Source organism: Dermacentor andersoni, chromosome 9, assembly GCF_023375885.2.
Source record: "Dermacentor andersoni chromosome 9, qqDerAnde1_hic_scaffold, whole genome shotgun sequence".
NCBI lineage: Eukaryota > Metazoa > Arthropoda > Arachnida > Ixodida > Ixodidae > Dermacentor > Dermacentor andersoni.
The window spans coordinates 104,034,691-104,159,334 of NC_092822.1; the positions used below are offsets into that span (position 1 = coordinate 104,034,691).

Consider the following 124,644-nt stretch of genomic DNA (forward strand, 5'->3'; position numbering starts at 1 on the left):
TGGTTCGATGGATGAGGTTTCCGCCCCTGAATAAAACAGTTTTGGCAAGTGATAGCAGTATACCTTACAGTCTGAATTATGCTTGTCCAGCAAAGGGACTGTTTACGAACTGCGCGAGCGTCCTAAGCAGTGGTAGGTGCTGGTACGCATGGCCCAAGCATACCGCATCAGCGGTTATATAGTTATAAACGTTGTGCGGCGTGACTATGCGAGGCCCTATTGCTGTGTTAGCCCGTTTTCTCTTGCTTTTTCGAGAAAGAGGATGACAACCGAATTTCTCTTTCGGTTGTGTTTGTTCCGTTCTCTACGACGCACTCACATGCATTACGGAAATTTTGTCCTCAAAAATAGGCATCGCATTCTTTTTATGCGATCCCTCATATATTATGGCTGTATGCAGGCCAAAAGGGCAATGCCGAAGCGCACAGCTTACATATGTACCGTGCTGGTTCACCAACCGCAGTGATCGCTGTGTTGAGCAGCGCCATCGGCCTCGTGCAGGAAGGCTAGCGTAGACATATGGTAATTTGAAGCCTACTAGACTTGAAATGCGCAGGAACGATGCCGGTGCATCACAAATATTTGATTGCGCCTGCCGCTTAGATGTGTCGTGGTTGCCTTTGGTTGGCCGTGCACGAGCATGCGCTCTTATGCTTTATGTTTTACTCCCTACGCCAAGCGATCAGATATTGAGCAGATTTACCATTTCATGCTGCTAATACAGAGACAACGGTTTTCTTTGTTGAATTAAAACCGATATAACCAAAATAGTTCACAACACATTCACACACCGCGACTGTGCGAATGTGCGTACACCGCGGCTGATAAAACGCGTCACATTTTTGCGCCCCCAAAATATATTTCCGCCTACTGTAGTTACCGATGCACCGAAAGGCTTCCCTGATGACCTTATATGAACGGACACGGCGTAAATTTCACAAAGTACCATCTAAAACATCTCGAAATCGTTCCGCAGCACGCGACAGCAACACTTTCAAGCAGCGCCGCGCCGGATCGCCCAAGCCAGAGAGGAGGAAAGGCTCTCCGCGCGCCCTATCCTCCTCGCCCGATGAAACGGTCTATACGTTCGGCGATAGTTTCTGGTGTTTCTTTTCGCGCTCACGCTGCCTATTTAGCATGAAGTGCACTAAACGGTTCTGTGAGACGCACTGAAGGGTTTAAGTCGGTATGGCCGGACTTTCTGCTGGCATTGAGGCGGACGAAGCACGCCGCGCGATGTGTGCGCGCATATATTTTAGCCTACAATCAGCCTCGGAGATCAATTGTGTAATTCTGAATGTTCCATTCACTAATGTGTCTTTAATGCAGTATTATCCTCTAGTTCTAAGCAGCGGCCTAGGAGAAATGAAGCATACGCGACAATCATAACAGCGTGGGTACCGTTCTGCTACGGTAGGAGCAGTGCTCTTGTACTTTGACAAGCGTTCAAACTGTTCGCTGCAGGTTACATTACGTGACTACTTGGTTCGATGGATGAGTTGTCCACCCATGAATGAAATAGTTTTGGCTAGTAATAGCAGCAGTGGAGCAGTGGAGGTGGGGTCCCGAGCAAGAGGAGGCACTGCGCAACCTCGTAAATGCGCTCGTTTAAACCACCGAGTTAAGGCTACCAGATTTGAACAAAGAATTTGTCATACATACGGACGCCAGCGACCTTGGTCTAGGAGCGGTTTTGCTCCAACAGCACGAAGGAAGCTTGCGCCCGGTAGCATTTGCCAGCCGCTCTTTTTCCCGCAGAGAAAAATTATTGCGTGACAGAAAAGGAATGTCTCGCGATCATTTTCGCTCTCTAAAAGTTCGACTACTACACCGATGGAATAATTATTAAGCGAAAATCAGACATCCACCCGTTCGTAGCATATGCTACAAACGGTGGAGTTCCATACATCGATGGAGTTCCATTCATTGTCGAGACCGATCATATGGCGATAACTTGGCTTAGGCGTTTAGGAGAGCCGAGCGGCCGACTCGCGCGACGGGCGCTTCTGCTGCAGCGATACGACTTTATCGTTCGCTACAGGAGAGGAAAGAACAACGTTGTTGCGGACGCACTTTCGTGCGCCCGCCCATTGACTGTGAGAAGAGCAACATTACTACTCAACTCACCTCGCCGGAAACTGAACTTGGGAGCGGACTAACCACTGCGACGATTGAGGTCGTCAGGAGGAGTAACATTAATACCCATCGTGACTCCTCAGTGACTCAGCCTAAGAGCAGAGTACCTGTTACAATGCTCGACGGCGCTAGTCCCAAAGGAAGGGCGGAGGAACCCCCTTCTCAGGACGAAAACGTGAACCACTTGGACTGCGTCAGTTCAGTGGGGAGCGTGTTCGGCAGAAAGGAGCTGTTAGAGGCACAGCGGGAGGATCCCTTTTGTATGAAAGTGTTTGAAGGGCTCCGGGGCCGCGGCACACATGGGCGCAGCTGGTATTGCTGTGGGTGCGCGGCGCTCCGAAACAGCTGGTAGTGCGGTGAGCGCATTGGATTCCTACCTGCTAGACTCTGACGGCATCCTGCTGCGATACATTCCCGCGGAGAAGGATACACATGAGTCCTTCAAAGCGGTGATTCCACGCACGCTGAGAGGAGGACTTTTACGCTACTTTCACGATACGTGCCTCGCCGGGCATGCGAGCGGCCCTAAGACTTAAGTTGTACCGCTTTGCTACCTGGCCTGGAATAAAGCGGGATGTGATGAGCCACACCCGCTCTTGCAACGTGTGCCAATGCGTGAAGCCACGTGGTGGACGACCACCCGGGCTCATGCAGCCGATCTATTGCCGAACACCGTGGCAAATTCCGGCATGCGACGTCATGGGACCTCACCCCAGGACACCGAGCGGGAACCGATTCGTTCTCGTAGTCACAGACCATTTCAGCAAGTGGGTTGAACTGTTCCCCCTGCGGAAGCTGACGGCACGCGTAATCATGGGAAAGCTGATCGAGGTGTTCACACGATTCGGCTATCCTGAGCAGTTGATAACGGACAATGAGTCTTACTTCACTGCCAAACTCTTCGTGGACTCTTGTGCAGCTCTCGGCATTAAGCACAGGAGAACAACCACGTACCACGCGCAGACGTATCCCACTGAACGTGCGAACCGCAACATCAAGCACGTGCTCTTTGCATTTGCGGAGACGCACAATGAGTGGGACACTTGTCTTCCTGAAACTGGATTTGCGATCAGGTCGGCAGTGAACCGCTCGACTGGGTATACACCCGCCACCCTCAACCTTGGGAGGGAGCTGTTGAATCCGGTAGAACGAACTCTACAGGAACGCAGCAGCACGGAACTGGTTGTTTCGTCGGCACGCGCCGATTATGCGATTGGGCTGCGCGCGAAGGTAACGGAGGCTTTACGCAAAGCGCGACGGACCTGAGCACTGCAAGTGCCGAGCAGAAAGCGCAGTACAACCGCTCTCATCGGGAAGTTCACTACAAAGTGGGAGACATGGTGTTGAGGTGGAATCACGTCATAAGCGACGCCAGTAATAAATTCTCAGCTTCTCTGGCGCCGAAATGGACAGGACCGTACCGGGTGCGAGAGACTGTCTCTTCGCTCGTGTACAGGCTGCCGGACTTGAAGTTAAGACCGATCAGCCAACTGGTGCATGTCTGTGGCCTAAAACCCAACTACGACACAGAGGGAACGAGTGGGCCGAGGAGACGCTCTCCCGCGCCCGGAGGCAGCGGTATCGGGTGGCACAGCTCGACGTTCGAGCCCAGTGCGGCGTTACAACTTGCGATCTCGGCAGAACTAACACTGTGCGATTTGCAGAGGCTATATTATTGTGCGCGATATCGGACGGAACGCTCCTCCGATGTCAAGCGTCCAGGCTTCCAGAGCGAGCACGCGCTTTCTCTTTGGAAGAAACGAGAGGGGCTAACCAAATTGTCACAGCAGCAGACCGCCCGTCGGCAGCCGTGCAACAACAACCAAGAAGAAAAGACCGTCTTCGCTGTGGGTACGAACGCGCAGGCCGTAAGCAGTCAGCAACGCAGTCCACGCAACAAGCGGTGAGAAAAGCGGATCCTCCCGCAGCCAACAACGAGGTGAGATGCGCAGCGAGCGACTTCCGGTACGAAATGGTCGCAGCGGCGCAGAATTCACCGAAGCGCGCCGCACAACCCCGCACCGAGTTGCAAGTCCCGCAACCAAGCACCCAGCCTCAAGGCCGAGCGGAAGACTTAGCCCGCTAGAACAGAGTTGACCCCTGCGGCGCAGCGAGGTGCAAGCTATCGCCAGGCGTGGGTCGGCGCGCCTTTGCTGATCTTGCATGCCGAAATCCGCGAGAGCAGCGGAGGCGCAACGACTGAGAAAGCTGTGTCGGGACGAACAGGAAGAAACGCGTTCGACCATACCACAGGGCGACGACCTCCGGGAACAGCAGAAGGCAGCTGTCCTGCGCCATCTCGAGGCTGGTTCGGGGATCGCGTCAGCATAATCGAAGCAGCCAAAAGAAATCGAGGGGCCCTATCGCCACCACGGACCCGGCACGTCCGACTAGGCAGGTGACGCCGCCGAGAAGAAACGTGGCCCGGACCCGGCGGCCTTCCCGCCTCCTACTATATCCCGTTACTGCCAAGCTGCTCCGTACCGTCATTCAATGTTCCGGCCTGGCTCGCGACTATACCTACACGGCGTCAACGGCGGTCTGCCAGCTATAGCTGCTCCCTCACCAACATGGACTCAAACCGTGTTGATATCGGAGTAGCATGTCCCTCTCAGGAAAGCCTCAGGTGACGGCGGCCTCTTTGCGGCTAAAGGGGGATGTTAAGGAGTGGGGGATGTGGGATCGCACGCGCATCCCGATATCTCCGGAACGGCCACGCGGTTATCACGCGATAATCACGTGCTCGCTCGCGGAGGGTAGCGGGGAGAGGGCACGTTCGCCCCTCCCGCTGCTCTTCGCGCCTGGCCGCGACGCCGCAGCCCAAGGCACCCCATTCCCTCCTTTCCCTTTCTTGGAACCGGGGAGACTCCCTCTCCGCCGCTCGGGGACAAGCGCTATTCCCACGATGCATCTTTGTCTTTCGGCTGAGGAGCTTGCGACTGGCCGCATCTCGATTCAGCCGCTGAGAGCGCCGCACGCCGTCCCCCTGCAGCGTTCGGCCTTCGTGAGCGACTGGCCGGCCCAGGGCCCGAGCGCGGATCTACTCTTGGTGAGCTGACCCCTTATCAGCCTCTTTTGTGGTTTCCAACATTGTGCGGTTCCTTTCGCCTCAGAAGTGCGGAACGCTCCGCCGCTGTGGTTTTGTTTTGTATTTCTGTTTGCTGTTGTTGTTATGTTGGTACTTGTGTCCTAAGGTGAATAAACACCTTAAGTCAGAGCTCACCCTGTCCTCCTGGCCAGAACCCTCCGTGGTCGCAACTCGCTGCGAACCGCGGGTTAGGGGTCGCAGCTCTGACTGTTAGGGCTGCTGCGAAAGTGCTAGCGAGCTACTGCCGCTCCGACGGCGCTGTGCGATCCAGAGAAGGGTCACGTGCGCACGCGCGAGCTTGAGTAATACCCCTATAAGAGACAGGGAGTGACGAGCCTCCACCGAAAGCAACCCCGGGACGCCGACCGGCGTTCAAGCCCAAGCCCGGCGTTCCAGCCAAACGCCGTAGTACAACCCAGACGCCTCCGTGTTAGCGGGATAGCAAAATAGTTGTTGAGGTCTGGGATTTGTGGGCGCGCAGGATGTGCGTCGGCGGTCGTCATTGTGTTTTGAAGTCCGCAAAACCATGGTCCACCGCCCTAGACCATCGAGTCATCGTGGCAGATGTGAGATGGACGATTTGCGGTAATTGGTTTATATTCTCCTTTCGATTAATGGCAGCTAACTATTTGACTGGTCTTTGTGTCGCGACGTTGAACTTTCGTAGACTAAGCGGGCGTAGAAGGTAATGATAAGCTAACCGTATTCTTGTTGAAAATATTGACTTATGGGCTGTTCAAGAAACAAAAATTGCGACTGATAAATACAATGAGCAAATGGTTAACAACATGGTTAACGTTTCCCGCCCCAGATATACCGTATGTGTATGTCACGTGGTGAATAGGTCTAGGGGCTGCCTTTTTTTTTTTTTTTTTTGCGTAACAGCATTGCTGTAGTTAAAGCCGTCACGTCATCCGAGGATTGTAGAATAGTCCTCTGTGATTTCGCTTTTTCAGAGATGCCTTGGAGAACAACATGTGTTTATGCTCTGAAAGTAGCGCGGAAGCGGGAAGTCTGTTTTTGCTGATGCTCAGCAGTACTTGAATTGTGAAAGGCATATCATTTTACTGAGTGATATTTATTGTGTTTGCATTTCAGAAAATAAATCTAATCTTACCAGTGTTTTTGATAAATGTGCCGTGCATTTAAGTTCGCCTGTAAGGGAAGAAAAACTTGACATTGTTTATGTGTTGTCAAGCGAAAACCATACCATGTATACGCACTGCAGGTCAGTGTCATTGCAGGCTAGACAGAATTTATGCTCCGTTAATCTTTGTACCTTTATTTTCAAGTTATCAAGTGTTACATGTTAGCTTTAGCGATCATTACCTGGTTATGCCAGCCATAGGAAAGAAACAAAGAACATCAAAATTCATCTGGGACTTATGGAGGCTAAATAATAAGTTTTTGACAGAATATGTTTCCCAAAGGGCAGTGCAAGAAAAGCTTGAAAATTCGCTCAGCACAACAACGTCAGCGTTCTTCATTGCAGAATGGGAACTCTTCAAGAGAGACGTTAAATTCACCGCAATTTAAAAAGCATGCCTAGTCTATCATAAAGGACGCTGAGAACGAGGTCGCGGGATCGAATCCCGCCCACGGCGGCCGCATTTCGATGGGGGCTAAATGCGAAAACACCCGTGTACTTAGATTTAGGTGCACGTTAAAGAACCCCAGGGGGTCGAAATTTCCGGAGTCCTCCACTACGGCGTGCCTCATAATCAGAAAGTGGTTTTGGCACGTAAAACCCAGTAATTTAATTTTTTAAAGTCTATCATAAAGAAAAAGAGCGTGAAAATGACTTGCACCTTAGGTTAAAATACATGTTCTGCGCAGAAAGCGCTTCACCTGGCTTATCTTCGAAAGAAATCCAAGAAGTCTGAGCTTGAAGTCATGGATGAAGAAAGGTACAGGGGTGCGGTATTAAGGGCAAGGGCCGAGAGTTTATAGATGGGAGAGACGCCTCCCAAGCGAGCAACAAGCCACGATAAGAAACACGCGGTTTTCAAAGAAATAACAGAAATAAAGTATCAAGGGGAAGTCACCAATAGTGTTGGAATGACTGAGCGCGCATTTGAGTCTTATTACAAAAGTTTGATGGGGAAAAAGACATGTTATATTGAACGTTTTAGAACTGCAGACTTCTTGCCATTCATGCCAATGTTATCAGGCGAGGTCTGTGAAGCGCTCGACAGAACAATAAGCCTTTCGGAAGTTGAGGATGCGATTGACGAACTTAGTCCTGGCAAGTCGCCGAGGCCTGATGGTCCTGGAGTGGCTTTTTATAATTAAAAGTGGAATAGCTGTAGTATTACACTGCGGGATAAGGGAGATGTACGAGAACAAGGAAGCGCCTCCTTCTTTTCGGACATCGCACGTTATTTTAATTCCTAAAGCGAAAGACTGTGCGAGGCTTTTGGCGGTTGAAGCCTACGGACCAATAAGCTTAACAAATACGGATGATAAAGTTTACACTTAAGTACTGGTGCGACGATTACAGACTGTCATAAAATAGTTTGTGGGCCCCCATTAGACATGCGGTATCAAAGGCAGGTCAATCTTTTCGAATGTACGTACTGCAAGGACCATGCTGGAATGTTGCGAAGAAAGGGAGGACAGAGTCGCTATGATACAAATTGACCTTGAAAAGGCTTTTGATAGAGTCGTCCATGATGTCATGCTCTTGCTTTTAGAATATGTTAAGCCGCTACAGTGATAACAGATGGAGTAAGAATGGTGTACAAATATTGCACTGTAAAGTTAGTAATTAATAGGAAATTAGGCTCCAGTATAAAAGTGGAATCATCAGTAAAACAAGGATGATGTTTGTCGCCTCTGTCTTGTATTTAGAGCCGTTTTGTTTGAAAATAGTTAAGCCAATGTATTCGTGGGTTTATCTATGCAGGAATTTATACTAGAGTTTTGACTCATGCAGATGACGTGGCAATCTTTTGCTGTGATACAGACAGCGTGGATAAGACGATGAAAGAGGTTGTTTCTTTTTGCGCCGCAACTGGAGGTGTAGTCAGCTGGACTAAGTGCCTAGGCTTATGGTACGGCAGCTGGCCACAGGCACCCGAGTATTTCTGCAGCATGAACTGTAGCGTTACTCCTGAAAAATATCTTGGGGTGCCATTACAAGGTTACCGTGACACTGCAGCGTATTGGATCGAAGTAAAAAAAGTTAAAGATCAGACAGCAAAGTGGGGCGGACATAATTTTTCGATGTTTTCAAGGGTTAGGGTTTGTAATTTATTCTTAGCTACAAAAGTGTATTATGTACTACAAGTGTTATGCCTGACGAGAATTTCGGTGCAGAAATTCCAGTGTTTGCGGTATATATATGGGGACCACTTAGGAAAGAACTAGCCGGTGTAACTTGTTTCATTCTGTGAAGGATGGGGGGACTAGGGCTAAGACATTTGTTTTGGAGACCGATTGTTAGTAGGTTCTTTTTCTTAAAGGGCCCCTCACCAGGTCTGGCCATTTTGAGCTCACAAGCGCATAGCATGTATTGCGCGATGACAATCGTGGCTGCAAAGTATTACATCGCTACGCGCCGCGGAAATATCTGACATTTCAATCCGAACGCCGTTTCCCTCTTCACTCGCGGACGCCGCGCTCCAAGCCGGACGGTGACGTAATCGTGCCCCTGCGTCTATGTAATTGTGTCCGCAGTGTGACGTCACTCGTGGTGACACGTGACTTGGAGAATTATTCAAAATTATTCAAGACAGCATCTGTTATCTGTGCGACCTGTTGCTTGAATTGATGAATTGAAGTTTAGAGTAATAATAAAACACACAAACGGAATGTCTGCGTGTTTTTTGTTTTACTTCGCACCAAAGCAAGAGAGATGTACTTCCGCTTCGTCTGCTTGTTCCTACGGTCGTGCAGTCACGTGCGCAGGTACCGAAACTATGCCATTTTTCTACCGTATTCCCGCGCGTGATCACGCTCTGCGATCCGCTTGTTCTGCCTCAGTATTCGTGTAGCACAGAATTATCCCACTAGTCATGTTTCCTTGCGCACAGCGCTCTAAATCGTGCGCTGCGCGAACGAGACAACAGCTGGCACGCGACGCCGTCGGCGGAAGTGCGTAGCGCCGAAAAAAAAAGCGAGGAGCAAAAAAAATGAAGGCGAGGCATGTGACGTATGCGTCACGCGATCCTCGAGGTGTGGTATGGGAGAACGCAGGGAAGGAATTTCGTTTGCGTAGGCTATAGACGTGGCGAGTGGAAAGAGCGCGTTGCGTGGCAGTGGAGCCCGCCTGCTGAAATCATGGGTTCGCGGCACTGAAATATTTCTATCTCGGCTATTAATGAGCTGATTTACTTAGTTCCCTATTTACTTACTTACCATACTTTCCAGCGCACTGTCCTGTGCTCTTTACTCGCTCGTCCTGTGTTGCGCAGTTCCTGTTTTTATTCTGATTTGAAAAATTTTTGCGCCAGAACGCTCCCTAGAGGATACGTAACAACTTCCAGCGTATAACCAAAATTTGCTATGGGGCCTGGTGAGGGGCCCTTCAAGACACCAGAGTGATATATTTCTGCGTACTGTTATTCAAGTGAGATTAAGTTCTTGCTTGCCTGAGTGGGTTGTCTCATCAACAAATGAACAAATTCCAACACCAATTGGTTTCTTAGGGAAGTTATGTCCTTTTCTTTACTGAAAGCACATTTTTCTAATGAAGTTTTGTCTTCTCTGACGCGTAAGAAACTCTGTTGTGAGCTGGCTGATGTTTTCTTGCCGCTTCCTGTATACCGCGCGATGTATAACTGATAACCTGAACGCAATGTACTGAAACGCGTAAAAAAATGCCGGTTATATCTTCAGCGAAAACGTTCTTTCTTCAATTGCATTCTGACATTTACATTGTGAAGCCATGGCTACAAAGCAAGGGCTTCTTTGTTCTATGGTCTGTTAACTGCATCATGTGTAAGAAAGCTGAAACTATTGAGCACATCTTGGATTGCCATGACTCCGTTTTCTTGTGGGATGTTCACAAACGAACTCTGAAGATTCAAAGAACTGCCGATAAGCCCTTTCGGTATTCGGTTATTACCATGAGCAGGCACAGGGGGAGTGCTGGCTGACAGGATAATGCTTTTGTGTATGAGCAGCGTGCGGAAAACGCGTATGGATGTCCGGAGGGCCCGCGTAGATGAAAGGTCTGCGAGGGAACACCTAAGTGAAAGTCTTAGGTACAGGCGTGTGATGCCGTCAAGCGCATGATTGAACCGCCAGAGTGGTTTCAGGAGCTTGACAGTTTGGTGTCGGTGATATTCTCTTTGAGTGCCTTTTAAATCAGTACAGTCTCTCCAAATGATGTAATAATATTTTTATACACCAGGTGACCTGCTTTGTAAGCGTTTACGTGGTGGTGTAATGAAGGTAATAAAGAACAAGAAAGCGTCCATGGCGTAATGGTTTCGGTATCAGGCTTCTGTTCTAAAGGTCCTGTGTTCGAATCCTGCCCTTGGACAATTTTAATAATGGTTATGAAATTATTTATTACGCAGTACATTGTTGCAAATGACAAGTTTACAAAGTCACGAAGCAGCTTGAAGCCAGAAGGACGAAGTTTAGGCAAATCCATGTACTTCCCATGCTGATACAATTGCTCCCATTGCAGCTGCCGTAGGTACTAGCGACAGAGTTCCCTGTAGTAATTATTGTATGAAATTCTATGTAAAAACACGTTTGATTAATGGATGCACGCCTGCAGCAACAGTTTCGTTTTACCTTTGAAGTAACAATAGTGCGCCGCATATCGACATCAGCGCTTGTGCCCGTTGCCTGCGCCGTCATCTGTCTACAAGACTGCTTTGCTAACACCTGCATGACTATGCCATATCAAAAACTGTCGTATGGTTTCATTTTCGATGGTTCAGTGCACAGTAAACTATGTAAAAATTAGGTGTGCAAAGTGTCATTGAAATATCTTTATTAGAAATATAATTATGTTCGTTGGTCTAAGAAAGAAATGCGAAAAAGTTGGGTTTGATAAAAGAAGTCAGAACGAATTGAAACACCTGTTGCGCTCACAAAATAACATCTAGAACAGCTCCGAAGAGGACCCGCACAAAACAGTTCTGTTTTCTGCCATCATCCGTCTAGTCATTACACCACCAATACTGGCCCATTTTGACCCCTCATGCAATTGGGGCTGTCCTTGGCCAAAAACAGCACAGCAAGGAACATGTCATCGCCTACGCTATTCGTCTTATTTCATCGTCGGAACGAAACTTTTCCATCACTGAACGCGAGTGCCTGGATTTAGTGTGGGCTGTCACCAAATTTAGACGTCACTTGTTTGGCCGAACTTTTTCTGTGATTACAGACCATCATGCCCTCTGCTAGCCCTCGTCGCTCAAGGATCCGTCTGGACGTCTCGGCCGCTGGGAACTACGGCTCCAAAAATACTCGTTTGTTCTGCACCGAAAATCTGCACGATTCACCAATACACAGATTGCTTATCACGCCACCCTGTCGATGCTCCCGACATCATAGACCCTGACTCAGACACCCGTGTACTATCCATCCTCGCTTCGGATGATATACCCAACGAACAGCGACGGAGGCGTCTTTACGGCTCATCATCGACCGTCTAACCGCTCCATCACTAGACGATTCTGTTCGCCTGTTTGAGCTACACGACAACGTTCTGTATTGTCGTAATCTCAGCTCAGGGGGCCCAGAGCTTTTGCTTGTCCTACCTCGCCACCTACGCTCCAGCGTTATTCACCAGCTTCATGACGTACCAACTGCCAGTCACCTAGGTGTCTCGCGTACATACGCCCGCATCCGGCGTCAGTTTTTCTGGCCTGGCGTGTGTCGTTCTGTGCGCCACAACGTCGCTGCTTGTGAACGCTGCCAATGCCGCAAGCGCCTTCTAGTGCTGCTTGCAGGCCAGCTCCAACCTACTGATATCCCTGTAGAGCCATTCTTCCGCGTCGGCATTGACCTTCTAGGCCCTATCCCTACGTCCATCTCGGGAAATAAATGGGTTGCGGTCGCGGCAGACTACGCCACGCACTTCGCAATCATCAGGGCATTGCCGACAAGCTGTTCTACAGGCGTCGCTGACTTTCTCCTCAACGACGTAATTCTACACCATGGAGCCCCTCGGCAGCTCCTTACTGCTCGCGGGAGGTACTTCCTCTCCCGAATGATAGATGACATCCTTCGTGCCTGTTCCACTGAACATAAGCTCACCACCGCTTATCATCCACAGACGAATGGACTGATCGAGCGCCTGAACCGAACGCTAACTCAGGTGCTGCCCATGTATGTTTCACCCGATCGCCGTGACTGGGACAGTACGCTACCATTTGTTGCCTTTGCGTATAATTCGTCACGGCATGACACCACTGGATATTCCCCGTTTTATTTACTGTTTGGCCGACATCCCTCGTTGCAATTCGAGACTCTCCTTCCGTAGGGCTCCTCAATCGCCTACTGAATACGCCAGTGACGTCGTTAGTCGAGCCCGTGCAGCTCGTCAACTTGCCCACGACTGACTGTGTGCTTCGCAAAAGTCCCATTGCGACAGCCGACAAAGTGCACACTTCACGACTGGCTCTTTGGTCCCCCTATGGTCGCTATGCTGCCGCATTAGCCTCTCAGAGATGCTCCTCCCACAAACTGCCCTACAAGGTGCTGCGACAATTTGGTTACGTCATTACGAGATTATATCCCTTGGCACTGCTTCTTCGACCTCCTCGCTACCAAGTGATGTTCACGTTTCCTGGCTGAAGCCGTAGTTCCCTGCTAGCTCCTCACCTTCATAGCAAGCGCCAGGATGGCGCTTCCACCACCGGAGGGTGACGTTACAGAGCGATCGATGCATGGATGAACGCGAGGCTTAGCAGAGCAATGAAGACGACGATGAGGACGCTTGCACGTGGGCGGGATCAGACGTCTTCTCTTGCCCTAGTTTGCTTTGTAAATAATATGTAAATATATCCTTCACCTACATCTCGCCTCTGTCACAATACGATGAGAGCGTGAATGGCACATTATGCGTATTTATTGTGTGAAGAGAAGCTTAGCGTTTTGTCGAAGCACACACTAAGATCTTTCATTTAATCGAGCCTGGGCAGTGCAGCATCCCGAAGGGTGTGTGAAAATTGCACGTGGCGTGTTTTCCACGTTTAACTTATTATACCATAGCTTTGGGATCGTTTAAGAATACCTTATTGTTTCTGCACCACTTCCAGAGTGAACATATGTCTTTTTCGATGTCAATGCTGTTGTGAGCACTGTTGACAATCTTAAACAGCTTTAAGTCATCGGCATACAAAGCCATGCTCTTTACCTATTAAAATGTTCTTAGCACTAGCAGAAAACACGGAATGCGAAACCAACTGAAACACTTATAGCGCAGCGCAGAGGATAGATATAGGCCGGTTGTTAGCAGCTGCACTTCTAGCACCCGATTTGTGCACGGGCACTATCCATGCTACCTTCCAAGTACGAGAAAACGTAATATACTTTAAGGAAGTACTGAAGATGCTTGTGAGAACAGGGACAAGTACGTTTCTATACATCTTAAGCGGTGCGTGAGGATCACCATCAGCACCACAAGAAAGGGAAGGCATTAGGCGTTTCATTTTCATACACTTGAAAACAAGGTCTTCATTGACTGATAGCGTACACACCGTGCCACACTGAGAAGGAAGGTTGCTTGAAGCATCTTTTACCCCATATACAGAACAGAAATGTTCTGCATAGGCATCAGCAGTGTTAGAGACAACGTCATCATTTCCACCAAGAAGACGTGGCACTTTCGCGCTCTCTTTAGCTAGAGTGATAGCGCACGAAGCTCGAGAAATATATTAAATAGTGTGTCATGCTGGCTTGAACACATTCAATGTAGTCTTAGGAATCATTGTAATAATAATAATAATAATAATAATATTCTCAGTGGTAACATGGCCCTCTAGACAGCTCGCAAGACTAAAGAAAAGGCTGAGGCGTGTATGCTAGAGCGGCTGATAGGCAGCCATCTAGAGCAGGAATTTGCATGATGTAGAGGACACGCTCACACACGTACACACGCTTGCTCACTCGCACAGCCCGTCACACACACATACAGGGCAAGAACTGGGCGGTCGACGGGTGGACAACACGCAGGAGCGCCGATTTAGTCCGGCCCACGGAGTGGTCCGGTAGCAAGAAAGGGTAGTCCGAATGCCAAGGAAGTGGAGAGAAAGCCATGTATGCCTGATGTTCACATGGAGTTGCGGTATCAGGCCGCACAGGTGTGATGGGGCTCAGGCTGAATCGAAGGCGTCATTAGATGGGCATACAGACAGGCTGTAGGACTTCCCGCACGCACGGCGAGCGATAAAATCCTAGCCCTAGGTGTACACAGACTCGAATAAGTCATGGAAGCCCAAAAGATAGTACGATACAAAATGCTCGCACACAGGGAGCTACAGGCAGGTGCACGCTCAACAAACGCGGCATAATTCAGAAACGCATCACAGTACGGTACAAAGGTAAACATGCATTGCCGCAACCTACGAAAGCACCTTAAGATGTCCCCTGCACCTAGTAGCGTGCATCCAGAACACCACAAAAAAAGGAAAGGAGGGAAGAATGTGTTAAAGCAATAGGGGAAAAGATTCCACGACTCTCAGGACGCGGCCTACGTAGACGCGGCAGAGTACTATAGCCCACCGCAGCATGTCCATCGTAGCAGTAGACGCGCATGGTGACCTTAAAGCAAGCGACTTGATTCGAACCGTCAACGCCGAAGTATCCGAGAAATCGGCCCGTACCCGTAAGTACCCGTAATCAGCGACTCCAAAGCCGCCGTACGCAACTTCGCGAGGGGGCGCATCTCGCAGGAAGCAGAACGGATCCTGGTTAACTTTCGCGAGCAGCGGGCACTCTATATCATCCGGGCGCACGCTCATTCCTCCCCCCTGGCAACGATACGGCTCACGCCACGGCTCGAGCCACCGTCGCGGCTCCACTAGGGTCGAGAGGACACCGCACGGAGATCAGGACTCATTACAGGTTGAGAAGGGCCCGGTATTCCCCCGCGCACCCACCACTTACTAAGCAACATGCAGTGGCCTGGCGCCTCCTAAAACTCAGGGCCATCCAGCTGGACAACGTCACCGCCAGGGCTCAAGGGCGACTGGTCACAGTTTAGGGTTGGGCTGTTCTCCCTAAACTGCTGGACATTGAATAAAGTTCTCTCTCGTTCGACGTTAATTCTATTGCTGCAGCGGCCTGACAAAATATGCAACTCTTCTATTCAAGGAAATGAGTATTCGTTATACATCTCGTGCATAGAACTGGGCGCGCATACCCTTCACCCAAAAGCATCTCCTGTCCCATGTTCTACGCCATGCTCCAGTGTGGCTTTCAACCGCCATCAAACGATGTCATGCTGCCTCCGCGGCTGCATCTGCAGAGGCTTGTTCAGCCTTTGTATGTGTCACGTATAGGACATCTTCTGTCCAAGAATGGCGTGGTGGACACAGATGATCCTGCAATGACTGTTTTATTACTATTGGTCGATTCTCTAAATTGAAGCTCCGGGAGCCTCTGGGTCGGACGAGCCACAAGGCTGGGCAGCGGCATCAGAGCTCCCATCAGAGTCGCGCTCGAGGTCCAATGGGCTGGGCGTGAAGGCAGCCGAGATGGCAGCACGCCTGGTCATCTTGAGTTTCTCCAAAGCCTCGATTTGTTCGTCGAGGAGCTCCTTCTCTCGCCTGAGTTCTTTGATGGAATGCAGACGCTCCCTGTTCTTCCACCGCATGGACTCGATGTAGTCGGTCGTCCTCTCTAGGATCCGAGCCCGCGATGCCTTCTGCAGCTGCAGACCTGGCACTGCGTCACGCAAGCTTTTGAAAGTCTGATTGACCACGTGCCTTCTTCGTCGTTCCACGTCTCTGTGGTGTGCCCTCCTGGTAGCCTTGATGTCCACATCACACTGTTCGTCGCTCATTGTACCCGTTCTGGTAGGCAACTCACAGAACGAAACGGTTTAATAGACGTGACAAAGGAGGGGCTTTGCAAGAGCACTAGCAGCAACAGGCGGCCCAGAGAACATGAGCACGTGCGGTGAAACACGGTCAAGAACGTGGCACGAGGCCGCTAAAGAAACGGTTAGGCGCGCGACGCCAATTTTTCCCCCTCATCGTCGTCCTTCGTTTGTTTTCAGCAGTGATTCCTTCATTAGTGGCTCTGGTCTGTATTTAGTAAAGGTTATCTTCTGTATTTAGCCATAAAGTAATTAGTTAAATACTTAATAGTGCATTTTTGGTAATTAGTCGACTGTACATTTCAATTTTTTTTGCATGTCTACCTCTTCGAATAGACCAGCTCATGGACTAGAATTGTGTCATCTGCCACTGACAACATGAAAAAAAATTTTGAAAGTGTTCGCTGAGGCACCTGATTACACACATATCTTAATTATGAGGCATGCCCCTCATATTATTTTTAATTTTTGTTTGTGGGGGGAGGTGGCCTTCCAGTGAGAAGCTTACGACGCTAAAGTGGGGAGGATATATGTACACTGAATTGAATTCTGGGGTTTTACGTGTTTTACGCGCCAGAACCACGACTTGATTATGTGGCACGCCGTAATGGGGCACTCCGGATTAATTTTAACCACCAGCGGACCTTTACCGTGTCCCCATTGCACGAGACACTGGCGTATTTGCATTTCGTCGCCATCGAAACGCGGTCACCATGCCCGGGATTTGGTCCAGTGACCTCGTGCTTAGCAGTGGAACACCATATCCGCTAAACCACCGCAGCGAGTGATATACACAGTGTCCCATAACTTTAGCCAGAGTTTAAAAATATGCAAATACTACGTAGCTGGAGAGACCAAATGTAATACTGTTTGCCGTCGCTTGGAGATACTCAAAATATTTTAAATGTGTAACCATTTCAATGGTCACCCAACGAGAAAACTGCCCGTCCGCCCTTCCTTCGCGTAAGGCGATCGCTTTCAATATAGAGCCAGCCAGCTGTGGAAGAAGACGACGACGAACGCGCGAGAAGTGGCACGAAGATTTGTGGGTGGGCCAACTTGAAATCTGGGCGTGGGTCAAGTTAGTTACGCTTGGGGTTAGGCCAGCTTTAAATGTGAGGGCGGGCCAACCTAAATTTGTGCGTGGGCCAACTTGAAATTTGGGGATGGACCGACTTGAATTTTGGAGATTGGTCAACTTGAAATTTTGGGATGGGCCTACTTATTTTGAGGGTGGTGGAACTAAAATTTTAGTACGGGCCATCTTAAATTTGGGCGGGACAACTTAAATTTGGGGTAGGCCAACTTGAAATTTGAGTGTGGCCCTACTTGCAGTTTGGATGTGGCCCTAGTTGAAATTGGGGGGGGGGGGGGGGGCAATGTTCATTTGAACATTGCTGAGCGTTTTCGAGTTACGAACACCTCGCGGGCAAGAGAGCGCGTTTTCAGTGGGCCTTACCGAGGCGCATTCAGAACGCAGGCGAGAGCTTGTGTGGTCAAGGAACGCGTGCATAACACGGGCTTGCGTGAGCGACCGCGAGGGTGACATGGCAGCTCGGCGATGCACTCTCCCCTCACGCAATGCCCCACGTGCTACTGCGGCAGCTGGTGTTCGCTTTCGAGCGGTATGCTCCGTCGAGGCACGCTCATGCCCGCATGCCCGGCGTTCCGGTTCAATTGGTACAATTGCACTGAAGAGCTTGGATGCGGCGGCAAGATCTGTCTACTAACGCCTAAACATTCTCTGCCACCGGAAAGGCCATGGGTAGACATGCATAAGCTAGGAAAGGCAAGTAAGCAACACTATGCAAATACGAAGCCAGGGTCGAGCCAAACAGTGCTTAAGCTTTAGTAGACAATTATCACCATTCCTGTAGTTTTCTTTTTTTTACAGCGCAGCTCATAGGCGCCCGTTCCTGCTGCGAGCGTCAGCATACTCGTAACCGAGCGAACGAGCGCAGCGAAGGATGAAAGAGCGAACGCAGAGCGTCGATGAAAGACGGCGATGGCGCAGGCACTGTAGCGCAGGGAGCGCGAGGATGAAAGCGGAGGAGGTGCGTATGACGAAAGCGGGAGAAGAAAAGCGAAGTACCGCGCAAGACGGGATTTTGCGGCGACGATGGATACGAGATGGCGCCAGAGGCTCGTGCGTCGTCTGTTCACCGATGACGCCGCTGATACCATATATAGAGACAAAGGACAGCATGAGCGGTCTGTATGCGCCGGCTGCTGTGAATCGCGCCCACGCGTCACCCACGCGCTGCCTCTTGGGATTTGCTGATTAGCGAGGCAGTCGCGCCACACTTCACTCCGTTTGCAACGTACTGCACGAGACAGGTTGCACGCGCCAGCCAATATATCGCGAAATGAAAACATCTATGCGAGCGCTCTTGTATACGTGTTTTCGAAAGCATTCGGGAGTATCGTAATCGTCACAGATTTTTTTTTCTTTTCCATTTACGTACTGCACAGAACCTTCCTCAACGTCTTCTTGTTCTCCAAACAGCAGTACAATAACGAATGTTAAAAAGGAATACTTTGCCGGAAATATTCAGCTGCGTATATTCCTACTTCAAATTATTTATGAACTAATTTGGATCTCTTTGAAGAAGCTTGCTCTATTCATGGGACTACCTCAGCGTCAATAAGCTTCAAGCCACGCATGTGCACTAAAAGAAAGTGTGCTGGCCAGCGAAGGTTGTTTGCTTACCTTGCAACGTCCGCATCTATTATCACCAGCTTGTTGCTTGGCGCAATCGTTGAAGTGAAATCAAACTATAGTTATATTACTGGGCGGGGAAAGTGTAGTCATCAAGCATCGGCACGGAGACGTGGCACGATAGAAATAATGCCGACAAGGTGCTTCTCTCCCGTTTCGTTTATGCGCTCCGATTTCTGTTTTCCTAGTGACGAGCCAAGGCACTAACACATTGTACGATAAAATGATGCTACGCGCGTTCCCGAAAACGCCGATAACCGCTGCGAGCACGGGTCCGTCGCTGCGCTTAATTACTATGCTTTTGTCGTTGTCTATAACTGAAACAGTGTTTTAATAAATTAATTTACGCTTTCCATTCGTGTGTACAACTTTTCACAGGCACTCGCCGTGCAACGCGGAGACGGTCCGCTTTCTTGCCACGCTAGCTGTGAAATCATTTGTAGGACCGCTTGTAGAAGAGTGAATTTACTATATCAGGCTGTATAATAAATCTAAAATAGACGCAAAGTCGCCAGCATAGCACGCGCAAGCCAAAAAATGGCCTTTGAATTTTTACTAGAAAAGTAAATTCTTTCCAGATTATTCCGAAACCAAAACTTGCACAGGAATGCTTTGTTCAGAACCTGTTTCTTTTATATATATATAATTTTAAAAAATCGCAGTCTATTTAGTGGCATCAACGAGGATTGACCGAGTAATGGAATTCACGCTCAGGTTACAGAAATACTATGACGTCACTAGCCAAGGCGGTTTGAACAGTTCGAACAGTTTGAAGTTTGAACCGCAAGCGCGCAAGCCTGCGTAAGCTCGCAAGGTTTGAACACGACCACAGTGGCCTCGCATCTGCTAGCTGCTTGATCCGTTGGGTTTGTCGTGTTCCTCATTCGGTGAGTTCGACCACCATCCATCGCAGTTTGGGTTTCGGGCATTGAGAGGCATGCTGCGCGAACATTTTGGTGCTCATTGTAGGGTGGCTACCCGTTCCGCGACTCGTGGGACTGTCCGCCATTGAGGGCTGTTGTCCCGCGCGAGATACGAATATATTAAAAAATGTCCCGCATTTCACACTTTATTATTGTTCTGCAGCACCTTGAGTTAATCTGCATCTCGCCATTCCGTTTGAGGATGTGTTAACTGCAAGCACTCCAAGCTTCCGGAAAAGTCTGTTAGTCGCGCGGTTCACGGCGGGGACGAATGCTTCTGGCGGCGGCTGTACGCGCCGTCCCGCCGTTCCCCCGTTGTGAGTCCCCGGTTGAACGCGCGCGCACCGTCGCGTCTTTAAAACGTCAGTGCTTGGATTTGCAGCGCGAACTAACGTTCAGCGACCTTGCGAAAGTTGTTGCGGCGTCCCATTGACATCGGCAATCAACATGGGCGAGCGGGTATGATGAATTGTGCTGTCTGCAACCAGCAATCGGGGAGCTAGTGGCAGCGAAATAATAATTAAAAAAACAACAATGTTTAGGGGCCAAGTGGAGCAGCTGGCTCAAAGGTGCTGCTTTTTCAAACAAAACAGTATTGCGCTGTCAATTGTGCTGAGCATTCCAAGTTTCCAGTGACTAATGCTTTCGAGGGATGCTTTCGAGGGGCGACTTTTTTTCACTCTTGACGGGAGCTTGGAGCAGTGAACGAAGCCGATGCAGCGTGGACCTGCCAAGGCCGAAATATTAGTAAAGGCAGCAAACGTGCCAGGAATTCTACCAGTTCGTGCGATCAGTCCAAGCCATTTTTAGAGGCGGTTCGGTATGACAAGAAATATGAATTCAAGAAAGTAAAGCAAGTGGCGCCGAGTACTTCGCAACTCTTATTCGGTAACGTGTGGAAACTATGCCACAGCTTTGTGAGTGATTATTTCTTGAGTTGCCAAATGTTTATGTTGATATTAATAGGTCTGTTTCGTGTCTAATCATATTGCAATATGTATAAGATAGTTAACACAGATATGTATTTGAACTTTGACTTGCTGCCACAGGCAACCCTTAAGAATTTTCAGTGTTCACCAACCTAACCTAACCAACCTAACCTAATCTAAAAACGTTGGTGTTCGCTGAAACACCCCGTATATATATCACAGGGCGGTTACGAGTGTGTAGGCGTGTTCTAGCGTTATCTGTTGTGCGGGAGCAAAGCATATTTCACATTCAGACATCTTCGATGAGTTTCGCTATGTCGCTTCACTTCTGCTTGTACGACTCGAACCGATCAGCCCTCTCGCTTACGTAACCTTGCGGCGACCTCCACGGCGCCAGGACCGTTTTCGCGTGCTATGCGTTCTCGCTCCCGATCTCGAGGCTCGAGCTCGCGCCAAATCGCTTGGGGGGCTGAAGGCCCTCCTTCGTCCACGACATTTCATTGTAAAGGATGTCTTGTAACAATCTCGCTTAAACTGCTACCGTCCTCTCCGATTCCCTCGAGTGCTCGCCGGCTATCCAAGCATATGTAGACACTGGCGCAGCAGCGCGCGCTGTTTCGAAATCCGCTGCCGCTGGACAGCCGCTAGCGTAAATTTCGTACATGCATCTCCCGCGCCTTTTCTTCAAGAGTGACCGAAACTCGGCAAAGGAGTATATAGCTGCGTCACTGATTCACCCGGAATGGGTCTTGTATGCGTTCCAAATGACGAATGTACTTTAGTGTGCTTCGCCGCAATACATAAAATGTGTATTGCGGTGAAGCATAATGATTGTGGCAGGAAGTGACGTGGCGCGTAGGTTTGGAGCCAACAACGATTGTGAGAATATGAACGCAACCAGAAAAGAAATAAAAACTGCTTCGCTGCACTCCACAACCTTCGGTTCGTTGTTTGGCGAATCCCTACAGGGCTGGTTCTTCCTTTTCATTGAATCAGCATGGGTCCGCGCCAGGAGTGGTGTAGCCAGAAATTATTTCCAGGACAGGGAGGGTGAGGGGGTTGGAGAGGAGGGCTCGGAAGGTCGCATGCTACCCCCTCCCCTGCCTCCCCTGGAGAAGGGGGGGGGAGGGTGTTGCGTGTCAAATGGTCTAGCAGGAGTTCCCTCATTATTTTGAATTATTAGGTGTGCAGATAATTCAGGAGGTGTCAGACAGTGTCGCACATACCTGTGGACATGGGAAGGATTTAAAATAAAGAATGCAGTGGTTTGTTTTAGCCATGCATAGTAAGTCGGCCTAATCATGGGTGAAGCAGTTGCGTATGGTTCCCACGACAAGAATTTTTCTTGTTTGGTTGATGTCTTCACAACCATCGTTGTCTAGGAGCCTACCAACCATGTTAGCCTTTCCCATTGTTATTGAAAGTAAAGTGTGTGCATGTTGAAGGGTGCCCCCTATCAACCATTGAGGTTCAGCAATGGCCAAGGAGCAAGTGGGGAGAGCACTTGTGCCAAATTTCCAAGTTGACCCTCCACAGCAACTCAAGTCTGTAGTGCAGGGTGTTTTACATGCAGATTGAAATTGCTATCCATTGGATCATAGCAGATCTCATGGTATTCCTGTGGTAAAATGACACAATGCACTCTTTGTTCTATAATTATATTGTAATACTACAATAGATGTAATAATTGTAAATGTAAAGACTATATAATAATCGAGGAAAGTTGAGGTATTGAGATGTACATAGTGTGATATCTGATTTTATGCGATTCTTGCCTGTCTTTAATTTATACAGCGTGTGATCGAAAAGTAAAAGAAAAAGTAAAAAGTCATTTGTAGAGTAACAGGTTTTTGCAGGAAATTAGCAGAATAGCAGTAGTAGTTGCGTCTTTCACCACCAGGTGGTGCTACGGCTACGAACAAGCTGCAGCACCTCATCGACAAACACAAAGGTCATAAGGATAAGACGAGCTCCTACAGGCCAGTTACAGTAACATTTTTGATACGTAGAATGCTAATGCAAGCCATAAAATTAGAACTGCCAAAGCGGGTGGAGAAAAGTGATGTCCTGGGGGAACTACAGAATGAATTCAGACCAGGCAGATGTTCAGAGGATAAGATGTTTGTAATAACTTGGTACATACAAATTTTAGTAGCTTGGAATAGGCATTTCTGGATAGAATTCCTAGAAATTGATGGAGCCGACGACACTAGACAGTGAATTGTCATAAGATATTCTCAAGCACGAAGGCATATATGACGATTTTGTGGAGCTGCTGAGGGAGATATTTAGAGACAACCGAGTACAAATTGTATGGGAAGACTAAAAATGTAATGAAGTGGCGGAAATTTACCAAGGACTGAAGCAAAGGTGTACTCTGTCTCTGTTGTTGTTCAAACTTTATGCTAAGGGCATAGAAAAAAACAACTTGACAACAGTGGATTGGGTTTTCATTTATCCTACATGCATAATGGACAAACGGTGCAACAGAAGGTCGCCGACCTGATGTAGTTGGACGACACAGAGCTACTAGCGGACAATGCGAGAGATTTAGAGACACCTGCAAATATTTGTGGTAACACAGCAATAAATCTAGGCCTTAAGTTTAGCCCATACAAATTAGGAATTATAATTTTTAAAGATGAATAATTATGATATGTCAATCTAACGGCAAGTTATACCCATAGTCAAGCAATATAAATACTGTGGCGTATGTATAAACTAAGAAAGGACTTACTCAAGCATCCACCAAGATAATCTAAATATAAAGGGGAAGCAGAAGGCAGAAATAATGAAACATGGAACACTTTGAGCCCACAATAAGTATGAGGTGGTGCGTGGAATCTGCAAAGGAGTAGTGGGGCCAGCACTAACGTTTGCAAATGTCATTCTGTGCTTAAAATTTTAAATCTCGGGGGGGTTGGAAGTTAACCAAAGATAGGTAGGTCGGTTGTCTTTGGGAGCCCACGGTAAAACCACAAATGAAGCAGTGCAGGTTGACGTGTTGGGCCTCCTTTGACGTTCGAAAAGCGAAAAGGAAAATTAGTTTCAAATAAAGGCTCAGTAACATGGATCAAAATAAATGGATTGCTAAATTGCACGATTATCTGTGCCTGAAAAGTGGGGACACAAAATGCAGGAAGATGCCAAGAAAGGTGGCAACCAATACAGGGTAATTGAAAGGCAAGTGGACAACCAGAAGTCACCAGAAAGAAAGTGAGAGGAACAGAGATAGGGAATTGGATGCAAGGGATGGAAACAGAAAGGACCGTGGAGAATTGCAAGAAGGGGTAGAAAGAAATTATAAGGGAAAAGACGTGCGACAACAAAAAGGGCAGGGCCTTGCTATTTGAGGCTCGGGCTAGTTGCCAAAGGACAAAAACATACCAGAGCAAATACTGCAACAAGACGAGGCATGTGTATGCTGCAGCAATAATCAGGAGATCACTCAGCACAGCCTAATGGAATGCGAAGGGATTCATCCTGTGAGACCCCTAGGTAACATAGACGTTCCTGTAGTGCTTGTATTTAAAGTGGACGGAAGCATCAAACGGTCAGTAGTCAAGGTAATGAAGAGACGTTTAGAGTATGGGTGGAAAAAAAGCAGGGAATAGGCCGATACAACCGGATCCTTAAGAGGCATGGGTATTGTTACAAGGTAGACAGGGAAGTTTGAGGAAGAGATAAAAGAATAAGGAGATGCATACAAAAATGCTAGAATGAAAAGCATGTGTAAAATACCTGATTAACTCAAGCAGGCTAGGTGGCTACATCACACCGCCTGTTTCAGAGGGGATGCCAATAAATCATTGTCATCATTTCAAGTAGATAAAAATGTGGAGTCTCCTTGGGGTTTAGCGAAAGTAGGAAGCGTGTAAATATTAGAGCAGTAAACATAAGGAACACGCATTTGCAATATTGGTGATGCATATACAGAGAAGAACCTGAGTGATCTCAAAGAAAAATTGGTATGTACTCTCAGAATGATGTAATTGTGTATTTACGATAAAGATCAAAGAGTGGGGATTAAAAAATATCTAGTAATAGTAAAGTTGCGTATAAACTTAAATGGTATGTGCTGTAGTGTGGTGGCACATACCACCACCTTGTGTCAAAGCAGGCTGGGTGACTATTTGCCACCACCTCATTTCAAAGGGGATGCTATTAGAAATAATTATTGTATGTTTTGTGTTACATTGAAACATTTTGTTCATTAATTCCGCCTCCATTTTACCCGGCCTTTGTTGTAGGATAGCCAACTGCACTATCCTATTCATGGGGCTCCATTACACATGTGGTCACCTTTTTCTGTAGTTTGGTCATTTGTGAGGTCTCGGTGTTCAAGCGATCATCAGCGGTCAAACATGGGATATGTCTCTGCAGCCCTGGTTTGGACAAGGGGACTTGTGTTGAATGAGCTGTGCAGATGCTCTCAAGGAAAGCTCTTGCCGTCTTGGCGAGGACCATTCCTGTGGTCTAAACGCTGGCCTCGGTGACAGATCCCTAGCTAGACTGCTGTCCATCCCTTCAGATGTCCGTTTTTCTATGTATACCTCTGTAATGTCTCCTTCTTATAGGCAGCATGATGCACACTACCTGTATCACTGTGCAAGTTTGCCAATCACAGAGGTGATTGGCAAGCTTACACAGTTCAGCAGAGCATGCTGATTAGCAAAGTAGAAGATATGAAACTTAAAGACTTCTTATACAGACTGAAAGTGTTGATCAAGCTGGTCGGCATTCATGACAGGAAAGGCAGGAGTTGTGTCTGTCTGCACACCGGCCTTCCACACCTTCCATAAATTGCTCCTCACGAGGCAACATCACATGCTTCGCATTTCTTGCAGTGTAGGAGTACCAAGAAAAGTGCTCGTGACCGCGCTCGAAAAACTCGACAATTGCCCCTTTACAGAGGAAAAAGCTCTAGGACACTGGTCCAGACGGGCTTCGGCACTCAAGGCCTTAAGGGCCTTGCTGAAGTTCTTAAGGACATGCGAATTGTGCGACCGCCTTTGAATGTTGTAGCGCATAGTATCGCGTTGCTGTGTGAATTTTCTGCTTTCCATTTTTTTTCCTCTTGTTCTTTCTCCTTTTATTCCCTTTTTCCCTCCTTTTACCCTGTTCCCCAGCACAGGGTAGCCAGCCGGTACTTACACTGGCTAACCTCCCTGTCTTTCCTCCCCTTTGTCTCCTCCTCCTCCTCCTTACAGTGTAGGAACAGGCGTGTTTTCGCTTTTCTAGGAAATTGTTTAGCTGCGGGTCATTACGCAGTGTAATACATCGTATGCTTTGCAGTTCATTCCTATTTCTCTAAAATTTTGTTCTCATGAATCGGGTCCTCCTGTGACTTGTCTGATTAATTGTACTCCCACACAGCCTACAGGGGCTGACCGTGAAACACAAACTCTTGTTTTCTTGCCAGGCTATTGGTCATTACTCGAGTCATTTGCACATTAATCTTCAAACCCACTGTTATATCTGGCCAGTTAAGATCTTCATTCAATTGCTTTAGGCCATCTCCATTGTTGCTGAATGGGACGTCACATGCATTGTGGATATATAGCCCTTGGAGATATGAAAAGTGATACTCCATAGCATATGCTACGTAAACATACAAATGCTTGGAGGTGGAATTGCAGTTTGTATTGTATGCAAATTGCTTCGTATGCATGCATATCAACATCCTGCAGCTGCCATATCTAATCTGCATCTCGCTGCTGTCTTTATTTCAGTCACAACATCTAAGGTGCGTCCATCATGTTCTACGTGCATGAAATTCTCCACCGGCGCAAGGGGAAGTTCGGGCTGCTTTGGTGAGAAGCACAGTTCTCTTGCTGCCTATACTATGTTTATTTTCTTTTTTCTTTTTTTAGTTAGAACAGATTTTCCTAAATATTGCCTGCAACAAATAGTGCAAGTTAGCCTGTTCAGATGGATCACCTTAAAAGGTGGATATTACTTGTGCAACAAATTGCAGTGGTTAACAAAATACTAATTACTTTTTAATTGTTCACTTCAGGGCATACATTATAAGATTGAAAGCCAGGAAGTAGTGAAGTTGTGTCTGCTTAACACATGTTCTAAGACTGGTGCCACAGTTAGGCTTCAATATTTTAATTTCAATGCGGGCCATTAGGTGAACTTAAAAGACTAATTTAATTAGTGGGCCTTAAAATAATGCACTGTGGCAGTGCAATTTGTGCAAGAAAAATGTCTGCCTCTTTGGGTTATCTGCCTAAACAGGCTGAATATGGCATCTGCGTACAATAATTATTAGAAGTGTCTGTTCAAACTAAAGGAAACCATCCTGTATAGCTAAATAATTTTGACTGCTGCACTGGGGATACAACTGCCATAACATAATGGTAACCCTCACCATTGCAGATGTCTTAAGTAAACATGTTTAACCTGAAGCAAACAGAACATACACGAAGCTTTTTATCGTAGGCAAATTATTTCAAAATGGGACATTGCCTATTTAAATTGGAGAAGTGCTGCTATTGACTTAGTCTTAGCCGAGTTAATGTAGTCGTCCGAGACAAATATTGTTAACGCTGCAGGTCTGCGTCTGGCAGGCTTCCTCCCACATTCAGTATGTTTCACCTTTAATGGCAAAACTGAGTTCAGATTTAACTACCAATTGCAGCTGAATTATAATATGAAGGCACAATAAGTATTTCTGAAGGCATGGATAGCATAGTGCACCCTATCAGCCTTTTTTCTCAATAAATTGGTGTTGTCTGAGTTATATTGGCTTTATTACAAGCTAGCTTTTTTTTTCATGCGAGGGTAAAGGTGTTCCATACGTGGTGTTGCCGATGCAGCTGGCGGGGAGAACCAAACAGCCGAACAAAAGATGCTGCCGGCCGGATGACGCATGGGCAAGCAGATGCAGGCTGTATTCTAATACTTGCCTTAGACGGCTAATTATATAGCTAAGTGGACAGCAAGGTCTCATTCTAAATCTGACAAAGCTTGCGAAAAAGGCTTCGCGAAGACAGCATTGAAGTCGGAAATGATGCGGGCTACTTTGCTGTCTAAATAAGATGGTAACTTAGCTGAATGCTTGGAAACTTGATGACAACTTTGTCTACGCACAAGAAAATGCAGCTATGCATTGCTATGTGCAAGACAAAGTATGGACGTTGCGTTTTCCACGGTTCCAAACATGCAAAGTGTTCAAATGCAACAATAAAATTTGTTTTTAAGGCTTTTTCTCGTCAATGCTAGGTGGCATCAAGACGCAGTGACGTCTTCCAAATGTGTTCCATTATTTGTGCTCGAAGCTGTCTGCTTAGCAGACTAAGCAAATTTTCTTTAGTGCTGGCCAGGATTGGAACACCTCTGCAGTAGGAGAGTGGACGTCACAACCATCATTGTAACACATGATGGTTGGTTACACAGTCGAACCTGACTATATCAAACCCGTTTACATTGAATTATTCTACGTATCGAACAATTTCTGGACACGGTAAAGTTACAATGAGTATGCATAGCAAAAGTTACGCTTACATTGAACGAAAATAGCAGCGACTCCCAATATATCGAATGTCAAGCGCCGGATAAATGTTCCCAGAAGTTGCCTTTCCCTCGCGGTGATGGGGAAACCCAGTGGCGCGGCTCCATCCAACCGCTTTCCCTACCGTGACCGACCAGCCTCGGACGAGCCATTGATACCCCTCTGCAAAAAATGATCCTGGCCTACCCGCAGTGCTCGCTGAGACAGCCAATCAGAATCTGTTGTGCACTCTTGGTGCAAGATGTCGAAAGTGCGAGTTGTCTCTCTGCTCTTCTGGTTCACTGTGTGTGCCTCTTCTGGGCCTCCTTCCGCAGTGTTGCCGTGATAGAGCGGCAGAATTCGCTTTTTGTCGTGAAGCTCAAAATCATAAATCGAGTTGAACGCGGTGAGAAGTCAGATGTCCCCACAGCGTGCGAGATTCCAAGGAGCACTCTCATCATGATCTTGAAGAATAAGGGGGAGATTAGGGCTAAAACGGCCAAACTGCCGACCCGGTGCCCATGGTGCCTGATGCGTATGCACGGCCGTGTACGAGTGGTTCATTCGAAATGGCTTCAGCTGTGCTGGCTTCTGCGTGCTCAGTGATGACAGTAAATTCTGATGAATCCGATGAAGCTGTTGCCGGTGTTGCCGAAGTTTGGAGCGAGCTGTCAGAATTTCCTGAAGCTGTTCATGAATCAACGGTGGACGAGCTTGTGAGTGCAAATGATGGTGTCGCGACCACAAGAGAGCCCGAAAACAAAGACTACATTGCCCATATCGTACCGAGCAGAACTGAAAGTGGGCACAATGAGGAAAGCAACGGCGATCCTTTGCCCACGTCCTCCAAAGTGACTGGTGCGCTCGCACCAGTCCGGTGCTTTTGCGCAAATGCAGAAGGTTGCGGCCTCAGCTGCTCCGACTCCTTAGACAATGTGGAGAAGTGTGTGTGTCGCAGGCAGCGAAATTGCCCAAGCAGAAGAAAATGCCGGACTATTTCATGCGAAACTAAGCTAGTTTCATCAATAAAGTGATCTTATAAATGGTATGTGCTTTTATGACATCCAATGATTTAGCAGGCTCATATCCAATTATGCTCTATATCGAACTGATAGGCTTGTTTTGCGAGTTGAATATAGCCGGGTTTGACTGTATACTCTGACGAGAAAGAATGTCACAGGGCATTTCACTGGCTGGCCGACAGAGGTGCGCCACGACATGTCGAAAGCCAAACAGGGGACAGAACATCATACCGTACTTGCAGCACGCATGGGACACAACAGTTGATTGGAGCAGAACATACATGCCCAGGAAGTGGACTATATAAAATTGTGGCATGATGGCCTGGCAACCGCAACATTTGTCATAACACCACTTGCCTAGTCCATCATGTTTAAGAGCATGCGCTATGCTCGCAGTGTATGCTGCACTCTCAAACGCTTTCGGCACAGCCTCAGCATGACCTCACAGGAGGTGACGGGGAGCCACTCTTTGACCGACACGTCATGGTCTCAGAGGTCATATTGTGTCTTGACCTCTTGTTGCCTGCTCTGAACTTATGCGCACACCTGATCTTGGGGTTTTAAAGTTTTGATTAACAGCTCAAGGACACCAGAGAGGACAGAAGAGAGAACAGAGCGTTAGACTTCCAAGAATTTTTATTGTTTGAAGTTCAGCGCCATGTTCTATCCAGAACAGAGCACTGAACTTCAGACAATAAAAATTGTTGGAAGTCCAACGCACTGCCTTCTCTTCTGTCCCCTCTGGTGTCCTTGCACTGTTGATCAAAACTTTAAAGCATGTTTTACCAACAAGCTCAATTTCACACCCTTGTTGATCTTGTGGGGTGGGTGAAAGAGTGACAACTCACCCTTTTTGCCAATGAGTGGCCTGGCCTAGTGTCTATTACATTCCACCTGTGTTGTTTAAGGACATCTTTTAAATAAAGGAACATTGAACTTAGTGCTGTTTCCTCCAAAAAGTTACGTAATATATTTATGCAGTACCATACTTCCTGGAATATAGGATGCAGTTCTTTCTTTTTTTTCCACATTTTAATTTTTTTTTTTTTTTTGCATTTTATACAATGGTACAAAACGCGTAATACCATGGATGCTTACACGACCAATATGGGTATCATTTTTTATATTTATTTGTTTTTTACGAGTGCAAGAAACTGTGCACAGGAGCTTGTGAAACTGAACCTTATATTAACAGTTGAGCAACACTGGCAACCGATGTTAGCTCCTAGGGCTAACATCCATTGCTGGATAGGGTTATCCAGCAAAAACATGTCAGTGTGTAGTCATTTCTGACTGAAAATGACGCTTTGCGCATTGTTTCCTACAAACTTAAGAAAATCATGTGGCTGCGTCCATCCAGCTGCAAAAGTTCAAGTTGCCATTTCTGCGAGACGGTTCACCTGCTAAGTCTGAGTCTGTTCACTGCGAAAACATGTGAATACTACTAAGACATTGTTTTGTGCTTGATTCCCATTTCAATTCTTTAAACGAGTCTAGAAATCTGCTCTTCTACAGGCAAAAAAATTCTTGCTGTCATAGGTTAAACACTTAGGGAAATCCTCAACATGCAATAATTCTTATGTTTTTGAGAAGGAAAATTAATTTTCTCTACTTACAACCTATCTTTTTTTCACGCATATGAATGCTGTGAGAGTATCAAGAAAGTAACCCAAGCCTAGATCTATCGTGCACACGTAGCATCTCTTATGCAACTATGCCAACCTTTTTGCCGTGTCTTCCTCGCAGGTTGGCAGCGACCTCGCCAAAGTCTGTCCGCCATGTGAAGCTCTTGAATATATCCTTGGCCAAGCTGAGGTGAGCACATTGGCCAACAGCTTAGACGATGGAAGTCACTCGTTTTTTATCGTCTGGCTCGTGTGGATCCTTTCTTTAGCTTTGCCACGTACACAGCGGCTGTGCTAGTTGCATGGTGTCAACAGCCTAAGCAGTGCCAAACAGTGCATCTTCATCCTTTCCTTGTAGGGTTGACCATGGAGCGACTGACAAGCCCAATAGACTAAAGCCCGTTAAACTTTGTAAAGTAGCGCCATGCTTTGAAAAATGCCGCCTCCTCCTCGCGCTCTCTGGCCGAGGCCTACGCCGCGTCATTATTGGCCTAATAACATCCCATGGGCCCTTGCACCGTGCTCCAGCGCCATTTTCGCTCGAGAAGTGTCTACGGAGTGGCGAGGAGCGCATGTTGGCGCCATTGCTACGCTTGAGCGGTGTAGGTGGCGCCACGGTCGAGGAGGGAGTGTGAACGAGAGGAGAAACGAGGAGGGAAGGCGGAGGAGGAGAGTGTCGCTGCTTTACGTAGTTTAAGGGGCTTTACAATGGACAGCGTTGCCCTTTCCGTCTGGATCAAAAGGAATGAACACTAGAGTGTCCCACCGCGTTTCACTGGCTGCATTTGATATTCATTGTTTGAGTTAATTATGAAGGTAATACACTAAGTGCAGTGGAAGGTCTGGTTCTTAACTAACAGTTGTGAGGAACTGTTCTCACAAATGCCAATTTTTATGTCAATGTAAATCGCTAGGGCATTTTGATGGGCTAGTTTGTGCATTTATAGTAACTAGATTGATGAGTTACATAAATAAGTATGTTTCTCAGAGAGCCACGAATAGGACAAAACCAATGGACGGTAACATCTTCTGCGAGTCCATTTTTAACGCTGCTTATACATTTATTTATAGTAATGACATAGCTCTCCGAAATTGAAGTTTATGCGTTCTCATAACGTGGACTACACACTCATTGTGCGCTATATTTGTGTCCTTACTGTGAATGTGAAAAATTTTGTCGGTACTGTGAGTTTTACTGCCTTATATGCGCAAAAAGCGTGCACTACCTCGCCTACTGCTATGCGTATGCCTTCTGTTTTGTTTTATATGAAAGCATGATATGGTAGGTCTTATGTTCTGTATTACCACTCCTGTAAGGTCACTTTTGGGGGCTTGCAGTATCGATGAACAAACGACCATTGCAGCGCAAACTGCCCAAGGAAAGCAGTTGTTGCCCACGTAAATGCAAGTTCCCGTGCCAAAACTTCAGGTTGAAGCTTCCCCGGTCCTGTTGATCGTTTCAAGCGCTGTGTTGGGCAGATGCATTTAATGGCCTACTGTTAACACTAGCCAACCTGCCTGAGGAACCGAAAAATATTTGTGCTTGGGTCCCCTTCACTTTAGTGTCACGTCACGTGCCTGTATGGTAGTTGTTTTCTCAGGTGACATGAGATTGTGTGTACGCGCAGTGAGGACCTTCAGCGCGAGCTGACCAAGGGGATCTTTGGAAACAAGTCGCTGCGTTTCTCCCTGCGGCTGTCGTGCCAGCTCATCATGGGGCTCTGGGTACTCTACCGCAGAAAGGCCGCCCTTGTCCGAGGTGAGAGGCACGGAGAGTGTCGAAACAAAGGGTGTCATACTAAGAAAAGTGTCATCTGTGACCACAACCTACAGAAGGAGTGAATACCCTGCTGTCCAACTCAAAGACAATTTCTATAAACGTGCCTTGTGCACTCATTTCCATGACATCACAGTTCAGTCTGCAAACTTATTTCGCAATTTCACCTTCTCGGGAGCTGCTTCAGAGTGCAGGCACATAGGGAGTGCAAGTACGGTGTGTGTTTGTATGCAGAGCTGGCACTGAATTCCTCAGTTGTCACTGAGTGTTGAGAGAAATCTGGTGCTGTGGGTATCTGCACACTCCACGGGTAAGGCACTTTATCCAGAATATTGGAATGATGGGTATTACAGTGATTTGTCTCTTACTTTCAAACAATGTTGCAAAAACCTTTAGCTAGGTGCCAACTTCGATTTGGCCATTCAAATACCTGTAAAACGCAGAATGCTTTGATGAGACAACCGCTGGACCAATTGCAATAAAATTTGGTGCATTTGAAAGAGAAAATTAGGTTCGTCTGACTCAACAAAGCAGAATTTTGATTTAAAGCCTAGAATTTTTTTCAAAAAATTCCTCAAAATAGTGTTACAATAATATTGAAGCACAAAGTTTACAAATTCACATCTGTGCACCTAAAACAAATATTCCAGTTCTGTAAATTGAATTCATGGGAGCTTCTAAAGTGGACAAATGTATTACAGTGAAACCTCGATATAACGAAGTCGGTAAAATCAGCAATTCGCTTCGTTATATTGAAATTTTGTTGTACGGAAATTCGACCATTTATGCAAATAAGTACAGTCACTGATCGATTTTTCTTGCATGGAAAGGGGCTGCAGAATTTTCTGAATTATAGGGCAATCGAAAAAAGCAAATTCGAATTAGAAAATAATTCATTTTTTGGGGAATCGGTGACGCATGATACGGTTTCATGTCACATACGTTGACGATATCTTCTAGGCGCTACGAATTAAACGAAGCCAGCCACTCATTTGCCTGCACTCCGCCCCCGTGGCTAATAGGGTTGCGCGTACTGGGACAATGCTATTGGGAAAAGTGCCGGCAGGGGGGAACGAATGCTTCGTCTGCCTCTTGCTCCAACGGGTCACCCAAACTCGAGATTCTGCAACCTCCAATACAAAATGTGTGATAGGACAGCTTACATGGTGCCATGCCTGCCATCTGGGCACGCCCACTCTTTGCACACACTGCAGATTTCCTCTGCAGCAGGGTGCATGGCTGGCATGCGCTCAGCCATGCTCACAGCCATGTGTAGCCATGGCCGAGATGGGCACCAGAAACTGAGACACGTACCAACTTACCCACCACTCCACAACTTGGCATTGTTGTGCCATGTTTCATAACCTCTGAGAGGGTTGAGCGTTTCGTTGCCTCACATGGCACATCGCATTTGGGCAGAAGTGTTAAATTTTAATTGAATTATGGGGCCGAATGGGCAAAAACCACAATCGGATTATTAGGCACGCCGTAGTGGCGGACTCCGGATTAATTTTAACACTAGTCTTCTTTAATGTGCACCTAAATCTAAGTGCACGAACGAATGCGGCTGCCGCACTTGGGATCAAACGTGTGACCTTGGGCAGTGTTATAGCCTCGGAGCTGCTGCAGTGGGCACAGAGGTGTCGATTTAATGCGTGACCGTTTCCGTTGTGTCGCCTGGACCCTACTGTGATATTATGTGGCTTTATATCTGCATGCGCTGCGTCAGTTGTCCGCCTGACAAATTTGCACGGTCTTTATTTTTCAGAAATAGCAGAACCAAACCATACCGTACCTTCAGTTTGTCTGAAACTGTTGTTTTCTTGCCTTCTCTCGTCATCTTTTCCCTCTCCCACCTTCTCCCCTGTTTGGGAACTGAGAGAGTGGCAAGGTTGTGTCCGCTATTCGGGTGACCGCAGCCGGACGGGGCGTTGGGGCAGAGGTGTAAACGGGAGTGGCCTGCATGATGCAGCCACCTGGTGGTGCAGAGCTCAAAGAAACAAAAACAGCTGATATTGCAGTAACTAAGTGTATTTTACTTTGCTGCGTGTGTAAACTTTTGGCAGCAACACGATTACGCCAGTGCCGAATATTTACACTAGCAGCGAAGTAGAATACACTTGGTTAATGCAATGTTAGTTCTTTTTGTTTCTTTGAGCTCTGCGCCACCAGGTGGCTGCAACCATGCTGGCAACTCCTGTTTACCCAAATACTGGATGAGCTAAACCTGTCTATTTACTCGTTTCGTGGCTGTCGGTTCTTCGCATTCTCTTCCTCCTCTCACCCCTCCTCTCTACAGTTTTAGCCACGTCCCCTCTGGACTTGCACGCTAGTAGAAAGGTATGTGCTGCAGTTTCTGCAATGCTTTTGCACGGATGATTACAGCTGTGGAGAGGCTAATGTGGCAATGCTCAGGGAGCTCTAGAGGGCATTGTGTACATGTTGCCCAATGGAAAGGTCCAAAAAGATGAAGAAAGCTTCCCTGTAGTAAAGACAATTGGCTTTCTCGACACCGTTGGTACGAAGAGCAAACGTGCAAGCCAAAAGAGGTGCCTTTGCTGAGACGGTCGGTGTGTGCTGCCTGCCCGCAAAAAACCCTCGTATCGTGACTCCCCGTCTCGCCTGTGGTTTAGGGTCTTTGCACAACAGGTGTAGTTTTGTCATAACCTGATTTTATTAGTTACTATTTCGTGTCGGGAACAAATTGTAGCACATTTTTATGCCACTGTGAGAAGTGGTAGAAGTGGATGCATTGGCCGCGATGATTGGACTGGTGATGAACAGGCCCACTGATGGCACCTGCTATGTGGCAGCCAGTGTCACATGCTACTTGTGCCGTGCTTGCCTGCAACCGTGCGATTGCTTCCGCTGTGTTGTGATGATACACAGGCGGTTTGTTGCTCGTTTGGCATTTGATCCGACACTGCACCCTACGATGTACTCTATATCTTAGTTTGTTTTTTTATCCTTTTCCCAGTGCGGGGCTGCGAACCTCTGTCCCTCAAATATGGGCTCATATTTTTCATATTCTTGTTCAGTGTCCCTTAAATATACTGAAGACTTTTTCGGGGGCTTGCTAAGAATATACAGCTTGTTTCACTTGCGCAAAAGGCTCTGATATTTTTTTTTACTTGCTCTGTATTAGCTGGGACATCAGGTAAACAAAAATTTAAAAAATAAAGCAAGTTAAGTAGAGCTGTGTGAGCATTGAAACATGGAATATTTTATTCGAATCAGTGGGCATTCAATTCGAAAGGTACTTTCCTTATTCGAAATATTCAAACTCCTGAAAATTGTTGTTGTCGGCTCTAGATGTTAGCTTTGCCGCGGTACAGTGTGTTATACAGTGAAGCATGCAAGCTGCATTGCGGCGAAGCGTACTTGCTGCGCAATGAAGCATATCAAAAGTAAAAAGGGGGCACCGTCAGCGCCTGCCAGTGCTTGTAGCTACCCGACACTATCAGCCCAAGTATTCACACTGTGCTGCCTCTTCACGCATTTGAACAACACGATCCGCCAGCTGGAAACCTCTTCATCTGCTACTAATCTGGCTAAGCACCTAAATACACGGTTTCCAAACTACAAATTTGGCCAGCAAGCTTGGCAGTGTATATATCAGTATAAAGTAGCTGAGCACCACCAGGATGCTTCAGTGGCAAACTGTTAAAAACATGAGTGTAAAAGAAGAATGGAAAATTTCAAGAAACCCAGTTAAGTCTTCAACGATAAAAGCTTCTGAAGAGATTCCTTCTACGTCAGCATTGTGGAAATACTTGATCAACTCATCAACCCGCAGCAGTTTTCATTGCCATAAGGACAGGTTGAAAGTAGTGAAATTTTGGGCTAAAAAGAAGATCCGTGCGTGTGGTGGTGTAAGCACGATGTTCACTGTTGGCGAGCCTTGTAAGAGGTACATGGCGATACCAGACACTAGTGTGTGCAGTGAGTGGCTCCTTTTGGTTGTCGAAAGGAATTGTGACATGCAGGAGGGCGTCACTGTCCCTGGAACGTGTCAGGGGCAGCTATCCATCGTTCCTGACAACATTAAATAACTGCAGATGTGATACTGCAAAGCAAAAGTGTTGCAGAGAATTTTGTTGACCACAAAGCATAATTTTGTTTTACATCATTTGCTGTGCGATAAACTTGCTTATTTTTCGTGCACCTCTGGCTGGCAAAAAAAAATTGAATTTTTGCAAGAACAGCAGTATTCGTATAAAAAAATGTTCAATTCGCCTCATGTTTTTATTATTCGAATTCGCTTTGAAATTGAACATTTTCTATTCGCACGCCCTACGGGCTTAGCTTCCCAAAGCAGCGCATGCGCTATGAGAGGTGTAGTGTCTTTCGAGTCGGTTTCACCAAGAGGGGGTTCATCGGCGAGTGCAGAAAGCACGATACAAAGTACAGCGGTGCCATTGTCTGAAATTCCTGGTAACATTAGATTTACGTGCTATATATTATTGTGTAAAACACACTGGCTACATTATGCTACTGAGGCTAGCTCACCTTCTTCATGCAAACTCGTTGTGGAGAGGCTCTGTGCTTAGAGGCTGAGCATAATGTCATGCACCAAATTGAAAGTGCTTTAAAAACGGTTTCCTAACGAGGCTTCTTATATTACTGTTGCTGATTTATTTTAACAGTTGGATGCTGGAAAAAGGCACTAGTGAAGGAATAATAAGCCAAGTGTCATTTGTGAGTGACACTTCTGTGATAACAAAGCGGCCAATCGTTACCAGGAGAGGAAGCTTCGGCAAGCCAGTGGACACGCGAAAAAGTGAGATGGGCGGAGACACTGCCGTCATGTTCCAGTACCAGCCCACTGCAATGTGGATCTTTACAGCATCTACAAGCTTAGTTTGTTTATCTACTGGCAAGAAGTACAGTACCGCTTTTTAAAGGAAACAAATGGCACAACCAAGCAAGCTTAGGTAATGTTTCCAGTGACAAAGTCTCAGAAAGTGCTTTAAAATTTGTGACGTTGCCAGACATCTGAGGTTCTGGGGCAGAAATACCATATTTACTCGCATAAGGATCGCACTCTTTTGTAAAAAAAATTGACGCAAATTCAGGGGTGCGATCATTACGTGGGTTAAATTTCCCACCAAAAAAAAATTTTCATCCTGTATTTGCTGCGGGATGACAACGGGTGATCAAGCAAGTGGCTGCTGCTGCTTAACAGTGCGGAACATGAAAACAAGAATGGTGGCCAGCGGAGAAAGCTGAACGCGATTTTTCTTCTCGTGGGTACATTATGGGCATTGAAACAGTTTCTTCCGTATCAGTAATAAATAATATTGTAAATATCAGCAAGTTTGCAACAATACCATAGCTGTGTCCATTTTGAGGGGACAGAAACAGAGGTGGGCGCGCTTACTTGCCAGTGACACAGAAACGCATGGCGGGCATGCTGCAGGAGCTGCGGCATTTGTCTTCACTACTCTCCTAATACAGCACATTTCCGCTAAGGGTGGGCGAATATCTTAGCTGTGTTACAAGCATCGGAGTAGGAATAGGGTACACTGCTAATGTATCAGTGTAAACGTGGCCACTGTTGTTGTCACTCGCGATTTGTTGCGTGCCCACAAGTGCAGACGAGAAGAATGGAAAGGCGTCTTTTTTGTTGTTGTTCTTGACCAATACTATTACGAAGCCTACAATAATAAAGCCAAGGTAAGTTTGGTTGTCTTTTTTTTTTTTTTTTTTTCATGGAAGTGCGTGATGTGATGAAAGGAATGAAATGGGGCATCTGCTTAAGAATGTTTAGTGCGTGCAGACCGCTTGGTATGTCTTCAAGAGTCGTTTGCGTGGCATTCGACAGATGGTAAGCATGACCGTCATTAGCTAGACTTGGCACACAAAATATCGCTGCAACAAGTTCGGGATGCGATCATTACACGGGAAAGAAAAAATCGAATTTTGACGACAAAATTCAGGAGTGTGATCATTATGCGAGTAAATATAGTAAAAACAAATAAAAGAGAAAAATGGTCTTCATTTCCTGCATTGGTATTCCAGCCTTTTCCACTGAATGAGCGAGGGACAGTTCTTGTAATATAATACATTGCCAGTTTAAACTGATTTATAGTGTTACAGTTGTGTTTAATATGCAATTTTATTTCAAATCTGTGTTGTATCTGTTTTCTGGGAAGCATACAGCTATCATCATAAGAACATGGCCTATCTAAGTTGGTGCACCAAACAGGGGACTTCCATGATGCCTACAACGCTGCACTTCAGTCAGGCGACATGGGTTTCTGGCCGCCACTGTGGGGCATAGACACTGGCAGGCTCTTGGCAGCCTGCCCCCGCCATGCATTCGTGTGCTTTGTGCTGTTTCTGCTGTGTTCCTTCACCGATGTTCGGCACGCCAACTTACTGCTGCATGCTACTATGCCAGCATTTTGTGTCTTACACGTTCAGTTCCTGCTTTGAGGTGTACAATGAGTGAGCAACAATCAAGGTGGCATTCACTGCACCGACAACACCAGTAAACAAGGCCGCTGCATGGCCATTTTTACTGTTTTAAGTGCAGCAGCTTTATTTTACCAGTCGGTATGTTTAAAAGCCTGTGTACCACTGTGTGCAAATGGCTAGTTATTCATTTTTCGTGTGCATCAACTACAGCACTGTTGTACGAGCTGTGTCACTTGTCTCTGCGGGCATGTACGTGCCACAGCAGTCACGCTTCCTAAGCAAAGGATGAGGTGCCGGGCTACGGTGACCTTGACAAGCTGACCCGATCGTGTGACCGAATTATTCTACTGTCTGCGAGGTCGTGCCTGGGCCGTGCTAGATGACTGCATGCAATTGCTACTCGAGTGCATAAGATATCGCAGCATGTCGCATTTCTTCGTTTGCTTCCCTTTTATTCATGTGCTTTGCTCCTATAGAATCTGATATGACAAGACTCGACAAATAACTTGCAGCCCCTGCAGTCAAGGCCTTCCCCCATCGCTGCTTTTGTTTTGTAGTAGGCCCCGATATGTTTGTGATGCAGACGTGGGAACTCACAAAGATATTCTGTCGGTCTCAGTCGGGCTATGTGATATGTGATGCTGTGCGAGCAAAATGCCACGGCAAACTCGATGCTGCCAGTAGCAGACCATGTGTGGCCCACGACTTTTCCTATGTGCATCCCGTGCTTGCACACACTCCATACTTCACTGCCATACCTTCGTGACGGTGGCAGAAGCCCGTAGTTTTCTTATGTGTGTGCTGGGTTACTGGGATTATGCAACAGGTCTATAAACTTCACTTTTGCATCTACTTGTGCTTGTCGCTTCTGCACTCACATCTTGCATTGTTCTTTGTCTCAGCTTTTTGCCTTTGGCCACGCCATCCTGTGTCAGACGCCACACTTGATGCCCCTTTAATTTACATTATGGAGTGTTTAAGGTTTCCTACCCTATCTTTACTGATGGCTATGGTCCTTTTTATTTTAGCCGAAGCGGAAGAGTGCCTGCAAATGCTGACCAGACGAAGGCAGTTCAGGACCACCAGCATTGAGTAAGCTGTCATGATTTCCTATTTACAATTTACTGTGCAAGCAGTAGGCTACCTCGACACAACTAGTCGGTAGCTAAATGTAACTAGTCTATGCACGTGATAGGAACATTGAAAGGTTGTTGTCTGAGTCACTGTAGTATACTGTAGCTGTTTCGGTGTAAATGTTGCAAAGGAACAACCTGTGCGGTTTCGTTTCACGTGTAGCAAATATTGTGCTCAACCATGCAGGGTTTGCTTGAGAAAGATGCAGTTTTGTTTTTAGCTGGATGTGAAAAGCTTACCACAAAATGTCCTTCTGCAAAAAATTGGGATGTAGTTGGCCACGAGTCTGATGATGTCATATTCCCAGACTTTGTGCATTGCACTCAATGCTGGGGACCTCAGTTCATAGTGGAGCAGAGGTTGTCCAAGGAGCTGCTGGCTGTAATTGTTCGCTGTAATGGCTGGCTGTTAATGACAGCTCCATGCGAGAAGCTATTGTTGTGATAACTCAATAATTTCATAAGCCTGCAAGCCTCACCTTGCTGTTAAAGAAAGTGTCTGCCTACTTTGACCAAATGATTTACTCTTTCTTCACTTTTAAAAGATAGTCTCATTCCTTGATATGGAATGGGTGGATTAGCTGTTTCATCAGAGGGCATATATTTTTTTCAGGTGTAAAACCTGAAACACCTGTTGCTTCTGTGATGTCCCGATGTTGATTTGATAAACATTAATATAAAAGAGAAGCAACCGTGTGCTAGGTTGATGTTGAAGAGTTGGCAATGCAGATAGCAAAGACATTGTACAGAAAACATTTTTGATGATTGTCGATATCAGACATGGGCACCCTCATGTGGTGAAGAGAGGGTTAGGTGAGGATCGCCTTTCGAAAGTCCGGTGAGGACGAGGGAGGGTGCGGTAACAATGTGAGGTTAAATGATGCAGGGGTGAGTCATATTCTTGATGTAGAGCAAAGTCACTCAGATCGTGTGCCTGGTGCTCTTAAAGTCTAAAGGTTTTAAGTGCACTGACAGGAGGTATCTCTAGCACAGATGTATGTCAAAGCCCGTTTTTAACTGACTATAGTCATAAATGGCTGTAGCTGTAGCTAAACCTTTTGAAAGCTGTAGCTACTGAAAGTGTCAGTGAGAGCGGGAAAGAGTGACAGCGAATTTTTGAGGGCAGTCCCAGATTATTTTTTTAGAGCGCAGCTGCTAGGCGGCCATTCCTGCGGCGAGCGTTAGCGTTGGTCTTGGTGTAACTGAGCGAACGAGCACAACAGTGAAGGATGAAAGAGTGAATGCGGAGCGGGAGATGAAAAAAAAACACGAGCCGCAAAAGGCGGACACCAATAAGAGCGGCCCCTTCAGTGATGTGCTCGCGGGAAACTGATTTCGTGCGAACCTCCCCGACAGCTCGGTGTGTACCCGTGTGCTTGGTTTGGTCTTATTCGCGATTGTTTTGTAATCTGATTCCATGTGTGACGAAAATTGTGTAGTACTTTCTGGAAACCAAGGGGCACCAGCGATTACACTGGGACCTTCAATGAGTCGCATATAAAAGCCGACGCGCTTGACCTGCAGTTTAGATTTTCTACAATTGCCAACTCTGCTACATGTCTCTCTCAAATTCTTTGCCTCAATATATTGTGAAATGAAAACACATGTGGAGCTGGGCTCGAATTTCGCATCAGGGAGTGTCGGAATCATTCTTGAATTTTTCACTGATCATCACCAGTCAGCGCACTCCTTTATCTGAAGTAAACACCCTGGAGTTTACCTTTCCTTTCTCTAATTAAATGGGCAAAAATTTGAATTTGAGGATATTTGGACACTGATAGCATTGTTGCAGTGCTTCTGTACTTGAACTAAAGGAAACATCAAGATGAAGAAAAAAAACATGTTGGTAATATAGCTAGATCTTGTCTACCGTACAACCAAAACTTGTTTTGTTCTGAATCTTGTGCATGGCAATGACAGTCAAGCGACTTTATTTACAGTAAACATTAAGCTTACGTGTCCTAGCTCAACCTCCACAATGTCGAGCTGTTGCACTGATTCTCAAGAATTAGCGAAGCAGTCTAGTTGAATAGGTTAACGTGTAGTTGCTTCATTCATGAATTCCGACAATTTCTCTATTTTCAAATCCCCATAATCAGCATGAAACATTCGGCATGAGAAACACCGCTAGCGATTTATTGAAAACGTGACAAAACATGCATCCATGTTTCATCTAGTTCGCCATCCATAGGCATGCACTGTAAAAAATAATGGTCAGCTTCATGCCGTTGACACACATACTTACTGCTGAAAACATATTCGCTTCTGCTTTTCAGGGCATTAATGTAGGCATATTTAGCTACCAGTGAAGTGTAGAACAAGTTACTACTAAACTTCTTTAGTTTGCCCACTGCCAATATGCAGGCACTGTGGCATAAATGGAAGACGTGTCCTCATGCTTGCCAAAAGCAGCATTAGTTTGTGGGCCATTATGGCTGGCATGTGCTCGGGATAATTCAGCTTTGATAACATGTTTGCATCTTGAGATGCATTTTGCATTTATACAAATTAAACATCTCCATTGGATGATTTACTGCCACGAAAACAAGAATGGAACCTCTTAATATTGTTGTGCAGCACTTGTGCATAAACACGATAACCACACAGCTGAGTTGCATTTTGGTGAGTCTGATTCCTAGCGAGTCAGGCTGACTTGCATTTTGGCGAATCTGAGTCCGAGTGAGCCCTGAGCAAAAAATATACTTTGTCTGTGATCTGAGTGCATTCTGTTTATTTTGCCTAGCCTAAGCTCGAAACATAGCTAAATTTGCAGTGGGAATGGCAATATGATACTGGAAACATCATATGAGGGCAGAAAAAAGAAGATCAAGCACGGGAATATGCGGCTGTGCACCACAACTGCGATTTCCCCCTCCCCTTGACGAATGCGTGCCTCCACTTTTACCTGCGTCTTTTCTGGAGCACCGCTAGTAAAAGTCAGCGCCACCCTTCTGCCCCCACCCTTTCCACGTATTTCCTCTGCTTGTCATTAAGCAGGCTTGGAAGGGAAGTGAAGGAAGGATCACTGCAAAGTGCGAAGCATCTGGGCCCTTGCGCGTATAGTGCATGCCGTGTAAGCATTCCATTTCTCTCTTGCGGCCAAGGCCTCACAAAGTGCGCTGTGAGCTGCGTCGTTGCGAGATAGGAGCAAGTTTGGAGCGGTCAGAGTTGCTCCAGGGGCCGTATTCTGTAGCGGTTCGCTTTGGAACCGGTTCCTTCTGGCTGTTGCCATTGGTCGGCGCTTCGTTGCCGTCATCCCTGGTGGGTGGGACGACAAATTTTGTTGACGTCACACAAGTTGGCAATCATCTGGAAAGGAACCGGTTCCCTGCTACGAGAGGAACCGCTGAGAAGTGGTTCGCTCGAGATTAGCGCGCAGTGGCGAGCATGATGTCGAGGGTTGCTAGGGCAACCGTGGCTGCCGGCTAGTCTCGCGCCAGCTGACGAGCCGGCACCTAGACGAGACGAGACAGAGACGGCAATGGTGGCTCCTTTGGTTGTGTTGCTGGCGAGCGCCGAAAGACAACGACGCGACGAGAGGCAACGACGCGATGCGTTCGGCATGGCCGAAGAAGAGTTTCGAAGGCATTTTAGGCTCTCCAAAGACATAGTGCGACGTCTTTGCGATGAGCTGGAAGAACATCTCGGGCCTCAAAGATTTCGTGGTGTCGACACTACAATGAAAGTGATGTGTGCGCGTCGGTTTTTTGGCACCGGGAGCTTTCCAGTGCGTCGGGAATGAAGAAGTGATTGCACTGTCGCAGCCTTCGGTCAGCCGGATCATTACAGCCGTCGCCAAGGCCATTACGGTTGCGGGCAAAGAAAAAGGATGGGTTAGATTCCCATCCACGGCGCAACAGAAAGCCGTCGTCAGCTGCTGGCACAACACACACGACGCCTTTGCTAGGTAGGGGTGCTCCTCGATGAATGAAACGAGTATTTCGCGCTGCCTCGCTGAAACATGAGGACCCAGCCGCCTGTTCTTGTGCGACGACATCGTTTTGGTTTCGGCGCGCGAACAAGTCCGAAACGTAAACAAAGCGAGGCAAGTTGTTTGCATAACGTATGGCACACCATCTAGCGACTAAGTAACAAAACAACACAAATAAAATTACAACTCCCAGTAGCCGTCTGCACCGCAAGCTCACATTTATTACTGAAAATTATATTTGCAAGTGTTCTATACAAACCAATGTTTTTTTTTTTTTATCAAACCAGCAACATCCTTCAATTGCTATACCGTCCCCCAAGTACAAACGAAAATGATGACGTGATCTTCCGGCAGACAGCCGCTCGTTGATAGGTTCCCCTCACACCGCCCCATTCCACTCTTTCTCCGAGTGACGTAATCCAGACGTAACAGCCAAAGCGAACCGCTACAGGATACGGCCCCAGTTTAATAGGTTTCATCGGCGCACTTACCATCCCCATTCAGCTTTCGTTCGAAGCCGCCCCTGTTTTGCTTGGGCGCTCTACCCTTCGTGCGAAAGCACTGCATAGTGGCTGCCGTTCAGCGTGACTTGGGATCATGACACTGCTCATTCGCTGGTCATGCTACTAAACTATTCTTGTGGCAATGCCTATGATGAGTGAGACTACTGTTGCCTCTGTGGAGCAACCGGTCATTCCAAATGCTCGGTATCCGGAGCAATCTGCGAGAAGAACGAGGCGAGGCAGACTTTCAGCATTGCTCCTTGTAAAGCGTAGTTCGAATGAATGTTGCCGATGTAGCTTCAGCACACGTGCTTGGTGCCTTGACGGATGGAAAATGCAAATAGTAGGGAGCATGACGCCGAGCAGCTAGGCCCGGCAAGCCAGCCTCCTATGATGCCACCCCACAACATTCTCTCCAGAGCCAATCTGTGCAGTGAGTCTTCGGGAGTAGGCCTTGCACAGTTGTTGGGCACTGTACGGTACCCCTTCAGTTTTCGTGGTGCCCTCGTTGCGCTCTCTGCATTCCATGCGCTCAGCAGATAAAAATTGTTGCTTTCTCATCGCGTGGTGAGGTTCTATTTCCCATGAGCCTTTTTTTAATATACGGTCGACTAGTTGGAATTGGCCCTGATAATTTGACAAAAAATGTCCGTTTTATCCGAAACGCCTCGCTTCCAAAACTTTTTTTGCAGTTTATAATGTTATTGCAAAGTGAGAGTGATGAATTTTCAAAGTAAAAAACAAACAAAAAAGTTGCAGTTTCACCCAAGATGCGAAGCATCAATTGCGATAGCAAATTAGTAGATAGCTGTGCGAAGTAAGGATAGCAGTTTTATCGGCCATATAAAGTTGTAAACATTCGCTAACTAAAGGTGTCATGCGCACACACGTAAACAAAAACACATCTCACTCGATTACCGCAGAAAGTTGCTGTCAAAACATTGGAGTCAGGAAGCACAGTAGCAGCAGCGAGCGAATGGACCTTCGTGCTGTCTCTCGCTTCACTGCGAACTAAACGTTGAAAGCACAGCGCATACAAAGCTTCTGGCACTGGGTGCACTTTGTCCACATCGCAGATCACTTTCAAAATGTTCCGTCCCACAGCTGCGCCGTAAGCAGCAGCTGCCAGAGTAGAACCACCCTCTCCCTCGCACCGCCACCGTGACTCGCGCACGAAAGAAGACGGCATGCAGATACCCACCTTGCCATTGCAGATACCCACCTTGTTCATTCGTGCGTACGATATTGAGCCACAATCGTCGGCTGACCCTCGCAAGTCAGTTGTCAGCCCGTGTTGACACGGCAAAAGTCCATTTTATAAGCCCGATTTTGGCAAAACTTGCCACGAATTTCGTCCGCTGTAGCGGATAGTCTGTTGTAGCGCGGCCTATTAAAAGCGAACTTCGTTGCGTTAATAAAATAGCTAGAATAAACTAACAGTGTGATATGGTTCGTTATATCCAAAAGTCTGTTGTAATGAGCGCAGGGTGTATGTTTATGACTATGCTGAAAGTAATCATGTGATGCTTCCACTTAGATCGTTTCCATCCTTCGTGTTCGATGCTCGTGTTCAGCGTGATTGACAGCAAATATGGTTGTCGGCTCAGCAGTGTCACAGCTGGAATTGTGCACCTACATTTATGGTAAACATACTGTCTCATAGACAAAACTACAGTTTGTAGTTAGACAAAACTACAGAACTTGCACAGCAAAGGTGAAATAGTTAATCAGCATAGGGCCTCTTGCGGATGACTGTTGTTCACGGCTACCATCTTTGTGAAACAATGTATGGTGGCCCTTTGTTCTGAATGCCATTTGTAGGCACACATCAATCTCTTTTTGTAGTGTCGAGCAACCTGTCACAAGAATTTACATGACGGGCTCGAAAATGTTGTGTGATGAGTGCCCTGACGAGGTGGCGGCCAAAGCGGAGCAGCGTCTGATAAAGACGAGTAGTGGTTTTAGTGCAGAACGCAAGACCCTCTTGCCGTTATGCCCTGTATAAAGCCCAGGTGCAGTAGGACTCTAAAGTGCTTGCACGACGTGTGTTGTAGGGGCGAGGGTGAGCCGAGAAGGATGGTGGCTTGATGCGTGCCGTCTTCCCATGCGCGCAAAGGGCAGGAAGAGTAGGAGCACGGTAATGTGATCAAGTGCGTGCTGTAGGGCACGTAATCTCAAGCTTCGTAGACATGTTGAACGGAGAGGCCATAGACAGCATTCCCTCCCTTCTGTTTGTGCTCTTCGTTGAGCCAGCGTTGTGACAGCGAGTGAGATCTGTTCAGGTTCGCCTTTTTTATTTTTGAAGCTAATTTGGTAAGCAAAAGTTAGCTGCTATTTACATGGCTGATAAAACTGTAAACGTTACTTCGTGTAGTTGTGTAGTACTTTGCTATTGCTATCAATGCTTCGCCTTTCAGGCAAAACTGCTACAATATTGTGATTGAAACTTGTCTTTTCTGATTGCCCAATAATTTGGATAATTCCGCTTGTGCCATCATGTATGTGTCTTTGGTGTGTGCTTTCTTTTGCAGCAGGTATGTCTCACCGTACTTACTTGCATAAAATTATTGTCAAATTCCAACATAACAAAATTTCGATATAACGATACAAAGTGCTTATTTTATCGACTTCGTTGTACCAAAGTTTAACTTTCCTATTTATATATTCGGTGGGATGCAGACATTAGTGTATTGTTTCCTATGCCATTGTGTAGAGCCCTGTTTGGTTATACAGTAGACTTCTGTTAATTTGACTCCGGTTTATTCAATTTTTCTGTACAATCCCAACTAAAAGTTCCAGCTGGTGCCCATACATTTCTATTAAACCAAACTTTGTTATCTTGCTCCTGAAATTGACCTTTGCCAGTTAATTCGAACTTGCCTGGTTAGTCATCACGCACGCGCCTGACCCCGATGGTGACTGCAGTGGTAAAAAAAATTGAGGTTTTACATGCTAAAACCATGATCTGATATGAGGCACACCGTAGTGAAGGAATAATTTGGATCACCTGGGGTTCTTTAATGTGCACCTAAATCTAAGCACGCAGTTGTTTTTGCATTTTGCCCCCATCGAAATGTGGCTGCCGTGGCTAGGATTGGATCCCGCAGCCTTGTGCTTAGCGACTACAGGGGTGACTCCAGTAGCAGCAATGTCAATCTTTGCAGCACTTAGGGTACAGTGAATGTGTTGAACCCACATCATTTCCCATCAAAAATGCCTGTTTACTGCCTGCTCCTGAAAATTCTTAAAGCCAAGATGGTGCCTGACAATAAATTATTACAGTATTGATCCGATTCTATCGTGAGTCTTTTTTCTTTCTGAGAAAATTTCCTATAGAATTTGCTTGGGTGATGCAATTCACTGCGAAACCAAAGCCTAAACAGCGTTTGGAACAGCCTACCATCGAAGCCAGCCTTGCGAGCGTCATAGCCATTGCCATCACAAGATTGCAACCTTAGATTGCGACAAAACGAGTTCTCGCACAATGTGATCACGATGACGCGTCGCTTTCACGTTTACTGCAAAAACACGTTCAAATGATCAGTTTTTTTACATGTTGAGCTAGCAGCGAGAAGTCGCGGCACATGTTTTTGGAATTCCGGACAATTGCACGCATCACAGGAGGAACTAGTGAAGTGCTCAGTCCAGGCGTGGACTGCTATCTGTTGTTGCGGAGTTGTTTCATAATTGCAGAATATCAAATGCGCTATAAACTGCACGGAGGACATGTTATGCTTCTTTATAGGCAGCGATAAAGTGATGATAGTGGACATCAATAAAGAACGCAGCTTTCGTATCTCAAAAAATGACCAAAAATAGATTTTTTGAAAAGCACATATTCCGTTTGTATAACTCCTTTTTTATCTGATTCCGAATTATGAACGCTTAAAACTGCGCAGAAGTGGTCAAAAAAACTTTTTTAGCAGCGAACGTGACGAAAAAATTCCGCGGAAATCGCGAAAAAAAAAAAAAAACGGCGTTTTTCAAGCCACGGTATTCGCAACGGCGCAACCGAGCGCCGCCATTTTGCCCGTGTTGGAAAGCGCATTTCTCCGTCTTTAAGTTTGCCGCGCCAGCCACCTCCTCCATTCAGAAGCAAGCGCGCAAAAAGCAAATGATTGAAGGCCGTTCCGAGGCCTCCGGTTGGCCATGCCCGTCACGTGGCCAATTGGCGCTTCGCCATTGGCCTCCTTGGCGGTGCGTGTCTTCTGCTCCCGCGCCTCTCTGCGCGCGATGTTCGTCTGTATGTGCGGGGTATAATTTCAGAAGCTCACATCTGATGTTGCCCGTGGCTCGCGTGCGTCTGAAAGTCGCCTCGCATTGTTCGTGAGCACGTACGGAGCGTAGTTTCGGCAGCGGGTTCCACCTCCACAAGTGACAAGCGCCTCCTCGCATCTCGGGTCGCCGAGATCGCCAGTGCTCGCGGAACGTAGCTGACTTGTGATATGCGCCTGTGTACTACATATCGGCTCGCCGTCAGTGCATGAGGAGCATAGTTTCGGAAGCTGGTTTGTGTTGTGATACGCCACTCTGGACACATCAGTTCGACGCATTCATCAGCGCTTGTGGGGCGTAGTTTCGGAAGTTTACTGCTGGTGACCATGGGTCGGCGACCGCTGAAGTACAAGACAGCTCATGCTTACGGCACTCGTAAGCGGAAATCGGCGACGGTGAAAAAGACTGCTTCAAGGTCGCGTGGCAGTACTGTGCAGCATAGCGCAGAAGTCACAGACGCGCAGCCGAGGACTCCACATGCGGGCGGGATGCGTACGCGTGCCGATATGACTTCGTTCGGGAGCCGCCGCCGAGCACTTTATACGCGGGCGCAATACCTACTTGTGTCGACGATGTTGAGGAGTCGCAGTGCTTCTTACGTGGGCGAAACATCTCGTGCGAGCAGCAGTGGCACCGTTGAGCTTGTGCCGCGTTCCACATCGTCGTATGCATCCAGCGATCGCGCCTCGGGATCGTCTCGGCACTTCGCACGATGTTGCTACGCCGTCTGCAAGTACGGGCGGCACCATTCAGGCGCGCCTGGAGCCGCGTTTTGTATCTGCCGAAGCATCCCGGTAGGTCACCGCGAAAGTGTAGGCAAAACTCGGTTCAGTGTCGGCGACCGCGCGGAAAATGGAACTTATGGGTGAAGGCGAGGTGCTTGCCGGTACGGAACAAGCCGAGGAGTTTCTCACCGCTCAAATGACTGCCTTGAACGCGCTTCTCGGCAAATCTAAGTACCAGCACTGCTCCCAACCAGGACTTTCAGTTCAGCTGGGAAGAAGACATCGATTAGCAGCGCAAATGATACTGGCGTGCGCGTATTGCGGCGCTGTCTCGAAGGGGTGGTCATTGCCGCAAAAGGAAGGTCGCAAAATTTTTTATGTGAATATGAGAGCTGTACAGGCTGTTGAAAGTATTGCCAAAGGGGCAACAGCCTTGACCCATTTCTCGTCAATAATGAATGTCTCCCATAGAGGGTTGCATCGTAAAACATTTCAGAAACATCTCGAGGCTGAGTTCACCTAGCTGTCAGTGAGACAGCTGCTGCCAATATTTTTTCTGATGCTGCAGTGGCAGTGCACAATGTTTAGAGGGTGATGGACCCTACCTTTAATAACAACATAACAGTGGTTTGTGATGGGACGTGGTTAACACGGGGCCATACATCTCACAAAGGTGTCGGCACTGTAATAGAATTTTTCACGGGACTGGTGCTCGACTGTGTGGTCCTATCAAACCGATGCCATGGTTGCACGCTTGGCCCCAAAGAAGGGGATGACGGCTATGATAATTGGAAAGCATCACACGTCTGCCACAAAAACACAGATGTGAACTCTGGCAGAATGGAGGTTGAAGCAGCATCGACTCTATTCAGGGGGTCCCTTAGCAAACATGGTTTGCAATATACGAACATTGTTTGTGGGGGTGACAGTAGAACCTTTGTAGCATTTAGTTGGGGCAAGACTTATGGATTTATTCCATTTACAAAGGAGGACTGCATTAATCATGTCAAGAAAAGGATAGGATGGGGATGGCTCTGTGTGCTCTGATCACAAAAGGCAAGATAGGGCAACCTCTTGGAAAGAAAGGTGGCCTCACTCAAGATTTAATAAAGAAACTGACAATTTAGTATGGCATGGCTCTGCATGACGACAATGTTCAAGACATGCAAAAGGCCGTGATGGCAACATATTATCATATAACATCTACCGACGAAGACCCCCCATAGTGACCTTTGCCGCAAGGGGCCCCAAAGGTGGTGCCGACATCAGGCTGCAGAAGCAGAGAAGAAACCTCCACCTCCTCACAAGTCCCGGCTTGGAAAGCATGTTGCCGGTGCATTGCTGCCCGAGTACCAACGCCTTTCTGACATGCAGCTCCTCAGCCGTTGCCTAGAGAGCAAAACCCAAAACGCTGCCGAAAGCCTTCATTCGGTCGTATGGTCACTGCTGCCAAAATATAAAAACGCATCATTAGTTGCGACAGAGACAGCTGATCATGAGGCAGTCTGCAAATACAGTGCTGGGGCCCGCCGTGCGTATGCTGAGTATTGTGCAACACTTGGACTGCGACTGGGACAACATGCTCTTTGCAGAGCAGCAGAAAAGAATGTCTTGCGGGAAAAAAAGTCAAGCAAGGCACATCAACCCAAAGGCAGGGCACTCAAGAAGCCGCGCACTGAAAAGTACACAAAAGACTACCACCCCGGTGCCTTTCGGTAATGTAAAATCTAAGGTACAACTTTGAAAGCCTTTTTCTCAAAATGACTTTTCTTGCTTTCTGCTTTGCTTGTACCACTGATTTCTTCGTGACCACTAGGTCTATTTCAGTTACGTGTTTTTTCCCTGTATTCCTGGATGTACTGTCCAGGGCATGACACTCTTGGTTTTGCAGTTTGACTTAACTACAATTAATGATTTGGCTACTTGCTCACAGCCTTAATGCTTGTGGTACAGTCAGTCACCTCTTAAAATATGAGAACTAAAAAAAATTGCATTGCAAATAAAAATATCTAAGAATGTCACGACCTCAACCATTCATCTTAGAATGCACAGTGCCTTGCGCACCCGTTCTATCATATTTTTTAAGTGATTCAGGCTCGCAACAAGGCCAGAAGGAGAAAAATATTATACATAAAAAGTTCTAAAGATATCTTTGTGAAATTTATTAGTAGTATCACAGAAACGTTGCTGATAAGTCTACCAATTTTCATAAAAATCCACGAAGAATTAAGAAAGTCGTTATCGAATGCCACGACCCTCCATAAGTAAATAAATTTTCATTCTGTGAAGGTGAAGTTTATAGGTTTCAACTTTTTCTAATTTACAATATTGGAGGCCCACTGCGTTTTTCTCGCCAAACAAATGGGTGCGCATTCAATGTCTACTTTGATTAGGAGCTCTAATATCATGTGTACATTAGTTTTCTACTTTGAATTCATAAAAATTGAATGTGCGTTCGATTCGGAGACGTGTTTCGATCTGGGCAAGTACTGCTAAATGAACCAGTGGTACATTTAGGTCTGTTTTCCTGCCTGTTGCTTAATTTGACACCATGCATAACTCGAGCCATTTCATCAAGCCCATTAGGTTCAATTATGGATGTCGACTGTTTTGCAGCTTTAAGGTCCTATCTTGGAAAGAGATGTTCCAGCTTGCTGGTAGCATTACAGCGCATGGGAGCCACACCCTGGATTCACAATGACTGGAGCAGTTTATTAACTTCATGTTATATCTAATCCTGTGTTTTATATTTTGACTGTTCTAGCTTGCATTTATTGTGTTTGCGTTAATATGCATCTTTTTGTTTTATTGTGGGTTCTTCTGTGTCACTGTGCCTCACAAGGTTGCTTACAGTGATAAGTATACTGGTATATCTGTAGGATATAAGGGGGACGGTAATTTAAAAGTTGATATAACCTTTCCTTTCAGCAATGCAGCACATTTCTTTGCAGCTAAACCTCGGCACAATTAACATGGACATTGCAAATTATTGGATATTCTGAAGTATGTCTGAAATGTTCCTAGCCAATATCAGCATGTAACGAATAGATGCTTATAACTGCTATCAGGTGCAATAAAAGGTATTTTTGTGTTGGATGCGATATGGTTATAACGAGGTTTTACTGTACTTGTTTTGTCTGTCTTTTGCACTGTTTTACTGTGACATAGAGATTGGTCTCCAATGAATGGTGTTTTGTGTGGATCTTTCCGTGCAGTTTGCCAAAAGCTAAGCGTCGGAAGGGTGTGACCGTGACAGCTGACGTGCCGCACGACTTTGGCAAGGTGTCCCACCCCATTGCAGCTCCCGAGGATTTGACTGCCGACTTGCCGGCAGGTGTGTTGCCCGCATAATGGCTCGGACAAAGGTTCAGCATATGCGAGAGACGGGACGGCATCATGCACAACGTGCCAACAGGAAAACATGCTCACGAAAAAATGGTGGTGTTCTCGCACATGTAAATAAAATATTGGCACGTCTGACCTACAGACATGAGAAAGGCGTTGACAGCAGCTGCTATTTGTTGGAAACTTAATTCGTACCTTATGCATGAGTGCAGTGAACACGACAGAGCTACAACACAAGAAACGCACTGCTGTATTAGTAATGAAACCAGGTATTTTAAGTTTCCAGACAAATAAAAATTTGTTGGAAACTTGGAACACATATAGCAGGCATTCTCGATTCCTAAGTGGAAGCTTGGAGAATAGCAAAAAGTACATGATAAGAAGCCAAAGATGCAACAATCGTGACGAAACCAAGACTGATAGGCATAACTTTTGGAAGACAGGAAGAGGACAGTATGGATAAGAGAGCAAAAGACGAGCAACATGATTGCCGAGCTGAGATTGGGAGGCTTGAAATGACCAGGTCATGTGATGCGTAGAGATATAACTGGTGGTCCTGTGGATGTAACAGAATGGGTGCATAACTGATCCGAACTGGAAAAGCATGCACCTTCTTCTTGCTTTGAATCCAGAATAGGAATTTGCACGCATTCTTTGCACATATAGAGGAACAAAAAACTGCTCTGGGTTTACCTATGGAATGTGCCTGTAGTTTACTCTCCCCTTTTTCTTTCTGCTTTGTTTTGCATGGGGTATTTTGCTTTGTTATCCATAGCTTAATGATCTTTTGTTATGGCTTTTGCTTGAGGAGAACTAGCCAATTCCCCTATTCAGATATACATGTGAGGCACAGAAATGCTTTTATTGTTCAAGTGCTGTACTGATGTGAGTGAAATTTGTTGGAGTTAACAGAACAGCTTAATAGTATATATTCACTTGGACGGAGATGCTTGTTTTGGGGGCCTTATAGTTTTATGAAAATAGCCAAAATCTGATTATGTACAAAATAGCTTGAAGAAAGAAGCTTAGAAATTTAAAAGTCTGCATGAAAAACAGATATCGTAGTTCTTTAAAGTGCACCTGCCAGAGCATCTGAAACGGATAAATTTGGTGTGTGATATTACCGCTTTGTCTGAACTAGTTGCAATGTTTTGGGGGCTACCAAAAGTCTTGCTCACGAGTATTATGTTTCACAGTGGCACATGATACATCAATTTTGTCTGCGTTAGATGTAACAGTAGGGGCAGTTCACAGATTTGCAATAGCGTTGTTTATTGTTGAGTTAGCATTGTCAACTTGATGGTTGAGTTATTTTTTATTTGCAATTGTCACAATTTCTGTAACAACTATTGGTAATTTAATTAAAATATCTACTCTCTGTGGTTGGTAGATGAACTTTTTCTTTTATATGAAACAAATGTAGAAAAAAAAAACAATTTACACAAGGGAACTTTGGCACTAATGTGTATGGGAGCTGCAGGTATGCTGGTTCAGCCAGCAACGAAATATAATGGTTAATACATGGACTTGACTAAACGTCATTTTTCTGACTTCAAACGGCTGTATGGCTTTGCAAATCAGGCATGTTCAGCAAAATAGTGCATTAGAAATGCAAACGTTTACATTGCCTTCATGTGTTTCGAAAGAAGGTGATTTTTTCTTTTATTAAAAAGATGAAGCATAACAAGTATGCGACAGCACTAGAATGTCTTAAGTTGCTAGCACAATGAATAAACAAATACATGCTGCCAGCCATTTCCAGCTAAGGTAGCTGACTGATTGCAGCACCCTCCGGTAATTATTGTGGGAAACATAACATGCAGCAAACCTCGCCAAATTGGGTGCAGTGGATACCGAACGAAATGGTTTCTACAATCCGTGTATTTACATTGCTTGTTCTGAGGTCGCGCTTCCTCTTAAGCACAGACTTCGTCCACTGATATTGCCTTCAGGTGATGAAGCTGCAGGGGCACTTGGGCTCACGGTGGACGTGGACACAATCACACTCCGCGAAGAAGTTCCCATGACGCAGGACGACGCCCTGGAGAGAGATGCGATCCCTGTGGAGGCAAGTGGCATTTCACCTCTGTTGAGGAAGTCCTGGGTCCTCGGTTGAGGAAGTCCTGGTTAAGGCAAAAAGCCGGGCTAGTTGGTTTTAGTAGTTTGACGTATTCACAGCTCTGGAAAAATGGAAGCACACAACATGAAGAAGGCAGGACAGATTCTGATCGTCAAATGGTTTACTAGCACACAGGCAGTACCTGTCGGTGATGGGGTGAAAATTGAAAAGGAAAATGTTCACCACACAGGCGGACCATGCAGCCTTTATAGCCAAATCTTAGGTAGCCAGAATACAGCTTATGTTGGGTGAGTGCTATGACACTTGTCAAACAAATTCCTCATGACATCGTGGCGGACACTTGATTAGTGCATGTTGTCCTTGTTCATCTAACATTAAAAAATATATTGGGGGATACAAGTGTTAGAAAGTCTTCGCGTATCGGCTCTATATCGCTTATACAGGGTGTTTTGGCAAACACTTTAAAAATGTTTTAAAGGTTGCCAGTGGCTGGTAGCTTAATATAGTTCATGAGCCGGCCTACTCGGAAGCGGTGGACGCTACTTGCACAGAAAATTGAAATGCAAAATCGGCGAATTAACAAAAATTCACAAATTAGCTTTCGAACTAATTACCTTATGACTCGTATTGCAATTTACAAATTCTAGCCATGGAGTTAGCAAGGTGGATCCGCTTGGAACGACTTCTCCGGATGTAACCAGTTTAGAGACATGAATTCCCGAAGTTTGCGGAGAAATGCATTGGCGTTCCAGTTACTTGTGTGCTTGAGTGCATGAAACCACGTTTTGTTAACAAATTAACTGGAACATTAGTGCATTTCTCTACAAAGCTTAGGAATCCATGTCTTTAAACTGGTGACGTTCCGAGAATTCGTTCCAAGTAGATCCACCTTGCTAACCAACTCTATGGCTAGAATTTGTAAATTCTAATATGGGCCATTAGGGAATTTTCGTTGATTAGTCGATTATGCATTTCAAATTTTTCTGCAAGTAATGTCCGTCTCGTCAAGTAGAGCTGCTCATGAACTAGAATTGTAATATCTGCCACAGGCAACCTTTTTTGAAAGCGTCTGCTGAAACACCCTATATATAGTACGCTAAGCCAACTAGCTCCCTTTGTTACTGCCTGTACATTACTGACGAGTTCAGCTGATTAAGTTGGCTGTCTGTTTTGGAACGGTCATCGTGCATCACTGTGCTTGCCAAATGCACACATTTGTGGCGGAATGCATTATGATTTGACATTGTTTCAAAGCTTCTAGAAATGTCATGCTCTCTGCTTAGCACATACTGCACGGCTATCTGTTAGTCTCCTGGTTAAATAAGTTGGTAGGGAGGGTGCCATACACTGATGGTAAAAAGAGTACTTTCAGTGGGAATGAGCTAAAGGAATTGGCTGCCTGTTCCATTCGTAGTTAGTTTTGCATGGAAACTTCCGGCATTTGGCTCCTACAATTGCCTTCTGTGCGTGCTGTTCTCAATTTTCTATCGTTACATAGAGCGTTATCGCATGTTTAGGGCAGCACGAATGTAAACTTGGCTGGCTTGTCAGTGCACAAGGCCATTAGCTGGTCCATCGTCTGGCTGAAAATAGCTCTCTGTTCCTCAGGGAGAGTTCATGTTCTTGTTCTTGTTTTGCACTGTGACATACAAGCACTTGCAGGATGAGTAAATGCATTAATGTCTTGTGTTTGCTATCAGCATTACCGCCCCAAGTTGTGGATCACGTAATCTCATGTGGTGACACAGTGGCTGTGGCATAAGTCAGCTGGGCGTGGGTTTGATTCCTTGCAATTCTGATAACTCGAGACTGTAGTGGTTGCACACAAACTAATGACATGTTTGAAATCTGCATAAAAAACTATATAATTCGCAGGCTTTTCAAACCCTTAGTACAAATACAGTTAAACCCCAATATTGACATGTGTTTATCTTTCTCGGGTGACCGCTTTTTCACTAGCTAACAAAGGTTAAATGTTATCGCCCAGTGCGGGACGCATCTGCAAGTATCGGAAGTTTCTCGAATGCTGTCGATGGCTCTCTCTATTGTATGTTGTCGCTGAACCTTGTGCAATCTGATTGTACGTGCAACGCGAATTGTTATCGCAGTTTCATTACAAATTTGGCACAGTCAAGGACAGGACAGGAACCTGTATTGTGCACCTCATCTGTTTTGTTTTGCCAATAGCCATGTGCTTGGACGTTATTGATATCTGCGTGGACAGCGACAGGCACACTTTTCCCATGGAGGACGGTTTGCTGTTATAGGTGAGCCGGGTCTCTTGTTCACAACGCTCACGAACAACCGTTTGCTGTTGGTGGTATAACATAAGCGTGCACGACCAGCATGAGTGAACAAGGCTGAAATGAAAGTATGAGAGTGCACAATACATTTTCCATCATATAATGGAATTCAAGCGGAGAAACAGTGAACACCAGCAATAAATACTAGAGCTCGTGGCAGGAAACTTCCAGCATTCCCTGAAGTCATCGTTGGAAATGGTAAAACAGGACGTTTATGACGATTCGTCACATGCAAACGCTCAAGCCTGGCATAGTTTCTATTAGTATGCGTGCGACCAGAATAGTTGGCGAGAAAACCTTGACAATGTTACGAATATGCGCTCACGCTTACGAGACATAGCAAAAACCTGGAATGACTTGAGAATCACGGAAAGAGCGCACCACCTGTGGGCTGAGTGGAGAGACAGCTTTTTGACGTTTTTCTCCGAGAATAAGCTCCAGAGCTGGGACAGCGCTATAGCCTTCAGATATTATTCTGGCATTCGGTATAATACTTTAAGAAAAGAAGGCTGCTACATGTGACTTCGCATTATTGGACTTGTTGCTCGTACTTCTGATTATATTAGGACTAGCGAAATATATGCACCACGAACGCCGCATACTGTTGATCACTTGCCTGAAAATATGAAAGATTTATTCACTCTGCACCATCAAGAGAGTGCTTCTAACGGCTACAATACTTCATGCGATGAAGATCACAGACTCTACTATAAAAATGTCACCAAGTTGGACATCAGGAGGTCACCCTCTCTCATTTCAAAAGTCCACTTTCCTTACCGATTGTGTGAAGCTTGTGTACATTTCTGGGCAAGCAAATAGGAGGGACGTCAGTGCTTTAGTAGGTAGTGGAGCTTCGATAATAGTTGTAAACAAGAGCGAAATTCCGAACCTAAGTATCGAGAAAGATAGTCCTGTGATGGTGTATGGTTACGATGGCAGGAAACAGACATACAATGAGTGGGTGGAAGGGTTGATCAAATACGAAGGAAAAGGCACCTTAACTAAGTCTCTCGTACTCGATGAAGTAAAATGTCACTTGCTCTTGTCTTGCCCAGTCATGCAAAAGGTGCGACTTAATCTCTACTGTGATGGGGGAAGTCATCACTCGGGATCACTGCCAAATGTCTCCAGTTTCACTTGCTGAGCTTCAGCGGAAGCCCACTACAGTGGTGGACGTTATCAAGCTGTATCCAGGGCTAGTGTGCATCGGGGGCTATCGAAAGGCCACGTCAAAGTTTGAACTATCATTTGAACTTCACAACAAGGCTAGTGAAACGCAAGACCTACAATATATCGCAAGTGAAGAAACATTGGTTAAAGGAAGAAATATAGATGTTTGATGCTGGTGTAACCGTCAACCTCTGCCTTTGCTTCTCCGATCGCCATTACTCCTCAAGGAGATGGCACGTTTAGTCTCGGTACTGATTACAGGCAGGTCAAGAAACAGACTGACTTTTTTTTATTTCCTATGCCACTTATGACGAAATCATCAATGAAACCACTGGCTGTAAGGTCTTTTCTTGCTCGGACCTGTGGAAAAGGTTCTGACAAGTGCCACTGTCAGAGGAGACTAAAAGTTTTTGGCCTTTGTGACACTATTCGACATATATGAATATAACAGACTGCCCTTTGGCTGGAAGAACTCACTTGCACGGTTTCAATACATGATGAACAATGTTCTAAAGCCATATATCGGAATTCTTTGCAATGTTTGCATTGATGACATCATTGTGTATTCGAGGTCTGAGCAGGAGCACACTGAACACCTGGCGAAGGTCTTACAAGCACGCAGCAATCCCGATCTGAAGATAAATGAAAAAAAAAAAAAGTGATTTCTTTCAGCTAAAGGTCTTTTTTTTTTTTTTTTTCGGTAGAGAGTTTGACGGTGCTATCAAAAGTAGCAAACAAGAGTCTGTACATTGAATTTCCACACTTATGAAGCCGCATGACCTTTAGTTGCTGCGAGCTTTCCTTGGACTAGCAAGCCACATCAGGGCTTTCATTGAGGATTTTGCAACGATGATGACAAAGTGCCTGACTGAGCTGACAAAAAAAGTTTGTTAGTTTATTTAGTCTGATGATTGTGAAGTAGTCAGTCAAGAACTGGTGCACCGATCTCGTCTAAACCAGTACTAACTCTACCTGATTTCAGCCTGCCGTTCGAGATGAACACAGGCATCACATTATGGTGCTTTGGATCTTTTTCTTTTTCTGAGTTGAAGGCGTGTGCCAACCACAGTCATTTCTAGTGGCAATTGACCAGTGCACAAGAATGGTAGCTGCACGCCTTTGAGAAGAAGATACAAATAGTTTTATTGCCCGTCTTGACCGAGTGATGTTTTCGAAGTTAAAGGTCATAGTCTCTGCCAATGGACGTGCATTCATGAGCAACAAGCTTCAGCTGTGGGCAGACAGTCGCGGGGTTGTGCTGCGGTGCTGTTCTCCGTATCACTTCCAAGCCAGTGGATTGGCGGAGATCCGTGGCATAAAGGAGTTTATGTCAATGTACCCAAATTTCCGAGGAGGATGGAAGTTCTGCCTAGCAGCAGGCTTTGCACACCGTAACAGGACACATACTACAAGCTTTCGATGTAGCTCAGATTTCACCAAGTATGGTAAAATGCTTAAACTGTCCGCCGAACAGGAGCTTGGAATTTCAGACAAACTTAGCTACTGGAAAGAACAAAAACGATCGTGGAGTGCAGCAGGTATCATGAAGCGATGAAATGCCAGTTCGAGAAGAGACATTGTGGACATATACCTGAAATCCAGTTAAACGACTTTGTTCTTGTCTGAAAGGGACTACCAGGAACCGACATAAACATTCTTGGTCCATTCCAGGTCGTGAAAACGCGTGTGCAGCAAGGCATACTTAAGACGGTTGGGTATATGAATTGTAGACAATTAGAGGTTGCAGCTGTGAGCAACATGCTTCCGTATGACCCCATGAGGGGTGAGACTTAAAAGAGGGGGGGGGAAGGTGGAAGAAGAAGAGGAAAAGTTGGGAGAAGAGGAAGTGAGAAAAAACAAGGATGGCTACCTTGTCATGCTGACTTATCTCAGTTTTATAACATATGTTGTCACTGAACCTTGCGTAATCTCATTGTATGCGTGATGCAAATTGTGTAGTACTTTCTAGAAGACATGCAGGCACCAGTGATTGTCCTGGAATCTTTGATGACTCATGTATAAGAGCCGACGCGCTTGCCCCGCAGATCAGGTTTCGGTGATCGCTGACTGTGCTTGCTGTTATCGTTGTGCTTTGAGTGTAACCTGCTTTTGTGGGCACTGGCTCGCCCAATAAAAAGTTAGTTTTGTCATTCATAGTTACTGTTTTCTTCACCAGATGTCACTACAATGTGACATCTGGTGGAGGTGCTTTTGGGTTCATGTACCGGACGCCACCGTCAAGCCCACACACCGAAGACAACACCAGCCTGGACCATCGAGCAAGCTGCAGGCTATAAAACCTGCCCCTGGAGTATGGACTTCTACCTGAGAAAACTGGAAAAACCGTGGCCAAGTCAACAAACACAATGGCAGGCCCAGTGTCACCCATCTCGCTGCAACAGCCCAGGGAGCCATTGACCTTCTGAGGATTATGGTATGAAGACCTGGAAAACTGGCGGGAAACATACGAAAGCATCGCTATGTTTAACAACTGCAACAGCGAAGACAAGCTAAGCCATGTCTTCTTCTCATTGGAAGACACCACCAGGACAAGATTCCAGAATCGAGAAACCACCTTAAGAACATGGGACCTATTTCGGTGCTACTTCCTACAGACCTTCATGTGTGTCGTGCGCAAAGAGCAAGTGCAAGCTCGGCTGGAAACCCGAGGGCAGCTGCCCAATGTGAACATCGTCATCTTCGCGGATGAGATGACCCATCTTTTCCGACACGCTGACCTGGAAATGTCTGAGGAGAAAAAGTCAGTTTCCTGATACGGGGTGTGATACAAGAACTTTTTGCCGAACTGATCAGCAACCCCCTGAAGACCACAGCTGAGCTTTTGACAGCAGCAACGACGATTGAGAAGGTGCTACTGGAGCTACCGCCCCCTCGCGCGCGCTTGATCGCGTTACCGCGCGCGACGGCGCGGGGTTTAAGTTGGCATGCCTCTCGGTCGTGGCTGTGCATGGCAGTAAGCACAGCTGAGATGGCGTGGCACCATGTAAACTGTTTTCCTGCACGTTTAGTATTTGAGGTTGTGCACTCACGAGTTTCGATTACCCATTGGAGCGAGAGGCAGAACAAGCATTCGCTCCCTGCTGACAGCGCTTTTCCCAATAGCGTTGTCCCATTGCACACGACAGAGTGGCTGGCTTCGTGCAATTCTTACTGCAGATGTGAAGATGTCGACGTACGTGGCACGAAACCGTATCGTTTGTCGCCGACTCGCAAATTTAACCAAGTGAACTGTTTTCTCATTCAAATTTGCTTTTATTGTGATAGCAATTTATGGACACTCCAGCTGCATTTCTGCCGTCGCTGTGAGGTTCCGTATAAAGCCGAAGGGCGCTAAATCGTCGCCGCGCGCCGTATGCTGTATGTTCGAGTGAAAGCGTGGGAGGGTGAGTGGGTGAACGCCGTTCAATCTCGTGTGTGCGAGCGTGGAAGGCAGCCCTGATGCGTGCCCTCTTCTGTGCCACGCGTAGCAGGGGGGTCAGGTGAGGGAGGAGAGGCGTTCTTCTCCAGCGGCTGCTACGGTGCCTCCTTGCCTGCCACTCCGTACAGCGTAAACCACGACGTCTACTACGCCGTTGGCCACGTGATGGTGGTGGTGATAAACTTTATTTCTGCTATTTAAAGGAGAGGTGTGCTTTCGACCTTTCGTCGGCGTTGAAACAAGAGATCCATGAAGGTTGATTCGCTTGCTGCTGCTGCGATTCCTCACTCCAGAATTTTGACAGCAAGTTTCTGAGTTTCTGCGTTGTTCGTGTTTGCCTGTGGTCAAGTGACACTGTGCTTGTTAATTTAGTTAAAACGCATTGGCGGGCTAGTTAGTTTGAATCCAGGATAGAATGTGTACTGAACAAGGACGTAGAAAGAAGCAGACACACACAGACAGCGCTGTCTTCTTGTGTCTATTTCTTCCTATGTCATTCTTCAGTCATGCTTACACATTCTATCGTTGTTAATTTAGTTAATAAGCGAATGTTTATACAAGTTTATACGGCTGATAAGCTACTATCGTTACTTCGTACAGCTATCTACTGATCTGCTGTCGTAGTCAGCGGTTCGGCTTTCATGTGGAGGTGCGAATTTTTTTCAGTTGTCCAATAATTTGAGAAATTCAGCAGCCCCTTTACGTCTAAGAAAAATCGATGGGCGACTGTACTTCTTTGCAAGAAAGGTCTAACTTGAAAGACATTTCCATATAACGAAGCAAATTGCCGATTTTACTGACTTCGTTATATCGAGGCTTAAATGTAAGGACAAAAAAAGTTCAATTTTCAAACATTCTCTAATTCTGCAGCAAAACTGGTGCCAGCTGTAAAGTTCTGTATATTTATAGGCTTTTGTAACTTGTGTTGTTCAGAGGACTTAACTGGAAGTATTTTGGGAACTCTGTTTGTATACATGAAAAGGGTCTATAATGTTGGCTTGTACGTACCTCTAAAGGAGACCATCCCCTTAATAGAGTAGTGTGTTATGCTCAGCAGGTGCCTTGAGTTACCTGATTTTATTCGATTTAGTCATACGATACATGCCACTGCATGTGTGTCCATTCTTGGCCAATCCTCCAGAATGGGGGATGTGCCACTGTGACACAATAAGTACTGGGTCATTAAATGAGCTAGCTTTAGTGATGGTTCTCTGTGCATACACCTGTCATCACCATTCCTTCCTCAATAAACGTCACACATTGCCATCATCCTCGGGACATCACTGCATAAAGGTCTCACACTGCATCCGCCTGCTATGATTTTTACATTTCAGCATAACTTGTCAGTGATGCAGTTTATAAACGTTAAAATTTCACAGTATTGGAGTTGGGACCTAAGTGGTGAATAAACATTAGCATTGCAGGAGATAACAAGTTGCATATGATGAAAGTAAGCACAATATTATGCATAACTGTTGTATGCGGTTTACTGCGCACTGCTTGACTAAGGCTTCACTTCACATAGACTCCAACATCTTTTTATCTCCCGTAGAACTTTGTCTGCAATGGCTGATGCATTGTTTTACAGTGTTGTATCACATCAATTGATTTACCCTGGTGGTTCGAGCCAGCACGCATTCATGTGCAGTGATCGGAGCATGCCACATGTGTTGCCATGTCCCACGTGTCCTCTCCGCAGGTTGAAGACGGAGGAGACATTCTGGATGAGCTGGACAAGCTGATGGCACTACACAAAGGAGAGCAGGCACCTGGTGCTGGATCGACAGCCGCCTCTCCACAAGCAACTGTGGAAGAACCTGCCCGGCCCATCTCACCCATCCCCAGGTAGGACATCCTCGGTTAGGAAAACTAGTTGGTACAGTTCGACATCCTATGCTGGGACAAAGAATCCTATGAGGATGCAAAAAGGAATGCGGTAAGTACAAGCATGGCAGTATCTGGCCGATTTTCAGCATCCTTGTTTGCTTTTGCAGTTCTAGTCTTATTTCAGCTAGGATTTGGGTAATAAGTAGTAGTAACAGTTGTAGCAGTTAAACAACCACTAAGAACAAACATGGCTTTTTTTTCTTTCAGGATTTTTTCTGCTATTTAATTAGGTGCATGAGACTTGATAAAATTAGTTCAGGAAACTCGTTTTAACTAAATCATTTTATTTGAATAGTTGCTTTAAGTTTTTCATGTACCCACGTTAAAGTCGCCCTGAAACTCTTTATGGAAGCCGAGAAGTGCATTTGAAGTTAAAATAGCCTATTTCACACGTACATTGCAGCATAAGTACTACTTTGCGTTCAGAAGAAGCAGAGTTATTGACAATAAAAGATCGCCTTTGATCCCATCCATGGTACTTCCGCTCCTTCTTCAGTGCCATACTGCGAATGCTACGGCAGATCGGGTCAAGCCCACAACGCTCCTTCTACTGAAGGTCACCGGGTGCACATTTTCAAATTTTATTTTGGATGTTTACATAGACTCCACTACTTCCACTTTTGGCGCTTACGATGCCCCGAACTCTGCGGCTACCACCCCTCAACTTACAGCTGAATTCACGGGGCCTACATGTGTCTCATCCCTTTGCTGCACTGATAGCTCCCCTCGCATGCCTTCACTCGCACATGAAGTGTAAGCCACGTGACGACTGTGTTATCGCCCTTGGACTTTATTGATGCTTTTTGCAGCGACCGCGTGGGTGCTGCCATGTTTGATCATGTGGTGATGCATCCATTGCTTGCCTCAAAACTGCCTCCGTTGCCTCCACGTTTACAGTGGGTGTGTATGATGCCAGTGCGGCTTAGCAAACTTGTGTTTCGGGAGATGTCGTATACAGCAACTGGGTGAACGACACAAAGCTTTGGCCACAGCTTGAGAGAACATGCAAATACGCTTCAGAAGCCAAATGGCATGAACAGCGTATACTGTGCTTGTTTTAAAAGTGAGGCTAGATATGTATTCCAAGCTATCCAAACTTTCTTCTAGTGAATTGAATCAGGATTATTGTGTTTTGCTCTTTGTTCTTTACTTGGGAAATATTTTGAAGAAGCAGTTTGTCACATTTCTGACTTGGTAAGTTTCCTTGGGGCAGTCTCTACCTGATTATTTCTGCCTAATCGTTTGCGGATGTGCTCTGTTCCAATAGATTTGTTCTCGCTGCATGCAAAGCTTGAAACATAGCTGTTTTGTACATTGTATGTAATACTTTGTAGGTAAGATGTATTATCACTAGTAACTTGCTCTTGTGGAACATCACGAAACATTCAACTTCGACGATTCGTGCGCTATCGGTGTAGTCTGTCATTTATTGTACATATACATGCACGTAAATTAAGTGTGTGTCCATTCTCCATTCACTTATTCACACGTTGGTGATAGGTTGGGCGTAAGTTTCTGTGCCAGTTGGGGTAGATGTGTGTGGATGCTGTGTGCGAAACATACTAGGACAGAAAGCGGCGCTACTCCCTTTGTGATTGTTTAACGAGCGGTACTCACTCTTGCCGGCGTTTCGGGGCTGAAATACTACCTTGGAGGTTAGCGATACAACGCTGGCAGATGAGCGAATTTCTGTATCCTGGAAGAAAGCCGTACATCTTGAGGTGCCGGTAACATGCACGGACAGTTGCAGAAACGGTCCGCGAACTTGGCTACACAGATTCATTACCTTCCTTATATGCCAGTCACTATTTTTAGAGCCAACTACAGTCGCCGACCGTTTATTCGGACCTCACGGGGACTGCGGAAATGTCCGAATAAACAGGGTCCAAAAAAGCAGATTAAGAAAAAAAAAAATGAAAACCTTTATTTCCACGCACTTATTCGGGCTTGGCAGTAGGCTTGAAGAAATCGGGAGTGCGCCGTTGCACGCTGTTCCGTTTACACGCAATCAGATAAGCCTGAATCTCGGAGAGGGTTGTACGGTCACTATAGGCGGCTGAAAGCACAGTCACTGCTTGTGCACGCTTCGCATGCGACGGCAGCGTAGCACATGGTGCGTCATCTTCCGACTCGGAGTCATCGTCCGGCGGAGCAGCAGAAACCTGACGAATGATCTCGCCGTCGTCGAGTTCTGCGCATGTCAGTACAGCAGTGTCAGCACCTGTGAAACTGTCAAATGAGACGGTGTCCGGAATCTGCGCAGGTCTCGGCAGAACATTTTCCGAGTCAGTAGGGAGCACATCGGAAGGCGACAAATCTTAGGCCTCCCGGCACCCGCTTGCCGGCATTCCCCAGCGCAGTCTGCGCGGGCACTGTCGGTGCCATTAGACACTTGACGCGATGTTTCCGTACGCCGCGTTGGATCACCGAAACCTCGACACAGCACACAACGCAAACCACCGTGCCGACACCAGTCGCACAAACGAAAAACGTGCTGCTCGCAGCGTCGTGCCCGAAAGAAACAAATCAGCTGCTGGATTGTCTTGACATGGCTTACTAAGCTGAAACCGGAACTGCTGTACGACCACTCTATCGAACCAGGCAGAAACAATGATGATGAGCGGAGATTTCCAGTAGCGCCACTTCGTGGGGCAGCAAGGAGGCTCCGTTCAAAAAAAAAATGGCGTTCAGCAAGTCGAACTATGCGCCGGTCAGAGTTGGTGCATGATGCTCTCGATCGAGTTGGCACAAGGAGTGTCCGAAAAATCAGACGCGGGGTTGCAAGGTGTCCAAACTTTCGGCAGTTGTTATACATTACGGTCTATGGGGAGAATGGTGGTGCCGCGAAGCTGACTGAATAATCGGGCATGTCCGAATTTTTGGAGTCCGGAAAATCGGTCGGCGACTGTACTTCACATGTCTTCGATCTACATGAATCAATCCGGTATGATTGGAGCACACTGTGTTAGTGAAAACTCAGTTGCATTTCCGACAGTTGATCGCCAGAAGCAAGGTGGAAGTGGTAATGGTTCCTTATTTGTGTGACATCGCTGAAGCGACGTGCGGTGCGCCGTCGAAGGTGCCATCTCGTTTCCTAGAACGAACTGCTCCGCAAGAACGATCAATACAGGATCTCATGGCGACGCCGATGCCCGAGCGATGGCAGAAATGCGCTTGGAGTGCCCATATACAGTAGAACCTCGTTCATACGTTTTAGGGTAAAAAATTCGAGAAAAAAACGTACTAACCGGGAATACGTATGATTCGAATTTGACAGACTCAACTATTGACACCTACGTAATGCGAAGAGTCGTGCGGATTGTTGTGCCACTAGACACCGACGCGCATCGAGCTGGTGCTGCTCTGGCAGCCTGAGACGCGCTCTGTTGTTTCCCTATTGCGTGGTGTTTTAAAAAGGACAACGGGGAAACGAAATTAAATTGAGCTTGTGGGCGCCGCCAGATGTAGCCAAAGCGGAATGTGATGCCCACATCGTGCCACCTGCAGCAGGGAACGGTGGTGCATTTGTGTTATCGCCTACTAAAAGTGTGCAGTACGCTGCCAATGGCACTATGCGCCACGCGCTGTAAAACAGATAGGTGAAGATGCTGATCCCAACATAGGTTTGGTGGCGATAGCTGTGAGTGCGGCATGCGATGACCGGGGCGGAGATTTACTGGTACCAGAATAAGAAACTGTGCGCCGTCGTTTTCACGTGGGACGGGCAGCTACACTATGCTGTTCTCGATTGCGCATGCCTTTTCTTGTTCACATGGGATCTAGCGGCCAGAAAACATATACAATCACAGTCTGCAGCAGGGAACGGCGGTGCGTTTCGGTTACTGCCTATTAAAAGCGTTTGCTACACTTCCAATGGCACCACGCGCTGTGAAACAGATAGGCGAACATGCTTATCGCAATAGGACTGGTGGTGATTGCTGTGAGTGTCGCATGCGACCCTGGAGAAGATTTGCTGGTACCGAAATGAGAAACTTAGTCCGTGCTGGCGTTTTGATGTGAGACGAGCGGGCGAGTATTGCGGTGATGCTGCGGTGGGCAGCTATATACTTTTCTCGGGCATGCACCTCGCGCATTTTTAGTGGCCAGAAAACATATACGATTGCAGTTTGGTGACGTACTGAACGTTGATGCTGAAAAATTATGTTTTCTGGGAATGTATGAACCACTAATAAATGAGCGTAACTCTATTGGGTCATTTCTTGTGCTCTCCGTTGTAAATGTTGGTGCTTGGAAAACTTACGTAGCAGGAATGTATCGACGAGGTTTTACTGTGATTGCTGTCACAATAATAGTGACTGTCTCTTCTAGGGTTGAAAGCCGGACGCCCCCTCTTCCGCGAACGCATCGTGCGAGCAGCCGGTCACCGAGAACGGGAGAGCCCGCCGTAAGTGAGCCGGTCGAGGCCGTTCGAGCAGGGCCGACTGAGCCGCCAACCGGAGCCGAGCCCGAACTGAGGGCGGCCGAGGACGAGTTGGAGGAGGCCATGCCCGTTGTTCCCGAGGCCGAGTTGTCCGCTGATGCTAGCGCTCCTCTGGTCCAGCCAGACGTCGATGCTGCGGCACAGCCCGAGCGGGCGCCGAGCCCTGCAGCGCCTCCTGCCCCGAGACCAAGTTAGTTCGCAAGCCATACAACACGGCACAGCATAATACAGCGTTGACAGTGCAAATGTGGGACAAAAAATGGACGGCACAGAGTCAGTGTTGTCTACTTCTTGTCTTTGCCTCGAGTGTTTGCCACATTATGTCATCGTACCAGCAAGCCCACCTATGAACCAGAATGTTGCCAGAATGTCGGAATGTTGGCCTGTGGCCAACATTCTGACAAGGGGGCTTGTGTTCACCAGGACGACAACTGCTTTTCTTGACAAGGTGTCTAAAGCCCCCTCTCCCACAATTGGGTGAGGATCCTGAATGGGTATAGGCTGGGTGAGGGAAGCACCTAGACCTCGATGCAACAAGTCTATAAAATCGGCAGTTCGCTTCGTTATATTGAAATATTGTTATATATAGATGTTTTAGGCAAATACTTGTGCAATCGCCGATGGCTTTTCTTACACGGAAGGGGTAGCAAAATTTTCTGAATTATCAGACAATCGAAGAAAACATTTTAATAAAAAAAAATTTAATTTTGTCGAATCTGAGAGTCGGCGACAATAGATACAGTCTCATGCCGTGGCGACGATATCTTCACATCAGCGGTACGAAGCAAAACCAGCCACGCTTTCAAGTCCACTTCACCGGACAGGCCGGACAGGTCGCCATTGGAATCTGAACCTGGCAACATTTAACGCTAGAACATTATCTAGCGAGTCTAGCAGTGCTATTGGAGGAATTAGAGGGCAGTAAATGGGATATAATAGGGCTCAGTGAAGTTAGGAGGACAAAAGAAGCATATACAGTGCTAAAAAGCGGGCACGTCCTGTGCTACCAGGGCTTAGCGGAGAGACGAGAACTAGAAGTCGGATTCCTGATTAATAAGGATATAGCTGGTAACATACAGGAATTCTATAATATTAACGAGAGGGTGGCAGGTCTTGTTGTGAAACTTAATAAGAGGTACAAAATGAAGGTTGTACAGGTCTACGCCCCTACATCCAGTCATGATGACCAGGAAGTTGAAAGTGTTGTAGCTTCGACAGGGGGCCGGACGGAGGGTTTACAGCATGAGGCCTAAACGGCGGGAGCGTGCAGCGGCGCAAGAAAGAGCCGGACTGCTTCGGTCGGGGACCAGACAAAGAATGCTCTTTTATTTCTCCGAGGGGAAGCAGGAGGCAACTTACAGCATTTGGCGCTGAGTGGCGCCCTGACGTAAACGACCCAAAACCGAAACCAGAAGCTAACACAGGATACCACAGAAAGCTTCTATGAAGACGTGGAATCAGCGATGGGTAAAGTCAAAACAAAATACACTATACTAATGGGCGACTTCAGTGCCAGGGTAGGCAAGAAGTAGGCTGGAGACAAGTCCGTGGGGGAATATGGCATAGGCTCTAGGAATAGCAGGCGAGAGTTATTAGTAGAGCTTGCAGAACATGATAATATGAGGATAATGAATACCTTCTTCCGCAAGCGGGTTAGCCGAAAGTGACGGGGAGGAGCCCGAATGGCGAGACTAGAAATGAAATAGACTTTATACTCTGCACTAACCCTGGCATCATCCAAGATGTGGACGTGCTCGGTAAGGTGCGCTGCAGTGACCATAGGATGGTAAGAACTCGAATTAGTCTAGACTTGAGGAGAGAACGGAAGAAACTAGTACATAAGAAGCCGATCAATAAGTTTGCGGTAAGAGGGAAAATAGAGGAATTCCAGATCAAGCTACAGAACAGGTATTCGGCCTTAGCTCAGGAAGAGGACCTTAGTGTTTAAGATATGAATGACAGCCTTATGGGCATCATTAAGGAATCTGCAATAGAAGTCGGTGGTAACTCCGTTAGACAGAATGCCAGTAAGCTATCGCAGGAGATGAAAGATCTGATCAAGAAACGCCAATGTATGAAAGCCTCTAACCCTACAGCTAGAATAGAACTGGCAGAATTCTCCAAGTTAATCAACAAGCGTAAGACAGCTGACATGAGGAAGTATAGTATGGATAGAATTGAACATGCTCTCAGGAACGGAGGAAGCCTAAAAGCAGTGAAGAAGAAACTAGGAATAGGCAAGAATCAGATGTATGCGTTAAGAGACAAAGCCGGCTATATCATTACTAATATGGATGAGATAGTTCAAGTGGCGGAGGAGTTCTATAGAGATTTATACACTACCAGGGGCACCTATGACGATAATAGAAGAGAGAATAGTCAAGTGGAATTTGAAATCCCACAAGTAACACCGGAAGAAGTAAAGAAAGCCTTCGGAGCTATGCAAAGGGGGAAGGCAGCTGGGGTGGATCAGGTAACAGCAGATATGTTAAAGGATGGTGGGCAGATTGTTCTAGAAAAACTGGCCTCCCTTTATACGCAATGCCTCATGACTTCGAGCGTACCGGAATCTTGGAAGAACGCTAACATAATCATAATCCATAAGAAAGGGGACGCCAAAGACTTGAAAAATTATAGACCCATCAGCTTACTGTCCGTTGCCTACAAAGTATTTACTAAGGTAATTGCAAATAGAATGAGGGACACCTTAGACTTCCATCAACCAAAGGACCAGGCAGGATTCCGTAAAGGCTACTCAACAGTAGACCATATTCACACTATTAGTCAGGTGATAGAGAAATGTGCGGAATATAACCAACCCTTATATATAGCTTTCATTGATTACGAGAAAGCATTTGATTCAGTCGAAACCTCAGCAGTCATGGAGGCATTGCGGAATCAGGGTGTAGACGACCCGTATGTAAAAATACTGAAAGATATGTATAGCGGCTTCACAGCCACCATAGTCCTACATAAAGAAAGCAACAAAATCCCAATAAAGAAAGGCATCAGGCAGGGAGATACGATCTCTCCAATGCTATTCACAGCGTGTTTACAGGAGGTATTCAGAGACCTGGAGTGGGAAGAATTGGGGATAAGAGTTAATGGAGAATACCTTAGTAACCTGCGATTCACTGATGATATTGCCTTGCTTAGTAACTCAGGGGACCAATTGCAATGCATGCTCAATGACCTGGAGAGGCAACGCAGAAGGGTGGGTCTAAAAATTAATCTGCAGAAACCTAAAGCAATGCTTAAAGGGACACTAAAGGTTACTATTAAGTCAACGTGGACTGTTGAAATACCATCACAGAAACCTCGAAACGCTTGTTTCGTGCCAAGGAGAGACTTATTTTAAGAGAAAATGCGTTCTGAAGCGTCCGCGTACCTCTAGCGCAGTTCAAATGGCCCGCCCTCCGATCGAGGAGTACTGACATCATGGTCTCATAGTGACGTTGCGCCATCGGTGAGTAGAACGGCGTCCGCAGACGGCGCTACGGCTTTTCTGCGCAAAACGCAAACGCGCGGCCAGAAACAGAGCCAAGACAGAGCCGACAGCAGAGCGAAACCGGGAGTATGGTGGCTAGCGGAAAGAGAAACGAATTACGTCCCACATTACGTCCCACGGCACACGGAGAGTCCGTTTTCGTTAAACTATAGGCTGCGGCGAGCTCGCAGCGTGGTCGGCGTGGTCTGTGAGAAGTGACGAGCCTTTTCGCACTTGCAACAGGGCATAAAAAAGTGCGAATCGACGCAAAACTCGGCCTAGAATCGTGCTTCGCCACAGCCAGGGCTCAATACGACCCAAGCTGGCACGACCCAGATGTCGTTTCCCGCACCGCCACCAGGCGCCGCTACTATACCTCAAACTCCAGCGCAAGGCGCCCATAAGCTGGTACTTCATTCTATGACGCAAACTTCGACGCTCGTCGCAATGGACCCTGACACCGACAGATTGGCTCGCGATGGTGGGCTCAACTTCAGCGATTTGAACACCGACGAGCGCGACCTGCTGCTGAGGGCTCGCACTGCCGGCGTCGTTGCGTACTACGACGGCGGCCTCGACACCGGCTCTCCGGAGCGGGAAAGCAACGAGGGCTTCCCACGACATCACATGGACGTGGCATTCTCGCTGCTTGTTCCAAATGAAACTTTCGCGAGCCAGCAGAACCCTCACAGCACGACGCGATAACGAAACTACTGAAACTCCAAAGCGTGCGCGGCGCAGAGTCGAGCGCGCACAGTCGAGCGAAAACGAAACCTTTCGAACACCCATATTACTGAAGGGTAACCTCAAAATGTTATTTTTTCTTAGAATCGAATAGACGTAGACAAGTAGCATTTCTTTCCGTCTTATAATCAAATGAAATGATATTTTTAATACGAGTAGTTGAGTATTAGTAACACAAATTATGAGGAGTGCTTTCGTCATCGGGCTAGTACCGGAATGTCGCTGGGGGGTCTCAAATCGTGTCATGCATTTACCTCAATTTCTCGGTTACTAAAGCTCTGTTCGCGATTATATTGACGCCTTAGACGTTCTAGAACATTGCTGTACCACTTTAACTTGAGTTTCTGGTAACCTTTAGTGTCCCTTTAACAGTCTCGGAAGAGAACAGCAGTTTACGATAGGTAGCGAGGTACTGGAAGTGGTAAGGGAATACATCTACACCTATGGGAGAGGCCTTTGCCCTGCAGTGGTCGTAACCAGGCTGATGATGATGACCCCCACAGCTGATGGTGTGGGAGATATTATCAACACTACATGTGTGGGAGTCGGTCCACGATGCCATGCTATCTCAGCTTGCCCAGACTTTGCGTTTGTGCTCAGCCACGCCGACAGCGATGTGCAGCCACGGCTGCGCTAGAAATGGAGACGCACGCCTGGTCGTGCTATTGTGAGCTCGCTCCCTACTCCCCTTACCCCTTGGTCGCATGAGAAGGTGTTGCTAATCAAGCCGCCATCCTTCTCGGCTCACTCGTGCACGCTTTCACTCGCACCTAAAGCTTTCAGGGCATGGGGCACGATGAGGTCTTATTGCACTTGTACTTTATGCAAAGCATGACACTGCTACGTGTTGACAGGGACTCTCGGTCCCGCAGCGTTCGATTTGAAATATGCCTTTGCAAGCAGCCGCACGGAATTCAACCATTTCACGGTCTGCATCCGCGGAAGTTTTCATTTATTGTCTCTGTAGTTCTTCACAGTGGCAGTGAAATTTTGTTATATTGAAATTGTGTACAATAGACTTCTGTTAATGCAACACCTGTTAATTCCAATTTTTGGTTAATTTCACCCGACCGAAAGTCCTGGCCGGCACCCATATAGCTTGTTATTTTGATCCTGAAATTAGCCTTCACCAGGTAATTCAAACTTGGCTAGCCGTAACGTATGCACCCGACCCAATGGTGACCGCAGTTCGTGACTCCCCTAGCAGCAGCATCTGTCTTGGCGGTGCCTGGGGCACAGTGAATGCGTCGAATGCACGTCTTCTCTCGTCCAGAACACCTATTTTTGGCCTGCCTGAAGAAGATTTTCAATCGAAAACAGTAGCTTATAAAGAATTAATTACAGTGGGTTCCCCATTCTAACACCTGCCTTTTTTCCATGAAATTTCTTCCTTAAAGTGCCTGCGTGGTGCTATCAGATACGAAACCAAATCCACATTCGTGGCGTTTGTATGCTTTACCGCATGACAGGGCAGCATTGCGGCAACGCTGACATTAAAAACTGTTACGCTGAAGCTGACTTTAGGATTTTTTTTTCTTCTTTTCTTTCTTTTTTTTTTCTACTAGATTGGGTGGACTTTCAATTTGTGCTTCTGCCTCGCCAGCCTGACAACTGTTGATGGAAGCGGGTGCCGGCCCACTGCGAGAGATAAAGAGAGCACAAGAAAGCGTTGAGGGAGAGAGAGAGGCTTGCTCGATATTGCCCCTAGCTCACCTTTTATACTCGGTGCCTTGTGAATCCGCACACACGCTATTGTGTGCGGGAACGCGAGGCATGGGAACATCTCCAGTATAGATCAGTGGTGTGTAGTACCCTAGTTCAGCGCTTCAAAATCAGGTAATTAAGGTATTTCAAGACAAAGACATGTGCGTGCTTGCGAACCCACAACTCGTGAAACATGTGAATTTTATACGAAAGTGCTACCTAAATATTCTTATTATTATTATTATTATTTTTTTTTTGCATGAGTGTCTGCTTTCAAGGGGTGCGCCTTATACAAGGGTTCGAGTTTTACACAGGAGTATACGGTACACTTGAGTAGATGTTGGGAAAATATGTGTCGTCAAAAGCTTTTGCTGAAACTTTGGGACTTCTTCGCCGCCTATCTTAGATTTTGTCTATCTCGCTTATGTGACACCTCTCCACAAGGAAAGAGTGGCTGCTTAGCTATTGCAGTGGTGGGAATGCTGCTGCAATTGCTCCACTCTGCTACATTCCGTTAAGGCTGCTACATCCATGCTCCAAATGAGACAAACTGCTCCAAAGCTGCTCCAGGACGAGCCGTGCTGTGTGATCTCGGAGGCTATTATGAAGAGAAGTTGCGGTCAGGCAGTCGCCGCCACCTTATGTAAAGAGTGCCGTCGCATCTTTTGTCATTCATAAAACTAAATGAGCTAAAGGGGTCACTGAGCTGATCCAATCCAATATGTGCTCACACATGTTTGTGGTCAGCCATTAGAAAACTGTACGCCATATTCGCGGGTCGTGCATAGTTTAGGATGAATACTGTCCGGTCTAGTATTGCACGCTCAGCCCATCGCGCGTTGTTGGCATGTCCCGCATTCATGCTTCACACCAGCGGCGTAGCCTGGGTAGGATAAGAGTTCCTCAACCGACCACGCACACTTTGCACGTTCGGTGCGGAGGCTGTGTTACGCTGCACTCGGGAAACTAAAGCATATCTTCGTGCATATTATTAGCTGCTTTGCTGTGTCGAGTTTATCTGTGTGTTCTTGTAATGCAGTGGATTTCTAGCTTGGCCATTTTACTAGCTAGACGTCGTAGGCGTAAAATGAAATTGCTCAAATGGCCTTCCTGCAAGCCACGTGACTATTGCTGTGAGCTTTTGTGCCTTTTTGTGGCTTGCTTTACCGCTCGAAGCATGCGGTATTTTCTTTTTCGAGCATGCTAGTTGGCATAGTGTGGCCATGGGGTGGTTGTAATTTGTGAGTGGTCACTTACGTGGATTACCTTCCTCGAGAATATTCGCAATGATGCGTGCCGGTACTCTGGAACCATTTCTGACTTGCAGCAATAATATCTGGCCGATAACCATTCGGAATCATCATTGTTGACTCCTACAAGATCTTCTCCAAATTGTAATTTTTCATGCTCCGATGTCTGCTCTAAATCATAATTTTTCCAGTTGCGAAATGGGCTCCAAAAGGCACATGGGTCGTTCCCACCAGTGCTCTTGCAGAAGCACAATCTACTAACGCAGTTTAATTGGTATATCCTTGTTAACGTGGTAATAGTACCCTCCTGTTTAGGTTTCCTCTAAAACATAATTTGCTTTCAAAAGGTGAGGCTTTATAGTCTTGCATGACATTAAGTCTGTCGGTCATTGTGACAGTAACCTGAATTGCGATAATGACCTTGAGAGACGTTCACCTCTGGTTTTATGCCAAAAAATGTTAGCGAAGGTATATTTATCTGGTGCATCTGTACAGATTCTTTTCGAGTTGGACAACGATTGTGTTTGCCCCTGCATGTTTAGGCTGTCGCCTACTATAGAGAGAGTTGACGCGTGCCTGCAGGGAGGCGCCGCATTCCCGGGTCCCCACCATCCGGGGAGCCAGTACGTCGCCGCCGCCGCCGCTCTCGGGTCATCATCGATCAGGAGACGGAGATCGACATGGAGACTCTGCGGCAGAACATCCGTGACAGCAGTGCGGCGGCTCTTACACGGGTGGGCAGCCACCATCATCACTCGGCCAACCGTTAAAGACATTTGAAAAGAAAGCCTAACAGGACTTGCTGGGGGCCTAGTCAGTGCACACTTGTCGCAGTTAGCGAGTGCAACAAACAGACGCAGCATGTAATAAAAAGGACTGACGCAGGACCGTATCCATATCTTTGCTTTCGTGCTATGTCTGGTTTTTTGGGTTCACTAACTGTGTCATGTTTCGAGAAAAAGCTTTAGCCCTCGGACAAGCTCTAACTTCCCCAATCAATTACTTGCGGGGCACAGATGTGATCACAGCCTATGCGAAGGCAACAGACAATCCAATAAAAGGACTTAAAGGGGTCCAGAAGGGCTTGGTGAAAAAGCAGTCATGGAATAGCCTATGGTGCTATGAACACCTCGGCCAGATTTTGCAGTTGTGTGCGACATGTGGAGCTTGCAAGCAGAGCTCGAAGTCACCTTTTTCTCAACTGCTGTCTTTTCAACAGAAGCCTGCTCTTCACTCTTTTCTGGACGCCCTATTTTGTAATATAGCAGATTCCCATGCGCGGCTGCCAATGCCAATAGGTGACATCAATAAAGAAGGGTGTTTGGGTCATTGCGCTCCTTCCTACTGTAACCGTGTATATTCGTTGGTGCAGTTTAATAAACATGCTGAAGTAAGCAAAAATCTGCTTTTGAATTTTGATAATAATTACGTATTTCCAGAAGAAGCTGACTATCCTCTGCTCGTGCTTTGTTGTGGCCGCCCGTGTAGGAATGAAACTTTGCTTACCCTGCTTATTGGTGTTGCTGCCGCCAGGTCTTGCCAATTTTGACGAGTTTTCAGCACTCGACCAGCCTCGAACCATGCCCAACTTAAGGTCAGACCACTCGAATGCTTGCCCAGCGCGTACTCACTCCTGACCGCTCCTGGTTAGATGCCTTGGCAGGCTTCGCTTCGTATTGAGCTATTGCTAGCGCTTCAAAATACACAAGTTGGGTGTGGCTATTATCCGCCCGTCAACCCGGTACAGGACAAAGCTGGGCCGCACTGCACCAAGTAGCGCGGCCAGACAGGAACTTACGAGCGCGAACGTGCACTCGAGCCCTGTCGTGCACAAAGCAAACGCTGCGCGTGTGCGACATACAGTTGCACGTAGCTGCCGTCTGCTGCGTACCATAGGTACCGCGACCGCCATATGAGGCCGAAACGAGTCAGCTGGTTGAGCGCATTGTGGCTTGCTGAAGACAACCGCGTTTGACGTGTCGCAGGCACCAAAATTGGAAGTACTGGTGTCTACTAGAAAATGTAAAATCAAATTTTAACTGCGCGTCATGGTGACGTCCAGTAAGGCAGAGCGTTGTGGGGCCCCCCGACTCTGCCAATAGCCTTCTCAGTGCAAGTGATTGAAGAAGGAATACCGGGAACGGTATTATATGCGACCTTTGATTTCCCTAACTTTGCTTCTGCTGAACGCATTTAAGTACTTTTCTTGCAGCAATGTATTTCTGAAATAGTCTATTTTATCTTCAAATGTATTTCTCAACTTAAGTAAAAAGTGGTTCAGGGCCCCTTTAATGTCCCGAAAATGCACATTAGTCGATGTGGGATGCTGTAGTTGGGGACTCCTGAATAATTTTGAGCACCTGGGATTCTTTAATGTGCATCCACGGTGCTGTACGCTACTGTTTTAGAATTCCACCCCTATCGAAATGCTGCCACTGTGGCTGTGAGTCGAAGCCACGACCTAGTGCTTTGCAGCAGAATGTTAGTCAGAAATCACCGCGGCATGTTCGACATATATAATGTGAAGTCGAGGAAAGCATAGAGGAGATTAACGGGGCTTTATATTAATTTAAATGTGGATATAACAAGGCAACTTTCCTCGACTTTCGTATAATTTTTTTCATTATTTCTGTGTTTCTTTGTGTTGTTGTTAGTAAATAAAGATATAGTCTCTTGTTTCTTTTGCTTCTTTGCTGCTGATTGATGCAATTTCGTTAGACCACTGCTGAACTTATTTTAATGGAATTTCTTTCATTAGGGTGTGAAAACGAAATTCTAGTAACTGTTGGAAGACGAGCATTTATTTAGGGCACCAAGATGTTTTTTTGTGATAGCAGTTGCCTTAGGTAGGTAAATTTTGTAAAATATTTGAGCACAAATTTTAGAGTTTCATAGGTCTGCACTTAGAGCAGTTCTGTAAACTGTATCTGTTCAATCGTCCAAGGCGTACATATGTTGTGTTAGTTCACAGCTTACGTGAAGATGGTATGTGCAAGTTCTGTAAAGTCCTTTTCACAAATTATTGGCATAGTTATCAGCGTGTTGCATAATACAGTAACTTTGTTCGCTTTAGATTCCCCGTTAGAAGTTTACGTAAGCATGCAAACTGTTCTGCAGTCGCAAATTCAATGCTCAATTTGTTTTAAATTTCATGTGTCGATGCTTGGCGATGCAGGACATTGCGGTGCTGCCCACAGCGCAAGATGCAGAGACGCTCTTCCGACAGCCCGGCCGTCGTACGTATGCGCACTAAGCGGTCAATGTAGTGGACATTTGCCTTTTGTCCATTCCTTTTTTCTTTTGAAATGTCCTCTTCAGACCGCTGTAGTTATCTTGTTCTTCCGAGTCTAACAAACTTTAACTCATCCTCATCCTTGACTTCACAGTTTTGAGACGTGCCTGTGCCATGCCTCTACTGCATGTTTCTGGCCTAGTCTTTTTCAAAGCAGTAGCCTTTTTTTTTTTTTTAACTCTGACCACTTTGAATGGTTTGACCATCTCTCGCAGTAAACAGTGACACATACCCAGTGACCCTAGTTGTCTATCTCGGGCTGCTAGGTACCGAATTGACACGACTGTAAGTCGACTCAAATGTTAGTTGACACCCCCCACCCCCCACCCCCCCATAATGCGTGTGATAGGAAAAAAAAAGAAGAGCATACCCGAGGGCGTATTCCCAAACGAAAACTTATTAGTAGCTGGCATAGTCACTGGACTACTCGTCTTCACTTGTGCCATCGTCATTGCTGCTAAGGTCCCACAGTGCGTCGTCATCCAGCTAAATTCCAGATTTGGCAAACGACTGCACCATGACATATTGTGGAACAGCAGCCCACGCCGAATGCACCCAGCCACTTGCACTCGTCAGGGAGGCTCTTTTGACAGGTCCGGTTGGCTTAAGTTCACGGCCTTCTACCGCCAGCCACTCGTACTTGCGGTGTAGCAGGTCCTTAAAAGGCGAAGATCTGGGATTGTTTCGTGACCGTGTCGCACTTCACTGGCAGGGACAGATTGCGCATTTCGGTGACGTATGCCGCAAGCTTGGCCTACAGCTCCGGAAAGCATCCCGACTTCGGCCCGTGGAAAATTCTTCGCTTGCTGTCGCATGGGAAAATTTTGCTTCGCTGCAGTCGCCACTCTCCCACCACCCGTTCAGAAACATAGAACTTGCGGCACGCTGCGCAGTGATTTGTTTCTTTGGCGTAAAGGATGGCAGCCCTCTTGAACGCTGCTGTGAACGAGCGCCAAATGTTTAGTGGGCCTGGAGCACTCGTGACGACCGAGGAAGCATGGAAGTAGCACGTAGCCGGCAGTCAAGTCGAACCCGTGAAACTAAGAGCTACAGGGAAAGAGAAACACGTGAGCGGTGTCTTCTCTTCCTTGAACTATCGATACTCTCCGTAAACGCCGCCATTCTGAGGGTGCTGCTGCGAATGGAACAGCTGCACTTCCATCAACTGTCGACACCCCCCCATGAGTGTTGTGTGCACTGTAAAACTCGGAAATATCGAAAAACCCTTCCAAAAAGCGAAAAAATGCGTGGGATAGCAAAAAGCTACGGGTAGGGCCATACATTAAACAAAATTGTAACTATGTTGTAGCTCCCCTGATATGTTGTAGTTCTTTTTTCGCGGTTGCCATGTTTTGGTTTCAATTGTAAGTAAGATTTTCAAATTTTAAAAAAATTGGTCGACTTACAATCGTGTAAATACGGTATGCACTGGTGCCCGTCTTGCCTAACGGACAGCATGGGCCATTCGGTATGCGCCCGAATAGGCTGCTGGCCGGCCCAATAAACAACTTGGGTCGGTGGGTGTCTGCCCAGACAGACAACCTCATCGCTGCATATGTGATAATGGGTGAGTGCCCACTTTTGGCCAATCCCCGAGAATGGATGTGCCAAGGTGGCACAAGGGGTTCGACAAGGTGACACGTGTGTGCCGTGTTTATACAGGAAGATGTGTGGTGTTGAGATATTATTTGGCATCACGGTTGGCATCGAGGTCGCCCATAATGCTTTGTGGTTCACGGATGTCATGGGGATATGCAGCAGCTTACACAAGAAGGGTGTTGCTGACTTTGACAATCATCATTGATGGTTTCTACAACTCTTGTGTCATAGCAATAGCACGTAAAAAAAAAATGGTATGGGATCAAAAAATGCTGACTTGCAACTATTACATAAGTTTAGTGAATCGTCTTTCTCAGTTATTTAGTGCATTGTGCGAAAAAGTCATCATTCTTTCTTTATTTTTTTCTCTCACCTCTTTATTGTTCCTCAATTTTCATTTTTCTTTTCTAGATTATCCTAGTAGTGTCATGACGCCGTTTATTTCGTGCATTAGAACAAATTGTAGGCATGCATAACACATAGTTCACCATACTAGCTGGCTCCATAGCTGTATCAGCATGGAATCCAGGGTGATGTTGATTAAGTAGAGCCCCGTTCACATGTTTTTAAAGGGACGGTGGAAAAGAAAAGTACCAGCCGGGGAAATGTAACCATGAGGAAGATAGCAAATCGCCACAGCACAACTACAGAAACAGTCTGAGTGGCTGGCAGGGCAGTTATTAGATGTCTCGGTGCTCGTACTGTGAGCAGGAACGGCACATATGCACGCGTGCATTATTAAGGGACACATATGGTGTTCCATGACAGTGGCCCCTACCGCAGTATTTTGTGTACGGTTCACCACATAACACGGTTCTATTGCGCTGAAGCTGACTTAAGAGAACCGGCAGTTGTGAAAGACAAATAAGACCCTTGCAAGCCCCAAAGTAAATGTAGCCCCTGGCAGAATTGGTCAAGTGTGTGTGGTTCCCAGCAGGTTTTAATCGATGCGCACTTTTTGCAGATGCTTCGCCAACTGCCCTGTGCGTGCTTTTTCCCAAATGTTTGTGCAACTTTGCTAGTTCATCGCAAACTTTGGTCGCCTGTTGCTATGAATTGGTTGCTTGTTGCAACGAATCGGTTTCTCGTTGCAACGAATCCGTTTCTTGTTGCAACATAAAAGAGTCAATTTCTTCCTGCACCATTATATTTATGTGGCAGCCACTTTCAATTGCAATCTAAGATGCAGGAACATTACAGATGGGTGCTGTGTCAAATGGGAAGATAATGCATAGGAGCCAATGGGACTTGGGTCGGGACCACGAAAACACTTCGTAGAAGCCGGGAAAATGCAACGGTGAGGAACGTATCAGCGGGGTTCCACTGTAATTGTTACAAAAGCATCTGCAACAGCAAACCGAAATCCATATTTCTGTGGTCACAACCAAAGGTGGGCAAATGCCCTCATTTTTGGTCTTCTACCGCTCCACCTGACAACGCAAGTCAAGCCTCCGCCGCCGCCGCCGCCGACGACGATGGTGATAATGAATGCTCTCAAAGTGACCACTGCACTATTTAAAGTGGGTGTCAAATGGTGAAACTAGCACAGTCTGACATTTTCGCAGTCACTAGGCTGAGCTGCGTATTGTAATTCTCAGCTGCATGCAACCGTAATCCAGGATGTCCTTGTGACAGTCTTAGGCAGTCATGTTTCATTGCCAGATGCACTGGAGAATAAACATTGGTTACTACACCAATGTGGGGATTGTGCTGAGATTTTACTACACGCAAATACTCCTGAAAACATGATGCGTCCAAACACACGCATTGCCTATGAAGCGCGTGCACTGTTTAGCACGGATAAGAATATGCTAACTACTGGTTCTATACAGTAGTACTTAGTGTCAAAGGTACGATAAAAAACAGAACAGCTAGGACACTTTGCTCTGTGACACTACTGATGGAATAAAAATAGGGTCCGGGGTTAGATAGTTTGTCTGTCTAAGGGTCGTTTGCAATATTGCAGCACCAGGGCTATCACTTCATATGGCCTCGCTCACTATCATATTTTTTCGTCCGTTCAGGTATCCACAAATAACGTGTGTGCTCGGAAGTTTGGGAATGTGAGTAAATACAGCATGCAGATCAATGCCCACAACTCAATCACTTCCAGCCTGCGCTTCCCACATTTGTTTGTGCATTCAAGTATAATGCAAGAGCAACTTGCTACTGTAATATTCCGAGTCATTGCTCTCCCCCCCCCCCCCCCCCAGTCCCCTGAAATTCAAGAAAATATTGGGTGGGCCATGCCTCGGGGACCAAACAAGAAAAAGTCGGAAAAACTAGAAAGAAAATGGAGGACGCTTAAGCTACGCCTTTAAAAGTGGAACGTGATAGCATTCAAAGATCCCTGACTGCTTCTCGCGCTTCCCGGCAACTGCAGCGTATGTAACCATAATGTTTACTGGGAAACGCTCATGGCAAATGCTATGCACGAAGGCGAGCTTTCTGGTCGAAACGCGGCCTCTTGCATGGACCACGATGCGGCGGAGGCAAGCGCCACCTGGAAGTGTTTCAAGGAAGCGGGTGCTCCGCCCTTTGGACTCTGAGATATTTACACGCTGACGTGCGCAAATGGCAGACGCCGTCTCTGGTCTCTGCATTGTGGAAACCCTGGAAAGATGTTCGTTTGAGTTTCCGTGTAACAGAATTATGTAGCTTGCGATTTTTCTACGTATTTTAGCTTGAGAAATTTGAATTAAGTGAATTCCTTGCGTCTTACGAACGGCCTAGGTGTGTGCAGCTCAAATATTTTTGCCGTAATGACGTCTGATGCCGGACACGTGCCGCTGCCGCCGACACTGGATTTTCGGCAACGCGGGCCTTAACGCTGTCGTGCTAATGTGCATTTTGTTGTTCTTTTTTTTTTTTTTCCCCTTGTGGCTTGAGGAGAGAAACGGTCAATTTTTATCCCGGGATGTTATCTTGCAGCATCGGGAAAGGAAGAAGAAAGGCACCCAAGTTACAAGCTAGCAAAGTGAGGAGTGCCAAGAGCAGATAAAGAAGCAAGTTACGGGTCCTGAAATGTCTGCGTTTTTTCACGTTGACTTGGTCAGTGGCCACAGTTTCTTCATCAGGTGTTTTCTTCTTTCCTCTTGTCTTTTTGATAACACTTGTTCCCACATTGAAGTTGTAACAACGAGCGTGATGGCAGTCATCAGCATAAGCTTTCGTGGCTTCCTTTCTCTTGGTGTCATTCCACTGTGTTGTTCTGTTGCTATGGTGGCAGCATACTTGGGAGCAGACTTTTTTACGTCTGTGCCAAACATCATGCTGTGGGGCAGAATTAAGGCGTGCAGTTGGTTCTGTAGCAAGATGTTTTTCTTCAAGGTGGGATGTCTGGATTAGCTTGAACAATAGTTTTCTGAACCACTCTATAGTTCCATTTGTTTGAGGCCAGTATGACATTATTTTGCATTTGTGGAAATTCAGCTCTGTTGCCAGAGAGGCCATGTTCCTGCTGAAGACTGGTCCGTTGTGAGACTTCACAGAGTCTGGTATACCGAAAAGGGCAAACGTCTTGTGGATTTTTGGTGTGACTTGTTCCGAAAGTGTCGAATGAACCAACTCGACAACTGGGAAGCGCGAGTGTTCATGTGTGAGGACAAGTCAATGTTTGCCCGACTGAAGGGTGCATGTAGGTCAACAGCGACTTCCGACCAGTATTGCTGTGAAAGGGGGTTCATAGCGAGTGGTTCCTGGTGAGATTTTAATGCAAAAGCATTGTATGGCTCGTGAGGTAGAAAATTTGGCGCTGGCACTGTTGGCGTGACCACGCCATGGTCCAGAAATGCTCTGAACCCTTGACCTGTGGTGGGAGTCGAACCCCCGAACTTTGGTGTTAATTAAGTCATGGTTAATTAATATAGAGTTAATAAAGGTACTCCAACCCATGGCTTTTGGTAAGATTCATGACTTTTGGCGTTAATTAAGGCACTCGAACCCACGACCTTGCATTGTGTGCACCTGGTTATAAACACCTTTGGTCGCGTTGCAGTGCTTCTGCTGACGTGGCCGCTCGAGTCACGTGACTCTGCCAGTGGTGCCACTGAATGTCACCATGATGCTTTCGCATTCATCCACATAAGGATGACAAAGTGCCCCTTGAATTTATTTTGTCACAGGCTTGGGATGGAATGCGTGCTTGGACTATCTTGGCATCCAATGCGCGTCCATTTGAGCAAACGAAGCTTTGGTGTGCAGCAGTTTGGTTTTCACAATCTGCTGGTGACCAATGTGCGCTAGATGGACGGCCAGCAAGTGGAGAGGTGTTGGCACGAGGATTCTAGTGCCGTCGAGGATGATGTCATTTTGCACACCCAGTTAGTTTTTTTACCTTTGTTACCTGACCAATCTCATGTTGGTCGCTTCGAGAGCTGAACCGTTTTGTTAGTTTTTTATTTTGTTGTTTACATTGTTTTCTACTGCAGAGGTTTAGAGTTGTGAACACAATCTTTAATTATGATCAAATTTTCTTATGTGGCATTTTTGTAAGCAAATTGTTTACCTAAATCAATAGCCAGCTCCCAGCTATTAGTACATTCTAATTCCTTTCTTTTTTAATGCACTAGACTTCCTTAAAAATCAATTTAAAGAAAGTAAATCAGTTCCATCAATTATTATGATTCTCCTGTAATCAAGATACTAACTCCCGACATAAAAGCTTCCGCTAAGTTGACAGTCAATAGAGTCTGTGGCTTCTACAGGGCTGCTTTCCAAACGCCTGCTGGTGCCATGGCAGCGAGTCCGGACATTGCCCAGACCAGATGACGAGGAGCCAGCCGTGGCCCCCGAAGAACCAGGTGAGTCCATCGGGACTGTTTCTCTCGGAAGCAAAGTACACTGATAACGTACTGGCAAGCGCAGCAAATTTCGTTTGTGGTAAAGTACAGTCAAACTATTTTATTTCCACCTTCACGGGGCCAACAGAAATGATTGAATCATCCGGTGGATCGAACCGAAACAAGAGGCAGGAAATGTCCAAACACATCGCTGCATTATTTGCCAGTATTTACCTGAATCTAATGCGCACCCACTTTTATGTTTTCAAAGTGGATAACCATGTGCGTGCAACTGTTATGCCCCACTGATTTTGTTATAAAGAAAATGTACAATATCAGTTCATGCTATTGGTCCAAGTATTTGTGTGGCGTGTTTGGCTAGCTCACTTAAGCTATCAGTAAAGAAATTAATAGAAACTGCAAGTCAATATCCTCCGACTTTATACTAACAACTATAAAAGATGAGTTTGGGCTTAAAGCTACTTTTCTCGTTCAAATTTCATAGCAAGGTATCATTCTTTGGAGCACATTGTTCACTGAAACACCAATTGTCATGTTTGTGGAGTGCTACAGTCGTCTACCTTTATTTGGCTTGCCTCTTGTTTGAAAGTTGGCTTAGTTGTATCACAGCGACTGTATAGCACAGATGCAACACAGAAGTGAGAGCAATCACATTGTCGTGTACATTTTCTCTAGTGCGGTTTATTAACCAGCAATGACCAAATTGACATGTTTTCATGTTGACAGCCAGTTGGAATGATGCCCTGCTTTCAGGCAATGCAAGCTCTGTTGCTAAGACTTCATTTACTGTCACCCTCGCATGTTGAGTCGTGTGGTAAAAATAAACCTGGAGCATTACCAAGCTGTTTGGGTGTGTGTCGAAATGCTCTGACAGGGATGGAAGTGCTGCACCAATTGCGCCATTTTGCGCAAAGCTACCAGCTGCACCAGTTTGTGCCAAAACACTAACTTTGAATGAAGTCGCCAAATTTGGCGGGATGTTCAACGTTCATTGGCAACCGCACAGCCGCCTGTTGACTGTTAGTATTTAGCCCTAGAAGCAAAGCTAAAGCAATCCGTTTCAGCGTCGGCGTCTTTGGAGTGTGGCTGTGTTTGGTGGTACATTGTAACTTGGCAACGGGAAAACAAAAATTTTTTGTGCTGTACAATGCATTACGAATGTTTTATGTTAGTCTTACACGTTTGTGTAATATGCTGATCAGCTAAAGATGATGAACTGTCACACTTTTTACGGGGCAGTCTGGAAAGAAAGCCGTACTCTAAGCTGAATGAATGAGCAGTACGGTCTATCGTAATAAATTTCAGGGCTCCCTTGTACGGCCTTTTGGTAAATCTGGGTCGATTAATGGCAAACACCGTGGGTGTAACGTTAAACGTAGTGCTTAAATGCATTAAACGCTGACAAACGAGCTACTTGCTTTTGCGAAAATTTTGGTTAAAGGTATCCAATGGCAACTGTAATCATGACTCATCACTCCATATTCTGCACAAACACTCTATACAAAATCAGACTTTTGCAGCCGCAAAATGCAAACTGGGAATGTAAAGTTCTGGTTTTAGTCTACCGTAGTGGCCAAATTGTGGGTCTAAGGGTAGGAGAATGCGTGAACAACAAAAATTGCGTTTGCGGGAATAAGGTTAATGACACGACTTGCACAGATTGAGTCCTTAAATTTTATGAAACCTTTGTCTGGCATTCAAAATATTGGTCACCGTGTTACGTTGACTTTATGGGGCAGCCCTGGCAATCAAGCTGGTGCAAAATATTGGTGGGTGATGCTGATTGGAAAGCCACTGAACATTTTTATTCCCTTTATTCTTCACATAAATGTTAGCATTCTTTTTTTTCTTGCCAAGTTATGTAGAATACGTACTTGCAAACATGCAATTACCAACAAAGCAACTTTGATCACACATTGATTAGCGCAGTTGTTGGTGGTGTGACTTCAAGAATATCTCGTAATACGTCTGTTCAACTGCTGATATAATTATGAGCGAGGACCTTCTTTGCAATCCTGCACAAGCGGAAGAGCAGGTTCTACGATTTTAATTTAATAAGCTTTCGTATGTTCTATGGCGCTGTAATGCAGGAGCAATTGTGCGCATTATGAGAGCATCTGGACATCTCCGCTCTAACTTCAGTTTAATCGTACGTGTCCTAGGGCGTGGTCTTCTTGACGCGCCCTTCAGAGTTCCGCTAAGTTTTGTATTTCTCGTTTAAAGCCCGCCGAATGCGCAGTGCAAGTCCAAATCGTAGAAGCAGCTTTATAGCATGATGCATGCACATGGAAAGTAACTGTGTACTGAAGGCACTGGGCAGTGGGCATGGCGCTGGTGTGCTTGTGAAAAAGAAGACGACGAGAAGTGCTTGCTTCGCTGTTACGATATAGCGCCGACCTGTTTTAAGCCTATCGCTACAACCTATAACTAGTGACCCTTTTGCTAGTTGAACACCCCCGTTGCATTTGGTGGAGGTGCTGGGTTTCTCTTCTACATCCTGGAACTCCGCAGCCGAACGCTACCACCAGCTGTTCCAATGGATGAACCAGGACCGTCCCAGGCTGCTGCTCCCGTGCCCCCCACCATCGTCTGTTCTGGCGTGATCCGCCAGCGCGATCCGGCTATATTCAGCGGCACAGACGACCACGACGTGGAAGACTGGCTCGCCGAATATGACCGTGTAAGCGCCTATAATAAGTGGGACGACCGCGCCAAGCTCACAAATGTCATCTTTTACTTGACTGACGTGGCAAACCTATGGTTCCGCAATCATGAAGCCGATTTTACCACCTGGTCGGCTTTCACGGCGACTTTGGCAGAGGTCTTCGGCCGTCCCGCCGTTCGCCGGCTTCGCGCTGAGCAACGCTTGCGTGGTCGAGCTCAACGCCAGGACGAGACCTTCACCAGCTATATTGAAGACGTCCTCTCGCTATGCAAGCGCGTGAACTCATCTATGGACGAAGCTGACAAGATCAAGCACGTCATGAAAGGCATCGATGACCATGCCTTCCAGATGCTCGTCGCGAAGAGTCCGCGGACGATTGCCGAAGTCATACAGCTATGTCAGCAGTATGACGAGCTGCGCAAGCAGCGTGCTTCAACGCGCGCTGCTCAGCAGGACACCACGGATCTATCTCCGTTGGATTTCGGCCGCGACGCTGCCGACATCTCTGCTTTAATGCCAGAGATAAAGCAGTTTATCCGTCTGGAAGTTGCCCGCCAACTCTCTCTGGCGAACAGCACACCCGAGCCGTCGACAACCTTGGCTCCTCCGCAGCCTGCAGCTGGGCCGCTAACGTACGCTGATGTTGTCGCCCGGCCTTACGCTCCTCCGGCTGCTGATGCCTACCGGGCCACGGGAACCTTCCATGTGCCGCCGCCACCTTCACGCCCGATGGTCGTCCCTTACTCGGCCGCTGGAGCCCCTGTCGTCAACCCGTGGCGTACATCTGACAACCGGCCAATATGCTATTTCTGCCATCTTCCGGGCCACGTAGCACGATTCTGCCGCCGTCGCAGCCCCCGTTTACCTGACAGTGGGGGCGCCTCAAGCTACAGGCCTGCTCGACTTCCACGTCAGGACCCATCTAGCCTTCCTCCGGACTCATCTTACAGTCGCCTTCCTTTCGATGCCCGTCGGTCACCTTCCCCACGTCGCCGATCCATTTCCCCGATGGTTCGCCGACCCAGCCCAGCCCGAGAGGAAAACTAACAGTCGCAGTTCCAGAGGCAAGAACTGCGTTTACGTCGAACATTTCAAGGCCTCATTCTAACCCGGCGAACGAAATTGAACTCTCCGTAGATGGCGTCACCGTACACGCACTTATCGACACCGGAGCCGCCGTTTCTATTATTAGTGAGAAGCTTTGCCGCAATTTGAACAAAGTGACCATTCCCCTTACCTCTCTTTCTCTGCGTACGGCAACCTCGCATCGCATTCAGCCTTCAGCGTCGTGCACAGCCCGGGTTGTCATTCAAAACGTTATGTATGTTATAGAATTTGTCGTCTTATCTCGTTCGTCACACGACGTTATTCTTGGATGGAATTTCCTATCTGTCAACCAAGCACTTATCGACTGCGCTCGTGCCGAACTTACATTATCAGTGCCGTGCTTCGACCCTGACGACCATTCTTCTCCTAAAGTTGTTGCCGCCTCTGACATCGATATCGCACCTTTCTCCGCCGCTCTGGTTCCTGTGTCATGTAACTCTGCTGCAAACTCATCAGTTCTGTTTACACCGTCGGCCACTTGTGCGCGCCGCCGGAACTTTCTGCTTCCGTTTGCTGTCGTCACTTTTTGCGACGGTTCTGCTGCCCTTTACGTGTGCAATCCGTCCGCCTGCCCATCATCCCTACTCCGCGGCGAGTGCCTGGGTACCGCTGAAGCTTTCGATAGCATTCTCCTGGCCACTACGTTTGGTGATACGGCATCACTTGCGATTTGTTCCGTCACTCCTCCCGCCGCGACTGATGCCCCTGTAGACGTCTTCGCTCGTGCCGTCGACGCAGAACTCACACCTGCGCAGCACACAGAAATTATCAAGCTCCTCCAACGCTTTCGTTCCTCATTTGACATTGACCAACCAGCCTTGGGCCGAGCGTCCGCAGTCGTTCACCGTATCGACACCGGTCCACAAACACCATTGCGCCAGCGTCCGTATCGTGTGTCGGCTGCTGAACGCCGTATCATCGACCAGCACGTTGACGATATGCTGGAGCGTGGCATCATCCAGCCCTCTAACAGTCCCTGGGCATCTCCGGTTGTCCTCGTTAAAAAAAAAGATGGCTCCATTCGGTTCTGCGTCGACTATCGCCGCCTTAACCGAATAACGCGCAAGGATGTCTATCCTCTGCCGCGCATCGACGATGCCTTGGACTGTCTGCAGGGAGCGGAATTCTTTTCCTCGCTGGATTTGCGCTCCGGCTACTGGCAAGTGCCAATGGCAGAGGCCGATCGTCAAAAGACAGCCTTCGTAACGCCTGATGGGCTATATGAATTTACTGTCATGCCGTTCGGCCTCTGCAACGCGCCTGCCACTTTTGAGCGAATGATGGACGCCATTCTTCGAGGGCTGAAGTGGAAAACGTGCCTCTGCTATTTGGATGACATTGTGGTTTTTTCCACCGACTTTGCGTCGCACCTCAACCGCCTCGAGCAAGTACTTGCGTGCCTCTCCACTGCAGGACTGCAACTAAATTTGAAGAAATGCCACTTCGGCGCTCGTACGCTTACTATTCTCGGCCATGTAGTGTCAAAAGACGGTATCCTTCCGGACCCCACAAAACTTAGCGCCGTATCCGAGTTCCCTAAACCAACCACCATGAAAGAGCTTCGCAGCTTCATCGGCCTGTGCTCCTATTTCCGACGCTTCATCCGTAACTTTGCCTCTATCATTGCCCCCTTGACGCAGCTTCTCACCGGCAGTTCTGACCTATCAGCCTGGTCCTCGGCGTGCGATGACGCATTCCAAGAACTGCGACGCGTTCTCACCTCGCCTCCAGTGCTGCGACACTTCGATCCCTCTGCTCCAACTGAGATCCATACGGACGCTAGTGGTGTCGGGCTCGGCGCTGTTCTTGCACAACGCAAGGATGGCTTCGAAGAGTACGTCGTCGCGTATGCCAGCCGCACCCTTACCAAAGCCGAGGCGAACTACTCGGTTACTGAGAAGGAATGTCTGGCCATCATTTGGGCTATCGGCAAATTCCGTCCTTATGTGTACGGGCGTCCATTTGACATCGTGACCGACCATCATGCCCTATGCTGGTTATCTTCACTAAAAGATCCAACTGGTCGGCTTGCCCGTTGGGCATTGCGCCTACAAGAGTACGACATCCGCGTTGTTTATCGCTCAGGCCGAAAGCATTCAGACGCAGACGCTCTATCCCGGTCACCCCTGCCCTCTGGTCCTGTCCACTCGTCTATTTCTACCTGCGGTGCCTTCGCCCTCAACATTTCCGACATGCCGTCAGAGCAGCGCAAAGACCCATGGATCTCTTCGCTTATTGACTTCCTGTCCAGCCAGTCGCCAGCACCGACCTCTCGGACGCTTCGTCGCCAAGCCACGCACTTCATCATTCGAGATAACCTGCTGTACCGCCGCAACTACAATTCCAGCGGCCGTAAGTGGTTGCTTGTTATACCCCGACACCTACGCTCCGACATCTGCGCCACGTTCCACGACGACCCACAATGCGGCCACGCTGGTGTATTAAAGACATACTCTCGCCTCCAGCTTCGGTACTACTGGCGCGGTATGTACCGTTTCGTTCGCCAGTATGTCCGGTCATGCCACCTATGCCAACGACGCAAGACGCCACCTCAACATTCCACCGGCCCCTTACAACCTTTACCATGCCCCGCGCGCGCGTTCGACCGCGTCGGCATTGACTTATACGGTCCGCTTCCCAACACTCCAAGCGGCAACCGCTGGGTTATAGTTGCTATGGACCACCTCACGCGGTACGCCGAAACTTCAGCCCTAGCATCTGCCACAGCAAAAGACGTCGCCAGTTTTATCCTTCAAAACCTGATTTTACGCCATGGAGCACCTCGCGAATTACTGAGCGACCGCGGTCGCGTTTTCCTCTCAGACGTCATTGCAGCATTGCTAAAGGAGTGTCGCATCATTCACCGCACTACCACGGCATATCATCCTCAAACTAATGGGATGACAGAACGTTTCAACCGCACCCTTGGTGACATGATGGCCATGTATGCTTCATCTGACCACTCGAATTGGGATCGCATTCTACCTTTCGTCACCTACGCTTACAATACCGCCACGCAAAGCACCACTGGGTTCTCCCCTTTCTTTCTCCTTTACGGACACGAACCTTCATGCACTATGGACACGATTCTACCTTATCGGCCAGATGCCTCGGAGTGGACGACTGTTTCTAGAGCGGCTGCTTACGCCGAAGAATGTCGCCAGCTCGCTCGTTCGTTCACATCCCAGGACCAGTGGCGCCAAAAGCTTCGCCATGATTCATCCACTACGGCTACGTGCTTTGCGCCTGGCTCGCTGGTCTGGTTGTGGGTGCCCTCTACTCCTCCAGGCCTTTCCTCCAAGCTGCTCTCCAAGTACCACGGTCCTTATCGGGTACTGAAACAAACATCCGCAGTCAACTACCTCATCGAGCCAATTGAAACGCCTTCCGACCAGCGTCGTCGGGGCCAGGAAATTGTCCACGTCTCCCGGCTCAAGCAGTGCCATGACCCCCCTGTGTTCCCCTGTCCTTACGTCGCCAGGATGGCTACTCTTTCGGTGGGGAGTGATTGTACTGAAGGCACTGGGCAGTGGGCATGGCGCTGGTGTGCTTGTGAAAAAGAAGACGACGAGAAGTGCTTGCTTCGCTGTTACGATATAGCGCCGACCTGTTTTAAGCCTATCGCTACAACCTATAACTAGTGACCCTTTTGCTAGTTGAACACCCCCGTTGCAACTGTATTAAAGATCATTGGCGCTAGTTTTGCAATTTGAAGCCCGAATGCCGCATGGATGCACCTAAAGCAGGCTCTGTTATATTTATTGGGTATTATATCTGGTGTACGGATGGATGTGGGAGAGTGCGCCAAATCGGATTTCTGCCTGCGCCAGGAGGTCAAATGGCTGTTCCAGCCCTGCAAGTGCCATGGAATATGGTTGTGTGGGGATAATGCTTGTCACTCACACAAGTGGCACATGTCTTTTGAGAGGCAAGCGTTTCTACGGAGAAGTGTTTGGAAGAGGTGCCTCACGGTGTATATTGTGCCACTTGTGTCATTCACTGCAAGTCGCAGCTATGATGCAGTTTGTTTCTTTTTTTTTTTTTTTTCAGGATGAGTTTCGCAGTAGTGTTTCGTTTTTACTGTGGTTTCTTATGAGGCAGATGTTGCCCCTAATGGTTCTCATTGCCCACGTGTTCGTTATCGTCGTCTTCTTCCACAGCCAGCTGCGTTGCAGCCCTTGCTTAAAGGGACACTAAAGGCAAATACCAAGTTGACGCGGACTGCTTAAATGCCATTCCAGAAACCTCGCAAAGCTTGTTTAGTGCCAAGAAAAGGCTTAGTTTACGAGAAAATTGCTTCTGAATGTTCCGAATGCCTTTTTCGAAATTTATATCTCCTGCCACTCAACAGGGGAGTGGTGACATTCCATATGCCATTGCCACTCTTTGCTGCCATCGGTAAGTAAAAGGGCGCCCGACAGTCGGCGGTACCAAACCAAGACAGAGCGGTGGATTTGCCGTTGCAGCTGCTTTTTGGTCAAGTGGCATGGATCGTTTGGGCATCCCGCGACATCACGTGGAAGTTGAATTCTCTGCTACTTACAGTTTTTGCGAGTGTTGCGAGCCAGTAAAACCAGCGAAGCACTACCCGATAGCGAAACAACTGCAACGTAAAAGCGTGGGCGGTGCAAAGTCAAGTGAAAACGAAACTTTTTGTGTGCCCGTGTCGTTTTCAAGGGTGAATTCAATCAGTCCCTCTATTTTTTTTTTTTGGAAATGAAGTAGAACTGGACGAGTAGCATTTTATTTCGTCTTAAAATACAAGGATGTTTTTTGCAACGAGTGGTTCAGTACTAGGGACAGAATTTAACTGAGGAGTGCATTCGTCATTCGGCAAATAATATACTTGAATCTCCTGGGGGAGTTTCTAATCATGGCCCGCATTTACCTCAATTTCTCGATTATTAAGGCTCTATTCGCCATAATATTGATGCCTTAGAGAATCGCGCACCGATCGACCACTTTAGCTTGACTTAATATTTGCCTTTAATGTCCTTTTAGGGGGTATGAGCTGATTTTCATTGGCAAAAAGAACCCATTGTCATCACCATCAACAACTGTCGTCGTCAGCAATTGCCGAGCAGCGTTTTCTTCAACAGCTGGCTCATTCGTGGTCGTCGGTGCAACCGCACGAACGTGCGCGGGCCTATGCTCGTGCGTTTGTCGTCTCCTTCCACAGCTGGCTCTGTTGCCGTTCGCTGCTTAATGGGGTATGATCTGTTCATTGGCAAGAAGTAACTGTTGTCATAATCATTGTCAACAACTATCATCGTTAGCAATGGCTCGAGCATCATTGTCTTCTTCCACAGCTGGCTCGTTTGTGCTCCTCGGCGGAACCACTCGAACACGCTCTTGCCTATGCTAGCGCATTCGTCCTCGTCCACAGCTGGCTCCGTTGCCACTCATCATTCCAGTTCAGAATTTTATTTCCCTTCTGACATCGTAATGGGAGGCTGCGTTATTATTATTTTTTAATTTACGATGAAATGGACCATTGCTTAAGGGGATCTGAGCCATTCATTGCCTTACTTGATGGATGTATTTAATAACAGAGGTGATACGAGAATGTGTGCATACCTATTGTCACGATTACCACCGATCGGGACAATAAATATGTTCGTACCTTTGTGAAAAATTCTGTGTCACTTCCGTGTTACGTTGTCTTTGTTGGTCATCCACCTTCACAAAGTGGAATTTTTTTTTCTTATTTCACCAGTAACCAACATATTTCTTATCAAATTAATGTAAATATGGAGTATTGAAAATAGTACTTCACATTATTTACTCAACTGGTTTAGTGTTGCTCTTTTTCCTGTCCCTAAGCCTTTGTCCACGAGCAGTGACAGTGCAAATTTTTTTCTCGTAGCTGCACAGATGTGTTTAGCATTGTGACCAGGTTGCAGATGAGGTGATACAAACCCATCGAGTGACATTGTCATGTTTCTGTTATGCAGTTCCTGAACCAGAGCCAGAGGCTGAGCCCGTTCCAGAGCTTGTTCCAGAGCCAGTTCCTGAGCCACTTCTTGAGCCAGTGGCTGAGTTAGCTTCTGAGCAAACGGTTGAAGCACAGGTGAATGCAATCTCTTGATTTTTGTGGCAAGGGAGCATTGTGAAGACTAGACGCAAACTTGACGCACAGCAATGACTATCAGTTTGCAATTTTTATTGCAACAACCGCAGTATGTCATCACACATAAAATGTGATGGCAGCGAAATGTAGCTTGCCATAGTACCATATCCATCCATCTGCATTAATCTTATGTCTGGGAGTGTTGGTTCCATAAAGTCCATCACTGCCAACTTCCATGCAGTAAATTTATTAACAGCTTGCCACTCTTCTTGAATTAATTGCGAACTTAGTCAGTTGCTGCAACACTTGCGTATTCATTCATTTTGCATGCATCCAGCACTGACACCTCCTTGTGATTTTGTGCCATAATTGATTACCGTCTTTTCTTGTGCCATTTGTTCACATATTTTTTTGAGCGAGAATAGCCAATGACTGACATACTTTTTTTTTCATCTCTGAAATATATTCTTTTTAGCCGAAATCAAGTGTTTCATTTCGCTTCCACACTACTGTCTGTATTGCTAGCATTGTATAAGTGCTGTATTTTGCTCTATGACTAGATATTTTTTTCCTTCGGCAATGCAATATGTGCTTGGAGGTATATTTATATATGCATAACCACTGATTAAACCCACGATGTTACGATTGCTACAGTTAGAACCATCACTTGATAGTCGTTGTGTTCTGCCTTAAGCTGTTTTCTATGTTCATCCTATTGCTTCACCGTAATATGCTACCGTGTAGTTGACATTTGTACCTTACTGCAATTCTTAACTCCAAGCATTCTTTGCCTCTTCCATTAGCTTTGCAATAGGTAGGTTTATATCTGTCTATCTTGCATGGTTTGTAGTGCCGGTAAAAAGTAAGGAGTGGGAAACGAAGCACAACAGCTCGCACAGATGTCGCATGCATTGTCATTTCATTGTTATCGTGCAACTGTCATCAATAATATCACTGTTCTTAGTCATGTCATCATCTTGATGCCGGCGTCTTGTTGTTGTCATCTGACATACAGTAGAACCTCGTTGATACGATCCTGTTTCGTACGATTTCTTGGTGCCAATGTTCGCAATCAAAAATGCAAAAAATTGCCCAATACAGTTACGCTTCCTTTTTACTGGTTAATACGTTCCCAGAAAAAACACAATCTTTCAGCTCTAACTTCCAGTGTATCGCCAAACTGCAATCGTACGACACATTTCTCGGCCACTTGGTGCCATGTAAACAACAACAAAAGAAAGTGTGAGGCACATGCAATCGAGAGCAGATGGCGCCCGCAACAACAGCTTCCCCGCTGTACTAGTCTGTCTCCCCCACTGGAAAATGCTGCCACGTACTTGGTTTCCCATTTCGGTACCAGCAAATCTCCTGGTGGCTCATTGCACGTCCATCACTGTTCACAGCTATGACCGCCAACCCATTGCAGTAACCATCTTCACCTATCTGTGTCACAGTGCATGTGAGTTGTAGAGCCATTGGAAGCATACTGCAAGCTTTTAATAGGCGATAACCCAAACACACCGCCGTTCCCTACTGCAGGTGGCGCAAAGTGAGCATTGTTGGGATCCGGTTCTGGTGTTCGTAGTTTAGACTCTGGCGTGACATAGAGGGTCGCTTGCCAACGCTGCCCGAGTGCCTAAAACGTGGCAGCTGGCCTGTGCTATACTGGCGCGTCACACTAAGCTGATTAAGCAGACCTACGTCGTCATCCGTCTCTATCGCCGAGAGCTGCTTGTTGGTGCGGAGATGAAGTAAGGAGGTTGATGGAAACACATTGGTTTATTTTGCATATTTACAACCCACAGCTTGCTCCGACCCGCCGTGGTTGCTTAGTGGCTATGGTGTTGGCCTACTAAGCACGAGGTCACGGGATTGAATCCCAGCCACGGCGGCCACATTTCGATGGGGCAAAATGCAAAAACACCCGTGCGCTTGAATTTAGGTGCACGTTAAAGAAACCCAGGTGGTCCTAATTTCCAGAGTTCCCCTCTAAGGCGGGCCTCATAATCAGAAAGTGGGTTTGCCACGTAAAACCTCATAATTTATTTTTTAACAGCTTGCTCCAGCGATATGGAGCACGCTCCACGTTGGACCACTTGACTTGTCTGAGCACCCACTTCACAGTACCCAAGATCCGCTGTCAAAGTCGTCGTTTTCCCGAAGTAAACCAGATGAGTAATAACCTTAATTCGGCCAATCGGCATAGCTGAACAGAATGGTTGAACTCCACACGTGGTTGCACCACCTTACGGGACTCCGCCTCTGATGTTGCACCTTTGCTTCTGCATACTATGCAGCCACACGGCAATTGGGAATCTCAAGTCAGAATAGTTCCCACAGAAGTCATCGACGTTGACCCATTGCACCAATTAGTTGGATCTCCGTGACGGTCAGCTTGTAAGAATTTGAGGAGCCTGACCTTGACAGTCGTTACCACTTCCACAGAATGCAGTGGTTGCTGTCATCTTGAGGGAAGCTTTTGTTTTGCCCTGTAATTGTCAACACCAGGCCCTGTCGTCATCTAGGCAGGGGTTGGTGAAGTGGTCACTTTGTGGGAAGCACCCAAAGAATGCCTATTGTAATTTTGACACGCAATACCGTCATGTTTTTCTCTGGCAGCATCGTGGCATCGTATTCCGACGTTGATTACCAGCTCAATTTTGTTTTGTTTTCCTGTTGCCTTCAGACTTCAGATCTTACGTTTTCCCAGTTAGCACGTCCTATCCTGTTTCTTTCCAAAACATATGGACGGAGTTCTTCTGGACATGCATCACATGCACATAACTGCTTGCCTCAGACAGGCATGTTGCACTGTCTGCTAGCACTTCGTTCATCCTGAAATGAAGCGAGATAGCCAAGCTACCCACAAAATGCTTCGTGGAACGTCGATTCCCAGTGAGCAGAATCTACATATTCTTTTCTTCCTTGCATTTCATTGCAGCCGGAATGCTCTGCAGAAAGGGTAAGTCATAAATGTGGCCAGCGATATGACGGAAACTACAAAACTGCCCCTAGGTATTTATCGCCATTTTATGTTCTACGAGGTTCTTTTATTCGTTCTTGCAATTGGTGTCAGTCTGTGAAGATCAGAGCCGCCTTTTCTGTACGATGTGGTCGCAGGCTTATGACAGAATAAAAGAAGAGACGCTTTGGGAGGGTGCAAGACAAGCGCAAAGGGTATTTTATGACTAGTAGCAAGTCGTAGTTAGTTTACCCATAGCAGCCAGTACACAGCACCGGTTTTCAGAGCATCAGCTGTGAGTCAGCACTTAGGTACTTCACTGTTTCTGCCGTTACCCCCATTTAAGAATGAAGCTGCGACTAAGTACTGGCACTCAACTCTGTCCGTGCAGGAGCTGCCCTCGGCTCATGGCCTGGAAGTGGCGAGAGAGCCTTCACTGCAAGACACCTCAACTGCCAGTGAGTACAACTGTGTACGGGCTCCCTGCCTAATTCTTTTTCTCACCTGGGTTACCGCATGGCACAATCTTTGAATGAAATGCCAAGATAAGGGATTACGGGCTCCCCAGGCACACACACAGTCAACTTCTGGTAATTTGACTGTGACATAATCTACGAAATTGATCAAATTGCCCGGTGCGTCAATTTTAGCAAAATGAAAAGAAAAAGAAAACAGATGCCTCTTCCCAATGCCCAATGCCTTTCGGCGCTTTTCACATTCGTGAGTGGTCAAGAGACACTCCACCCCGGACAGAGTGTTGAACGCGGCCACTCACGAACGCAAAAAGCATGTAAACGCATTAACATCGGGAAGAGGCATTGCCACAAAATCACGGCTCACTGCTGATTCATTTGGAAGTATTTGGCTGATTCTAGCACGCCCCAAAATCAAACATGCATCGACTTTCTGTGTGCGCAAAGAATAAAACTAACATAGAAATGACATTAAAACTCCTAAACAAAGTAGAAAGGTAATGTGCAGCCGATGTGTGAGCAAGGAAAATAGGCAAGGGTTTGATGATATTTGTTGCACAATGGCGGCCAGTTCCCTAAAGTTGTAATTGTCATTGTGGAGCTAGACGAAGCCAGATCAAGAGACCAAGCCATAGCACTGTTTTTGTTGTGTTCATAGTTCATACTGTAGCCATCGTGGCTCCATTTTCAAGCCCCAGCTTCTAGAAATGTGTGGTGGAGAGTAAGCTTCATCTGTATGGCTCGAACCTGATGAGTATCTTTGGCTGTAGTGTGAAGGCAGTTGACATTATTACTGTAAGGAAGTCAGCTTTGAAAAGCCGCCTGAAGATCTTGAAGCGTGTGTCCGACTCAGCAGCTGCTTAGTTGCAAGACATTGTAGCTAAGTAGGAGGTTTTGCTATTTTTCAGTGTATGTGCATGGATACCCAATACATCCGTGAAATCTTTCAGTTGCCCTTGAATTTGGAGTGGAGTGTTCTGTACGAATCCTGTGTCGATCACGAGCATAGGGGGAACGGCATGAGACGGTGTGCTCCAATCCTTGCCAGCATTGAAGCCAGTCTACTTTGATGGCTAGAAGACAGCTTTGGGCCCAACTATTGGAGCCTGCCTCTGTAGCTGGACGCCGCCTGAAATCGGTAAAATGTCTGGTAAAAATGGTAAAAAGAAATAGAAATGTCTCCACTATCAAACGCTTTGCACATTCATCCCATTCCCCACCCTTTTGGAGAAAGCAGCCATGGGGTTTGCTACAAGTGAACGCTAAAATGTCATCACATCTTTTTGTGTGCAAGGAAGACAATTTTTCTGATTAGCTTCGGGCAGGATACTCGGCTGCCATCTTAATTGTTCAGATACCACAGTAGCCTGCATCATTCTTGTCGTCGATGCAGCTAGTCTTCACAAAGCTCTTGTTTGTCTAGATTGGAGGGAGACTTAAAGGTGGAGGCTCCCCTCCCTTGCATTTTGCAGTCTACTATACAGTCTTTTGCAGGGAGTAATAGAACACAGCCAGGGTTTTGAGCTGGATGAGTTGGCTTTTGGTCAGTGTGGTTAACAGCGCCAAGGATGGCCAAGAGACTCGCAAACAGCGCATGTCTGTCTGGTTCGCATCTGTATTTTCCTGTTTGCACTGTTCGCTGTGTTGAGTTGAGTGTTCTTGCATCTGGAGTGTTATGCTGAACTTGCACACTGACTTGCTACGTGGGGCAGCACATTGGCACTGGTGCCACAAATTTTTCGCAATAAAATTATGTGGACTCTGCCTTACCTCAGCACGGAGTACAAGGCAAGAAAGATAGTCCTAAGATATCACTTCTTCATATAACTCACAAATGATAATCAACCCTCTGCCACATGCAAAAAGCATGCTTTCCAATCCTTAACCCTTGTTTTTTTTTGTTTTTTTTTTTTTTTTTTTCTTGTATTGTTGTTAAAGTAGCACTGTGACAGCTCAAACTTATTTTCAACTATATTTGAAGAAATTCTTAACTTCGCAAAGTTGAAGTGGTACTCATGCACTCGTCTTATCCTCCAGAAGCCTCAAAAAAAGCTTCAGTGATTTGAATCGTTCTAAAAATCTCTCTGATAACTTTGCGTTTTCCCCACTTTGCAGGCGGAGAGGGGAAACTGGCAGGAAGGACTTCGTGAGTAATCATTCATTGTTCTGCCCTCATTCCATTGTGACATAACCGTTAAGACCATTTTTGTTCCCACAGCGTGGTTCCATCGATGACTGGGATTCCCGAGGAAGAACAGCAAGTAGAAGTTCCTGGTAAGAGAATTCATTTGGGCATTTACTGCAGAAGGTCTCGCCAATCGGTTCACAAGTTGAGGCTTCTGTCGCGTTTTGTTTGTATTTCTCCAGGCTTGCTACAGGTTTAAAGGGTCCCTCACCAAGTCACATAGAAAATTTTCGTTATACACCGGAAGTTGTTACGTGCCCTCTAGGGAGCATTGTACCACAACAATTTTTCAGATTGGTTTATTAATAGCGGAGGTAGAAATATTTCAGTGCCACCAACCCATGATTTCACGAAGTGAGCTTCACTGCCAGCATAGACACTCTCTCCACTTGCCATCGTCTATACTCTGCAAGCGAAACTCCTTCTCTGCGTTCTCCCAACAGGAGCTGGAGTATTGCATGTCACATGGATCACAGGCCCCGCTTTTTCTTTTTTCTCTCTCGCCTTTTTGCTGCGTGGCATACTTCCGCTGACGGTCTCGCGCGTGAGCTGTTACGTTTTCATGCGACAAACTCTATGGCGCTGTTGGAAACAGCGTCATGCAGGAGTCGGCGTTTCCTGGCCACAAGCCGGTGCATTGTTGCTCAAATCATTCGTGCCTGTGCAGGGGCCGAGGAAGACCAGCTGCCCATTCCAGAAGGACCGGCACCGCCCGAGGACGAGCCAGAGCAGGCTCCCGTGGCACAAGTGTAGGCAGCTATGGCCTCCACTTTCTTGCTTTGCCTGATTCCCTTATTGCAACTGCAGTTAATGGGACAACAGAGAGCAGGCAGCAGTGAATCAGTTTAGAGTGGTTTGGCATGCTCTCATAACTCATTGTTACCTGCCATGGTTGCTTAGTGGCTATGGTGTTGAGCTGCCGAGCAGGAAGTCGTGGGATCAAATCCCGGCCATGGCAGCCGCATTTCGATGGGGGCGAAATGCGAAAACGCCCGTGTACTTAGATTTAGGTGCACGTTAAAGAACCCCAGGTGGTCCAAATTTTCGAAGTCCCCCACTATGGCGTGCCTCATAATCAGATAGTGGTTTTGGCACGTAAAATCCCAGAATTTCATTTTCATTTCAAGACTCGCTGTTAATTTATTATGCAAAAAAAAAAAAGGTTCAATTTTACTGGAGAAAATGAAAACCCAACTTCTGTGTTTTCTTGTTTTGCTTGTTTCTGAGTTTTACGCCAATAAGCAGGTGTGACATCATTGGAGGTTAGACTATTTCCTAACACTTTGGGCTGTATGGCACAGTAAAATTGTAGCAGCAGATCCTGCTGTGTCTCACATGAGATTAGCCGTACTGTGAAACAGTAAGTGTGCAGTAAAAGTGATCCTGTGGCTTAGTAATGGAAGTGCTGCACCAAATCACCGTTTTTCTGAGGCACGCTCACTCACGTGAGCGTGCCTCAGAAAGCACATAGTGAATGTGTAAATAATAGCTGCAGGTGTCACGTAGCACTTTACGCCAAACCGCTGGCCGAGTTGCACACGGGTTTCACGCGAAAGTGGCATTTAATGGTTCATGCAGCTTTATCGTGGCTGCGTGCGTTGCTTGCCTCTTTCTTTCTGAAGGAATTGGGATTGCCCCTCATCTGCTGCCACAGCTGAGAAAAAGAAAAGACGTAGATTCTGCAAGATCAACATGGTGGCACCACCTCTCACTTAAACTTTTGGTTCAGTAAAAAACGGTTCAGCTCCGGTTCAACTTCGGAGCAAACAAAATGGCATTTCAAACCGGTTTGAATCAATACCTGTTCTTTTGCATAACCTGAGTATAATTACAGAAAAAGGACATAAATTAATTTTGTACAAAAACTCAACAATGCTCCCGAGCGACACAAAAAGGCAACAAAAAAATATCGCTGATGATTATGATGCTCCCTAATGCGAAATTTGAGTGCAGCTCTATACATGTTTTCATTTCGCAATATATTGAGGCATAAAGTTTGGGAGCGATATGTAGCAGAGTCAACAATTGTCAAAAATCTGATCTGCAGCTCAAGGGCATCGGCTTTTATGCATGACTCGTTGAAAGTACCAGTGTAATCGCAGGTGCCGCTTGTCTTCCAAAAAGTCGTACACAATTTGCGTCACGTAAACAATCGGATCAGAAAAGAGTTGCGAACCATGACAGTCGAAACAAGCGTGAGCGAGAGCTGATGCAAGCAGAGGATAGTACGAAACGAGCGGTCCAGCTGAGACCAATTACGAGTACGCATCGAGCGGTCGGGCAAGTCCGCATGAAATCAGTTTCCCGTGAGCACGTCACTGAAGGGACCGCTCTCATTGGTCTCGGCTGTTTGTGGCTCGTGTCTTTCATCTGCCTCTCCGCATTCGCTCTTTTATCTTTCGTCGTTGTGCTCATTCCCTCGGTTGTGCCGCCAACACTCGCCACAGGAATCGGCCATTAAGAGCTGCACTCTAAAAAGAAGGCGCGGAGGCTGTTACTCACGCTTGAAGTAGTTACGAAAAATCATGTTGGTGAAGCCTACCTCAGAAGCGATACGTCAGAACTCCATAGCAGTTTGCAATTTATATTTTATCCACTACAGTTTTACTGGTGGGATTTAATGTGACTGCCCAGCTTCTTCATTTTGGTGATTATACATAGGTTCTTCACCATAGGAACAATGCTATCGACAGTCACCAATTTCTAAACACCTATGTGTGCATTACTAACAGGTATGCCTCCTAACGCAACACATTGAAAACAGTCCTAATGATGTGGTCACTCCTAAAATGACAGCGATCTCGTGCATTTCCGAACGAGGTAATATAGTTGATCCACAAGGTCAAGGCGTGATGAAAAGCCAGAGAAAAGGTGGCCAAGCTCAACCTAAAACCGCCTGTCTCTTTTTTTTCTCTTCCTGGTTTCATTATAGAGTATATATATATATATATATATATATATATATATATATATATATTCTAGTTCAGTTATGGCGCATCCAAAGATAACGTCTGATCTTGGGTTTAGGTCTGGTTCAATACCTTGCTCACTACAACAGCAATAGTGCGGCATGCTCTGTGTTTTACCCAGGCTCTTACACATCACAGAAAAAAAAGTCACCGATCACAATTACAATCACTGCCCAACGAAAATAATCGAGGAGTTACTAAAAAGTAGACCATTACATTACTTTCGTTCAAATTGTTTATAATATTGCACAGAGTCCGTAAATAGAATGAGCTGGCCTGGCACGTTCAGTGCATCCTCTGCCACCCTTCCTACATTGCTTACTTTTATACAAACGGGCGTTTCAGAGATTTCATTGGTCATCTTGCCTCGTTTTTGTCGCGAATTAATCTGCAGCAGCGATGAAAACTTGCTCGATGTGCATGCTAAGGGATTGTGCGGTGCTGTAACGCGAGGACATTTTACACACAAGATTGTCGTTACTGAGCACCTGTGTCCTCTTTAAAGCACAGGGCTTTGTTGTTTTGTCGTTGCTGGCACATGAAGAAGATGATCCTGCTTGGGCGAGTGAAAAGAGCTGTACAAATTGTCCAGAGGCGATTTCTTGGCAGTGCTTGTAGCCGCCGAGGCATACGAGCACCGGCTCCATTCGTCAGCCAGTATCTGTCAGAGCGTTAGCACGAGGAAACAAATATTGAACTTCCAGGTTTTCCCTCTGAACATGTGCGTCCGTGAGACTGCTGCATGACGCAATCAGGGGCATTTCGCTGTAGTTCCCTCTGAATTCCGGTTCCTAAAGCTGCGTTGCCTGTTACACCTTGTCGAGTAAGTAAAGGAATCAATGGCATGTGGTTAGTTACTGAAAAAGTAACTGTATTGCAGTGAGCATTATCCAGTAAAAAGTGTAATTGTGAAAGTACAAAATTACCAAAAAAATCTGATGTAATGAATTCAATTACATGGCATTCATTACATACACGAGTCTGTTTTTACTCTACCAGTGGTAGGCAATGCGCCAATATACTACAGCAAAGTCGTCATTTTTTAGGACGGACATCTCAACAGAAAATATACCTTCTGTATAATCAGCCAATTAATGTACATAAGTACGGTAGTAAAATGTATGCACTGTGAAGCTTTATTACCATGTTTATGTACATTAATTGCTTGTTTAATACACAACAAACCAGAAGGGACTGTTTCTGTCGCAAGTTCTGACATAAAAAAAAAAATGCCAACTTTGCTTCCGTGAATTGGCGGCATTGTGTATTAGTGGTAGGGTAAAACACTGGGGACGCTGCACTTTTGCTGCTGCAGGGAGCAAGGTATTTAACCAGTACTGATCCGAAAACAGAAAGCACATACCTCTGGTTTTGTTCTGGATTAAACAGGCAAAGAATGTATGCTTTGATTTTTTTCTTTATCACCCAGTGCCCCTCCCGACGAGACCGTGGTGCATGCTGTGCCTGCAGCAGATGGTGAGCATTGTTTTCCTTCCCCTGTTTGTCAGCTTCACTGCACGGCACTACTGTGTTGCACCGCAGCTAACGGGAAGGCTTTGTTATAGGGAGCACCTCAACTGTGTGAGATGCTCTCGTAATTTCTGTTAAAAAAACAAACGAGGACATAACTTCACCTTAAGCATGTCGGTAGGTTCGTTGGTGTTGATTTGTGATTAAAATAGGCAGGGCAACTAGACAAAGAGAAAGAAAACGCACATACAGCACCGTGTGTGTGTCTTCTTCTCTCTCTTCTAGTCCCGCAGCACATTCTAAGCACGTCGCTCACTTCGTGCCATCTGCAGCAGGAAATGACGCTGCGCTCGGGGTGTCGCCCATTAAAATTGTGCAGTACTCATCCAACGGCACTATGCCACACGTGCTGTGAAACAGATAGGTGGAGATGCTCATCGTGGTAACTGTGATTGGCAATGCGTGGTGAGCCACGAGATTTGCTGGTACCTGAATAGGAAACCGAGTGCACGGTGGCGTTTTTCACGTAACGCAGGCGGGCAAACACGCTTCAGTGAAGCTGCCACTGTGGGTGGCTGCTTCTCTCGGTCACGCATGCCTCGCATTTTTTCTTGTTTACATGGGTTCTAGCAATTCAAGAATGCATTGTACGATCGCAGTTTGGGGATACACTGCACGTTGGTGCTAAACGATAATGTTTTTGGGGAATGATAATTAACGGTTAAGAAAAGTGTAACTGCAGTGGGTAATTTTTGAGTTCTCAATCCCAAACATTGGCACCGTGAAGTCATGCGAAACAGCATTGTATCACCGAACTTCTTTATTAAAAAAATTCGTGAAATCTCGCCACATTTCAACCTCTCATGGAATCGCCCAAGTGCTAATGTGTGATTGCACACACACGATTGCAGCCCCCGTGGCACAGCAAGGCTCCATGTTGCGTGTGTGGGATCGGCTGCAGCAGTTCAGCGACGACCACGGACTGTGCACCATGGAGACGCTGGTCACACCGGACGCCTTCAACCGGAGAGCCGTGGCCAGCTGCTTCGGCGCGCTCCTGCGTAGGTGGCCTCTCTCTCTTTCAGTTGCTTCCGGCATTGAAAGTACCCTGCGTGTGCACTGAGAACAGTGTGGGACCTCCCATCTTGTTTATGCACTGTATGCACATGTGCACACTGTACTATGTACTTGCAGTACCCCATCAATTAGCCCACAGAAATGAGTTTGCAATTTCCACTAGGCACTGCTGCTCATTTACTGGCATATTAGGCTTAGGTTAGTGAAGCAGTGAGCGGCCTGTCTTGTAGCATAAAGCTTTGAAAAGAATGAACATGGATTATCGCAGTGTGACCTTAGTAGCTGAAGAATAAACAGTGCTTATAATTGACGAATGTGTGCCTGACCTTATAGTTTGCGTCTAGTGTGTAGGATCTGGCTGTGATGACGCGTGCCATCATATGCTAGAGCTGATACAGGAATGCGTTGCTCATTTTGTTGTGATTGACAATGATTACTGAAGATTGTGAAATACAGTCAAAGCACCTGAAGTGGCTCGTTCTCTCTTAAAGGTACAAATACGTAAGGTTGTTGTTGTTTTACAGTATGCTAAGCATTACAAGCTTAATTGATAAAGGAAAGATACCTAAAAAACACCTAAATGTTCTCACATGTGGACTCTACTATCAAGATAACTCCATATAAGTGCTGCATAAATTTAGTAAGCTATGCAGCCCTACAGGCATACATAAGCAGCAGAACCATGTACTCGACACCATATGTCAAACTCGCAGCCACAGACTTAGCCAAATTAAACACAATGATCAGACAAAGCACAAAGGCAGTCCTGGGCCTTCCGGACCACGCGGCCACCGCAAGGCTAGTGGCCTTAGGCATGCACAACACAATCGAGGAGCTCTTAGACACTCACCACACAGCCCAAGTCCGTCGTCTCTCGCTAACCCCGGCTGGCCGCACAGTCCTCCGGAAGCTCAGTCTCGAGGCTATCCCCGAGGTTACAGAGTACATGACGATTCCGCGAAAGGTCAGGGGGCATATTGCCCCACCTCTACCCCGCAACATGGACCCCGAGTTCCATCAGGGCCGTCGGCAGGCCCGTAGTGAAGCCATTTGGCGACGCTACGGCTCGCAAGATGGAGCGGTCTACACAGACGCTGCCAGAAACCCTCGCGGTGGTAGAGGATCACAACGGAGGATTGATAGAACTCGCAACAATCATGGCTGGCCGAGTGGTGGAAGCGGGGGAAACCGCGATTGCCATGGCCATGCATGCGGAAGTGAATACCGTCATCAGCGACAGCAAGCAGGCCATCGGCAATTTGATCCGCGGTAGAATTTCTAAACATGCGTACCATGTCCTCACGCGACGCCCCCTAAGCGGCTTGAAAACCCTCGTGTGGACCCCCGCTCACGGGGCTGTGCCTGGCAACGGGTCGGCTCGCAGTTTGGCTCGAGATCTCGCGCGCCGAGCCTCGTCCGTGGATGTGGACGGCGTGAATGAGGAGGAGGGACACGAGGAACCCTGCGAGACTTATCATGAAATAGCCCATAGGTATCGCTTGAGGCGTCGCGCGCTCCCACCACCGGCCAAGCAACTCGATAAAACGCAAGCGGTCGCATTTCGGAGACTTCAGACAAGCACATACCCACACCCAAAGTACATTAACAATATCACAGGGGGCAAGGAAAGCGACCAATGTAGGCTGTGTTCGCAAACAGGAACACTCAAACACATAATGTGGGAGTGCACCTCGCTCCCGTTTTCTCAATCCCCCGTCAGCAGCGAGACTGACTGGACAGCCTGGCTCAGTTCCGGGGACGTCGACCGACAGCTTGAACTGGTGGACTGGGCGGAGAAGGCCAAGCAGGCCCAGGGCCTTACTTGAGCCCAATCCCTCAGCCACGCCCCCCTTTACCCTTCCCCCTTTCAATAAAGTTTATCACCACCAATAAGCTATGTTTCATTTCATACTGTACATGAATGCAAGTGTGCTTTCTGAAAGAGATTGTTACTGCACTTCCGTTTACTGTTTTTTGCTCTTTGATAGATCTGTACTCTGGAAATGATATTTCTGGAATATTTAGTTCTGGAATGGGGGTGCCCTTCGGCATGGTAATAAAGTGTGCTGCGCTTTGCCTTAACAATGCCATATGACTGAAAAGTTCAATTTTCCAGGATTATCCTGTCTGAACTTTCTGAGAAACCTGAACTTGTCAACAGCAACGGTACATGGACTCTCACATTGTCACATAGGCTGCAAAAGCAAGCAAATTTTTTTGAATGGGATATGTCTTTGCAAGTGCACACAGGTACCCAGGTACGTGTGAGGGGAGGACAGCCACTGCTGTACCTCAGACGATAGAGCACCACACACACAGACACCACAAGTGAAAGTTCTTGCAATGGAATGCCATCCTTTTCTAGATGCATTCAAAGAAAAAGTTCATCGCTTATTGAGAAACACATTCCATACATAGTCATTGTGTCAAACTGGCAATTGCCATGGTTCATTCAGCTGTTAAAAAGGCTCCGTAATGAGAAAAAAACACATTTTTCGCTCTGCAAACCTAACCGGTACTGAGGATTGTTGGACTACTTATCAGGCCGTGGCTACCTAATACAAAAAAGCTCTCAACCATATGGCAAGGGTTCATTTTTCGGCACTACATTACCATCTATTCTAATTACTAACCCTATCCAATTTTGCAGCATAGTCAACAAAAGAGACAATTCAGCTATTACTCAAGCAATCAACTAATCCAACTTGATCAATGCACAAATGTTTTGAACTCTGTATTTGTTTCTGCTTTTCTCAAAAATGTGCGTACTGTAACCCCTACCTATCTCAGTACTGACTTTTTATTGCCTGTGCTGGGACTGTTGCTTTTTCTCATATATATTAACAATTTACCCGATAGGTTATGCTCGTCAAATAACCTTTTTGCAGACGACTGTCATATACCGCGAAATTAACAGCAACTCCGATATAGGTCTTCCTCAGTCTGATATCAGCTATGCTCCTGACTGGGCTAACACATGGAACTAAACATTAACAAATGTAAGTACATGCTTGTTTCTCGTCGTGATACTACACTACCTTCATATCATCTTAATACTAGTAACCTCAAATCTGTGTCCTGCTACAAATATCTAGGCATATTTATTTCTTCTAATCTTTCTTGGAAGATACATGTAGACCATATAACCAACAACGCTAATCGCATGCTGGGCTACATACGCTGCAATATTATTAATCTTTCTTCTAGTTCTGTAAAACTACTTTATAAATCATCAGTTCGTACTAAACTTGAATATGCTGCATCTGTCTGGGACCCCAGTGAAGAGACGCTCATCTATCAACTTGAATCTGTGCAAAACTGGGCAGCTCTCTTCATTCTTTCTAATTATCACCGTAACTCCAGCGTCACTACTGTGAAAACTAGCTTATAATTACCATTGGTTATCACAACGTAGGAAAATATTCTGTCTTTGCCTGTTCCATAAGATGTGGTACGACAACCCCATTAAGAATAAATTCATAACCCTCCTTTGTTGCGTTTCAGCTCGCATCGACCATTGTCATAAGGTTGGCATTCCTTCATGCCACACCAACCACGTTTTCAATTCATTCATCCCCAGTACGTCAGCCAATTGGAATCGCCTTCGCCGATCTGTCATAAAAATATTTCATAATCCAAAGTTCAAAGCTGCTTTAACTAACCTGCTGTTGTCAAAACACAAGAAATTGTAGCACTATCATTTTTATTTTTGCTTAGGCTATTTTTTCTTTTACTTTTTGATCCCACCAATCTGTGTTTTGTAGGTGCATATTATTGTTTTGAATATCATTTCTTTGGTTTTCTTTCTTTGTTGGCAAGATCTCTTTATGCATTGTATGCTCAGCGGGGTTTTATTTTTCCTTTTTTTTTTCACCTTGTACTGTGCGCTATCTATGGTCAATTTCTTTATTGTGTTAATGTAAAACTTTCTTTTTCTATTAATTTTATACAAATTTACTGCTGTTTTTTTCTGTTTTTTTTCTTTTCCACTTTATCAAATGTACCCACCCCCCTCTGTAATGCCCTCGGGCCCTGAGGGTAATGAAATAAATAAATAAAGCAGGAACATGGGAATAGTGTTCTCCTTCAAATAAATATTCAAATGATCTTTTGTGTTTCTTGAACGTCCATGTCCGTAATGTTTTAAGCCTTGTATGTGTGCCCTGAATATAGTAGATGCACTAAGGAGACAGGAGGGGTAATGTGTCATTACAGCCTGCCAAAGTGTGCTGTCACTTCAGCAGGAGGGTGGCAAGTTCGCTTATGTGGTTGAGCATTGACATTCTCAAAAGACAGTACTAGTTCTTCAGCACTGCAGAAAGAGGGGGCTGTGTTTGCGTCCATCTCTCTGTGGTCCCATAACCAGCGCTGTGTTTCAGAACATCTTTTCGGGAAAGTATTTAGAAAAAGGAAAACTGAACCAGGTGTCAAGGCAAACTAAGCAAAGCCACCTCGCAGAGGGCCTGTCGACCAGGATTCTCTTGCAGTGTCCTAAATGCCAGCTGATAACACTGCAGACAGTGTGTGTGTCGTTTCTACTGCATGTATGCAAGCTGTATGCTTCCTCAGGTGCAGCCTTAGCCAGGGGCTCTTCCTGGCTCAGCTGGACTTGATGCTGGAGATTTCTTCTTACTGATGTGAAAAGCTTGTGTCCCGCTTTTTTAGGTCTAATTACTGTCTGAGGCCACAATTCCACCAGGGAATCAAATAATTAATGACAGCACCTCTGATAGAACCAGCTCAAAACATGCGGTAAATGTAGCCCGGCTTCCGACATGAAAAAAGTAGTCCCGCTAGGTCACTGAAACCGGAAGTGGTGGTCACGTGGCATCACAAATATTTTAATTAGACCCTGAAACACTTTTTGAACGTTGCAAGAAAACATTGTGGATGTGTTCACAAGGCTCCTGTGAACATGTAGCCCAAATATGATTGCACAGCATGCAGCAGGATATTTACAATCTGGTGTCAAAATCGGTGAAAAATTGCTCGTTCTTGCTTCCGTAGTGTTGTCAGACAGCGTCAGCAGTAGCAGCTGGACTCGCAACAGCTACTGGCTGATTTCATGATCGCCAAGAACATCCTCAGTAATGCAGTTATTGCTCACTTGAGTTAAATAAATGAAAAAAAAAATATATGTCTGCTATCTCAAAAAGAGAGATCATTTCATCGTTGCACTGCACATCTAAACGTGACAGTTGCGTGTTGCTGTGTCTGCTATTTGTGGCCTCCAAGATGAAAAGCTTAACGTAGATACCTCGGGTGCAACAGGGTGCCACCAGGAGCAGTCTCGCATTCCACATTTGGGCATTGCTCCCTTGTGTCCCCATGCTGTCTCTCCTGTTTAGCTTCCAGTGTGCTAGTGGAAATAAAGGAGACAGAGCCACTGATCGCTCCAGTAACTACATCTAACTTTGCATGTGCTTGAAGGATTTGAAAACTTTTCGTAGCGGGAGATTCGCGAGGTGATGTCATTATTTATGTTATGTTGGATGGTTATGATTAGTTATAAAAGTGTTTCAGGGGCTATTTAAGAGCCCACTAGTCAGCCCATTTTGGTAGTTGAAGGCCATACACTGATCTTGTTACTGAACGCTGCCAAATTGGTCTTTCTAATTTGGCGCTTCTCTTGGAAACATAGACGGACATGATCCCCCTTTGTCTCTTCAAGTGCTGAATAGATTCGGCTTTCAGCAGTATGTCCATAGTCTGTGTGTTCACATCAGTAATACTAGTATATCTGGTACCATGGAACTGCCACAACAGGTTTTGGTGGCGTGATCAGTCTCCTTCACGTCTGAAGCCACCCTGCTCTTGGCACATTTGGAACTGGTTACAATAACAGTTAACGTAATTATTTGTTGCACTCTCGGGGAATTGAGGCCCGATAGTGCAACTACTGGTTCAACAGCTATACAGTAGAGCAATAAGAATGAAACAAAAATATTTCTCTTAGTATAGTTAAACTTTCATGTAACAAACTTCAATATAATGAAATTCTCGATATAACGAAGTATTTAACTTTTCATAACCTCTTGTCCATGGAACACTATGTAATTAGAGCCTCATTATAGCGAAGTGTGCAATTTCAATATAACAAAATTTCGCTTCCCCAGCAAAGGAGTGCCGAGACAATAAATGGAAACTTCCGCCGACAGAGATAGTCAAATGATTGAATTACAAGCAGCTGCTTGCAAACGCACCTCAAATCGCGCAAGAGCAACTGCCGAACCGGAGCCGCATCATGTTCCCTATAAGTCCACTTGTGATAAGATCCTATCGCGGCCTGCGCAATTTGTGCTTTATCTGCAAGTGTACGTGGGACGATGAGAAAGGCTTCAGGCACGAGTGCCGCCTTCCCGCGCGAGCAAAGGGAAAGAGGGAGAGGGGAACAAGCTCGCGATAACGCAATCAAGAGTGCATGGGGAGCCGGAGTGGGGGAGGATAAAATGTGCGTGTCGCGATTTATGGCGCGCGTCTCGGCTGTGCCTTCGCATGGCTGTAAGCACGGCTGAGCGCATACACAGCCGCGCACCTTGCTCTAGAGGTAATCTGCTAGGTATGCAATGAGTGGGCGTGCCGAGATGGCGTGGCATCGTGTAAACTGTCTTCCCACGCGTTTAGTATTGGAGGTTGCGTAATCTCACAAGTTTTGCTCACCCCCTTGGAGCGAGAGACAGACTTGTCAGAATGTGTCACTCCCCACCGCCAGTGCTTTTTCAGAAAGCGTATGTCCTAGTGCGGGTGACGCTATCAGCTGCGGGAGTGGAGTGCACGCGAAAGCGTGGCTGGCTTCGCTTAACTCGTACCGCCGATGCGAAGATGTCATCGACGTGTCGTGAAACAGTATCGTTTGTCGCTGACTCGCAAATTCATCAAAATATATTGCTTCCTCATTCAAATTTACTGTTTCTTTCGATTGCCCGATAATTTCGAAAATTCTGGGGCCCCTTTCCGTGTAAGAAAAATTGATTGGCGACTAAAGTAAATTGCCGATTTTATCTACTTCACTATATCTAGGTTTAACTGTACTCCTCTAACCATTTGCCACTCCTGCAATAACTCGGGCACCCACACTAGCGCAGCCCCTGCCACTCCCTAGTATATTTGTTTTATGTTTCCAGTGCACCTCCCGCCTCTCCAGAAGCAACCAGTGCGAAAAATAACATTGCACACCCTTTGTCCCACCAATGGGGAGGTCATTGTAAACAAACGCGAACCTTTAGGTTAAGTTTTTGACTGTGGGTAGAGCAAATGTCACAGTGCTCTGCCGTTCTGTCACAGCAGAGTATCCATGGCGAGCCTGTTTGGCAGGTCTGTCACCACTTTGACTGGCAGAGATTTATGAATACTTGACGTATTATGAATTGGCAAAAATTGGAACGACGACAGAGAGCCAGTTTCTATGCGGCCTGAAATGTCAGATGAGCCAAAAAAAAAAAAAGACTGGCTGGTACTGAGAATTCTAAAAGCAGTCGTGGCCATGAACAGCGGGGCGTGTCTGTCCATCTGGACTGTTACAGATGGAGGAATATATGACCTGTTTTACAAAAACAAATTCCTTTTGCAAAAAGGATTCTTTTGTCAGTTTTAGAACCTTGCACTGAAAGTTTTGTGATGTTCAAAGGGCGTCAGAGTGGTACTTGCCTCGGGCAAGTTTACAGAGAGAAGTTCCAGGAGCAAGTGAAATCGACAACAGAAGATTTGCTGAAGTAACTGTGATCTTAAAAGAATGTGTTGCTTTATAAATCTGTGCCGTGTCGTGTTTTCTGCTGCTGCTGGTATAGTGTATCCAAAGCTAACTCATGTGTCCAACAGGAGGCATGCACTCAAGGCAAGCTTTAAAATAAGATTCTTGCAAAGAAGTTCCCACCCTGTTCCTTCTTTTGATTTTGTTCCACAGTAGTTTTATGGATTTTGAAGTTCACAGGTATGCCAGGTAGTCGCAGAGGTCATGCGAATAAGCTGAACGAAAAGCAGTTCTTGCAAAGCAATGCTTGCAAAATGTTGAAAAGCATTGTGTGGAGTTGCGCCATGACAGATTTTTCGGCTTCACAACTGGAGTCGCGAAGCTGGTGAACCTGTCAGCAGCACAGGAGCAGGATACCAGAATGTGATGATGGTTATTTCATGCGGCAGTGACGGTGAAAGCAAATACGAACTGCACCAACTGCAAGGCATATGATGTAGCGACACGCAAATCGCACTTGCTGGTGTGAACATTGGTTGCCACGATGAGCTCCTTAGTTGCCAGTCGGTCCCGTGGCCTTGTTCAATTGACCGTGTGAGTGCTGTCAAAGTGCTGGCTTCTTTTGTTGCTTCTAATGATCCATGAAGCACACATGGTTTAACTGGCACATGACAAACCAAATGGTGATGTTTATAAGCTAGGTGCTCTGAAATTGTGGCTGCTTCTCATGCAGGTCTTCACAAACGCCAGCTGGTGCACCTCAGTCAGGATCAGCCATACGGCCCAATCGTGATTGAAGTGAACCAGCAAGAACAGGGCACCCCACCAATGGCTGGGCACCTCAGCCCCTGAGCGACCACCACACAAGTAGCACTGGAAGCAACGTCAGTGTGGGACAACATTGGGACAACACTGGCTTTGTTATCTGTACTATCTGGGCAGCCCTGTCCCCTCTTGACAAATCAGGTCGCAAACTTCAAATATCTCCCAAAAGTTGCCATTTTCTGCATCATCAGTGTTGCCGAAGAGGTAGACAGGAAGCCATCTTTGTTTCTTTTTAATGATTATGGGTCTCAGATGAAGCATTGGGTAAGGAGAGCTTAACCGCGAGAAATGAGTAGAAACAGCAATATTCACGTATGCAATTTAATATAAAAACATTGAAGAATTGCTTTAAAAAAAAAAAAAAAACAAGTAGAAATATACTAGTAGAGTTCTTTGAGCTCTTGCTGCTGAGATGTTTGTGTTGGGAGTACAGCCGGCATTTTTTCTTGGTCTTATTTTATGAGTGCTATTTCTGGCGTCCTTGTGGAAATGCATATTAACCCACTTAGGAGGAGATTCGGATTAGTCCAAAAGTGATGCAGATTTAGTTGACCTATTCCTCTGCTCAACACAATGGCAATAACTATGAATTGAACACCGAGAAACATAAAAGCCATTCACAGCAAGCTGCAGTGATGTAACAACAGCCTGTTTGTTTTCTGTTTATATATATATATATACCATGTTTTCCTTTATCTAAGATAACAGACGAAGGTGCTCAGAAACTGCCTGATGCTTTCTAAGCACTGGACATTTTTATGATAGATTTTGTAGCTGGTTTTATCGGTCGGTAGCATTTACATAGCACTCATGTGACATTTGTTGAGTGTAATATTCAAATGTTAGACTAAATGTTAAATAGTTATCTAGTCATTTGCCTACTTTACATTTTTAGCTTGTACTCATGCCAGCACATTCTTTTTTGCCAAACTTGTTTTTATGAGTCGGCATTTACCACATGCTGTGTGCACGAGTAAATCTCTGAAGGTTTTATGACAAGTCTCTTTGAGGTGCTGCAAACTGTTTTGTTGTTTATTAACATTGTTAATTTTTTTCATGAAGTTCTCTACTTTGTTCTTTAACTGACTTTGTGATCGTTACCTGTGATAAGGCACACTGATGGTACTCATATGGACTTACCTCAGCGTTGGCCCAGCTGTGATGTTTTCAGAGATTTGAGACTTTGTTTTAAAGTTTTGTTTTATTTAATAAAGAAATGCTATGCTTCCTAATTTGGCTTTGTGGCATTCTACTGTTTCCCATCTTCCTGCATTGAATTCGAAGCAAACTATTTCACACATTATCACACTCTCGGTGACATGTAGGTGTGCACACAAAATACAACGAATCTGCTGTGGTTGCTCAGTGGCTACAGTGTTGGGCTGCTGAGCACGAGATCGCGGGTCAAATTCCAGCCGCGGCAGCCGCATTCCGATGGGGGCGAAATGCAAAAAAGACACCCGTGTACTTAGATTTAGGTGCACGTTAAAAAACCCCAGGTGGTCGAAATTTCCGGAGTCCTCCACTACGGCGTGCCTCATAATCAGGTAGTGGTTTTGGCACGTTAAACCCTACAATTTTTAACAAAATGGTAGTGATTAAGAGTATCTCGCTAGAGCTTAGGCTGCACACCACGAAGGTACAAACACTCTTAACAGTGGCGGGTTGCTTTTTCCTCCAATGTCCTTTCCTTTTACTTCAGCAGTTCTACGTTTCAGTTAAAACAACAAATGTTGTTGCATGTGCTTTTCTTGGCTTCGTAATATGCCTGATTCATACGTTTGGGACTAACAGGAAGGGGCCACTTGTTCACCTTCACTGCACAGCCAGAGGACTCGAATCTGGCAGACAAACGTTTATTGGATATACGTCTGCTTCTGAAATTCACGCCGGATATGATCTGTTTATGTTCATAAAGTATTCTCGAAAATGTCTACTTTCTTTGGTTGCATGGTAATAGGTTGATTATTAGAAGAGAAATTGACGGTCACAGTATCACTACTGAATATCATGTCGACACTTGAGGGCCGGTACGTCAATGTGATGTTACATATTGCGGAATGTTTTCTTAGTATTTTCGCTGTTGTGATTCAGTACATGTTGTTGAAACTTCCTAACTACAGTCTTTGGTTATTTTGAACATAATGCCACTTTTTTTAACTGTAAAAAAAAAGTTCTCTGCGCACGAGCACGTAGCCTAAATATTCATGATGTCGCAGCAACCTGGTGCGCTAATTTCAAGACGTCGTAACCCCCTTCGCTGAATTATGCCTCCTTTCTGGCTTACGAGGAATCTGCTAGTGGAAAGAGTTTTCTTTTACATTCCAGTACATCAAGGGCTAAAGAGGCATGAACAGCATACTGTAAAGGCATGATGGAGAAGGCAGCAGCAATGAAGGTATATTAAAGAGCAAAGAATCAAAACATAAAGAAAGCTAGGGGAGTCAACAGTAGTTGTCATCAGAGAAAGGCAAAGTATTCCTGGGCACGTTAGCTTACCCTGTGGTTTAAACTGTACTGCCTCGGTATCGTCCCACATTTTTAGGCCCCACTACCTCTGGGATCTGCCTGCGTATTTGTTGAGCAAAGCTGTGCTTTTGGTATCAGGTGCACCAATTCCAATTTTGTCATTTTTCAGCTAATTTGTGCATTAATAGCTTGGTGCATCCTTTTCTTCCCCATCTTCATTTTGACATCTTTTTCATTGTCCTGCCTGTACTAAAATGCCTCAAATATTATTTTGATGAAAGTAATGATAAAGTTTACTGCAGCTCAGACATTAGGAGTTATTTATGACACACCATGGTTAGTAAAAGTGTGCATGAAGTAAAATGTTCACAGATGCACTTTGGGCAGCAAGAAAGTTTAAGAATTTGCAGTGGGGGCACTACGGAAGTTATGATGAGGCTTGCTGCAGGCTTACTTCTGGGGTGGCAAGCACATGCATCAATGGAAAACTTGCTGAACAGTTCAGATATGTTAGCCACTTTAAGTTGCCACAGGCTTCCTCTAGGCCATGTTTAGCAGTTACACTAACACAAGTTATGCTAAAGATGTCACAACTACATTAAGCACTAACGACATTACTAGTTCAGTGTAGAGCTGTGTAAGGGCCGCAATTCTGAGCTTGGCCCGGGCCCTACACTACCACAGGCGGCCCGTCCGGCTCGACGCTAAAGAAGCCTGAGTTCGCCCGGCCCGACCTGCAATAAGGCGACGCCGACACAGAAAGAAACAATATCAGGAAAATCAGTTTATTTAAATAACCTTATAATGTTGAACTGTTGCATTCCATATGACAATGTATACAGCGCGCGCACAGAATTGTTATTCTAAGCTATTGTGCAAAAACAAGTTGTCCATTGATGAAGGGTTAAGGCAAGTGCGGGACTCCTGCATTATGAATCCGGCAGCGCTGAAGTTTCGTTCACTGCTTGAACTGGTGGCAGGAATGGCTAATAGCCTCTTAGCAAGAAGAGCAAGTTTTGGGTACGTCGACCCCACGTGCGCCGTACACAGACTTATCTTCGCCTCCCAAATGCTTCTCTTCTCAGCCTTTTAACTGGGAGGCGCTTGCAAGCGGCGGCTTTTCCACAGCGTCGGTACTTGGTAGAACCGAAAACGCATTCCGAGCCTCCGATAACTTTCGTTTGCCTTTTGTTAGCGTTTGTACTTTTCTCCCGTCCCTGTAGATTCCATTTTTGATGAATAGATACATTGCACTTCCTGCTGTACCTACATGCGAGACGACAAGCATACTTTCGCATAAGGTACGCAGTCGAGATCAGGGAGCCCGACCAGTCCGTCCGAGACATAGAAAGCCAGGCCCAAGCCCGAGTAAGAGAATCTCCAGATGGCCTGAGCCCGGCCTGCGGTCTGGGCCGGCCTGAGCCCGTGCACAGCTCTAGTTCAGTGGTCATAGACACAAACGGCTGCTGTATGATCATCAATTTATAGAGCAAATGTGCTACGCATCCATAACAAGTTCTGGTAAAGGTCACCGGAGCAAACATTGACGTTTTCATGTAGTGACGAGACCATTTCAGTTGTTCTAATATTTTGCAGATGCAGCTTGGCCAGTAGAAGAACTTTAAAAGCCCTCTGCAAGGGTGCAGGGTACAAAGGAAGTTAGTAGGAGGCCTACTGCAGGCTGGCTCAGTTCAATGCAGTTGCAGGCACATAAATGCAATATTTACTGGAAAGTTCACAGGTGTCTTAACCATGAAGGAAGCTACTCCAGACTTTCTGCGGGCCTGCGTCAGTGGTCACACATAGTAAAAGTACTAAAGATTGGATAGATACACTGGCTAAAGGATCACTTAGGCAGTTGCAGACACGAACATTACTGGACAGCTGACAGGTACAAAAGCAGGTGCAAGACGCTTTGGCACAAAACCAAACTGATTTCACAGGTACTAGAAGTTACAAGATACTTGCTGTACTTAATTGGCCACAAACACAAATTCACTGTAAGTGTTTACAGGCTCGAAGGCCTCTAAGCAAGTAAACAGATGCTGAATGCGGCTTTTCCATGGTCGCAGCCAAATATTGCTGAAGCTGTCACAGGTACCTTGGCGACTACACAATTAACTAAAGGCTTGCAGCATGCTTGCTTCAGCAGTCATAGCACAAAAATGCATTATATAAGTTCACCGGTGCCAAATGCTAACGGGATTTGTGTGGGCATGCTTCAACAGCCTTACACAAACGCAAGTTCATCCTAAAAGTTCACGGGTATCGGACAACCTCGACGGAAGTTACCAGAGGCAGAGCATGGCTATTCTTCCATGGCAGCAGATACAAATACTTCTGAAAAAATCACACTTGGCAACTAAACATTTGACTGAGGCTCGCTGCAGGCTGGCTCAGCGGTTGCAGACAATTACATTGCAGTTCACATATATTAAGAAATTTAGTGGGGCATTTCTGTGGACTTGCTTCAAGAGTTGCAGAGACAAAAATTAACCCAGAGTTCACAGGTACATCGGCCCAAAAGTAAGTTACCACACGCTGAGCGCAGCCTTTCATCCAAGGTTGCAGATATAGGACAGAAGAGATCATGGGTACGCTACACAATTTACTACAAGTCATCCTGCAGCATCGGTTCCAGTGATTACAGACACAAAAATTCACTGTTGAGATATGAGGCACTAAGAAAGCAGATTTCCGTGCGCTTGTTCCTGTGCTGATCTTCAACGAAGAGTTATGTCGACTCAAGATGACACCAGGCTGACGGCAGGAACACAGCATGGCTGTAAAGTATGCAATAAAAACATGTTAAAAATATGTACAAAAATTACTATCCACCATGTGCATTTTAACAACCTACAGTTTTAACAGCAATTTGTAGGTTCCGACAGCCACTTTGCTTCCTTGTGGCTTTGTACAAACTTGCTGAGCTAACAGTTATCAGAAAAGAAGTTGTAATGATCTCAACTCTGTACAAAAATAAAAGTAATTCTAGTATCCACGTCAGCATATAGCTATGTCATGCAAGCTGATAACAGTAAAAAATGTCGCAGTTTCGTCCAAAAATCGAAGCGGAGATTGCGACAGTGAATTACCAGACAGCTATAATTAAGTAGCTGTATGTGTTATTCCCAGTGTAAATTACAGTAAATCTTTGCTTCCTTGTTAAATTAACAAACTTGCGCGCCAAGCGAAACATCAACACATCTCACTGGCGGTAAACACGCTGTAGGAACGCTGCCGTAATGAAGCGAGACAGCAGCGACAAGCGATCGCTTCTTAATTGCTGTTTCCAGCTACAATGCGTTTCCAGAGCCAAGTTTACGTGACCTTCAACTCTACAGCCCTCACGAAGCCACAACCAACCGCAGTGCACGTTCGCATCAGCGGAATTTCGACAGGAGTGTTCCTACAATTTCTGTTGCAATAATAGAAAAAAATTTGCCGAATGTCGACTATATTATAGCTTGACTAAGAATACAGTGACAATATAGTGATGCAACAGTCTCGTAATCTAGTCCTGCAGGTCCCGCAACACGTCGGCACATACGCTGGGCCAAATGATAGAAAATGCGAGAAAAAAACTGAAGGAGCACAGTTGGTCAACCGCCCTGTGTGAGAGGTGCTGCCATTGAAATACAAATGCCTACAATAGTTCTGTTATCTGCAACTTCCACTGTGGTACGATTGCTCTTGCAATCGCGGGTACACAAAGAAAATTTGGACGGTACACAGTGCTTAAATTAAGCAACACGGTAAATCACCTGACAGAAATTTGATTAACAGTCATAAGAGACAAATGTTCGTCTTTACTAAAAAATTAATTTATTGGGTTTTCCGTGCCAATACCACGATCTGATTATAAGGCCCGCCATAGCGGGGACGCCGGAATAATTTGGACCACCTGGGGTTCTTAACATTCACCTAAATATGAGTACACGGGTCCTTTCGCATTTCGCCCCTATCGAAATACGGGCGCCTTGGCCGGGACTACATTGCTAAAAATACGACAACGTGCAAAGGTGGAATAGTCTAATAAGAAGCGTAAATGTTTCAATCGTTAGACAGCTGAGACGTACGTAAAAACAGACAGAAGGAACAACGAAAGCAGCACACATGGAAAGCACATAATTATGTGCGAAGATTGGCCGTGATTAACCACCGGAAGATATGCTGTTGTAACGGATACACGCGTTCATGCAGCCAGATTTTAACAGTTCAAAGATACTGGCTGGTCACCCACGGACCTGTACGCATGATCTCGCCGCCTATCACTGCATGAGCCACCCGTAGGAACATACAGTGCAGTCATTTTTAAGGTTTCCGGAAATATTAAATATCGCCTGTTGCAGGTAACATAATTCTGAATTATCCAATAAGGCGGACATTACTTTCACGAGAAATCGAAACACATATTCAAATAGTTAACCAAAATGTATAATCAACATCTTAATGAATTTGCGGCACATATGGAATTTAAGAAATGTGGCCGATGAAATTGCAAGGTGTATCCACTTGGAATGAATTTCCAGAATGACACCAGCTTGGAGGTATGCACCATCAAACGCTCCATAAAAATGCACTGCTTGACTTTTACCAAAACGCTCTTTTATGCATTGAAGCATTAAAGTGACTGGAACGCGCATGTATTTCGTCCCTTACCGGTACCTTGGTAAATAAAAGTTCGGCAGCATGTTACACTCCTGTAACAGGTAAAGGCGTTGCACACTTGGCAATGCACCGTCACGTTGCTGCTTTCGCAGTTCGGCTTTTTTGGTTCGTTTTCTATGCTTAGCTGCGGCTTCGTGCGCTCGTATAGCGGTGTCAGACTCACGCCAACGACATTTCTCTTCAACTTTATGTTGCACCCTGTCAGGGAGCGGATTGAAACGTATGCTGTTCTGTGTGTGGTATGGGTGATTCCAACGAATGTATGCATTGTTCATTTCACTTTGCTGAGTGCTTGCAGCCTCAGCCTTACAAGACCATGAACCACTGCATTTTTCGCTTGCTTATGGGCGAGGGTATGATCCATTGAGAAGGTAATGTTTTTTTTTTGTCCCACTCGACTAGACGCCACGTTTCTGTACATTTTGTGCGTGATTCCAATGAATGTATACACTGCAACGCTTCACTTTGCTGAGTGCTTGTAGCATCTGCATTATGAGAGGGATGAGCCATTGAATTTTTTGCTTGCTTAGGGGGCATGAGCCATTGCTGATGATTATAGTTTTTGTGCCATTGGACTGGACGACACATCTTTTTTTAAAGTTCATCGAAGGTATAAGACACATTAACGCTTTCACCTTAATATATCCAAACTTGTAATCCTAGAAATTAATTTCAAGTGGACAGGTCTTGCAAGCTCACCTACTACAATTAGTAAATTTAAATAATTGCCATAAATTAAATAAGAAAGTTATTAGTAACTTTTCCATAATTAGTTGAATATATGTTTAAATTTCTCGTGCTACCCAGACAACGCACAACATCCCCCGGACGTCCGAAAAACATCCTGACATCCCACATCCCATGAAAAACGTCCTGTGGGCATCTATGGGACGTAGGATTTAGCGACGTCCTACCAATGAACAATTGTGGACATTATCGGGATGTGTTGGCAGAGTTAGCTGGCAGCACGTTGGAAACGCGCATAAAACGCTCCAACTAACACTTAGACTAATTACTTTATGGCACATATTGCAATTTGGAAATTGTAGCTGTCAAGTCTACAAGGTCATAGTCTACCACAGTCTACCGATTCCTTAACAGTACCGCGCGAGCGTCAACTGTCCGGCCGGTCAGCGCCTTCTTACAGCGCAAAGCGACATGATCAGCGAGAGTAGCTTATGCGCACCAAGTTCACTGGAGGCGCAAGTTTCGTTAGCTAGGCTCTTTCCACCAGCACGACACAGCCCCTGGCACGATTAACTCGGTGCAAGCTCCTTGGCTTATCGGAGACAACGGCTTCTAGTGAACTTGGTGCTCATATGCTACTCTTGCTCATTTCATCGTTTCGCGCTGTTAGAAGACACTGACCAGCTGGCCACTCACCACTCGCGCGGTACTGTTAAAGAATCGGTAGAATGTATATCACTATAACCTATTAAATCGCCTCCCTAAGCCCATTCCTTTGTTTTTGTATGCCTCTGTGGTTTGTTGTTTACTTTTCTTTCTTTCTTTATTGTTTCCTCAGACAGTCTAAGAGGTGGCCGAGGCCAAAGGTGAAAGGGCACCCGTCAAGGGCCCCGGCCGCCTTGCACAATATACACAGACAAAATACATCAACAAAGTTCAGTCAGACAGACATCATAAGTTCAGACAGTGGGCAATATTAAAAAGGGGGACTAGTCACTGCTCTAACATAAAGTCAGCAAATAATTGGTACAAAATATTTACATATGCAACAGAATCTCTGCAAAGTAAATACAGAGCACAGCAATTCAGTTACCAGTCAGCACGTTCAACACCATCATATACAACCATGGCACTCATCAGAAAAACCAAGCACAATTTCACAGCCGTGTATCAAAATTGCAGTAGTTGAGGGGAGCATGACAAGGGAGAACAAAGTGCACTTTTTGAGGTAATTTACAGTAATGAAAACATAATGTCGCTGTTCACAAGCAACTTCCTGCAATATTTCTTAAATGTATGTACACATTTGTTAAAGTCTACTTGCATATCTTTTCTGTTTAGAGCTTTGGTTATTTGAAAAGAAATTGCTTGCCTTCCATAGTTGGTTCTAACTTGCGGCTTTTTTCGTTTTGGGTTTCGGGTACTGTATGAACTTGAGCTGGGCACTGTGGAAATATGTAACTTGTATTTATGGATCCATTGCAATAGCTTAATGTAGTACACCTGTTCAGCCTTCAACATGTTATATTTGGTAAATAACAGCTGTGTTCTCAGTAACTGCTTGTTGCCTTTAAAATTTTCCAGTGTGCGCAAAATTTGCTTTCGTAATACATTAAATTTGTAGTAGTTAGTAGCTGTTGTTGTTCCCCAAGTCAAGATTCCATAACTCATTTTAGAGTAAACCAGTGAATAGTATAGTGCCTGCTTTAAACGTTTGGGTATTAGATGTACTTTGTAAATGCACCCAATGGTGCGAGACAGGCTTGATTTTAGTTGAATAACGTGAGTATTCCATGAGAGGTTGTGGTTAAACCAGACATCTAAAAAACTTTTGTTCAGTAACCTGTTCCAGCAAGCGTCCTTCAAATCTAATGTTAACCGGATAGCGGTCATGTTTATTAATTGGCTTAAGAATGACGTACTTTGTTTTATTTATATTTAGACTGAAGTGATTTCTTTGAAGCCATGCAGATAACTGTAATAAGTAATCATTAACAGAGGTCTCTAAACATTGCATGGTTTCTCTGGTGAAAAAAACATCGTCTGCATAAATTATTAATTGCGGGGAT

The 124,644-nt window shown here is 46.2% G+C and overlaps 2 protein-coding genes across 4 annotated transcripts; one reads left to right on the plus strand and one right to left on the minus strand.

The window, feature by feature from the left end:
- Positions 1 to 5,089: 5,089 nt before the first annotated feature.
- LOC126527901 (uncharacterized) lies at positions 5,090 to 115,980 on the plus strand. 3 transcript variants are annotated; one of them, XM_072284267.1, is made up of 20 exons: positions 5,090 to 5,185; positions 26,536 to 26,616; positions 31,070 to 31,138; positions 32,577 to 32,707; positions 40,174 to 40,237; positions 52,928 to 53,046; positions 55,010 to 55,125; positions 63,749 to 63,894; positions 68,266 to 68,567; positions 76,145 to 76,296; positions 78,738 to 78,798; positions 85,160 to 85,255; positions 94,982 to 95,097; positions 98,451 to 98,517; positions 100,648 to 100,678; positions 100,751 to 100,806; positions 101,385 to 101,466; positions 105,116 to 105,162; positions 106,068 to 106,217; positions 114,657 to 115,980. In XM_072284267.1, the coding sequence occupies exons 2-20, from the start codon at positions 26,561 to 26,563 to the stop codon at positions 114,773 to 114,775; spliced, it is 1,980 nt and encodes a 659-aa protein (XP_072140368.1). In that variant the 5' UTR covers positions 5,090 to 5,185; positions 26,536 to 26,560; the 3' UTR covers positions 114,776 to 115,980. The 3 variants fall into 3 exon arrangements, with proteins under 3 accessions (XP_072140368.1, XP_072140366.1, XP_072140367.1); XM_072284265.1 differs by lacking the exon at positions 5,090 to 5,185 and adding an exon at positions 19,727 to 19,838; XM_072284266.1 differs by lacking the exon at positions 5,090 to 5,185 and having other exon boundaries at positions 26,071 to 26,616.
- LOC126527900 (protein max-like) lies at positions 15,771 to 16,196 on the minus strand. The gene has a single exon (XM_050175744.2). The coding sequence runs from the start codon at positions 16,194 to 16,196 to the stop codon at positions 15,771 to 15,773; it is 426 nt and encodes a 141-aa protein (XP_050031701.2).
- Positions 115,981 to 124,644: the final 8,664 nt, after the last annotated feature.

Bases quoted from the DNA above. Each gene is read 5' to 3' on its own strand.
- LOC126527901 (XM_072284267.1), top strand. From the start codon at position 26,561: ATGTTCTACGTGCATGAAATTCTCCACCGGCGCAAGGGGAAGTTCGGG. The intron at 85,256-94,981 runs GTGAGTCCATCG...TCTGTTATGCAG, and splicing joins CGTGGCCCCCGAAGAACCAG to TTCCTGAACCAGAGCCAGAG. The intron at 100,679-100,750 runs GTGAGTAATCAT...TTGTTCCCACAG, and splicing joins AAACTGGCAGGAAGGACTTC to CGTGGTTCCATCGATGACTG.
- LOC126527900 (XM_050175744.2), bottom strand. From the start codon at position 16,196: ATGAGCGACGAACAGTGTGATGTGGACATCAAGGCTACCAGGAGGGCA.